This window comes from Centroberyx affinis, unplaced genomic scaffold (assembly GCF_046629955.1).
Source record: "Centroberyx affinis isolate AG114_WGS23_722 - 3 ecotype Tasmania unplaced genomic scaffold, CSIRO-AGI_Caff_v1 ptg001464l_1, whole genome shotgun sequence".
NCBI lineage: Eukaryota > Metazoa > Chordata > Actinopteri > Beryciformes > Berycidae > Centroberyx > Centroberyx affinis.
The window spans coordinates 633,237-777,415 of record NW_027279933.1 but is presented as its reverse complement, the minus strand read 5'-3'; the positions used below and the strand labels follow the sequence as shown (position 1 = coordinate 777,415).

The following is a 144,179-nucleotide window of genomic DNA, read 5'->3' as shown; positions in this document are numbered from 1 at the left end:
CAGTAGAAAGTATAAATGAAAGCAGTAGTTTTCATTTAATTGAAACACCAAGAGACAATAGTTCAGCTATAACTCCAAGCCTTCAAGTTAGTACGTGTCAATAAATTGCAATGGAGCCACAGTTTTGTGTTTTAATAACCATGCACAGACAACGTGAATAGTTTGTTTCTTTTGAGCTCTTAGCATACAGAGATTTATATCCTAAGGCTATATTTTCAAAGTCGCATACCATGTAGGAATAATTGTACATGTCGCCCATTTACCCATGTTGGGTAAATGCTCACACTGTCTATTGATCCAGCAGAAACACAACTTCCCGACCTCCATTCATTAAACGCTGGAGTCTGTAGCAGTCTGCTCAGCTAAAAATAGCCGCCACAGTATGAGATGACAAGGCGCAGATCGATATTGTTTCTGAAGATGGATGGCATGACACTGGGATCTCTCTCTATCACTCTCTGGATCTCCTGCCCACATTGTTAAAAAAGAAGATATTCGACATTGTCAAGCAGTCTTTGCTTTTTCTTTTCCGTCTTAAATAAGAGCTGTTAGAGGCAAAAGAAGAGGGTGTTGGCAGGAGAGTTGTCCTTGGAGAAACAAAGATCTTTTTATAAGTAGCCTATTGTACAGTATGATCCAAGAATTGAGGTATTTAACCATAGCCTCTTCTATCTCTTCCCTTTCTTTAATTTTTGGCAACACATTTTCTTCCCATGGCTATGGCACAGTGACTGAATTTCCTCAGAGCAGTCCCAAATCTAGGCATAGGAAACAGAAAGGCACATTTCTTGACATCTCAAAGGGCCGTGCGCTCTCTCTTTCTCTCTGTCTCTGTATCTCTCACTCTGTTTCTCTCTCTTTCTCTACACCGCTGGGCTTGTCTGCGGCTCTCTTCCACCCAATACCTGCTCATTCTCTCTCTCTTTGGCCTGCACTGGTATGAACCCATTCAACTTGCTGCGCTCCACTGCATATTGCGACAGATTTGTCAGACTAGTGTTTCCCTCCTTCCTTTCTCCATTTTCCTCATCTGGCTCCCCATCTCCTTCTCCTTCTTCTTCTTCCCTCCTCTCCTCCCCCAGCATGGTGTTGCCACCGCTCATGCCGTCACACATCCGTCGAACGTCATCAGGAATGTTCCTCCTCATATCGCGGTTCTTGTTGCGCTTGGCCAGCTTGGTGAGGGATCCGAAGCGCAGGTTGAAGAGGTTCTCCTCGGATGACGACGCCGTCTGTTGCGTTTGCTCGCTGCCCTGATGGTCGTACGGCTCACAGCAGGCCCCCTTCAGCCTCAGGTTGTTCAGCTTGGTGTCGATGCTCTCCTGGGAGGAGGTTTTGAAGCGACCGGCGTCCAGGCTGGCGAACACGGCCCTCTTCTCTGGGGAGAGCATGTCCAGGGAGTGGGCTCGCTGCTCCAGGCCCAGCTGACGGCGCTCCATGCTGCGGATGGTGGCGGCCCGCTGGAGCTTGTCATGGATCTCAACGCTCAGGCGCCGCCGCGTTTCACGGAACTCTGCGCGGACGTTCGCCTTCCACTCGGCTGCATGAGCTTTAAACTCCCCAACCTGTGACAAGAAGGCAATAAGGAAAGGATCAGAACTATGTGGTGCAATATGCTGTAGCAAGACATTAGCATCGTGTTCATCTATTGTTACAACAATGTTATGACAGGCCAGCAGTTCACATGTCCTTGAACACAGACTAGGATTCAGCTTCTCTGCCCCATTTACTAACGTTAGTTGGAAAATTGAAAAACTGTCTCCAAATCAGCACTTATGGACAATGTCATCCTACACCATTATAGCAAAGGAATTGTCCGTCACCTGTTAGTTACAATGGCAGAAAAGTGATAAATTGGGTGCCATATTTCTTTTAGATATATTTGAAACTACAGGATAGGCATTAGGTAGAAAATCTCAACATCTACCAGTGCTGACAATCACAAGTCCTATGCTGAAACACTATACATCCTTTTCCACACTGCGTGAGAGGATCAATAAGTTGGAGTCTTACATCTGTCTGGGCATACAGTAAAACAGCTACTGGGGCTCCTGACAAGGCACTAAGCAGGCATAAGAAGGGAGGCAGCAGCTGAGTGACCTTTTATTTTCCACTGCACTAATGTAATAACGGACGGTGTAATCAAATGAACCCCACCTCCTCTTTGGTCTTTTTGGAAAGCACTCGGAGCCAGTCTCCAATCATGCTCAGGACCGCCGCAAAGTATGCCAAACCCACCAAGATCCAGAACCATACCAGCGGCTTGTACCACTGCATGTACTTGATCCTGCGGTTCCCACCTGCAAGTGAGGGGAGAAATCATATGGTCAAAAAATTAGGTTAGGTAGGTAGGCAGGTAGGCAGGTAGGTAGGTAGGTAGGTAGGTAGATAGATAGATAGATAGATAGATAGATAGATAGATAGATAGATAGATAGATGTTCATATATTAAGCTAATACTAGCAAGTAAGTAAGCTAAGTTGGTTAATTCAAGCAGTCCTTGTAGTTGTAATTCCTGAGATTGCTAACTAACTTGATAACTGTTAGGTCAATCTTAAGTCTTCACTTATGTGTTGAAATAACGCTAGTTTTATCTATATGCCAGTCCTCTGAGTTTCCCATCCTGAGTGTGACGTAAGTTCAAAATGGCCGCCACAGGAATAAGGTCAATTCTGAAATGCTGTGTGTATACACAACATATATTGGTCACCCTCTTTCCCAGGGGATCTGGATTTAATTTATCTAATAAACCATATAGTTGGGTAAGTGCCAGTTTGAGCCCCGAATAGATAGACAGACAAACAGATATAAAGACATGCAGACAGGTAGACAGATAGACCAATACTACTGTATCACATTGCATTAATACAGTGTAAATGCAGAAATGAGTACAGGCAAATTAAATTTGACCAAAGATGCATGTGGCTTTAGCCATCAAATTAAACCTTCTACAAAACAGCAACATACACAGTGAACAGCCATCCTTATACCTGCCACATAGTCTCCTATTCCCACTGTGGTGAGAGTGATGACAACAAAGTAGATGGCCTCCAGTGCGGTCCAGCCCTCAATGTGTTTGAAGAAGACAGCAGGGATGGTGACAAACACAATGCAGCCAGCCAGGATGAACAGGATGGTGGACGTCACTCTGATCTTAGTCTGGCTGATCTGTTTGTGTTTTTGCTGAGAAAACAAAACAGGACAAGTAATGAGAATTGGACCAGGCAAGCAAATAACAAAAAACATCATAGAAACAATACTTGTGGAAGATGCTGTGATTAACAAAGCTCAGAGACATTGTTATGGCTTAATGAAACACTAAGACAGCCAATAATGATTTGGCTAATGCTCGCAGTGAACAAAGAGAAAAAATACATGAAAGGTCTATTTGTGTGAATGCTATGTGTACTTAACACCCAGAGGAAGGCACAGACTGTGTTGTTTAATGTCTGAGCCTTCTCCAATTAAAGACTTTTTATCTGTCAAACCAACATGAGTGCCTGGATTTGGACTTTTTTATGCCACAAGATGATTGATTGATTGATTGATTGATTGATTGATTGATTGATTTACTGATTGATTGATTGATTGATTGATTGATTGATTGATTGATTGATTGATTGATTGATTGATTCAAATTCTTTATTGATCATTAAAATACAAGTGGCCCCTCTCGCCAGGGATGCCCCAGATACAGAAATCATCAGAAGGATAAAAACACAATAAAGCCCAAAGTCTTATTTCCATTGTGGTCCTTTTTTTTAGGAGGGGGGTGAGGGTTGGGGTGTGGAGGGTAAGATCACATTTGTGGTCATGACATTTCCTTTCTGATTTTAATAAATCTTAATAGCGGTAACCTAATTGGCAAATCCTTCTTTTTGCCACAGAAACTCAAGCTCCTGGATCATTTGTAGTGTAAAGAGGCCCCCCAGCCAGAGCTCATCTGCTGCCCAGCCAAGCTCTTCAGTCTCTTGACTCTCTGTCTGTGATCCCTCTGCTTCTTCCAGACTCCATCAAACACACCTGGCCTTGACAACAAAGCCGTCCCGCCTAATCTCTACAACCCTCTCTGCTCAGACTGTGCGAAGAAAAAGGCTGAATCACAGGTAGCTTGCTATTTACAGTGAATGGGATTGTAATAGCTTTGAGATAATACTTGGCTTGTCACAGTGGGGAGCATATTGGAGCTGTTTACACAATTTTATTTTGTGCATTCAAACAATAACAATACGGTATGATACTTACCCTGAATATCTTCTCAACTCTCAAGATGCTTTTCACAAAGATGGTCCCCAGCTGGTCCCCAATCCCCGCCAACAAGAACCCAAACAGAGGGATGCCAAATATGGCATACAGGATACAAAAGATCTTCCCGCCCTCTGTGCTTGGAGCTATGTTTCCATAACCTGTCAGACAAGGAAAGGACGAGGAGGAGGACGAGGAGGAGGAGGAGTAGGAGGAGAGGGAAGAAGAAGAAAATGAGTGGAGAAAAAACATGAAAAGGAGGACATGAAGGAGGACCAAGAAGAGGTGGTGGAGGAGGAGGTTGAGGTAGAGGAGGTGAAGTAATAAGAGTAAGACGAGAAGCAGAAGAAGATAATCAAGACTTTCTTATGCAACCCGAGCAATCAAAGCTCTTATGTAATGCCTCTGAGTTCTTGGAGCAGGAGTCTGAGGTAAATAAGCTCTTAGAGAGACAATAATTAGGTTGCCTTTAGAGAAAATTACATTAATTACGGCCCTGCAGTGACACAGATACAATGAAGAAGCCAAGGGAGATAGGGGACAAAGCATAACCGTAGCCAGCTCCTATATTTCAACCCACTATGGAAAGCAAAATAACTGTATATTAAGGAAGGAATAACATTCCTCTGACGACTTCCTTTCATCCATTCTCTCATTATCCTTATGATGTTCTCAAATCAAGAAGAATTGTATTGCTACATTATATTCCACATATGATTTTAAAGACAGAAACAGTTTCATTAAAACTAATATGAGCATGTCTAGAGAACAGAATATTTGTAGAGTGCCCTCTTAATGAAGGGTCTTTATATTTCAGCTTTAAACTAGATGACTTAGTTGCTGTATTCTAACTCTCGATATTATAAAATAATTGTCTGTCGGGACAGTGAAATTAATGATGAGAGGAGAGTGCCGCCACTGAAATTGGTCTGAAAGTAGTTTCTGCCTTGCAGCGTACTGAAAGGAAGCCGGATGGGCCGCAGCATATTAGCGAGTGCTTAGATGAATGAATCTCTGGGCTCCAACATAACAGCAGGTCAGGAATATTGCTTTTTCCCAGTCAATTAAATCTGGACAATGGCTAATGGGGAGGGTATATAAATGTAATGCATCAGCTTTTGATGTTGAAATTATGCCTAATAAATGAAACCAAAGTAAGCAAAAAAATAATTTTTACTGAATAATAATATAAACAGCTTCTTTTGATCAAAGCTTTTTAACCTTTATTTAACAAGGCAAGTCAATTAAAAATAAACTTTTATTTACAATATTTGCAAAAGGCAAAGGGGCTTTTGAGGGCAAACGGGAAGAGAGAAAAACATGTAGAGGTCTTGTGTATTACTGAAGCTACACCTTGACAGAGTAGAATAACGTGTGTCAGCAATATATTGTTGTATTGGTTGGTTAAGCAGCTACAATGTTGCTCTTCACAGATAGTTAAATCCCATGTGCTAGAGCTTTGCATCATTTTAACACCGCCTCATGAGGGCAAAGGGATTCGTCAAATACACCTGAGGGTGTCAATAAGAGGGAGGAGGGTGCGGCTGGTTATACGAGTCTGAATTTATGGTATTTGCAGTGAGAGAAAGCCAAACTGAAAGGAAAAATCCACCCTAACACGTTTAACACTGTTTCAAAATAGTTATTGGCGATGTACCTCGCATTTCTGGGCCCATTTTGTTATCTGGTGGTGTATTTTTCTCATCCCTGTAGATAACTGGCCAAACAGACAACATGATGTCATGTTGAGATATTTCCAGTTCAGCTACAATGGAGTTTGATAGCAGAAAATTAGCGATAGTGCAGAGTAATAGTGTTATTGATTGCATTGTAAGAGCAAGGGAGCTCTAGTGTTGCTCTCTCCATCTACAGAGAAAAAACCCACAGCTGAATGCAACAAGTTCACACCCATTCTCTGGGGGTTGTCGAAAGGCATTCTGGGAAATGAAGGAAATCACTAACTGAAGTAGAGGTAAACAGAGCAGGTTGAAGCAAAGTGGGTAAAAAAAAGAAAGAAAAAAAACAAACACTTTATCACAAGATTGATGGTATATGACAGTCTAAGAGTACATGAGAGCGGAGTTTTCTTTTAACTCTACCTATAGTTGTGATGACAGTCCCAGCAAAGAAGAAGGCACTGCCCAGGTCCCAGTAACTGGAATTGTAGGACGTGTCTCCAATTGGACTGACTCCGGCACTCACAGCATCTATGGCATGCTGAAAAAAAGAACATTTGTAAATAATAATATAATAAATTGTTGATCCCTGTAGGCAAATTTTCTTTTTGTCTTCCCTCCAGAGAGGTGAAGTGCGGAGTCGACTGCAGAACAACACTGCTGGATCCGGTGGGGATTGACAGACTCGCTCAAGGACATTTCAGCAGGGCAGATGCTTCCAGGCGCTTGAACCTGAGACATCCAGGTCTCTAAACACTAGGTTAGGTTAAAAGGTAGATATACAGTAGTAGAGGTACTATGGGAGCAGAGTCAAAATAAGTGTAATTGTGAAATGATTTTCAGTACTAGAAGCACACATACAGTCGAAGCACCTGACTGTTGTGTTTTGCCTGTTGAGGTCTCATAAACAGAAGAATACAGTGTTAGGGTTGCATGTCAGCTCAGCTGATGGCAAGACAACAAAAACACGTGTCTGCTTTTAATTCACACTATAAAGTCATCATGGCGTGAAGACAGCCAGCACGTTAAACCACCTCCTGTCCATGTTTATGTGTGTGTCTGTGTGTGTGTGTGTGTGTGTGTGACCCAAGCTACTGGTTACATAACACACGTGAGGTGACTGATGATGGATTGACTGTGACTATCTCCAGATCAACCTGCAAGGTCATCGGCTGATAACAGAGAGGAGAGAATGGGACAGAAGAAGAGCGCATTAGGGAAAGTCATGCAAAATGGGAGAAGAGGAACAGTGGGAATGTAGGATATATGGAGTACTGAATACCCCCCCACCCCTTCTTGTGATAAGCCCATAATATCACAGGAAATGAGTCATGGAGCTAAGTGGATAGATTTACACATATAAAAAAGAAAGCACAATCTTTTAGTTTTTTGTATTTCATCACCTATGTAATAGTTCTAGTTGACAAAAAAATACATAAAATGTTGTATGACGTTGACTACTTTTTGACCGTAAATATTCTGGTAATATGCGCAAAGGTCACATATAAAAAAAAAAATCAATCATCATACCGCAAAGCCTATGTGAACCTCTTTAACATTCCTGTGGACATGTGCATGAATGACTAATGAAAGGTCTGTTTAATGGCATTTTCTCCACTCAGCATTCTGACCCGATTTTCATGTTTTTGTTTGCTTGTTTTTTTTCAATTTACTCCAGAACAAATCCACAGAGACAGTCACCTGCTGCCAGAAAACCTTTATCTCCTCATCTCTTCAGTGTCAACCTTTATTTAGCCTCTCTGCTTTTCTTTATCCCCAGCTTGTCTGGAGGAGGGCAAACATCAGCCAGCCACAGTCCTCTGCATTTACTGCATCATCATTATTCTCATTGATCTCCTTCTGTACACTATTATGTAGCCATAAAAATCTGAATCCGATATCTTGCATTCTCTCTAAATTCAGTCTTTATGGGCTCACTCAAACAATAAGCATTTCATGAGAAAACCGTGCAATTCCATATCCCCGTGGAAATTTATATTACAGTTTTTTCCCTGGTCTCAAATAAATCTGCTGACACAAAGACATTGTGAGGGCGGCCTTTTGAAATAAACTGCTGCAATACATTTACTATCATTTTTGGTGGGATATACGTTTGTTCAGTCAGAGCAGTCCCCAACCTGTCCATACTGTTAGCTTGTGTGATGTTTGTCCCTAATGAATAATGTATCAATTCTCATGACATATATTTAAAAGGAGACAGAGTGGAGGACCAGTGCTACACATCACTGCACATGCCCTCTAGCCCTCTCATAATCTTGCATGTGATGGAGATTCACATTACCTAAGCTCAGTCAGTGTAGCCTCCTTAATGAGGCTGATTTTTGTATCTAAAATGAGTCAATTATAGTGATGTTGTTTCACTGATTTTAGCAGACACAGCTACATTACAGGGGAAATATCAAAGCAGTAATTATAAAATAAATTCCAAAATAACCCAATTGTGGAGTCAAGAGAGAACCATAAATAGCCTTACACTGTATCTGAATACTTTATGAGGAAGTCTATTTTTGTCTCCCGTTTTTTCACAGCCGGCATCATGCTGCATTAGAGATGTGCAAAACTCTAAATTTGCACTTCTGAGGCACGAGGATGATGAGTTTGATTTGTGCTGTTGCATGTTAATTAGGATGGCACCAGTGGTTTTTGTTTCAGATTCAGTTTTACATTTTGATCACACAAAAGAATCAGCAAACAGACATTACTGACACATAATCACTACTAAGACTGCTAAGTGCTCTTGACTGGCTCTTAGTTCATCTGTGTTTTCTTACATTGCGCTGCAGGATCATTAGAGACGAGGCTAACTTACTGCAGATCCTTATCCTCTCAGCGTGTCTTTCTACCCCACAGCAGGAGACTTTACTCAGCCAGCATGGTGCCTGGCTCTCTCTCCCTCCTTCACCCATCCTCATGTGACCCGTGATACAGTGTCAGTGCTTTCCTCTCAACAGCACAACTAACACCACTCCTAGATCTACAGCTACAGCTTTACCTATCCAGCTTGTAGCATTACAGGTGGTACCACTGACCTCCCAGCTTCTCACAAGCAGATCCAGGTTCTCAAATACTGTAAAAAAAAATGTCAAAACATTTTGACATTTGAATTTGTACGAACAATTCATTGATAGTGTACTGGCATGTTCAAAGGTGAAAGTTTTACTTTACACCACGATTGCATTCATAAACAAATGGAGAAACTCTCCTGCCTGAAATGGGCGTTTAAACTTTGCAATTATTCTTCTCCTCAGGTTTAAACTGATAGCAATAATCAAGCTTTATAACGACAGATGATGAAGTGTGATCTAGACAGGTCTTTGTCCCCTGTGGTCCAGATATGGACCATAAGTCCATTCTGCTCTGACCTTTCATGTAATGAGTTCTGGATCTTTTAGTTGAATGAATGGATCCAGTGGATAATTGAGAGATTAATCGATGGCAGGTTAATTGAATATATTTGCAAATCAGTTGAACCGTTGCCAAACTAAAATGAGATATGAAAATCTCAGCATGATGTGTGTGTGTGTGTGTGTGTGTGTGTGTGTGTGTGTATTCACATGCCACATAAGGACAATCAAGAATCAGGCTCAAAAAGTATCTGCACTACAAACTGGGAGGACATCACATGGGACAGAGCCACACAGAGGAACACAATTCATGGAGGAGCTGCACTCCATGAAGAAAACTTTCACCAGACTGCAAAAGACAAGTGGCAACAACTAAAGGAGAGGCTTTCTGCCAGAACGGGCCAGCCACCTGTCAGCCAGCACCAGTTGCTCTAACACTGCAAGTAAGTCTGTGGTTGCAGGATTGGCATCTTCAACCATTTTAATCCCTACAGAAAGACCCCAAAAGAGCACAATCATACTCTGATGATGATGATGATGATGATGATGATGATGATGATGATAACGATGACGGGTGCGTGTTCTGGCATATAGGTTTATTACAGAAAATTGAGTATTTATAAAAGTTTATTTTCGCAATAAGTGAGTCATCAAAAAACAAGCCTTGATTGGTGTCAATAACAGCATGACTTCACATTGTGCCACAGTGTGAGTCATCCCAACGGCACCACGAGAGCCAATTAGGCCCGCCGCGTATGTGGGCGCACAGTGGGTGGGTGGACAGCACGGGTACTGAGGCAGACACGAGGGGGTCAACAGGACTGACACACACACACACACACTCAGACACACACATATCCTCTGACCTGTTATCTCAAAGTCGGCACATGCGGTGAAACAGGCCCTTATAAATGTTCTTTCTCTCTCACACACACACACACACACACACACACACATGCTTGCCAGAATTGCCATTTTTCTGTCAACTCCTCTGCCAAACCGTTTGACAACAGTGAGTCACCACTGCTGTGCTGCCACCCGCCGCTGTGTTTCAGAGATCTTCGACTGAGTGACAGGCTTGACGCAGCACTAACAGCCCGGCTATGGAACCTGTTAGAAGACCAGATAGACTCTTTGATGGAGTGCTTGTGAAGCAGCATGTCCTGTGGGCCAGTTATTAAGACGGCAGGAAAAAAATACTGCTTTTTGTCAGTGTGAGCTTCAAACACAGCTCAATTTGTGATAAAAGCTCATGCTTAGTACTGAAATACCATCAGCACTCAGAAAATTGAAAAATCAATACTGTTTCCTCTGATTTGCAAATTATACTTTGTCTAATTAAGTGCAATTTGTGTTGTGTAGTAGTGTAATTAAAGCGCTCTGACTAATTTCATACAGACTAATAATTCTGTTGCCTCTCTGTAGTAAAAAAAAAAGCAGTTTGTACAGTTATTTCTTCAGTTAGTTCCTGGTAGGAGATGAGAAACACTGTCATGTTTACCTGCACTAACAGTATCTGAATCTGAACATTTATCCAGGAGACAGTTTTGTCTGTGATTCAGTGTCTGCTGCTGGTGCTGCTGCTTCTAATGGGGTGAGGTCTGCGACTGCTGGCCTGTGCAATGAATAATTGATTCCCCACGGACCCCAGGCACACCATGCTAAAGGTTTTTATTTCCACACTTTCCTTCAGGAAATACTGACATTGATTTTTACAAACTCATGATAGTCCTTTTGTGGCTTAAAGGTTGGCCACCGCAAGGGAGGGAGAAAATAGCCGAGGACGCTTCGGTGAAACAAAAAAAGAAAAGAAAAAAAGAACGGAGGTAGGTGCGGAGATGGAGAGAGTGAAAGAGAGAGACAGATAGGCAGTCTGATATTCACTGGAGCAGTGTTGAAGACGCTAACATCAAATAGAGCCATTCAAGTGGAAACTGGAGCACACCAAATGCCATGTGGTTGGTTTTCTCTTTGGGGTTATTTCAAGCTTTAAGAGATACAGGAGGATCCACTGAGGCACTGAAGTGACTCGCTTGCCTCTGCTATTCCCATACAACATGTGCAACATAGAAAGCACATTACTCCAAAAGGCTCTTTTTGCTGTCTTGGCAGCTATATCACATGCTAGGGTTTTGCTTCAAATACAAACTGTTGATTAACCTCTGATGCTCTCCTCCAGGAACTATGTCCGTGTGCTTCCTATACACTGCCCATTGGGTTCTCCTGTTGGTGACAAGTTATTCCTTATGTTATAAACCCTTGCTCTCCAAGGAAAATAAGGATGCCCCTCTGTTTTCTTTTTGCTCTTCTTGTGTGCAGCTGTGTGGAATCACTGGCTGGGTAAACAATTATCGCACGGCCCTACTGGAAAAGAGAGCTCAACTGATCTTAGACCAGCTTTTTTTTTTTTTTCCATCATCATACACCTTCACAAATCAAAACTTTTAACTCAGCCAACTGCACACCAACAGATTTCAAATCATTTTTCCAATCCCACCTCCAGGTGTACGTGTAAGTTTGATGTTGTGGCCTTAATTCTTGACCCGTAATCCTGGGTGTGATATCAGAGGGCAGTGTGAAGCACCGCTGTGCTCTGTGTTATAAGGTCAGACGACATTGTGAAATGAGTGTTCAAGCTTTGATGGGACTGACTTGTTCTGCTTGTTGCCTGGTCCAATTCACACACGAGTCCGGGACAATAAACATGTGTAACCTTGCAGAGACAGAATGCATCAAGCCACCTTAAATCAACCTCTGTATATGTCACTGTTTACAGGGTGTCAATAATGTTTTTAACAACAGCAGGTTCATCTCAGACACTGGAATCATCTCTCTCCCCTCCGCCATAGAATGATTCATTTTTATAGCTGTCGTCTCTCCCTTTTTGGTTGCGCAGTAGCTGTCGTTTCATGGAGAGTATTGGTAAGTATCAGTGGGTCACTGAGTTCTGCAAACCGGCATCTTTCAAGAGGGTTGAAGAGCTACGAAATTCTTTGTTAAGATAGAAGATGCAATGCAAACAGTTTTCAGATCAGAAAATTGATATTTGGCTGTAAAAAAGACTTGACTTCCTTAGTAACTTACAAAAAAGACAATAGTGCAGCTGTGACCATGAGCTTGTTTCATTATTTAAAATGTGTGGGTGTTGTTAAAGCCTCACTCTGTAATTTATTTCGTACTGTATTCCAATTATGGGTGCAAACGCATTCATTATTGAGAGGAGGGCATTCAGACAGAAACTTAATTTTTTTTTTTTTTTTGGTCAAACCAATCCCCCTTCCCATTGTAATTCAAAATGTAGGTTTATTTTACTTCAATGTTTATAAACAATAGAAATGTAAAGAAGCATTTCCAACTTTGAGATACATTTAAAAAACAATTTAGCTTCTACATACTGTCTGCCCTTACAGCAATAGCTCAATCAATGAATTTGGGAATGAAAATATATCGCCTTTCCTATATTTTCATTATCTGTGTTGGAGCTACTATTTGTTTACACATGGATTATGGATTGGGCCTTTAGTTGCAACAAAATCAATACAGAGCTTCAATTATAATACACAATATTTTTCGCTCCAGGCCAGTGTTAATACTGACAAAGATCACAACAATTGAACTTATTTCCTATAAGGACAAACATCTAAAGAAGAAGACAGTTAATTGCCCTTTTCTCCCCGGTTGCATATGCACTGTTACATAACAAACACTTCTGGTCAATTACTGCACAAACTAACATGTAGTGTACAGTATATTTGGCAACAGATCTGAAGTGTCACTGAGCATTATGGGTATCTCTATGGAGACCCTCGAGGTATTATTGTGCTTTCTGCTGAAGGATGGACTTGCCTGTAAGTCTACCCATGACATTTACCCATCAACAACCATACAGAACACAGCCAGCCGGCCCGGGGACAAACAGGCGGGCGTGTGTTTTCTGATGGAGCTGAAACTCTTATGATTTCCCTTCAGTGACTCATCAACACTGCGGGAACAGTACTCAGCTGAATTAAGATTATTAGTGGTATATGGATGTCAACACGCTTTAATCAGGATGTGAAATCAGCTACCACAGAGAAGCACATAATGTGGCACTGATGTACAACTGTTATTTTTTTGGAAAAGAACAAATGGTCACCTGCATACAAGAAGACTGGAATAATGTTCCAATTTGTCATTCATGTTTGCATTCAATTGTATGCCATCCATTTCATGCCAGAGATTTCATGAGCATATGCCATCATTTGAAGGGTTTTATTCCAAAATGCAATAAAATCCTATAAAGTCATATGAAATTTTTTACTCAGTGTTCCACACCAGTTTATATCGATAAAAATATCACTTTTTTAAGGAAATGCCATTAGAAAGCTAATGACATATGATATGACATTATGAGTTTTATTTGCATGACAGCAATCATTTAGTAAGATTAGGAATCACTTTTTTTCCAATGGTGGACATCTCGTTTTGGAATTAAAGGTAACTTTGTGGCGTCACAAAGGTTCGCTCATTATCATTTTTCTAAGAAATAATAGGCTAACAAAGTGTTTTTTTCAAAGCGGTTGAGCAGTTTTTTCCTTCCTGTCATTGTCTGTAGCTGCCGGCTCTCGTTTCACTCTTGAAACGGTTAACCAATCAGAACAGAGGGGTCGTTAATATTAATGAGCCTTAAAGACACAGCGACAGAAACAGCCTGTTCTTGGTAAGGCTCAGAGAGATGCTGGAAGATGAACGTGTAAAAATGGATTGAGAGTGTTTTTGGTACATGACACCACACAAACAGCTTTGAATGGACCTCAAGACATAAAATAAAACCCTGGAAAGTGTAGAATATGGGACCTTTAAAGTCTTCATTTGTTGAAGGACAATGTGGACGTAAAAGGACAGAGTACAGATGATCTCCAAGATCACGCGACTAGCTAATGAAACCAGAATTAAGTACCCATAACAGCCATCTGCATCTATCAAAACCAGCCTGATGAATGCTATAAAGGTCACTCTCATGAATTTCTCCCCCTCACCCTCTAATGGAACCGACTCTCAATATTATTTATCATATTCTCTATATTTCCTGTTTCTTGTCCTCTTCCCCTGATACAAACTGATCTATCAGTGATGAATAGATTCAACTGATGTAAACAAATGCAGTGTGTATCTCCTGGCTGTCAGAGCAGCTGGAGGCAGAAAACAAAAAAAGATTCTACTGAAGTCTATTAAAAGGCACATGCATGTCTCACTTAATCAAAAACTCTCATCGTCACTTCCAAAGGACTCACCTTGATGAGCGCCTCGAGCTCGTCGGGGGTGACACAGGGGTGTTTGCGCAGGAAGGAGGCCTTCTCCATGGTGATGCTGGTCTTCTGGTCGCTCTCGAACGGCTGCTCCAGCGCCTGGAACGCCAGCCCTCCGCAAACCAGGTAGAGCACCACCACCACGAAGACCGCCACCACCGTCTTCCACTTCATCACGGAGTGGAGCGCCGCTGCCGAGCCGTCGTAGCTGGCGTCCATGCTGGCCACCACACTGGCCGAGCGGGACGAGATGGAGAGGCGGGGCAGCGGGCAGTGACCGTTGGCCTTGGGGTCGCAGCCCATGGGGTTCTGCATGGTCGCCAAGCTGGCCTGGACCAGAGTGGACTTGGTCATGCCAGGCTGAACCTTTTTGGGGGGGACCAAGTTGGTCTGGACCGCCACTGGGAAAAGAGAGGGAGAGAGGGAGAGAGGAGAAGGTGTGGGTTAATAATTTGTTTTATCTTTGTGCTGAAGGACATCATGACAGCAGAACTGTGTCTTGTGAAAGTGATTCTGATGACTGGAGGCTAACATTTCTCACATATTGGCTGAATCTTTTACAGTCAGGCTATGAAAGACGTGAAGAAAGAAATATTGAAGAATGAGAACAACTCAACTATAACTGAACTGTTATTTTATAGACAGTCTTTGAGGCTTTATAAGCCTTATAATGTTTTGAAATATTACAGGGCATCTTGGCCAATTCCTGGGTTAATGTGTGTTTACAGATCATCATGTCTGTCCTTTGTCCTGATCTGTAATAACCACTTTGGTGCAATTGTTGACATTAACAGTTTAAATAAATTGAATTCATAAATTGAATTACAATATTGTCTCCCACCTTTAAGCCACTTTCTCTGCGGATTAAAAACCAAAAAAAAAAAATTTCCATATAAAACAATCAACACCAAAGGGACACTAATTTATGCGGACAGAAACACAAGTACATTACATCTATCAAAAATGCCTACATTGCATGGAGCATTAAGAATTGATTTTCCTATACTCTGGGCTAATAGGAGGATCTCTCGGCAAAGCCCGGCACTAACAGCTCTCAGCAAAAACACCCATCAGCTGCACCAGCCGGCCTGCAGCGAGGTTCTCTGTCGCCTTGAAACCTCGCCGAGTGTTTCTTCAGCAAAGTGGGATGAATGCATAAGTGAACAATATCCCAGTCCACAGCATGAAGAAAGTAGATTTTCTCCTTTCCTGCCTGAATCACTACTACATGAGACCATATAGACAACTGTTGGCTCTTAAGTGAAATTAATATAATGAATAAACCCGTTTTGTATTAGGGGCATGATTTGAATGATTACCTAGAGATTACATGGAAATATATGCCATATTTTATCTATCTATCTATCTATCTATCTATCTATCTATCTATCTGTATTGCATTTCAGAATGATACCCCTCCTATGCGTGTGTGTGGTGTGTGTATATGTGCATTTGCGCCGTATATGTGTATATGTATTTCTTTTCTTTGCTCAGAGCAAAACTAATAATTCTGTGTTTTGACACCAAATGAAAGATGGACTTACAAGCGCTTAAAATACTCAGCACTTGCAACCAAACCCTTACAATATTGCTAAGACCCAGGAAAGCAGGATTCAATTTCTCTAATAGGCTACAGGAGAGTGGGATAAGTGCCAGTTTGGGTCATTGGCTTCTGAATGGTCTGTATAATAAATGTATGCTTGCTGGAGTAGGTCATGCAAGGTGGCGGGCAGCGCCAAGGAGGCAGCCAAATTTAGATCCTTTCATATATATCAAGCATTGTATAAGCCATTCGGAGCCCCCGCCTTCACCCCCGAGGCCCCCACCTCTCACCAATGGGAGAGCACTGAGTGGCTCAGAGCCGTGGGCGGAGCTTGTGGTCTACAATGATGCAACTCCCAACGGTAGGAATAAAAAAAAAATTGATTTGTTTAAGGGAGGCACTCTTTTGTTTAGTGGGAGGGTTTCAGATCTGTGATATGCTAAGCAGCGTGCGCACACACACACACACACACACACACACACACACACACATACAAACACACACACACACACACAATGATGAGTCAAGGACATCCAGGAAGCCTCTCACTCTCTTCCTGGAGCCATGAATCTTGTTAGTTCATCCCTTGACTCGTATCATGACTGAATCAATTACGATCAGCAAACTGATGTCACAGGCATAGGAAGATTCAACACTGGCACTTTGAATTTATATTCCTTTATGGGCAGCAGCGAGCTATTTTTAGAGCATGAGATGAATTAGAAAAAAAAAAAATGTGGGTAGGAGGGGGTGGGAGGTGAAGTAGAGGGACTTTGACTGTATATCAATATCTGGTGCTGTATTTGGTGCAGGCGTTTTGATGGACGCAGTAGAACATCTACTGGTACAGCTCTTTCCCTTTCCAAATGCAAATCGGGCCAAGTCCATAACTAGCCTGACAAAGACATTAATTGCTTTTCATCTCATCTTGTAATTGAGTGAAATTGAATAAATCAGCCAGTCAGTGCAATGAGTGCTGGAGATTACATTCCTACACAGCAGCAGCAGAGTAGGTCAGAGAGCTGCAAGCATCACTCACATCTATTGTTTTCAGTGCAGCTACGTGATACACAAAGCTCTCATTCCACAGCATAGGCATGCCAACAGTGAGATTAACATTATTGGGTTTCCGTTTCAGATTTCTCGAGATGCGTGGCATTAATCTGAAATGGTATCCAGACCGCTGAAGCCGCTTCATATTGATTTTCACAAATTAGATAAGTCCTGTGGATACTCTCTCTCAATGCTTACTCTGGCTTCCTGGAGCATGTCCGGCCGCACCAGAGGAATACTGAAGCTTTGTTGACTGGAGACTTAAGAGTCCATATGAGACAGATTCAGAGGAAAACTAAACATTATCTGGATGATGATGATGATGATGATGATGATGATGATGATAAGAACTAGAAAAGGTTAAATTTTCTGAAGAAAATTTGTGTGCTTGCTTCAGCAAGAGAAGGCTGAAGACAGTTGAATTTCATTACAAAGAGTTTAAATGTCTGTAAATTTTGAGTATTTCAGTAGTAGCTGAAGTTATAGTTGTAGTAGTATCAGTAGAAAGAGTGAAACAGTGAAAGTAGTCTATAAAACATACAATATGTATAACAACAATAACAATGTATATGTATGTACATACAATCTGTATAACAACAGACAATATGTGAAAAAACTGTTCAAATTTGTGTGAATCATTACAGTTGAAAGAAGGTTGAAGGAGTTGAACTGTAGTTAAATGAAGTGTAAAAGTTGAATTGGAGCACTAATGTCGAACAAATGTCCCTAACTAAAAAACGACAAATCCCATCACTTAGATAAGATAGGTAATATATGCATGTAGTCTTGAAAGTGTTCAAATTGTGATAGTTCAGACATATGCAAACAGAAAAAAATCTGTTCATAGGAGCCAAAAACTGTACAGCACTGGTGTTGAACAAACCATCATAGCTCAAAAACTGGAGGGGGATGGAGATGCTGAGTGTTGAATCTCCACACAATTTACTGTGGCACAGTTATGCTGGGACACTAAAATATTCAGTTTGTCAATAATACCAGCTGTATATGTGGAAACACAATGGGGAGAGCATCATTAACCCGAAGGGCGTGTATACCTTTGGAAGATGAACAGAAGACACAAAATTCAAACTAAGTCTAGTAATAGCAAACAAAAAAAAAAAAAAAATCCGTAGGCTCAGTATGGCTCTTTGCCCGGTTATTCCCCATGGTCCACAGAGGTGGGAGGCGTTCACCTCCCCAGCTGCGCCTAACGAATCAGCGTCAAGCCAGCCTGAATACAACAAATACGACTTCCGGTAAAAAAAAAATCAATCAAAATAAAACCCTTATTGACGAACATGAGTTGCAACATTTTGAATAATAAAGTGAGCAAGGGAAAATAAAGAATGTAAGAACGAAACATATTTTCTCTAGAAAAATAAAATAAATAAATACTGGTTTTTTTTTTTAGAAAAAGCCAATTCACATCATTAGGCCTATAATGTAGAAAACAGTTCAGGCAAACATTTCCCATTAATTTATTTGGAAACTAGGCTAAAACAAATTCACATCAAGGGACATTCAGAACCAATGTTCCCTCCAAACTGAGTGCAATTGGTGACCTACGTTCAACAATTTAGCCAGATAGCCAGCAAGCCTATTTTGTCAGTCATCATCGGCCATTGCTCTAGTAGCTCTATTCGGGTATTTGGACGTTTTATTGGCAAATTAGCCTATTAGCCTATAACTTTGGATTTAGTAATTTGACACCCTGCACTAGCCTACACTACCCTTACACTAGCATATTTTTATTTTTCAAAAGCGACAAATTGTACGCTTTTATTTTGACGGCACTTCTGGTCTTCCTCTGTCTATTTTGTGTGGCTTGACGCAGCTGCCTGACTCCGCGCGCTCCCAGCAGCGCTGCCCGGCTCAGCTGAGCACAGGGAGGATGGAGAAGAAAGAAATACACTCCCAACCGCTTTGTCTTGTATTAAGGGTCGTCTTTGCATTACAACAGCATATAAATGAAAATAAACAAAATCAAGTTATTTAAATAAGAAATTGCATAAAAACTGTTTGAGCAGCTTGATAAAAAATGAACCTACAGTTTATTTTATCTGAGGCACAAACTGGTCTCTTAAAGACCACTTAAGCAGATAAGTGATCAGAGAATAGGAAAGCAGTAGGATATTTACCAACCTTGTTCTGGGTCCCAATTAACTTGTTTCCGTGGGTTTTCTAGTGGAAATTTCATTGCTATTGTTGTTCTCAATAAAAGCAGATCACAATGTGTTCAACGGCGCCTATAAAAATTCAGGAAAAAAGCCAATTCATCAGGCGTTCTTCTCTCATATCTTCGGCACATCTTCATTTCTTGAATAGTGAGTGGAAATTGTATGAGAGGAATAAAAGCAACGCAAAAGCGCATTGTCTGGTTCAGCTGTTCCCCCTCCTTTTTTTCAGCCTTGCATGGACGCGTGGTGTTCGCTTGACAGATTGAGATACTTATGAGACGTTTCACCGAGCTGGACCGGTTGGAGGACCAAACCACATCACATCTCTCACACACACCAGTGGTCCGGTCCAGAAACACAGCTGGAGCGTGTCCAAACAGCCAACTTTACGCGTGCATTTCGCCGATATCAACAACAACGGGGGAAAGGATGCTCAACCGATATATCAGCGCTTCATTCCCAAAGCACCGCTCCATATCACTTACACCTTGTGCAGCCTAGGTGCAGGACATTTGCATGCATTTTACATTTCCACATGGACATGGTCTGTCTAACCCATTTACATAAATTGAATACTCACTCTTTCTTCTGTTTCTCCTCCGATACAGGATTATCCTCTCATCATTTGGCAACCGGCGGCGGAGCACATGGCGCAGGGGTGCGAGTCAGAAATGTAGCCTGTTCAGTGGCGGACTTAAACCATTACATCATTCACAAGTATGGGAAACTGTGCATTAGCCTCCTTAATGAACTTCAATAGCTAAAGACAAGTCATCTCTCCCTTTAAACCAATGTGCATTAAGACATTTAGGATGGCAATTTAGTAGGCTATAGGGAGCAATTTTAAAACATGGAGTATAGGCCACGTTGTTTACTGGAAATATCAAATAGGCCCATAGATTTTTGTAACCTATCCACATCTTTTTAACAACTTGAAACTTGAACTTGAAATGTCTTTAGATAGAACATCCTACAAGAGTTGCAAGTTTTCAAGTTTGCATTTAAAATATTGAACGATACTTACTACAGTGACAAAAATAGTTGTTCCTAAACTGTACATTATGTTCCAATATGGACAAAGATCTGTATTGTAAGGCCAGCTGCCTTACATTAAGCTTACTTTCAATCAGTGGTAGCTGGTTAAAAAGCAATTAGGCCTATAGTGTAAAGCTAAAGCATGTGAACATGTGTTTGTATAATTTTGAGATGTAAAAGTTATGTAGATGAAGAGGAGGGTTGCAGACACATCTGTCTGCCAGGCCTAAATTGCGATCACATATCCTACACATAAGCATTATTAGGCCAGTTATATGAATTTGTAATTAAAAAAAAACGATTGTCAAATCAAGGAATCAAATACAATATGACATCACAATCACATGACTGTAAAATACATACATTTCCTGTAAGTGGCACAAGGTCAAAAGGTCTTTCAAACAATACAAGGAACAAGGCAGAATTAACAATATGTTGTTGACAGAATGTTCAAATGAGCAACGTGTACTCAATTTAATCAGATTTTCTATATTTTGCGCTCCGTGCTTTCCCACATTGGTCAGCTTTTCACACTGCCACATTATTATAAATAGGGCAGCTTTGATGGTTGTGGCTCTCGGGCCAGATGTTATTTATGTAGGCCTAACACACTGATCTGAAACCCACATGCCAAGTCCATTCATGACTATGTAATAAACAAAGCACCAGCCATCTCATGTTTATTCATAAATTTGGTGCAGCTGGCAGGGCTTTAGGACCCTGGGGAGCACCAGAGGGTATAAAGAGAGGGGGGAAAGTTTGGGCCAGTAGCTGAAGTCCTGGGAGAGATGGTTCCTCTACTGGCCTCTACTGGCTGGCTGCAGAACAACTTGAAACTCCACCCACCTCACTGTAATGCACTGGGAGCAAGCCCCATCTTCTATGTAGAAATTCAAGTCAATACATTTTTTATACAGTAAGTTATAGTCACAATAGCTAATGTCATTTCTTCTAATGTCTCCTCTTATTGTGATTTTTTAAATAATTGTGCCATTAGGAAGATATTAGAGTAAATTTCAGAGCCTGTAAAGGGGCGTGTCTACATAATCCTGTTGTAGGGAATGAACGGCTCCAGGCTGCACGCTTTATAACCATTGAGACAATATGGGTGGGTTTGTCCTGCAGTGGTGGGCTTCACCCTGACTCCACCTGCTTCACCCTTTCAGTCTAATGTACAAACTATGGCTCCAAAAATACAACATGCCCGCAGCCTGAAATCCCACTTCCTGGACTTTAAACAGGCCTGTAGAAAGTCAACGGGTGATGTCACTGTCACTTTGTCCTTTATTTTCCTCAGTCTGTGGCATGTTGCTTCCTGCATACCTGCTGCACAGTAGTAGTAGTAGTAGTAATAGTAGGCTAGTAGTAATGCTTGCATTACAACATCATATAAATGAGAGTAGTAGTAGTAGTAGTAGCAATGATTAAACTAAGTTTCAAATTAAAATAATTTCAAACTGTACATTACATGACCAGTTATGAAATTATTTTATTGAATTCTATTAAATATTAATTAATCAAAGCCTCCGTTATTTCGGTTAGATTAGCAGCATTTAATACATTTGGCATTTTGTTATCAATTCCTGATTAACCAATTTTTGCAATAATGCTGTTCACACAACTTTCCCCAACTTTGCTCATTTACTGTATCCAGTCATCGGCATAACCTCCTGCCACCACACCAGACAAATCCCCTTTTTGCTTTTCAACCATGGGCCTCACGACTTGCCGTGCTGTGGCCACAGCAAATACAGCACAGAGAAGACCAATGTGCGATATGCCTGAATTTTAAATTTGCCTTATATGATCAGATGTAAACATTAATGCCTAGCTAGCTAGCCAGCCAAGTGGCTAGCTGACTCCCAGCATATTCTTTTTTGGATGAGATCTATATGTATTTATGTGTCATCCACAAGACCTTCAAAATACCTTGCATGATATTCAACAAATCATTATGACAAAGTAGTTGATACTAGGTGATATATTATTCATGACTGTCTTGAAAAGCTGTGAAAATGAAAATCAATAGAATAATATTCATGATTTCATTACATACATACCTTTTTGACGTATAACAACATTGCAGTCTCATACAGTACCTGCTGTATCATCTTGGAAGTGCCCAAATTGTCATTTCTAGGTGTTCTGGTGCTATATGGGTTCACAGGACAGAGCTGGGTAAACAAGGTAGGGAGTTTATCTTTTGAACAATACCAAATACAGTCATTCTGCATGCACATAAAGGCAGTCATGGTTGAAGGTTTTGGCACCACCATCTCTTACTGCACATACTAGTAGGACATTAATTTGGGGGATGAATTTAAGGATGGGCCTGCAGGTCGTCAATTCATCATCACTGGATTAGAGATAGAGTAGGTAAGGTGATGACATTGTGTGTGGCACAAGCACCAATTAATGACAAATTGTAAGGTTTTGGGACAATTGCTCACCGCAAGACAGTGAAGCAATGAAATCAAATAGGTCTCTACTGCTATTCAGAGGGGGCGATACATGAATATAAGTCATACTAGTTGCCACACTTACACATTTTTGGACAATATTTTATTTATTTTATTTATTCCTTTTATTTATTTATTCCTCATAGCACTACCTTGTAGCACTCCCTCGTAGCACCTATGTCCTGTTGGACCAGAACTTAGCTTGTTGCACTGTCTCGTAGCACCTATGTCCTGTTGGACCAGAACTTAGCTCTATAGCACTTACTCTCGTTGTTCTCTCCTATCTAGAAACTTGCTTGTGTTGTATGCAAATCTCATGTGTAAGTCGCTTTGGATAAAAGCGTCTGCCAAATGTGAAATTGTAATTGTAATTGTAATTTATTTAACAGAAATCAACCTAAATCACTTTTGATTTAGGTTGATCTAAACATGTAGTTTTTAATACTGAATATCTTCTAAATTGCTGTCATAAATAGAAAATGATAAATAAGCTAAATAATCAATAAATAAATCAAGCTCCTCTGCAAAAATCAACTGTGTATTGCCATGCTGCAGCACTTTCAAAACCTCTTGTCTAGATAAGGCATCAAAAGCACTGGTTATGTAGACTGCAAATGTCACTGTGTAAAACGTTTTTATTGTATGTGGATATTTCATACATTGTTGAGGCAAACAATGATACGAGTTGCTAGAATCAAATGAGACAACATAATGCTTTCTTTCAATGGTGGTAATTTCCTGTCAATTTACAAACTGGCTTCAAGGTTATCTGACAGGAATGACATGTTGCAGTTGCTACCACAGCTTCCATTTCTTTTGTATGGCAGTGTGCGGATGCTTTTGTGTGTTTATTATCAGAGAATCTAACCAGGTATTAGTTCCACTTGGCTTTTAGACTACTCTCAAGCCACAGCACCATCTGAATATCACATAAAAAAACAGGAACTATTCTTTAACATTTATGTCCTGACCCAGATCGTAGAAATTAAAGTCCCTTGTTGTGCTGTGTGGATGGAGCAAGGTTTACCCAATTTCCCCATGAGGATCATTCAAGTTTAATCTAATCTAGTCTATTATAAAGTGAACACAACAAGCTTAAAGAGTAAACTGAATTTCACCTTTAAAATATTACAGTTCATATTGGTGTCTTCCACACCAACACTGTCGTCCATAGAGTGAAAAAGGGGAGTATATGTTTCCTCTTAATATGTGATTTTGTACTGGTTGGAATGTAATATAATAATAATGACATATGAATAATTAAGATACATTATGAGATCTGGGGATGCTTTCATGAGAGCATATATTTTGTTGTATGGTATGGAACCCATAACCCTTAAGTGTCATGCTCTACCCATATTGAGATATTCTCTTTAATTTGGTTAAATTATCTTGCATAAAGAGTTAGAAAACGGCAGTGTGAAGTTTAAACTGTGTAACTATATGGGATAATTATTTAATAGATAACGGTGACAGTAACAGTGAATTTGTGTGTGCGTGTTGTGAGCGTGTCTGTCTGTGTGCGCGTGCGTGAGCGTGAGTGCGCGTTACGCATGAGCGTGATGACGAAAGGCAATCATAGCAACCAGCATGGCGACGGGGAAGCTTTATCCTCATCTGTTTATAAGCTAGTATTAGTTTGCCAGCTAATTTTCCAGCGCTAAAATGTTTAGATTTAGCCACACTGTAGTCTCTGGATGTTTCCAGGCTCTAGCGTCGCTGTACCCGAATATTTCTGAGGAACATGGGATACGCTGAGTGTAACATTACCATGGAATCGAAAAGAGGTATGCAAAAGTGCAAAACCATTAGCATTAGCTAGCTAACGTTGGGTTACTCAACATAAGGTAGCGAATTAGCAAAAATGCTTAGACAGCCAACCAACGATAAACTCATGCTGACTCGCTTGTACACACCCTCTAGTCTAATGTGATGTGGTTTCAAGTGGTTTAGACTAATGTTAGCCCTTTGCTAACATTGCTAGTTTGTAATGAAATCAATTCAGACATCCTAGCTTGTAATACAATACTGTGGGTAACTTTAGCTGATGTTAGCCTATCAATCATGAATCTCTGTTGCTCCACCAAGCTGAAGACGGTGGTAGCTAAGATACTTATTCACAGGGTTATTATTGTAAACAAAAACGTAAGACCAAAATTAAGTGTTCGAAAACATAAATGAAAATAATAATAAAATTTAAAAAAAGACTGTGGGAAAAAAAACTAAAATTGGTCTAAAATTATCTTGTCTACTTGTTTTCCTTTTTGTTTAACGTGATGGGCTTTGTAAAAGATAATAGATTTTTTTGGAGGATTTTGGGCTAAATTTAAAAATGATTTATTTATTTTTTGTATTACACTAGCTATAGCTGTTGGAAACGTACAAAATACTTGTTCCGAACTTCTATTATTATACCTACCACAAATACTAAAGCTAGTAACTGTAACTGTAACTAACTGTAACTAAATAATAAATACTAAACTCAAACTAAATACTTATTTATAAAAAAAACAAACAGCTAAACTAAAATTACCATATCCGCACTAAACTAAAACTAAGCTGCAATTTAAATAAAATTTGAAAAATATATAAAAATGAAAACAAAACGATAACCCTTCTTATTCATCTGCATGTTAATTTTAGGGAGTGCATCATCTTTACCAGGGTGCAGCACTACTGGTCTGAGAGGACAGAGTTTGAAAAGTAGCCGTAAGTATTATTTATGCCAATATTATCACCAACAGACAAATTCAGTGAGTATCATTTTGTAACACAAGCAATAACTTTATAGTTCAGCACTATTGCTGACTAACGAGAGTTTTGTTGTTCTCTGTCATGTGTTTGTAGCTTTCTGCCCTCGGTCCTCCAGCAGGGTGACTCAGTCCATCATTAAAGACCACATGGTGTCTCACTACAAAAAGGTTTACTCAGCTAAAGGTGAGCTGGCAGAGATTGTGATGTTCACAGCAAAATTCATTGGACCAGATTGATTCAAACCTTGCATATATACCATGCATATACAGTATATTGTAGTGGTTCAACCATGTATTTCTGTTCCACTTTTGTTGTATAATATGTTAAATCTTAGTTATGTCTTAGTGTGAGTTTGGGTTTTAGGAAAAGATTGTGATGAATATATTGTGATGATCTTATATATTTATTTGTTCTTCCACAGCTGCCATTGATGCCTCAGTACCCAAAAGCTTGATATATAGTGTAAAGTGTAAGTTGCAGATATTAAATAAAAAATCCACCCCAAAACACTGTTCAAAAACAGATATTGGCGATGTACATTGCATTTCTGGGCTCATTTTGTCATCTGTAATGATTGATGCAGGTTGAGGGAAAATTGATACACGAAAAAAGTAAATTACAACTCTTCATCACAAAAATACCTCCTGGAATGCATTAAACATCACAGTATATAACAGTGTAAGAGTATCCAAGGATGGATTTTTCTTTTAAAAACACCCATATACATTGTAAGAGAGAAACAGTTTTATTTCCAATAGTAGTTTCACAATACAGAGTAAGCTATCTCCTGTGTGTATTCAGTTTTGCATACATATTTACAGACAATGACCAGATAAGGAAGGAGCAGCTGAGGAAAGGGGGTCGTCCCCAGTCAGCCCACTCTCTCTCTCAGAGGAACAGCAGAGCCTCCTGCTCATCAGCCCAGGTGAGACTTCAGAGCAGAGCCTGTCAATGTATTTTATCATTACTTCATGTCATGCTACTGGTCTTATGGACAGTATATTCTTCTTATGGCCTTGGCTGTTGGAGACAAAACTACAGCTTTACAAACACTTACAATTTGACTGCATGGCCTTGAACTCAAAGCTTATATTTTTGTCACTCAAACCTTTTTACTATGGCGTCTGACCCTGCGATGTGTTTGCTTTTTCAGAGCAGGAGATCAGTACAAGGTGAAGAGAGCCCCTACTTCTGCTCAGGAAGCTCCATGATCTCCACCCCAAGGTTCAACACCTCCTTTCATGTCAAGCAGATAGTTTATCCATCATGCACAATAGGTAATTCTCGGAGCCATTCTCACCACACTCGCCCCGCATCAGAGTTAAACTACAGGAGTTTTGAGGCAACGTCCCACATGCAGCAGTCAGCATATTCCTCTGCCACCACAGGCAATCAGAGTTGCTACAAGACTTTCCAGGACCCTGTCCAGAAGACGTATAGTGGAGACTTGCTCCATAGACATTCTCAACACTTTACCCAAGACAAACCTTTCACTCCTAGGACACTGAAATCCGAAAAGAGTTCATACCTGTCACAATATCGCTACTACAGAGCCCCGCGAAGGAAACCAAATCAGGATTGCACCAACCCTAGATTGATGCGACAGGAGACATATCATGGAAGGTACGTACATGTAGTCTCTTTCTTTCACAGTGAGAAAAGACGGCAATAGAAATGTGTCTTTGAAATAATTGATTCAGCGTGTGTTACGATATCTTTAATTCTCTCTCTCTCTTATGCAGCACACAAACCAAGGGATACTCATCAATGGAATTTGATGATCCACCTCAGGTAAGTTGAAGGATTTAATTTGATTCTTCAGACAAAACAAAAAAGTAAGTGACCATTGCTGCTGGGTTTTTTTTTTGTGTTTTGCACTGCACTTCCCAGAGATCACTTGGCAATCAAACACTGTGGTAGTACTGAAAAGTGTTTTCCTTGGATTTTCTGTTGATTAAGTTTGAGTTTCTGTAGGTACCAGTCTTTTCTTTGTCTGTTCAGCCATGGTGGCTATCGCTGCTCATACTAACTACCCAGTTCTTCTTCTACTTATTCCAGACAAACCGCTGTTAGTGCTGCCGAAAGCGTAAAATGTTAATATTGAATATCCCTTCTCTTTTTACAGTTCTTACTTCTTGTTTTACAGGGATTTAGTACTGAGCATGAGTGGTCTGAGGATGAGTTAAATGGCACACATTTCTCAGTATCCAGACAACCAAGCCAGGCAAATAAGAGTAGACACAGTGAATTCTTTCACTCCTCATCCAGGTAAAATTATGAAGCGAGAATATGATCTTGGATTTTATGCATAATGGTATAGCCTATTTCGTTCATGTATTTTCTGAATAGATTGAAAGCATTTAAGTACAATCGCCATCTTCTAGGGTCTCACCAGAAGGCAGGAAGTCTCCTATTATGATGAGCGTATCTGCAGAGTAAGTTCTTGTTTCAGTATATTCAGTAATGCCTGACACTTCTACAGCCTCAATTGATACAGTTGAAAATTATTGTGTTAATACATAAGATAGCACAAAGATTATACTTGAGTGAACCTTAAGCACCATCTAAAATAATGTAACCTAGTCTCTGTGAAGTGAGTAATCACATGTCCTTCCTCAGGGAAGAAGAATTAATGTACCTTGAATTCATTTCTGATGTAACAGATGACATCTTGTCCAGGGGGCATTTCTCCGACAGGTTTGTTATTTTTTATGAGCTATTTTCTGTGGACTTAAGAGATCTTGGAATCACCATTTAATCTACTGTTTATGTTGGGCTACAGATAATCGTGGGACAGTGGCAGCCTGGATAACACTTCTTTTTTCATGATGATACTACAGCATGGTTCTCATAATTCAATAAGTGTTTACACCATTGGCCAGTGCAGCGATAACGATGGGTTACTGCCTCCTGAGTCATGACTGCAGTGTGAGTGTGTGTCTTTTTTCCTCTGCAAGGGTCCTAGACCGGGTGTTAAAGCGTCATTTTGAGATGAATAGACATCGACTTGATGAGGTGAGCACATAATTTCATACCGAATACCAAATGTGTTGTGCAATTCTTAAAAAAAACATATCACTAGCTTTTAAGCAATTCATTACCCTAGATTATGAGCAATATCTAGGCAAGAAGATGCAGAGGGCTGTTGATCTTTTTCTCATGCATCCCATTGCATTGCTTGTTTTTTTTAAGGATAAAATGCGCCACCTTCTGGAAGTGCTACGTAAAGATTTTGCGGAGCCAGTCAGCACACCCACCTCCAGTGCAGAGCTTGAGAGAAAGGAGAATGATCTGCTGCATACACACCTACCGCAGCTGGAGTCAAGGGGGTCAAAACAGATGGAGACCAAAGAGGACAACGACCTCTTACCTTATGCATCACTCATCAAATATGGCGATTCACCAGAGAATGACGTCTCCTTATCGGTTTACACACCGTTGCATAGCGGCTCTCCTGAAAGAACTGCTTCACCTACTGAAACAAATAACAGGGACTCTGAGGATCTCAATCAGAATAAAGGCATCGGCTCTCCTTGGCTCAGTGAGCGTGTCAGTGAATATACGGGGGCCGATGAGGAGGAGTTCCATCCAAACCAAACAGACACTACTGTGATGGACAAAGAAGACGTCAGTAAAAACCATGGATACACCACTATAACCAGTGATGAAGGCTTCCATCTAGATCATGCTGAGGTCAATTATGATGGACTGTCTAATGAATTGGAGGATCTTGGGAGAAATTTGTCTGAGTCTCTGCATGTGTCCAGCAATACACATGATAACAACCAGGGGGCCTCTCTCAGTGATGACGAGTTCTGAGTGACTTGCTATATTCAGGGATTGGATGTTTTTTTGTAACAAAGTGAGACTATTGTTACAAAGAGAAACGTAAAATTTTATTTTTTAAAGTATAATTTTGCAAATGTAATTAAACAGCGAGTGTATTTCCCTTTCTGTCGTTAAAACACTTCCGATGCGGTGTTCTAGTTTATAGCTTATTACAAAAGCACAATGAAAACATCACACAGTAAGAGATTCTGCTAATGTTCTTTGTGAGCATACTGGAGACTTGTGATGTTTTAATGTCTTGTTTGGGTCATGACTTTCTTTTTCAAGTGCAGTGTTTAAAAACAATGCTCTATTGGAAACAGAGGCACACAGGGTGAGCCGCAATTGATCTCCAAAGAAATGTCCAAAACACTTTTTTCAGTATTGCCCCATGGTAACTATATTGCCTTGTGAATTTGCAAAGTATTGCCCACAGCACTACTCCGATGTCAGGTGTGCAAAATTGGTTATATTTTGTACTGTAGTTTCAGTGAATTGCAGTGTATCTAGTCAGTCTGAAATATGAGATAGCGTCTATGATTTTGTTTCACTGTAGTTTACATTCTCAGGATTCTAGAAAAAATAATGCAGTTTATAAAGAAATGGTTATTTCTTTATGGTGTTTGATTTATCAGCTATGCTTCTGACATGTAGCTACTAGGACTTGACTGTCACCAAAAAGTGTCTTTATATTTGCAATAAATTTTTAGCCACTCCTGCTTCCTCTGTGATTGCATCTGATTAGTAAGACTGTTACAAACTGATAATTACTCACACTCAGTGGGTGTACTATAGTGACCTCAACAGCAGCAAAGATAAGCGGTTATCATATTTGAGGAATATGACTATTAGGTCATTTTGCTAACAGCTGCAGAAGAAAACTATTTGATCATTACATAATAGTATGTATGTTGCAAATCCAAACACAAACGGAAAGTGTCAGCCGGTGTAAAAGGTAAACAGACAGGACAGCGAACAGCAGCTCTCGGCAGCTGTCCCATTTCTGGCATTTTCACCGCCCGGCATTCCAGCTGTCTGATGTCATGCTCTGAAAACCTTCATGTATCCTGCCGCCACGAAAGGTACTATAGCGCGTTTGGAAATGTGTCAACTGTTTGCGAAGACACGATAAACCTAAAGTATTCTTTCTTATAAATTGACTATAGGTTCAGGGAATATTCCGGGTCTTTCTTGAAATCGTAAATTGTTGCAGCACAATTAATAACTACACCAAACAGCCGCGGATGTAGATGGGATATACTTGTTGCTCTTCCAGCCCCAGGAAGTGAAACACGCTTGGAACTTGACTGAACTCTCGGAGCAAGAGGCATGGAGTGTAACGTTAGTTTTAAACCTGAAACAAACTCAAGATAATTTAGCTATCTTTATTCCCGTTAGATGGATGGCAAATAGTAACCACTTGACACTGATGGCGGAACTGCCCATGGCTGAATCTTAACTGGACTACTAGAGTGCTTCTAACGGGTAACATTAGCGTTATTTGCAATATATTTACCAGCGACGTCAGCTTTCGAACGGTTTGGTCTATTTGCTGGAGTACAAGCTAGCAAGCTAACGCTAATCTAGTTGTCTAACGGTCAACGTTAACCAGGAATTACAGTTTAATATGAGAGTAGTTGGGCATCTGTTTTAAGATTTACGAATGCAATATTTACTTACAACCCAGTAGCTAACGTTAGCGAGCACTCTCATATTATTCACGAATATTACTATCTTGTAAGACTTCGTAATCTGTAATATGGTGGATGATGCATGGTGAGAGTCTGAGTTGGAGTTGGTTGGAAAGCGGCAGGGATTTTGCTGTTGTGTTTAACGCTGCCAGTTGCTGCCAGTCTACGTGTTGAATCAGGTCGCTCTGTCCGTGATTGGATCAGACTATTTTCTGGAAGGGGATTAACGCTACCACATGCTTGGAAAACTAGCAAACCTTATTATAGTTACTTACACAGGTCGGGTAAATTGCCATAAATTGTTAGCAGTTCATAGATTTTAGCTATATCATGTTTATTTAGATTGGTTATGTTCTAAAGACTAAACCCCTTTTGGTAGCATTCTCTAGGTAGCTAAATTAAGTAGTTAATTTAAAAATAAAATGCAGTGTTTAAGAGGATTACTGTACCATAAGCCCTATGTTTGTCTAACTTAGTGGGGCATCTGTTTTAGGGTTATTGGGGGGGAGACTAGACGTAAAGACATGTACAGTAAGGTTACTACTACTTACTGAGATATGGTAACATACTCCTTGATCATAGGATTGACCGTATTGAAGTTGTGATTCATGCTATTTTGGGTCCATTCTTTTCTAGACTAATTTTACACTGACAGTTGGTGTGCATTGTAATACTTTAATGAGGTTTTGAGATGTTCCTTTCCGTCTCACTTTCCAGGTCTGTCTGTCGATGATGAGCCTGATGACTGGCTGCTCTACTATTCACACTGTCTTTGAAGGGACAGCAACAGGACTGGTTTCTCTGGACTAAGTGAAGTCCTCTCTTTCTGGAGAATTGTGAAACATGCCCTTGCCATTTGGCTTAAAACTCAAAAGGACTCGAAGGTATAACGTTTCAAACAAGAGTTGTCTTGTCACTCGGATTCAGCTGCTCAATGGGGAGTTTGTTGAGTTTACACTTTCCGTGGAGAGCACTGGGCAGGAATGTTTGGATGCAGTTGCTCAGAGACTCGAGTTAAGAGAGGTATGTATTTTCATGCAAACACAAGTGCTGATTGTTCTCTCTTGACCTATTTGAGATTGACCATCTTGGCATGTAAGCATGCTTGTAGAGGCTGTCTTCTGGTCACATGCATACTTGAATGAGTTGGCTTGACAACAGAATCCAAAATAACCAATATGTCATTGTTTACTCATGTATTGTGTCCTTTTTGTGACACTACTTGTGAATTTGTCATTGGCATATATTGTACATCACGTCACACAGATTTGCACAGAACCTGGACTTTGATAAGTGACCTAGTCTGGCTAGTAGTCAGTATCAGTGCTAGAGCAGTGGTTCTCAAACCTTTTGATCATAACCCTACTTAAAAAAGAGCCCCAGCCCCCAGTTACAAATTTGCTAGTATGGAGAATGTAATGCTGTATTGTTTGTTTTTGATGTTAGTGGAGTTATCTGTTTTCTTGGAACTTATTGGAAGGTCATGGATTTTCTGTCACTGAAATTGACTCATGAATTAAGTTTATTAAAACTTTTGCAGCAGGGGCTAGGTTACAAATGCCATTCGTTTTCCGAGATCAAACAATCCAAGTATAAGTAATGACTGCCAAATGCGGTGATACTACATGTGTCATAAACTAGCCTATATCCTAAGCCTCGAGAGCCATGTTCAGTTCAGTTCTTTATTTTAATCCCAGAGGGCAATTGATTTGCAGGCAGGCATAAAAACATACAACACATCATACGAAAAAAAACGATGACAGAAAGTAGGTAGGTGACAAGTAACAGGCAGACATACAATACAGTTAAAAATGTTAATGCAACATCAGATTGTATTGACAAACTGACGGATTGTACAGTCTAATAAGGACCTCCATTCTGTTAATGCTTGGCTTGTAGACAATTTCACCTCAAAGAACAGAGCTGTCCTATCCTATTGCCTATTTTGTTAACATTTTACTTGGCACATGCCATGATTGGCAAAATCATTTGTTGAGTAGTGTTTGCACATTTTTGCTAACAGATGTCATTCTAGGGTTAGGTTACACAGCTATGTTGACAAGCAATGCTCAAGTTGTGGTTAGAAACTGGCAGCAATCACAATAAGAGTCTTGTGGCCAAGTTCTCATCCCCATAAACAACAAGCCTACAGGTTACTTCTCTTACCAGTGTTCATTGTGAGATGCCCTCGGCTGACTTTCTGCCAGACAGTCACAAGACTGAACAGGGAGTGGCACTAGCCTGTAACCCTCCTACAGTTGTTGGCATGGTTAAATTTTCAGTTGAATGTACCACAGATCTACTGAAGGCTGGATGTTTTGGATGTTATTTAGATATTCAGGAGAAGCACTGCAGGTTTGATCAGTTCAACTGAGCAGTTGAATAGGTAGAATGTCTGTCTCAAGTAATCACATATTACTGTATAAAGTTTGTAATATGAGAATTTTTTAGATATTTAAACTAGGCTATACCAAGCCCACATTCCTTCTAGTTTACTCCAAATAGTTTACCCCAAATTGGCCTGCCAGATTTACAGGTTGTTGCCTGAGTATATCCTCCATCAGTGTGGTTGAGGTCTAATGTTTTCACTTGCTTTCTTTCGCTGTCAGATAACATACTTCAGTCTGTGGTACTTCAACAAGCAGAACCAGCAGAGATGGATTGACCCGGACAAGCCCCTGAAGAAGCAGCTGGACAAGTATGGGCTGGAGCCCACTGTTTACTTTGGAGTGGTGTTTTACGTACCAAGTGTCACCCAACTCCAACAGGAGATCACAAGGTGAGGGGTGGGGAATACATAAGTTTGTGTATAAATTGTGATGACGTACCTCTCAATTTTACATTAAAATTTTAACACCTATTGGCAATTCATTAGGCTTGTCCGGTGACCTCAGCAGTAAATGGACCTGTCATTTGTCTTTGAATGTTGTTCACACATGACAGACTGTAATGACTTCACACCCATTGCTGCTAAATTGAACAAGGTTGTCACATTTGCTTGTAGGCCCGAAAGTTGCCTAGTCTATTCCCCACTCTTAAGTAACCCCCTTGTTTCCTCACAGATATCAGTATTACCTACAGCTGAAGAAGGATGTTCTGGAGGGCAGGATCCCATGCTCGATAGAACAAGCTATTCGTTTGGCTGGCCTCGCAGTGCAAGGTAATATGAATGCTCAATGCTAGTAACAGAAATGTCAGTTTGAATAATTTGAATAGCCTAGTGTTCCATGACCTTCATCTAGCTGTCGTGGCCCCAACAGCTGGAAAATAGCCTCATAGCTAAAAAGCACATACAATGAAAATTCATCACCTGGCCTTATTGCTCAGCCCAAGTAAATAATTACAGGTGCAATTACAGCACAATTGTCCATAAATCATGATATCGATATCCAAACAAGAGCCATTGTGAAACTACTACACGCAACCTGGAATGGATCCAGGAGTAAACTTTTGTCTCAGAACAGGAATGACCCCAAACTCCACATCTACAAAAAAGTTGTACTGGAAACACTGGAATAGCCCCTGGAATAATTTGCACTGGTTTCTGGGTAGGAGACTTGTGATAGGTCAGACTATGGGCCCCCACTGCATTAATGTTTTGGCTTGACACTGTCAGTCTGTTTCAGCTGTAGTAAATACCAGAACTAGTGCAGTAAGCCTATTGATTCTCACAAACCGTTGACTTTCAGCCTCCATTAGAGCAGGAGTAAAATCATTATTCTAAACCAAAACTTCTTTTTTCCTGTCATGTGATCTCAAAGCAGAGCCAAATAAAAATATGAACTTTATTTCAAGTTGGAATGTAAAAGAATGTTGTTGCTGAGCCTCGCAGTTTGTTCATACCTCATGTCATGTTTTGAGTGTTTGCTGCTCAAATTATTTTGTCTGAAACCTCTGTTCAACCACATATCTTAGGGTTTTATAGAGCTTAGTCATGGGTTTCTTTAATATAAAGCACTTAACAAGCCCTGTCAAGCCTAAACCAAACCATAAACTTGGTCAAGGGTGTGTGAATGTGAACTCCCCTTGCATGAGCTTTTGGCCTGATATGTCCTCCTCCAACTTTTGCCCAGCCAGAAGAATCTCAGACACTGCTGGCAAAGTTATATCAGGCAGTGCAAGTTACTGGCCTGGGTGTTAGCATAGCACAGCCACTGAGATCACTTACTGTTGCAGCCATGTTCAAATGACTGACCAGCATGCAATTCCTGCCCTGAAGAAAAGCTGCAAGCAGGCTCTTGCAACATCCCTAAACATTTATTCATTGCTTAAATTGTCATGCGAACTTTGCATTTGTGCACTAATAAAGTCAGACAGCTCCTATTTTGTGCCCCTAGCCAGCACAGTTTGGAGTGAAGGGCAGTTGTAACTTTTGAGCATTGCTGATGCCTGGGATACCCAACATAGCTGTGAACATTGCCAGCAGGCGGGCTGAAGCTGTGAACAGTTTTGGACCACTACGTTGTCAGACGCTGAAGCAATTCCCTTCCATAACAAATGGATCCCCTTCTCTCCTAAAATTAGCCCATCTTGTCATCATATACCGCAGCTTTCCAAAAAGGAACTACACCACTCTAAAATTCCTGCAAGCCTCTTTCTGCCTTACACTAACTGCAGAAATGGACATATTACAAGATTTGACTCAGAGCAGGACTAACACAAAAATAGGAGCATGCTTTAATGTTAGTGTTACGTATGTTTCGCCTTCTTTATTCATTTAATATCCCTCCCTTATTCTCTCTTTAGCTGACTTTGGAGACTTCAATCGATATGACTCCCAGGAGTTCCTCCAGAAGTTTGTGCTGTTCCCTATTGTAAGCATTTTATTGTTCATGCTCAACATCTTAACGTCAGATATTGAATAAAGGATGTTTCAAATGTCATGTGTTGTGTGCTAGTATCACAGTAGTCATATCAATCTTGACTGTGCAGGGCTGGATCCAGGATGAGCGAGTGCTGGAGGAGGCCACTCAGAAAGTGGCTCTTCTCTATCAGACCTACAGGTGAGCAGGTTTTCAAAGCACTAGCCTGCCTGTTCTCCATCTGGGATACCATCATGTCTTTCATTCCCTTCACAAACAGCTTCACATCTCACAGAGGCTGACGTAGTCCTGCAGATTCATCCCCGCCTTGATCCATCCAGGCAATCAGCCTTTTTTTATTCTCTGTCATCATCTGGTTTCACTTAGTAGGCCATATGTAAGCCCATCTTCTCTTGTGATTTACACTTGGACAGGCTGAAAAGCCCAACTCAAGCTGGCCTGGCACCAAACCCCATATTGCCCACTCTATCTTGTGCTCTCTCTACTCACTCCAAGGACAGCTGTTTCTCATCACCCCATCCCATTCCAATCCAATCTGCAGATTTTTTCATTCCTGTACCTCATCCTCCCCATATAGGTTGGCGGTGTGTCTGTGTAAGAGCTATTCAGGTCTTTTGAAAGAGCTATTAAAGCACAGCACATCCCCAGGAATAGTTGTCAAAGCTTGGCTGTGGTTAAAGGCAGGGAGGGAGGAGGGGAGGTGTCAGGTTAGTGGTAGGGAGGTGAGAGGTGAAGAGTTGAACAGCGTGTCATCTTGATCTTGGTGTTTAAGAAATGGCTGCTGTGGTTTGTCAAAGGTGCTGTGAAACAGATGAGATGATGGTGAGAAGGGCTTGCTGGATTGCACAGTCTGTCGTTGATGTATGTGTATGTTTGTATGCATATATGTGTGTGTGTATGTCAGTTGCCAATGATTTAGTTTTTGTCTATTTTGCTCTCCAAGTTTACACATTGTTTTGCTTGTTTCTGTCTTGTTGCGTTATGTTGGTTCAGTGTGTGTTGACATAATTTCTTCATTTGTTGTGTGTTTTTCCTTTTCAGGGGGTTGTCAGCCCCAGAGGCAGAGATGTTGTACATGCAGGAGGTGGAGAAAATGGAAGGCTATGGCCAGGAAAGCTATCAAGCCAAGGTAAGTCCAACCTGAAATCCCTAACAGCCCACACCTAGAAAAAAACGTTGACTTAGGTTACTAGAGTGTTAATTCAGAAGCTACAGTATATTAATACTACTGCACAACTTCAGCAAAGAATTATTGGGTCGAAATATAATGTGTCCTCATTAATTCATTGAGAGGTGGATAGGTAATTAATTGAAATTCAATAGTTTGGATTACATTCTCAGAAAACACTGTTTTAGGTGATTGAGCTTCACAGTTTCTAATTCTGCCCCATAAAAGGTGTTTCTAAATGTCTCTATCATCTCCATCTTAACAGGACAGTTCAGGCACAGACATTATCCTGGGAGCCTGTCTGGATGGCATCTTTGTCAAGCACAAAAATGGCAGGCCGCCTCTTGTATTTAGGTAAGTCTAGAAATAAACTGGGGAATGTTTGTTTTATTTTTACAGTAATGCCTCACAGTCCTGCAATATGATCTGCTTCTAAATATGAAGCCCTGAATAAAAGCTCTGTCTGGTATTTTCTAGCTCTGAGCGGTAATTATATTGGATCGAATGACTCCATCACCATATATTGCGTTTTGTGGCACAGTCCACAGCTATTCTTAGGTGAAGTTGTGTCCTGTATAGTTACCTAATGCCTTCTAGACCTGAATTTGGCTCAGGAGGAAATGAGTCAATTAGACTGCGATAGGTGATAAGGACTGTGGAAGCATTCCCTGTCAGTCTGAGTCAGAACGACTCCAACACTCACTAACTAATCCTGTATCTACAAAGCGTTCTGTATAGTAGACACCTTTTGATATTGAGTCCCACATACATATGGTTTTTATTTTACATTGTTACAGCAGCCCCACAGTCTCTTAAAAGCCCTCTGTGGTTTTCTGCAAGTTAAAAATGTGACCACCATGACATCATGTGTTTTTTCCCCCTCTTTCTCTTTGCCACTGTGCTTTAATTGGCTATGTAGGTGGAATGAAATTAACAACATGAGTCACAACAAGTCCTTCTTTGCCCTGGAGCTAGCCAACAAAGAGGAGAGCGTTCAGTTCCAGACCGTAAGTCTCGGCGCCCCGTGCCACTTCTCTTCTCTACCCTTCCTCTGGGAAAGGGGGTCTCTAATGGGATAACTGTTTTCTGGAAATAGCCTTTATGATGGCGCTAGCAATCAGCCAGTCCTAACAATGCACCTGTGTGTATGGGTAGGGTGGTAACTGGGTTTGTTTGGGTATGCTACACATGGGTGGGTCACAAAGCCACATACCACTGGCTGAAATTCCATGCAGAAGTATTTGAGGAGATACACTGGAAGGCCTTTGCTTGTAGATAACTAAGGAAGCACCACCACTGTACTAAATACCTCAACATCTCAGATGGTTTTTTTTCTGCTCCTTTCTTTTGTGCAGGAAGACATGGAAACCTCCAAATATGTGTGCCGGATGTGTCTGGCCAGGCACAAGTTTTATAAGATTAACAAGAGTAGCCTGTAAGTGTTTTTCTGTTAACATGTCTAGTCTAGTTCCTGTCCCTTTTGTTTCTTGCCGTCTTTGTGTGCATGTTGTGTGCATGTGTCTCCTCTCTCACTCCTATCCCCTCTCCTCCTCTCTCTTCAGAGAGGAGTGTGACCCCCTGCCTTCTGAGGGCTCCCAGAAGTCCATTCTCACTCTTTCCTTTCCTCGCTTTCCAATGCTCTCTCGTCCCTCTCTGCCTTCTAACAAGGGGTGAGCAACACTGTCAGCCACCGCCTACAGTATGTCTACCAACCAGGTGCCAACACCCATCCTTTCCTGACTACCCAGCCAACCACATCCCAGCAAACAGGCTCCCCAAATCTAGATGGGCCTTAATTTGCGGAGCCTCTAGTGATTTTGGATCCAAGCAAAAGGATTCTTACAGCGAATGTTTCTTTTGGAAAGATATGTCCAAACCTTGCAAAAACCTTATCAAATCCACAGGGATCATTGGGCTGAACCAGTAACACTATATGCACAGTAAAGAAAAATAGACCCCATTTATGACACTCCATGTAATCCTTTTCTTAGTAGGCCTGTCAATATAAAAGTAATCAGCCATCTCTTGTATAATTTCTTTAACTCCCAGTTTTTTTCTCCTCCAGTCAAACCCAGCCCACAGTTGTCAACCCAGTCAGACGAAGATCTTCAACTAGACTGTCTCTGGTAATTTCCAGCTGCACACACACACACACACACACACACACACACACACACACCCACACCCCTCTCCCCCTTGTGTGCACACACACTTTGCCTGCTGAATTATGGCTTGCGGAATGCATCCCATGACACACGTCATTTGCCACAATCAAGCCACAACAGTGCTTTAGCACACAATTGGATTTATGTGTAATTCTACGCTGTTGGGCAGCACTGGGATCATGTGTGCAGTAACTGAATCCTTCTCTTGTCTGATGTTGATCTGCAGCCAAAGCCTCAGGCCTACATGATGCCCCCACCTCAAATGCACTACAATGGCCATTTCACTGAGCCCTACACATCATCACAAGGTAACTACAGAAAGTGATTGCAACTATGAAATTGCAATGTGATAACTACAATCATAATGCAAATAAATTATTTGCACTGCGGTAGCTCATACTGCTTTTAGCTTAATTGAAATATGTCAGTGCTTTCTAATTCTGATTGCATGACCATCTATGGATGTCCTGTTCATTTGTTCTCCTGCAGACAACCTGTACATGAACAATCAGAACGGTTACTACTACCACTCCCAGACCAGCCTGGACTGCTCTCCTATGGAGTACGGCAGTGGGGGGCGTTTACGTAATGGCAGTGTGTACAGCGCCCACAGCACCAGCTCTCTCACCAATCCCCAGCACTACCTCCAGCCCTCACCCATGTCCTCCAACCCCTCCATCACCGGCAGCGACATCACCCGGCCTGACTATGTCCCCTCGCACCGCCACAGCGCCCTCATCCCGCCCTCCTACCGCGCCACACCTGATTATGAGACAGTGATGCGGCAGAAGAACCGGGGTGCAGGGGGAGGGATGGTTCTGGCCGCGGAGCACCGGCAGAGCCACTCCATGAGGAACCTGAACATCGGAAACTCGTACGCCTACAGCAGACCGGACCCTCTAGTTTACAGCCAACCGGAGATCAGGGGGGAGCACGGCGGAGGAACCCAGCACCACCACTACCCCTTCCATCTCAACTCCAGCTTCCACAGCCCCTCTCCGTACCCCTACCCCACGGAGAGGAGGCCCGTGGTGGGGGCAGTCAGCGTCCCGGAGCTCACCAACGTCCAGCTGCAACAGGCGCAGGATTACCCGGCCCCCAACATCATGAGAACACAGGTGTACCGACCACCTCCCCCCTACCCGTACGCCCACCCTCGGCCTGCCAACAGCACACCTGACCTGTCGCGCCACCTGTATGTGAGCAGTAGCAACCCGGACCTGATCATCACGCGGCGTGTGCACCACTCAGTTCAGACCTTCCAAGAGGACAGCCTGCCAGTCGCCCACTCATTACAGGAAGTGTCAGAGCCTCTTCTTCTTAGTGGGCCCACACACAGACACCCACACCATGCCCAGAAGCGCAATTCCATCGAGATTGCTGGGTTGGCGTATAGTCTAGAAGGCCTGAGGGTGAAAGAGCGGACAGTGTCTTCTTCAGCAGCTGAAACTGCCACCCCCCCTCCGGTCCTGCGCGGTGGCCCCTCCCACGGCTCGCAGCTCAATGTGTACTTGGAACGTACCAAGACAGAGGACGGGGGTGACCTCAAGGATGACGTGCGCTACGGACACAAGAAGTCTCTTTCGGATGCCACCATGCTGGTTCACAGCAGTGGGGAAGAGGAGGAGTTTGAGGACGATAGTGGACGTCACACACCCCTTTCCCAGGATGCGATGGCAGGCATTCTTCCTGACCAACAGCCAAAACAACATCACAGCTTGACCTCTCTCTCCTCTCTGACGCCTCAACAACAGACTCCCAAAGAGCCTCCGCCTGCGTATCCCATAGGCTCCTCCCTTGACCCCGCTCTAACTGGCTCCTTAGCCTATCAGGCTCACCCTCTGATCCAGGACGCGGAGCCTCTGTACCTGCTGTCAGACCTACGGCAGCCCAGGATTATGCCCTCTGTGTCAGAGGGAGACCTGAGCGGCCAGGCCAAGCAGAAGGCTAAGAAGGACTTCAAGAAGAGGCCTGTGTCTGATGTGCCTGCGGGAAAGAAAACCGTAGAGGGTTTGCCCCCTCCGGTGAGTCCTGTTCATCATCTGTACATCTCCTCATAATCTTTACAGACATCCCATTTTGTTGTTTTACTCTACCTAAATCAACCTGTATATCCAGATAGTTATGCACATGATAATGCAGTAGTTCTAATCCTGTTTTACCAAGGACATTTTTCTGAACGTCCATTTCTGTCTCTCCATGTCAACCCAACAGGTTGCACCCAACAGTTTGAGAGATAGTCTAGATCATGTCTCTCTTAGGATTTCCTGACTAGTTTATTTTAAAAAAAAAAGTGAAGCCTACATGAAACAGACATTTTTTTGCCAGCCAACATGGCTGGTAAGATTTCAGGATCCCAGACAAGTAGAACATTTACTGGACAGTTTTAAATAAAGGCTAGAATAAATTTAAATGGCAATAAACAATACAAACCAATGCAATGATCCAACAAATGCATTTTATTAACAGTCGAGTCAACAGAAAGGAAACTTTATTTGTTGTGGGCGTGTTGGCCGTCAATAATCTGGTGGAAGAGTCTTGCTGCCTTCAAGTGCTCTTCATGAGCTAGTACTTCTGAGTTTAACAGATGTAAATACAATTCCTTGTGTATTAAAGTACTTTTTAGCCAAATATAACAAAACGGACCCTGAAACAAAAGTAGCTTTTTTCTGACTTTGTTTTTAGAAATAAAGTTGTACAGAGCTACTTTGTGCTGCAATGGCAGAATAAAGAGGATCATTTTGTAATAGATATTTAGTAAGGTTATTGGCTAAAAGTTGTTGTATATGCATGACACCTAAAAGTTAAACAGAGTGAGAATGTCACATCTTGGCATCTTGGGTATCATATAAAATTTGTTTATTTACTTTATTGGGTCGTTAAATCATGCTCTACCAGAAAATATTTCTGACAGCATTTGAAGGCAGTGTGGAAAATCTAGGAGATGACTGAATATTGGACCCACACACAATAAATAAAACTTCTGCGTAAAGATGACATGTCGGTAAAAAGGAGGGCTAATGTAAATGTCATAGTAACCATGGTAACCATCTGTGCAAGCAACAAGTTTTTATAGGTCACATAATATCATTTAATTAGACTATTGATTGATTGATTTGATTTATTTGTCATATTTTCCACCGGACATTTTGGCCGCCAATATTTTTATTTGTCGGACTGCATGTTTTACCAGCCAAAAGCCGGCATATACCGGCTAACAGAAACCCTGACATGAAGGCAAGATGAATGATTTAGCAATGAGTTGGTACATCTTATCAGCATGTGGAGTAGTGTTACTGTAATTTATTGGCAATGCAAGTGTCAGCTTCCTCACACAGTGCGACATTCCACATAGTATGCCGACATTATCTTACTTCTACCTCACAGAAAACCAAAGTTTCAACGAATAACATGCTCCCTCTGTCGTTCAGGTGTCTGAAGTAGTAGGTTGTTGGCACTTCTGCAGGGACATACTGTATGCCTATGTGTCATCTATGAAAACCACACAATTATGCATGTAGAAAACCATGATGGGTAGTTTCAGGGTCAGGCGGTGAATGACGCACGCAGGTTCACTTCAGCATACCTGCATATTGAAAGAATGTAGTTGGGCTGCCTTGAAAAACCGGACAGGTGACATTCTGTCCGGAAAATACATGCGAGGCTGCGCTGTCCCTCCCCTCTCTGTTACTTGCTGCCTCCGTCTGAGGCTCAGACACAATTCGTTCTCACTTTTTCCTTGTCCCTGTTGTGTTGTCACGCCAGGGCATGAAGAAAGGAGCCAGGTCAGAGGTAAAGAAGATGGGCCCTCTGAAGGTGGCGGCCCTCAACGGCCTATCGCTGTCCAGGCTGCCAATGCACGATGAGGGCAAGGATGAGCCTGAACGGGCCTCTAATGACGAGAGGGTAGGGCGCACTAACACACTAATGCACTTCAGTTTGTCATTGGTTTGCTGAAAAACATGGGGTTACAAAGCAAGAGCTAGTGTAATGTTTAGTGTAGGCAATGGTTATAAGGCTGGGTGATATGGTTGAAATCAATATCACGATAATCATAAAGATTTTTTTTCTATTTATATATCACAATATGGCTTACATTTGCAAAATTACATGTTAATCAAATTGAGGTCCATCAGATTGAACTGCATACTAATGTTAAGTGTAATGTCAATTAATATTCCTTAAAATGTTACATGTTTGTTTCATACTTTAATATATTTTTTTAAATACAATTCGCTTGTTATCATCCATTTAGCTTGTTATCATCCACAGAATTGTGTATCACGATATCACAATATCATCATATCACCACGATATGATTCCACTGAAATACTATAAATGATATTGAATTATTACCCAGTCCTAGTCAGTCATGAGATTTGTGATACGTTTCAGATTTGTCAGTTTTTGTTTGTATATTCTTAGCCCCACACATTGTAAATGACTCTCCGCTAAATATAGAAACGTTGCTATGGCTACAAAAAATATATATATAACCTAGTTACTTAGCTGCTGGTAATGTTAGATGCCTTTTGTTTGATGAGGCTTTGTTGTGAAGGCAACGTAAAGTCTTAATTGACAGTCTTGATGCTGTTGACTTGAAATTACAGCTGAACAGGTGAGCCTTGTTTATCTTGATGCTGGTGGTTTTTACAGTAAAGGTGAATTCCAAACGTAATTTTCAAGACAGTTTTCTTTCAATTGTCACTTGAACATAGTTTCCATGCGCACAATCTCACACACACAAGAACTAGCTACCAAAAATATGGGCCTAGGTGATTTTGTATTCCAAACTCATTGTTATGTTCATTGACAGTGTCCTCTTCCATACATTGCAAATTATTTATTTGCCTTTTTCTCCGTCCATCCGTCGTGTACAAAGTCTCGGCACCGCTGATCAGATTTTGTCGAAACTTGGGAGAAAGATGCATCTCAATACTTTGTTTTGACTAGAGATGTGGCGATCAGGAAATTTTGTAATGACGATTATTGTCTCAAATAATTTGCAATTAACAATTTAATTGTCTTTTTCTCCAAGGAAAAAAAGAAATGAATAAATACGTCAAAATATTAAAAATAAAGAATGTGCTAATCGGGGAAGTCTTATGTGGGTGTAGCCAATATTTGATTATATAACAGTACACATTGCCAAAATCACTTGAGTAAAACACCAACAAGAATGAAGCAGTTAAATGATAAACATTAAATTATTGCAGCAGCCCTAGTTTTGACAGTTACAAAATTACACTGATTGGCCCAAAAGGGGTGCTACATCTTTCATGTGTTTGTCAAAGTGTCATGTGCAATATCTCAGTCACTGCTGATTGGATTTTGTCAAAACTTTGGGGAACGATACATCTCACCACTGCTTTTTGGCATTTTCAAAATTACACTGATTGGCCCAAGAGAAGTGCTACAATTATATGTCAAAACAAGATGATATATTTGTTATGGATTGGCCATGAATAAGGACGGCATCATTCATTGGGATGACATGTTTACTGTCGCCTTGTTTTGTCAGTGCAAAGTGCTGGAGCAGCGTATGGAGCAGGGCATGGTGTTCACAGAGTATGAGCAGGTCCCGAAGCGTCGTCCATCAGGCGACTGCACCATCGCCCAGCTGCAGGAGAGCGGAGAGAGAAACCGCTTCCAGGACGTGCTGCCGTACGACGACACCCGAGTGGAGCTGGTTCCCACCAAGGAGAACAACACGGGCTACATCAACGCTTCACACATCAGAGTAAGACATACAGACACGGCTTGTATGTGAACTGTATGCATATAAATTCCTTACTCGAGGTACCGCAGTACAGACACATCCAGAAAATACTGTTGATGACGCTGACTGACTCACATGACCAGGAGCTCTATAGAAAGAAGCCTTTCAGCAGCAGTGAAGCAAACACTCGACTTCCTTGAAAATGCCATTTTCTTGAGTGATTCTGCCTGCTCGGTGTTGCATACAGTCATTGTTACCTTAATAACCAGACAACCACAGTCTCCCCAGGGTTACAGCTGCTAATGAGTCAAGGCTTACTTCCTGGGCAGGCTTACTTCCTGGGCACGACTGTGGTGGCTGGCTGGGCGGGGAAGAGGGAAATTTCATGATTGCTATTCAGTCATATTCACTTTCCCCATTCTCACATCCCATTGACATTTAATAGAATTGGTCTACGCTGCTGAGTCTGAAATCCATTTTCCGCTGCCCTGGTTCACAGTGTGTAGACGAATTCCTGATGAGATCCTGTGACACTGATGAATTCAAGTAAAAAAAAAAATTGTCTCTCTCCCCCTAGATAACAGTAAGTGGACATGAGTGGAGCTACATCGCCTCACAGGGTCCTCTATCCAACACCTGTCAGGACTTCTGGCAGATGGTGTGGGAACAGGGAGTCTCCATCATTGCCATGGTCACTGCTGAAGAGGTGCGTTTGGGTTTTCTGTCATTTAGCAAGATTTTGGTCACGTAAGGCTTATAGCTTGGTATGCCTCGGCCTGACGATCTACTTCCACGTCTGTTTCCCCATCCCTACCCGGTCTTAATTTTTTTCCCCCCTGTCCTTTCATCGCTCCAGGAGGGCGGGCGAGAAAAGAGCTTCCGCTACTGGCCCCGGCTCGGCTCGCGGCACAACACAGTGACGTACGGCCGCTTCAAGATCACCACACGGTTCCGCACAGACTCTGGCTGCTACGCCACCACAGGGCTGAAGATCAAACACCTTCTGACCGGCCAAGAGAGGACCGTCTGGCACCTGCAGTACACAGACTGGCCCGACCACGGCTGTCCTGAGGACTTCAAAGGTTTCCTCTGTGAGTGGGATGGCTTAAGCTTTTTCCTTTTACGGTCATTATCCTTTAAAGATCTCATCTCTACCTGGAAGACAGGTTCTGAAAATATGGCTGTTTTTTTTTGTTTTTTTACAGAGATAGCTCCATTAAATCCATATGGTGCCATGAAATTATTTAGGAATTTATCAAGTAAATACAGTTTGTGAGGAAGAAAATTGTTTACAAAGCTATGGTCCTTGTGCTAAAACTACATATTTACTATTAACTGTGTATGCAATTAAATCCCAAGTGAGATGAATGCTATCATGTTTTTTCCAGCCTACCTGGAGGAGATCCAGTCTGTGAGGAGACACACAAACAGCATCAGTGACCCAAAGAACACCAACCTGCCTGTGCTGGTCCACTGCAGCGCTGGAGTGGGCCGGACCGGAGTGGTCATCCTGTCTGAGATCATGATCGCCTGTCTAGAGCACAATGAGGTAGCTTCTTCACCCTCGTATGAAGTCAAAACAATTAAAAGCAGACCTGTAAACTATGTAGTGCAGCTTTCTACACCTTAATATGATTGCATCTGGTATATATTTTATCTTGGCTGCCTTTAGCACCTCTGTGTGTTTCTCCACTCCTGTTTTAAATGTTCCCAAGTGTATCTACCTCATACTAACCGTCTGTCTGTCTGGTTCAGATGCTGGATGTCCCGACGGTTCTGAGCATGCTCCGTCAGCAGAGGATGATGATGGTCCAGACTATCTCTCAGTACGTCTTCATCTACAAAGTCCTCATCCAGTTCCTCCGCAACTCCAGGCTCATCTGAGCACAAAGCTCTGTCCTGCCCCTCTTCCTCCCCCAGCGTCCCAAACTCTGTGATCCCAGATGATCGTAGGGTGGGATTTCCTCGAGGTTTATGCCAAACTGCATTGTGATGGTGCAACTGTAGAAATCAGTTCAAACATGGCGGTCGGTATTTGGCGGACCCCGTTTTGGCCCTTTGTCCAAGTATTAAAGTAGGCAAGACTGATGGAACAAATAAAGTGTGGATATACAACAAAGAAGCATCGGGCACCTGAAGGAGCATAAAGACTTCCATACGACCTGCCACTTAACAGTATTATATTTCCTTTTTTTTTTTTTTTACATATATTGCTTAATGAAGCCCAGCACTTTTTCAGTACCTTGCTGTACATAATGAACCATGGTTAAGCTGCAGTAAAAAAAAAATCTATATTATGATTGCATATCAAAAGCAACTGATCTATTTTCATTTGACTAAGGTCACTTTTAAGATGAGTATGTTACTGGATTACCATTGTGGTAACACTTGGTTCTGATAATGAAGAACGGATATAATAGTGGACGTTAATTCTGAAAATGACAAAAACTGTGTCTCATATGAAGGCTGGTCTTGAGATCAGATGGATTTTAACAGTGCCATGTGGCCCCTAATGGTACGGATGGGGACTTGTTCTAAGGCCCTGCATTTGACTTGTTTTATAAGAAGAATATACAGGTTTACATACAACAGAACGACTCTAAGGGTGGTGTGAAGCCAGATCAGGTTATACTCTAAACCCTGTGATATGGCTGTGCCACCAAAGAGCCACTTGTTACGGGCAGTATATGATTTCTAGGCGGTATAGAGGATTATTGGAGTCACAGTTCTCAGGTTTTCACCAAAGAATCCTTACTACCCAACTTACATCTACTCACTTATAACTTAGAAGCCTAGAAATCCTCACACCGGGTAATTGTGAACCTTTTTTCTTATGGGCCTATTTTGACATCTATCCATTCAGGATTTTTTACGCAAGATACTGTGATTGATCCTAAAGGCCTTAGTATCCCCTGTCGTTACTGAAGACACTGTTTCTTTCAGTGCATGAATGTGACTGTCCCACTGTGCCTCAACACTAGGCCTAATCCATGAAGATGAGACGGGTGGGAGACGATCCAAAACAGATCTGAGGTTTAAGTTCATGATGAATAAGAGGAAGAATCTCACAGGAAAAAAAAATCTTAATCTGAAGTGGAGAGTGAAGTTAGGTTTTTAACAAAGCAGGGTTTTGGTAAAACTGGAAAATTGATTTTATATTCATATTTTTCATGACTTTTCTCTCATGAGAGCTGTTGATGTTTGTTGACAAATTGAACTCGGCACGCTCTGTCATATGAGTGCTGTATTTATTGAGCAAGAACATTATATCTTCAATTATATTTTTTTGTCCAGACAAAGTGCCTAAATATTATCTACAGTGTATAGTTGAAAGGGCTCTGTGTATTTTTGCATAATATGAAGGAAATCTGAAAAAAATATCTTTTAAGAGGATTTTTTTTTCCATTCAGTGTCATTTTTTTTCTCATTATGATTGCAGTGATGTGTATTAATAATGCCAATCAATACATTTGAGAAACACCTGCGAAGAACACTTGGAAAAGACACTATCGCCTAACCTCCTGTTTCCAGGAGCATGAAAGGATTCAAGACTTGGCATTCAAAGATGGAAAAATACAAACTATAAGCTAGTTCTTGCATTGGGCTGGTTTCCCCAAAATCTTCTTAACATTGCCTTTGTTTCATTGCAAGTACAGAACAAGGATGAGTGCCTAGTCATGACAGATGGAGAAAGGAGGCCATTTAACAGTATTCAGATACAACTCTCAGCTTCGTCCCTCTCTGAACATCTAACAGCCATGTGAGAGTGCTGTGCAGTGTGCAGGTTTTACATCGCCCTGTGGTAAACTGTTAACCCATGCTCAGTATTAGTGTGAAGCAGTAAGGGCCACATCACAGTGGGGGGGGGGGCTGTGGGCTGTTTGGGGCGCAGACCGGCTCCAGTTACAGTACTCTGGCTGCCACACTTGTTTTCACTCCAGGGAGATAATACACTGTACGCTCTGCAGACACACATCCTGCTGGGAGAAATGGCCTCCTGACTATTACTGACCAGTTCTACCATCATGTTTGACTGGAGCCGGGCACAGCTGGTGTCCGTTCCCTTTTTGCAGCCATGGAGAATATATACAGAAGCAATGCTAACATGCATTACAAACAATATTATCTGGAGTCAATTGGTGTTTCAAAAGGAGAAGTTTGGCATAGATTGCCTGCTTTCAAATTAAGGAGGCAATTGAATTTCTAATTTGTCCGAAGGAAAGTGATTGTAATGTCATTTTCTTACCCTGAAGTTTGGTTTGTTTATTGAATGAGTTTTATGCCAGTTGCATGGGCAGTGACCTTATTTATTTAACTGGAGGAGAATAAATCTTAATCCCCAACTGAGTAGATGGTTGGCTTACAACTGGATCTTATAAAGCCTGTATAAACGTGTGTGGTTTTAACATGATGCTGATTTGAGTCTTAGTGTGCAAACTGACACAAGATGGTTGGCCAAGGTGAAAACGGTTTTGTCCATGTATGTTGTAGCTGTTCATGATGTACACAATGTAAAATTCTCAGCTTTAACGCATAATGGTGTTTATTGTACAAACTATGTATAAACTGTATCTAATGAACAAAAATGGTATTCCATTGGAAAAACAAAGTGTAGAAAATCTTTTCAGCTAAGAATAAATATTTGGAAATATATATACGACTCGTTTGGTCTCTATATCCAGTTCAGGATTATTCATCTCCCAATATACTTGTCTATCATGCCACCTAGTGGTAAGAATTAGAAATCAGTCAGTGATTAATGTCTCACTTTGGTTTAGCAATGATTTAATTAGCTCTTAATTACTTAAAGTCAAAGACAAAAGAGGGGTTTAAATTATGAGAACTCTTTATTAATTAAATTCAGAGGTGGAAATTAAGGAGCACAGTCATGACAGATATTACAAGGTCTTCAAGAATATGAAGTGAGACGAAGATTTGACTTTGTTCCATTCAGTAAAGTGGGACCTCAAAACTCAAGGGGATATGGATTCAAAAACTATCCTCTTGCCTCCTTGATATGTTCTTGACATGGGACAGCGAGGTCATCTTAGACAGAGGACACGCTGCAGTACATCCCAACCTCCTTAGTCTTCCAAACAGAAGCTTCTTGCATCTTCTTCACCATCTTTCACTCTTTGCTGATATCTCTCCACACAGTCAGTACTGACTAACAGAAAGTTCCACATTCTTAATAATCAAACCGTTATTTTTCACCATCATGTCCCTCTGGTGTAGTATTTTAGCATCTTGTCCGTCTTTTTTCTCCACCTGACGCTAAACCATTATACTTTTCAGTTTATTAACGCAACTGAAAGAAATACTTGAAATGATATCATGACTGACGCCTTCATATCAAAACACCACATGATAAGTATGATTAGAATATAAAAGAATTAAAAAAAAAAAAAAAAGCAAAGTAAAACAATTCCACTGACAGTAAAAATAGGAGCGTTATAAATCATCCAAATGGGGAAGACATTTCACAGAGTGCTGGAAGTCTGTCATCACTTCATCTTGACTTTGCTTAAAATATAAAAAAAAAAATACCTTAGTGTTTACTAAAGACCCAAAAATAGAGTTCAGTTCATGTGTAACACTGCGTCTGGATCAATTTACAAAATACTAACAAAAGAAAATATCAGCAGAAATTAGTACTGGTACCGTCCTCTCTTCCCTCCATGTCCTCCATGTCCACTGTGTCCTCCCTGGTTCCATCCTCCTCCACCTCCTCCTCCTCCTCCTCTCCAACCTCCACCTCCTCCACCACCACCTCCTCTCCAGCCTCCTCCTCCTCCTCCTCCTCCGCCCCAGCCGCCCCCTCTTCCTCCTCCACCTCGTCCTCCCCAGCCACCTCCACCATCTTGTCTTTTCTGCCAGGGTGGCATCTCAGGAGGCGGGGCATCTATCTCTGAGGGGCGGCCTCCTCGGTCTGGCACTCTGCCCATGAGGATCTGTGGACCAGAACCAGAGGAACGGATATTTCAGACAACAAAATGACAAATACCAAAGGGGCGGGGCGGGGGGGGCAAGTATGATGTTAAAGTCACAAGGAAGCGATATTTCGATGGCGTCTTGCTTCCCTAATTCAAACAAAGAAAAGTCGCCGCACTCTCCTTGCTCCGATGCATCGATTTATTTAGACATCAAAAAATCTTTTAAACTTTTTCAGCAGTCCATACTTCCTTCATCAGTATTATGTCTTGACAGTTATGAGTATGCAGTGACTTTTCTTTCTTTATGTACATTCAGCCCCGTTTGCCGGCACTTCGCCAATACAAGTGTGTGTTTCCTCCTCTCTCCATTGCTTCCCTAATTCAACGTATTTCCGGGTGAAACAGGATGTTGGGCGGGATAAAACACGGGGAGGGACTATTAAAAGTCGTCAACAGTTCAAAATGATTTGCGCATAATCTTGAGCAAATTTTGGATTCTTCAAAATTAATAAATTCCAGCCGCTGAGATGCAACCGTGGTGTCTTAGGAGAAGGAAACAGGATTTTTGGCGGTGAAAAAATTCAAAATTCATCAACGTACCATGTTGCCACTTGTCAGGATGGAGGATTGTTCAAAAATATGTGATGGTGTTATTGATTGGAATTTTTATGCGCGCCTACTGTTACGTCCTATGCTGTTTTCCAGGAAGTAAAAGTAATGGGATTTTGACATAAAAATATGAGAAAATACGAATTTTGTAATCATATAAGCCAAGTAGAACTCTTGGCCTTCTCCATTTACCATGTCAACAAGAGAAGATTTGGAGAGGCTTCATTTTTTTTATGCACAAGAACACTTCCTCTGTAAATACTTTCAAATCTAGATTTAAGACAGATTTTTTCACAATTGCTTTTAATGAATGTACATCTGTCAAGTCTGTTTCTTTTTCCATTTGAAGTACTTCAGCATCTTACCCCTTATTTTATTTTCTTGTAATCAATTATTTAAGTAACATTATAATGCTTTGTGATGAATCTGAGAAGCACACATTTGTATTAAACATGCTTTATAAATAAATATTATTATTTATTGTTAAATAAGTGAACATTATGATATGGATAATTAACTAACAAGGTAGAAAAGGTCATTTTTCATTTCAGTGTGACTTCAAAATTAATATTTTTAATATAAAACTTGAGTAAATGGGTGCACCACTATGTAGGATGTAAAAATACCAACACAAAAAAACCCAAAACATCTTGAATAAAATTCATCACACCTTTCGTGAGAAAAAAAAACAACACAATGGCTGTGTGTTTCCACAGCTCCTGTACCTTGTTGACAGCGCAGGCGGTCTTCTCCCTGCTGGATCCGCTGCTGGTCTTCACCACGTTGCAGATGTCTTCCCTGGCAGCCAGCAGCTCGGCCTCGCCCACCGACGGCTGCGGCCTCAGAGAGTGTCTCTTGGGCTGGTAGGCTCTCGCCATGCTGTCCACCCTCGCCTGACAAAACACACACACACATACCATAGTATTAGCTTCTACAGAAACAGATACACACTCTGCATGACGTATCCATGTGTCTCATCCAATTATGTCCTTTTCTGTGATATGAAATAAAGGGTTCTGTTCCAAAACTATCCATTCTGGATAAAAACATGGCTGATGTTCAGTGATCAATATAAAAGAAAAACACAGATGTTATTGTCTAAAATGCTACTATTCTGTAAGAAAAAGAGTAAGTTTTTGAGAAAGTAAAAGGCTCAAGATAGCTATTAACATTAATGATATTCATGCCAGCAATCATTTTGTAAAATAGGTGTTACATTTCTCCAAATAGCGGATATCAGATTTCTGATTTTGGATTTAAACTCAAATATTACTACTTGCCAACCATCACAGAATCAGTATCACTACAATACTTTATGTTTCCATCAGTTTATATTCCAATGGAGGAGGGGAAACACAGCAGACAGTTTGATGTGTGATTAACAGGTGAACCTGCCTTGGCTCTGTCTGACCAGCCGAAGGACTGAACTGTGACGTCCAGTCGCTTGATCAGCATTCTGCGCCGGCACTCATACTCCGAGGACAGGAGAGTGTTAATGCTGTGCAACTTTTCCTGTGGAGACAGAGAAAGCCCAAAGTGAGTTAAATGCTATAATATATATATAATACACCCACAGTTATATAGATATGAGCGCAAACAAGAGAGGGAAGTAAGAGTTCATATCCGGTGGCTTATTTCAGAAGTTTATCTGCTTACCCACTGTTCACTGTTGAGAGATTTCTTCAGCACTGGCTTTCCAATGTAGCCATTTGGCAGATCTTGAAGTACTTTGTTAAGCTATAATGACACACATGATGGTATAATGTATCAGCACAGACAGTGAGGAAACTAATTTACATATGCCTTCTATTAACATAAAAAAGGTACTGTGTTAGTTGTACAATATTGAATTGATCCCATCTTTGTCCTCTTTCACACTGATAAAAATCACACTCAACCACAGATCAAGATGAGCGACTTTGTCCCACCTTGTTTTCTACATCAGAGAACACTCCTGCTGCATCCTGGCCTCTTGGCTCTGGCAGCTTCAGTGTTTCACAGATGGCCAGAAGGTCCTGATACACCGGGCTGTCTTCCTGTTGTTTACCTGAGACTTGTCTGCTCCTCACTATCTGAGCCGCCTGAAGCTCGGAGCTCAGAAACACTTTACACAAAAAGAAGGGAAAAAAAAAACAGAGGACATGACAAACATATGTTGAATGAACTTAATGACCAGCCAGAAAGCTTGTTAGGTACAATGATTGTGATAAGGAGCATGGGATGTTGATTGATTACATACAGACAAACTTTAGATGATCCCTCTTATTTTGCAGTGTGCCCTTGAGAATCCCTGAAACAAGCCCTTCGTAGGGACAGTGCATCTCCTTCAGCAAACCACTCAGCTCAAGCTGAAGGCTGTCAATGTCATCTAGAGAGAGAGAGAGAGAGAGAGAGAGAGAGAGAGAGAGAGAGAGAGAGAGAGAGAGAGAGAGAGAGAGAAAACAGACTAGATTAAACCACTGACAGCACTAACTCCACACACAGCAACATCCCCTCTTGCTTGGCAGGTAGTAGTGGTCTGGATGCGGCTCACCTGGACCAGAAGATATGCTCTCCTCCAGATCACACAGCGGTTTTAATCTGGACGCTAGCCACCTGCACAGGTTCACATACTCCGGCGAGGACAGGCCCTCATCTGCGGCTCCGACAAGTGCCTTCTCCTCCAGCAGAGGGCCGCCATAGCTGGGTGAAGGATGAGTTGGAGAGGAGAGAACAGTCACACGTGCGGGGAAAACATCCTAATGTTAGATATCAAATGTTATTTAACTAACTACCGACGTTACGGCTTGCCAGTGCAGCCACCCCTCTCCCCTTAAACACAACACACCGAGTGAAAACATAACGGTAACATACATTAACAGACGGCGACTGTAGCTAGGCTAGAAAGCTAACAAGCTAACTTGCTATATTTGCTTACCCAAGCTGCTCTAACAAATCCAAAATATCACACTCCATTGCGGATTCAGGGCTGTGAGACTTTCACGTGTGTTGACATAAGAACATATTTAATTTAAGGGTAAGTTAAATTTCATAGTAGCCAGCTCTTGTATCCATTCATTTCTGCAGTGCTTTTCGCACAAACATGCTATCCGCTTGGTGTTCCGGTTACGTATGTGAGCCGTGGTAAAATGTGCGACCTTCGTGCTGTAGTTCCGCCACATTGGTTCCGCTCCAATTTAGACTACATGTGTAAAATTCATTTATGTCCCTCTTGTTTCAGTCAGTACTTTAGTAAATCAATCAGCCATTAGTTAGACCTGGGGTGCGCAGTTGGCCGCCAAGTAGTCTACGTGGGTCAAAAATGCGATGAGGATGATGACGATTAGCATTATTGTTATAGAATATGATGTGACTGGACATTGATGTAACAAGTCAAGTATACATGTGGTTTTAATAGTAGGCAGTCGTTTCTGTGGTCTTATGTCATGTTGTTTGTTTAATAGTTATAACTTACAGCAAAAATATTAAAATCAGTATTAAATGTTATCAAAATGGTCCCAGTAGAATATCTTGACTGCTGAAAGCCTTTGGAGGGCCAAACAGTTATTTTGTTTTGGATTAAAGTTAACATTCGCAGATAAGACACAGAACTAGTAAGGCCAAGATAAAAATGTAACAAAAGGAGTAAATATTGAGCCAAACAATGTGCAAATCATATCATTAGTGAATGTATATCACCTATCAAATGGATCGGAGTGACCCACAGCCAACATTATTAGGAATAATATTCCTGTCACTATAAGCCCATTCAGATAGAAATATAGAATGAGACAAATGGATGAGTTAGAAATTCAGTCTGCTTTGCACAGCACAGATTTCTGTCCTGCAGATGGACTTGCCCAAATATACAAATTAAAAGGAAGAAGTAAGTTACACAAATCACAGTAGTCTTGAGTACATAAACGTACTCCTCGATACGCTGAATGCCAAGACTTGTTTGTTTCATCCTTAAGTGCCACAATCCTAATTACAGTAATGGTCTGCTCTCTCTCTGCTGTTCTCTCTCTCCCTCTCTCTCTCTGGGAGTTTGTCACTGTACAGGGATCATAATAGAAGTTAAAGGACCACAATGAAGAATGCAGAACAAAAGATTAAAACTCACCATTTTATTATGATAATGTTATTTGATATGTCAAATTACAAGTGTATGATGTAACATAAAAACAGTTACAAACATATGTATGCATATTTACATTATATATTTATGAAAAGTAACGAGCTACATCTGAATAAAGAAAATACAACTATGACATGAGTTATTGGGACTATAAATTTTACATCATATACTTGGTATTCTCGAACCATGATAGAAATACCTAGACGTATAGAAACCAATAGAACCAGAACGAGAGTTGTTAAGTTGTAAGATGGAAACTAGGATGGACGTGAGGCACTTTTTTGAGGTTGTCAGGGTGTGAAAGCCGATGGCACTAAGAAACTCAAAGAAATATGCACAAAGAAAGAAATATGCACAAAGAAAGAAAGAAAGAAAAAGAAAGGAAGAGAAAGAAAGAAAACAGGCAGTGTTTACAGAATAGTTAAGAGTACCATTTATACTGCAATTTTCAAAACACAAATGTCTTCCACTATTTAGAACTAATCACATAAATGTTACATCAAGCGCTGTAAGATGAAAAAAAAGCTTACATATATCATCAGTGCACCAAAGCATTGGAGAATCGAAACATAACCACTCAACTGCTGTGAAAAGTAACCTTTTAAAAACAATACACTGAAGAGAAACAGGTTTATATAGCTTTTTTTCTTTTTTAATCTACACAATGTCAAGAATGTACACTTGTATGCATTCCCAAAGATATGCACAATTTCCAAGAGATTGAAAGAAGATAAAAGACTAGCAGCAAAGTGGTTAAAAACTGAAGTCTTATATAATGCAGGTAAAAAAAAAATATATTAAAGCGGACAGACACATGTTGCATATATAATACAGTACATGACAGGAAGTTGCACTGTGCTGGTTAATGCAGAATGAGAAGTGTTATTTCAGCATTCTCTAAACTTTGTATAAATGCACGTCCTACATTTTGCTTCTCAGCCAGCAAGTTTTAATCAGGTTCATCAAACCTTGGTTCAGCTTGCAATATGCAGGGCAATCCAATTACAATGGGAGATTATGACAACAAACCAACCGTTTGGTTACACGCACGCCGACACGCAACATACACACGCACACACACACGCATTCATGGGCACACCAGAACACACACAGGTACAGTAACACTCGCGCACCCACACACAAGCACGAATGTCCACTTCAATATGGACATACAGAGCAATCAAACACATTAAAACACTCATGGTCATGGTTATATGCTGTTGGAGAATTAGGTTTTGTTTTAACAGTCTTTCATAGCTGATTTTCTCTCTCAACACAATAAAATTAGTGATTGTATCTAGCAGCTTTATATGTATGTATATATATCAAACTTTTGAAATAAGTGGACTGCCACTACTGTACCGTGTTAGCACTATCCTTCCTTCTACCGTACAAAACTAGAGAGAAACTCTATTAGAAGCTCAATAGTCATTTCCATCACAAACGCCCTCTACTTTTCAATGTGAAATAATACTAAAAGGTGACCTATGTACATAATGCTGTCAATTGAAGCTACAGTATATGCTGACAGCAACGATAAATACAGCTCTATCTTTAAAATTTCAAAGAGAAAAAAAAAGGGATTATTATCAGTATTTAAATATAGTGTTAAGTATTTACAGGTGTTTGGAGTTTGGTACCAGGGGTTGGTCGTCTACCTATAGCTTTAAAGTGTCCTGTCCCGTCACTGACTCAGTCTGCAGAGAGGTCAATGTGTTTCCCATGTTAAAAAGGTTTGCATAGAAAGTAAAGGGAGCGTTGGTGCCACTGGGCATAGTAGGGGTGAGGATGAGGAAGAAAATGTTTCCCCCCGTAATCCAGTTTTGTAGAGACTGGGGTGCCACCATCTTTAACCAGGAGTGACAGGAGGGGAGAGGATCTGCATATCTGCTGGCCAACAGCACATGGATGTTGTACCAAGTTCGCTGTTGAAAACTGAGGTGTATTACGATTAGCTTTAGTAATTAAATAGATGCCAATGTCTTTGTTAGCACACATTTCACTGTTACTGCAGCCAGATTTCCAAAATTAACAGGTAATTCTGTTGGGAGTTCATCAAACGTATTACGCTAGCATCAGTGTTACTCAGAATAGATTGAGGGAACAACAGTTGCTGTTGATATCTGAAATGTGAAATCGTCTGTCCCTGTGGGTAGGAAATGGGGTTTCAAAAACACTTCCGCTCCGGCAATCAGGGCCTTTTCTTTCCCCAAAGGATCTTAATATTTAGATCATCTCTTTGTTCACTCGTGAGCCAATAGATACAGATGTTAAGATGCTTTGGGAAACAGGACGCTGGTCAGTAAGTACTGTTAAGAGTCAAAGCATATATCACACAGTCAATGGTAACATTACATGACGTCTCATGGCCAGTGCGTACGAACACCGATGCACGCACACACACACATAATATCTGTATGCTTTTTAATAGCTAGAAATACTTAGCATTCTCGAAACTATGCACTCATTCATTCAGGGCTTGTCAAATGGAGACATATGCAAGGAGTTCCCGTGGACTAACTCTCAAGAAAAGACCCAATGATGGCAGTACACGCAATACTACATTTAGATAGAATAAAAAAATTAAGAAAGCTTTTGTGGGACAAACATGGAAATTTGGAGAGGGTGCTGCAACCAAAGCTTGGAGACCAGTGCTTTTAAGGTGGGTTTTCCCTATGCCAAACTGGACGTTAAATTGGTGAAATTTTATGTACAGACTAATTCTAAAATCTGAGGGATTCTGTACTGAAGAATAGCCTAATTTAAGTGCCTCATCATTCAACCAAGGGGCACTCAAAACCCCTTACTCGCCAAAACAAAACTTGCTGGTTGAGCAAAATTTCAGGTTTAGGTTCAAAATAATTATAAAATGAGCAGGAAAATAACAATGATGAAACAAAAACACCAGTTTCACTACAACAGTAAATAACTGGACCAAAACTGAAATTTGCTGAAATACATGAAATTGTGATGTATTGGTTTCAATTTAAGTGGTTCAAGAGGTTCTAATGCTATTTCTTGACATGGAAAAACTATACTATTTTGGGGAACTGAGGATGGTAAATTCATTACCATTTTTCCCTTCTAATCATGGAATCGATCCCTTTATGTTGGAATGCAATCAAATGGTCCAAATCACCTTGGCAAGACAAGGTAATCATTTTAACATCTTCTAAATGAATGTCAAAAGCTATGCCAAGCTGTACCTTCAAAAACAAGCCGTTACGTTGAGTTTTTTTCAACATTCGATGGAAAGGAAAGCAAGGAAACACATAGGCTATACATCCACCACAGCAACATCTCTCAAATGTTAAAATTACACTAAATATGGTGGTTAATGTACCACAAGAATTTGAGAGGGTTACCTTTAATGGGGGAAAAAATACCATTTCTAGTGCACTTTCTCTGTCTAGTAATTACATTGTCAGCAAATGCTTAAGCCGTGAAGGAAAGGCCACTGTTACCCAACTGCAAATTCACAAAAAAGCAAGAACATATCCCTTTTAGCATACTCAACAGCAAGTATTTTTTCTGTACGCATAATAGTTGTGTTTTCTTTTTTGTCATTTTTGCTCTCTGTACAAAAGACGATTTTCCTTCATAAAGTTACACATTACTTGTAGTAGAGTTCTGACACTGGTGGCCTGGTTTTGTCTATGCATGAGTGTGAATGTGAGAGGTGTGTGTGTGTACAGGTGTGTTTAGTAACATCTCCAAGTCTGTTAATCTCAACGCCTCCTCCTCTCCTCCTCAGATTAAGCTCCTGAACTTAACTTGATGCTCAGAGCCCCCACAAAGCATATGGTTTGTCCTCCGCTGCTGCTTGTCGGCGACAAACACAAACTGAAATCTCCAAAAGCCCTCAGAGCTGGGGATCAACAACATGTCACCCCGTCTGAGAGGGGAATGAAAAAAGGATGCCGGCTTTTTATTTCCGCTTGTATCCACTTCCTGTGTTAGCTAGCTTTGAGGGTGTCCCAGTGTCCGGCAACGGGTCACCCCGCGGCCTTGTGCTTGCCCCCACAGCAGCGGCAGGCCTCGCCACAGTGGTGGCAGGCGCGCAGCGGCAGGTAGCAGCACATGCAGGGCGCGATGAAGGAGAGCGCCACCAGGGCCAGCCAGCGCAGGCAGAACTGCTCGTCAGACGTGTCACACGAGCAGGGGTCCGAGAAGTCGCCCTCAGAGTCGGACATGCAGTGGTACAGCATGCTCTCGGCGCACAGCATGCAGCTGACTTTGTAGATGCACTGCTTGATGGGGTCGGGGGCGTCCTGGCACTGCCCCCGCCAGTTCTCTTCATGGTTGAACATCTCCCGGCAGTAGATGCAGTGCGAACGCTCCCCGTCCTCTCGTCGCCGTCGGCCCTTCTTGGACTTCAGCAGGGGCGAGGGCTGGGTCTTGATGGATGTGTCCTTGCCCAGCCCCAGCCCCATACCCGTTCCGATGCCCATACCGGGGCCAGAGTGGGAATCGCCCCCGGGGCCTTCGGGGAAGAGGTACTCGCACTTCTTACTGTCCAGTTTGTGGAAGGCGGTGGGGAAGTCGGGGTCCTCGCGCTCAGTCTCCTGTTTCCACATGACAGGGTGGCGGTAGTCCTCGTAGCCGCGGATGAACACGTCCTTGCGCGGGTTGATGCGAACGATCTCCTCTTCGTCCATGTGAAAACTGACATGGCGAGTCGACTTAAAGGAGACCTGTGAGAGGGGGACATTGGGGATCAGTTGGATAACTGAAGCACATCACATTACATTTGTTCAAGTTTTTGCACCAAGTAAATAAAAAAAAAACACTGTTGCGTCAAAGAGAGGCGGACCTGTGGAGGCAGATAGCGGCGGTTGCTGGAGGGGAACTCGTCGAAGGGCTGGGCACGGACGTAGCAACCCCTGAATGGCTCGGTGGAGACGACGTTGTTCAGGGGGGAGAAGGGTTCCTTCATTGGGGTACAGATAGAGGGAGGCTCCTCACACACCTGGAGACACACACAACAAAAAAAACAGTCAGTTAACCATGCCATATAGTGTGTGGAAATACATTTGAAGGGAAAACGCTAATACATCTAAACCTACCCAACTTCCCTGTGTAACAGAAAGCCCGATGACTAATACATACAAATACAGCACTGTGTCTCCAACATACTGTCACTCTCACCTCTTGGGTTTGTATGCTATCTATACTGAAATTGCTGAAATACATCCTTGAGTCAACTGTGTTATCATTACATAGTCTCTCATCACTGTCAAAAGCACTGAAGGTCCATCAGTTCAGTTTTCTTTAGCACTGCTGTTATGACTCGGGGCGAGTAGGCCATGTTCCACTTCTAACCACCAGGGGGCATCCTGCACCCACGTTTGGCCAGCGGACTGTGCTGTGTGGTGATGACTCAAGGCCCTTCTGTTGAGAACTCAGAGTTCCTATCAGCCTTGCATGTGTTCCCACAAGCATTTTAACTGGTGCAAAATCTACAAACAAGGGGCTGATAAAAACAGAGGCACTCAGAGTCATGTGAAAAAAAAAAAAAAAAAAAAGAAATGTTGGAGTCCATGCAAGGGAGGGAGAATGTAAGGGAACATTCCCTCCACTCTACACCAAAGAATCTCATCATCGCAAGAGGGAAGCTCAAATAACATCTTGTGAATGCCACAGTTTTGGCCTTGGTCTACATCAAACACAGCTAACAAATCAAACATATGGCAAAAATGTTTCCACACACAACACACACATACAAAACAACCTATGGATCCAATAGCAACAAATTCAAAAGTGATGGCTCTTTCATGATTCATGTGTGCAGAGGTGATGAGATAGGTGGGGGAGGATAGCTAGTCAGTCATTACACCAAAGGCCTTGTGGTGAGACTCTATGGCCAGCATATTTCAGCACTCACACGAGCATGGAGCTCCCATCTGCACAACTGCCAGCTGGTTCACGCACAAAAACATCACAACAAACATGCAGATTGCATGAAAGCAAGAAGGGGTTGGAGTCAATTCACTTCAATTCAAAACGTAAAACAAAACTACAATTCAAAACAGTGCCTTCATTCTTAATAAAGTCTTCATAGATTGGATTTAAGACCCTTTTGGTTAAAGTCCCTGAATGTAGGTTTTATAAATTGACATGTTTGAAGTCAGCAAAAGTAATCCCCATGTTGGCTGAACATAAATGAATAAGATAATATGTCAGAATCCAGGGAATATTGATCATGCAGTTGGTCTGCTATTTGCTTTCAAAGTAAATTTTGTGGTTCAGGCATCTGACCAATTGAGGAAAACTCTGGAGCAGGAAGACTTCTCTCTGAGTTGTCAGTGGCCGGGTAGCGGAGGAAAATTCAGTTTTTGAATTTTGAATTCCTGAATTGATTGGAAGTGATCTAACCACAACTGCAAAAGACAGGCATAGGTCCTCAAGGCTATTTCTCTCTCCAAGTCCCCCGCAGAAACACACAGAAACAAACACATGGGAACACACACACACACACACACACACACACACACACTCACATGTACACAGCTCCATCCACAGGAATACAACCATACACAAGCCTCGTACACACTGGCTAGCTGTCCCTCTTTCCCACACACACCCCGACCTCATCAAGGCAGGGTTAGTCCTCCTCTTCTCCTTCTCCCTCTCCCACCATCTCTCTCTCTCTCTCTCTCTGCTCTGCGTGTGGAGGAGGCTGCTGGCTCTGGTTAGTCAGTGCCGTGTGTAAAGTAGCCCACGCCAGTGTTTTAACGCACAGCGGAAATCTGGTTTGCTCCCAGCTGCTGCTACAGTAATTACTGTCCTGTGGTTGCTAAGAGATGCTTCCTTTGACTTCTTTTTTCCCTCTCTTTCTCTTCTTTCCTTTTTTTCCCCTTTCTCTTCTCCTCCACTTGCTCTCCCCCTCTAGACTGCTAACACATGGTGTGAGTGTGTGTGTGTGTGTCTGTGTGCATGTGTGTGTGACTTTGCTCCCTCTCTGCCTCCAAACATACCAAGCGGTGTAACACACATCCAGCGTCTGAGGGGGAATGCGAGGAATAGGAGACAGTCGAGGGAAAGAAGAGAAAGAACAGGACAGGAAAAAATGAGTTTGTGTTGTATCCATGTGTATACATGTGTGTGTATGTGTGAGTGTGTGTGTGTGAGAGAGAGAGAGCAAGAGAGGGGGAGAGAAAGAGAGAGAGAGAGGCCAAAGAGTCTGCCGAGGGAATGTCATAAACCAGCTCCAGCTGGAGAAATGCAGCACAGAACTTAAAAAGCCAGATGACAGCTGTGTGTGTATGTGAGAGAGAGAGAGAGAGAGAGAGAAAAGAGCGAGGGGTGGGGAGATAGGGGGTGAAATGGGAAACAGACTTGGGCTTCCTTTTAAAGCGCTTGCCTAAGCCCCACCATTCAAAGGCATGCGTGGGGGCCAATCTGGAGCTGATCTGACCCTAGAGATGTGGCCGGGTGAGGAGGGGTGGGGGGTGTGGGGGGGGAGCCAGGGGCAACCTGGCTCAGGACCAACATCAGGACTCCATGCGCTTCCGCCCTCAAAGGCACAGGGGCTCAGGACAGGGGAGGCTGGGGCAGGCCCACATACTGAAAACCCATTCAACAGAGACTAGGTGTGCATTTGTCTCTGCATTCAAGAGAGAAAAGAATGGAGTGGCAAAGAATATGAGCATGTACCGAAGCTCCGTTACCAACACTTGAACGGTTTATGTCTGTGTGAATATATGACGTGTTTCTCGACTCTACAAATAGGCCTTGGCTTAATGAGGCAAATCATGAGTAGTGTTTATCTCTGGGCCTTGTTAACTTAAGATGAGGAAGTACAGCCAAGTTCCAGGCTACTCCCCACTAAGTATCCCTTAAACCACCCTTCCTGGCTCCAAGGTGCTTTATGGAGCTCTATCAAGCCACACCAAACCAGTCTGAAGTTACTGGCCTGTGAGTGAGGCTGTAAAAGTCAACTGGCCAACAAACCTCTGTGTACCAAACTGATAAGAGAAAACTTCCTGCCACTACTAAATTAGATGCGGACGTTTTCCTGTGGCATTAAAAAAAAATGCATTTTACTTTGTGGCGGTAACACATCTTTCCTGGCAGTGGGTGATCACAGCTGAGTAGTGTGTTGTGCAACCACTTGTTTTTTTCTATTTTTTTTCCATGGGTACAATAAGTCGCATGTGCATATAGTGTGTGTGTATTTGTGTGTGTGTGTCTTGGAGTGAGAGAGGAAGAATGTGGTCTGCTAGTGGAGGGCATACTAGTGGGTGCTGAGCCTCGCTGGGCAGGATGTGGGTTGAGAAGATGGTCCTGAACGTGCGCGTGCACACACACACACACACACACACACACACACACACATAAAGTGCTGTACCAATACAAGGCCATCATGAATCCCAGGAGATTTTGAAACCTAGAGATTTAAGATGTCTGAATCTAATCAAGGAGCTAAACAAGGTTTGATGGCGACCTCCCATGTTGATGAGACACTGGTGTCTGTCTGCTAGACAAGGTCACAGTCACTTAGGACAGATCTGCTCCTTCTGAGGCCGCCCATCAATAACACAGAAATAAGACTTGAACACAGGAATTTCGACATCTTTTCAGCCACCATCCCTCTCCACAGGCCCAAATATGCTTTAAGAGACAATTCTCAATGAGGGAATCAGCACAGATGGAGGGCTCCTTCAGCTGGTGTGACTCTAGGTTGGAGTATGAAGCAACACAGTTAATGTCACACGTTGTGTGGTGGCATTTAAGAGGAGCGATGTGCAAGTTCTCTGTCTGCGGCACTTTGTGTGCGAGAAGAGTGACTAGCCTTGCCGCTGGTTCACTTCTCTTTCTCTGTAGCCCAGGTCTCCGACCGCAACATTCGGATGCCAAATCACCATGGCGACACCCTCGGTGGCTCACTCACTGAACCTCGCGAACACCCCCCTTCTGCCCCCTCCCTCTGCACCCCCCCCTGCTGCCTAGCAACAGTGGTGCCATTGGATTTCCTGTATGTTCAGGCTGATTCCTTAAAGAGGAACTTCACCACAGGAACAGGAACGCAGCTCCCGCCCTCCCTGCCCTCTGACCTCTCCTAGTCCATTCCATGCATGAGGTCAGGCACTAAAGGGTCAAAAGTGATGACAAGTCCCTGGTCAGCACACTTAACCCACAGTTAAAAGCCTCAAGTCATGGGAGGTACAGTGTGTTGTCAGAAACAACGTCATAAGGACTTCTTGCTGAACCTGTTGGACATTTGCAATATAAGCCTGCATTACAAGAACTGCCCTTCCTGCCACAAATGTGTCTTTTCACCTACTTTGCAATCAGAACTAGAACAGGTGACTGGCGCTCCTGTAACAGGCCTCATATCTAAAACAAATGAACGTGGGTGTGTAACCCTCAGCTATATACCTGCCTGCCTTTCTCTAGTAAAGAGAACACTGCATTCTTAACCACACATGTCGACAGTCCATACAGTGCCAGATGCCATAGTGTTCCCCCAGGAAAGGGGGCAAAGACATACAATTCTTTTGTCAGCTTAACATAATGCACCTCAGCAGTGCTCAGCCGATCGACAAAGGAGGGACAACACATGAAGAAATACAAGCAGGTTGGATAACATCAAAATCACAGGACATTTTCACCAAGCTGCCTTTGAACAACTGGCTCCCGAGGCGATAGTTATTGTATCGGCATCAGTTCTAACAAGAGTGACAGCTACCCAGGTAGATTGATAGAGACAGCTAAGGCTGCTCTAGCACATTTGCTGGCCAACACCCAGCTTCACCTCAGGGTCTGGCTGGCACTGGTTAAACACCTGTAAATCCTTAAGAACAACTGTTGGGAAACAAAGGCTGGTTGCTGGGCCTAGCTGGGACAAAGAGCCAAAGCACCTAAACATGATGATTGGATGTGTTTAATTGTGTCTTTCTATTCTGTAGAGCACTTTCTAACAAACTTTTAGTGTGCTTATAAATAAATTCGACCTGATACACTCAAACAGGGAAATCTACACTGCTCAAAGTCTGCAAGACAAACATGTACTCATGCATATACACTCATGTGCACGCATGTATACACACACAACACACACACGCATGCAGACGTACACAAGTTAGAGCACGTGGCGCAGATGGAATCAACACCATGCAGAGATGGGCCTGTTTCCCTAATACTGATACGGTTGGCCTCTCACTCACCTGTAGTCCATCCTCAGGAGCGTCCCCTTCCCCAAATGACCGACAACCTGGAAGAGAGGGAGAGGAAAACAAAAAGGGGAAAAGATTAGAAGATTTAATTTTTTATATTATTCACTCAAGCCCAGGCACACACATTCAAGCTGATGACAAGCTTAAAAAAGTAAAGTGCAAGCATTAACAGCACATGACCTAATGTATCACATCCTCTACAGCTCACAACTCAATGAAACCTCCACACATTGGAATTATCGGCATGTATCATCAGATATTTTTTGGTTGTAGATAAAAAAAAATGCACAATGTTCATTCCAATTTGTCTTTGATAGCTAAATCTGATTGGCAAATGCAAGGAAAGATCGGTTTTTGAAGCTCTCTGCCAAAATGTACTGTGACATATTTGCTAAAATTCTTGCGACTAAATTATTTGAAAATCCAGCCAGTTGGGCTAGGTAGGTATCATGGGTATCATGAGAAGATGGATAGTAGCTAGCGAACCACAACTGATCTTACTGAAAGGCATCACTAGGGGGCAAAACCTCAGGAGAAATATGGTTCCATGGTGAAACTATCCGATTGTCATACCTATCCTCCTCCTGGTACTGCTGCAAGGTTTTCTATTGGAAACCTCAGCTACATTTCTATGTATATATCATTCATATTGTATTTGTCAAAACCATTTCACTGTCAATGGGCGACAGCCCCTCCTGCTGAGCATGTTTAAGCATGGAGCGCCAACAGAATCAGTGTTATGACGATGATTCTTGTCAAGCGAGAATAGGCCGAGACTTCTGCTTTCCAGACTGCAGCTTAATGGGGAAATGAAAGCCGCTCTGTGTCAGTGGGGCACATAGAGGCTAATGAAATATGCATGCCTGGAATAATGCAACCCTGACCCAGGCTAAAACGCCATGTGCCATTTCCCCATCCAAAACACCTCGTCTGCTGATGCTGGAGTCAGAGCTAATGTTTCACTTGCTAGGGTGACCATGTTACAGCTTTTCACTGAATGAAATGAAACTGGTTCTGCAGACTAAATATCTCAAACCATTATAGCTAGCAAAGAAAGACATTTAAAATGTAAACCTTATTCACGTTTTCACTCAAAATGCTGATTTGTTAAACCGTTTTCTAGTAAAGCTCGCACATAATTCTTTCAATAAAAGCAGGGTGATGTTTTCATGTTGAAAGCACTGCTATTGAATATACTAACACTGTAGTCATTCTTAGTCAAGTTATCACACAGTCCTCCATGGGCAAACACCAGCCAGAATCAATACTTAGAAATTCAGAAAATAGAAATTCAGAATAAGATTGTGAAAATTTGGATAGTACTGTTTTCCCATTACATAATTTATAGTAACAAGTGCAAAGAGCAAAGTATTTAAAAAATATATATATAACGGAAATATGAATTATTTTTATTGTAGTGTTTTTAATTTATCTCAACAATGTGAGATCAATCAAATCAAATCATGAGAGATCAATTGTAGGTGTTTAATGTGTACCACCTGAGGATGTTTCATTTAGATGAGGAACTACATGTTTTTGAATGAAATGTGGCATTTTGTCTGAAAAGTCTGGGGTTTGACGGGTACAGTGATGGTCTTTGGGTTTATGTTTAAAGTTCTGACCAAATGGAGTATGTAAAAACATAACACTACTGTATGCCTGATGCGAGCAATGCTAGCACTTGACTCGCAGGCAGCAGCAGCAGCAAGCATAGTCATGTTTAAAAATAAGCTGTTGAAGAAACCTAACGGAAGAGAAAATGGTCGAGGCTAAGATCTTGGCAATGCTGTGGAAAACGGGGATTAAGTCATTTCCACTGGGATGAAGGGGAAACTGTTTGTACCTGGGGCATCAAGAGGTTCTTTTTAAGACTCAAGTTCACTTAATTAGGATCACTGAGGCCTCATTTGAAGCAGGGAGGCATCAGTCAGCCCGTCTGTCTGTCTGTATTCAGTGAGAGGCAATGGCAGTACATGTCTTTGCCACAGGGCGATGTCTTCTCTGCCACAGGGAGGAAAGAATAATTCACTGTGCTCACGCAAGACGCTGTCTGTCCATCAGTGTGTCTGTCTTTGAATCACATGGAGAAAGGTAGCCATGTTTGTGTGTGTGTGTGTGTGTGTGTGTGTGTGTGTGTGTGTGTGTGTGTGTGTGTGTGTGTGTATATATTTCTCCACCACAGTGAGACAGAGGCTTCCTGCAGCACGACTCTGGCAGTGCTGGGCCACGGAGCTGCCTGAGCCATGTGCCCAGCGTTGCCATGGCAACAGAGGACTGCAAGACTGATACACACACGTGCACACACATACACACAGGCAAACATATTCTCTCTCTCTCTCTCTCACACTCTCTCTCTCTCTACACACACACACACACACACACACACACACACACACACACTCACGCAGCAGTCCAGCAGCAGAACGATGCAACAGGAATACAGAGGAACCTGCCTGCCTGCGCCGGGGAGAGGCATTACACAACACTGGTGGAATACAGAGGAAGCCAGGAGAGAAGAGAGAAAAGAACAGAGGGAGGAGAGGACAGCAGGAGAGAGGGAGAGAGAGAGAGAGAGAGAGAGAGAGAGAGAGAGAGAGGAGTGCAGGCGCTGGGGAGACAAAACTCACCACCGCCTGGCTGTAGCTGACATTCACAGGAAAGAAGCTGAAGCATTCACTAGTAGATAGAAACTGTAATGCCTCTGGGCAAGGTGAGGAGAATATGTTTAATCATCTTCTTTTCCTGCTGTCATCAGATATCTTCAAGCTCAACCTTATCTCAGAGCATCCTGTAATGATCGACACATTTGATATTCTCACAGCCTGTGCCAACATGCTTTCACACCAACCAAGTGGTTGCGTAGTTTGACCTCCGACGGTGCATTGTCTTGTTCTCCTTAATATAGCCTTATGATTTTAGCATTCATGATTCATCGTTTTGCTACTGCATTTAACATTGAGGCAGCGCTATTGCAAAACCAGCCTGTACAGCCAGCCCTACAGTTGTTGCCCAGGATTATCCATTACCTAGACTAGACTATGTGTGGACTTGTGCCCAGGAAGTTCAAATCTAAGATAAACGGTTGCGGGCAAGAAGCTACAGATGCCCAGCAGTGATAAGCCTTTATGATATGTTCAGCTGTACCTCCTCTCTGCTCCCCAGGGTTCCCGGGTCTAGAGAGTAAAGGAGATTATAGCTCCCCAGCCAGCCAGCCAGCCTCTTGTGTAACATGGGGCTGGGTGGCCGATTGCTGAGCTGGCGGTTCTCCTGCTAATTGGATGACTTTGCAACCTCTGGCACCGTGCTGAAAAATAATGCTTATCAGGACCCAAAGCTGCTAACTCAACTCACAGACCCAACTCCACCTTCATCTAATATCTAGTTTAGCTCAAAAAAGGGTATAAATGCCACACTGCGTACAGATAGACCAAACCCTAGCTCTATTTAGACTAGCTTCGCCAGTCTTCAGTTCCCAGATTTGCCCAGACTAAGCAACACAAAAGCCCAACCCGGTCAAGTTTCTGCCGACTAAAGCTCTGCCCCTATCTCGGATTCCCACCCATTCTACGTGTCTCTGTTCCTGCCCCCATCCTTCTCACCACCACCCCCCCCCCTCCCCCTTCTCTCGTTTTCCTCTATTGCCCGCTGTCTGGGCACGGCTTTGCCCTGCCAGTCTCTACAGGAAGTGGAGAGTTTATCTGGGCAGCTGGCACTGATAAGATAACGCAGGAGGGGTCATGCTTGGGTGAGTGAGCAGGTAGCAGGGGGGGAAGTCATCAACGCTAATCAACGCTATGCATCTCTCCTAGAACAGATGCTAGGTCAACCATTACAAGCCAATGACAGGCGGGAACATGGGTTGTAGACGCCCGCAATGGATGCAGCACAACGCATACCACATTCATTCACATACACCCATATCGTATCGCACATATAGGATGGCTGCCAACACATATATAGTGCAAACTCCAAACAAACCTGTTGTGAGGCCGATGGGGGAAAAAAGGTAGTGGAAAAAAAAAAAATGTCGGAGAGCAATCCGCGCGGCTGTGCTGATTTTTAGATATCGAAACAATAGCGGATGCTGGTTGTTTGATGCCTGAGTTACGGTGTGTTCCGGTGAGTTAACACTGACTTTGTTATCTACTACTCCCTGCCCCCAGCATCCAAAAACACACATGCGGGCACCCTCACCCAACCTCCACGCCACACACCAACACACACACACACACACACACACACACACACATACACACAAGCCCACCTTGGTTGATGTCCTCAATGGCCCGGCGTATGCCCCGGTCAAAGGCACGGGCGTCGGCGGGGCTCTGGAAGGTTAGACCGAACTTCTTGTCATTGATCCTCCAGTGGTGGAAGATGGGGTTGACCTTGTTGTATACTAGGTCTTTCTGCAGGACACACTCCAGCACCACCTGACCACACACACACACAGAGGAAGAGTTGAGAGCGAGATGAGATCATATAAGAACCACACAATCTGTGACATCTCTCTGGATCCAGAGAGTATTCCAAAATAAAGGTTTTCCTTCCATTTGGGAGACCTGTCAAGCAATGGTATGCCGACTGGAAACTGTATCATTTAGAGGTCTGAGGATGGAACGCATAGGGGAACACAGATTTAAATCCTTCATCTTGCTCCTCACCCTAAGCCATTTAAACGTGTCACATTCAATCATTCCACAACAAGAGTAGGGGAAAGAGAGAGAGAGAGACTGAGAAAGAGAAAGTCTTCCACTGAAACTACACATAACTCGAGACTTTCTAATAAATAAATAAATAAATAAATGAAACAAAATAAAAAAATAAATCACCCCAAGCCCAATAATTTCACATTCTTCTCTGGATAATTTGTAAAACATATTCTAAATGGTGGGGTTTTCGTTACAGATGATGATAAAACTGGAGAGCAGTGGTGGTGGTGGTGGTTTGGGGGGGGGGGTCGAGTATGTTTTGGAGCCAGGCAGCCGAAGTGTGTGGCAGAGAGAGACTGTGTTTCCAAAGCCTATTATTAATCAGGGCTGCTGGGCCGCCTCCCGGCCTTCCTCTAGGCAGATTAAATGAAATGAGAGACGGCCATTACAGTCTTTGAGGTTTTTCGCGAACGTGCACGAGTGTGGCTTAGTGGGGTGTGAATGTGCGAGCGTGCGCAGGGAAATCTGGGTGAGAGAATGCGTGAGCGTAGACGCTGGTGCGATGAAAAGCTTACTGACCCAAGTGTTACATTGTGCATCTTAGTGCTGCAAACACCTTGTCAGAGGCAAACAACACAAGCCAAATACTCGACAAACCGAAGCAGACGGCACCGTTCCCACTGGATCTGGACAACCGTCGGCATGCACACTTTAAGGGTTTGATATGTGGCAGCTGTACGAGGAGGTTGGAGATATGTGATATATATACGTGTGTGTGTGTGTGTGTGTGTGTGTGTCAGAGAAGGGAGCGCAGTCATTCGAGTACACCAGACCACATTTCATTTTGATCGTCTGGGTGAGAGTTGCTAATTATAAGGGTTGATACGGGTGCAGACACAAGTATAACACAACACGACTTTTTGTGCACAAGTGCGTGTGAGTGATGCGCGTCTCGCACTGTCGGTAATCACGTCGCTTGCTGTCTCCCAAAGAAAAAAGAGGGGCAAGGGTTAAGCCTGTGTGTTTACCCAGAGCCAGTGGATGAGGGGAGGGAAGGAGAGAGAGAGAGAGGGATGGATGTGGGGTGGGGTGGGGTGGGTGGGTGGCGGGGTGGGGTTCGCTGTGCCTCTGGGGCTGATTGTGGAGGCGAGACTGAACGGAGCCGGAGCAGGTAAGGTGAGCGCGCAGCAAGGCCGACCGAGGAGGAAGTATCACAGTTACGTGGAAGGACGATACTTAACACCACATTCCACACTGTGCTCAGAGAAAGAGAGGAGGAGCCACCCTGACAGAGAGAGAGAGAGGGGGAGAGAGAGAGAGAGAGGAGACAGAAAGGAGAGAGGGCTGGAGATGTAGAGGAGGAGAGAGAGAGGCAGACAGAGGTGGAACGCGCAGGGATTAGTAAAGAGATAGCAGGAGATAGCTAAAAAGAGAGAGAGATGGAGGGGGGGGGCTGAGAAGATGAATAGAGCTGTGAGGGAGTGTAAACAGATTGAGGAGTTTAGTGTTGCACTCTGGCTTTTGTGACAAGAGGGTCTGATTATCAGGAGGACAGGACTGGTTCTGTGTGTGAAAGCAGACAGACAGACAGACAGACAGACAGACAGAGACACACACACACACACACACACACACACACACACACAAACACACAGGAAGAGAGGAACCACTGGGAGTTCCACTTTACACCCATCATCAATCAATCCAGCTATCTGGCCAGCAGGAACCTTACCCAACACCCATTCCAAAAACAACTTCCGATGCTCTTACAGTGATCAGGCTGAAGTCCCTCTGTTACTCCTACAATTACTAATCTTTGTTTATTTACTGATTAGAAAGTGCTCAAAATCATCTGAGCAAACCTGAGAGATCTATTCCAATACAGTGGGTTTGAAATAGACATCTGAGAGGAATATACCTTGGATCTTGGAAACTAGATATATGTAAAGCGATTATACTGAATCTATAAACGTTGGTCCAATATGACTTTGCTGTCAGAATAAGCTTTGCAACCATCTTTTGTAGAACAAAGATTACCACACTTTAGGAAAAATATCAAATAAAATGTGCCTTTGAATAAAAATAAAATAATTTTCTGAGCACATAAAGCTCATTACTTCTGTTTATTTTAAAATCCTTTTTTAGGTTTTTATTATACAGAAGCATAGAATGATGGTATGCAAAAACATTTAAGCTATGCATGGTGCAGGGATAGTGGGAGGTATTCGTTACATATACATTATAATATACATCATTTCCCTCACCCCTAGACTTCCAGCTAATAAACCCTATTTTACTGGCAAAGATGAGTGAAAACAAGCAAACAGCAAGGTTAACAGTGGAAACAGACAACTGTATCAAGTGGGCTTGATACAGTACAAGAGGGAGAAAGAGACTATAAAAGACAGGAAGCGAGGTAGAGTGGTAGAGAGCTTAGCCAGAGAGATTTCTCATAATCTGAGAGCCAGTATGGTAAGTAATCATCAACCAATTAGATCTGTAGTTTTTAACAGTCACAGAATATGAGAGAGAGAGAGAGAGAGAGAGAGAGAGAGAGAGAGAGAGAGAGAGAGAGAAAGACAGAGAGAGAGGAGGAGGGTGATTGGTAGCTATATGGAGAGCCAGCTGAGTCATCACCAGTACACTCTGTGCCGCATCACTGCGCTTATAGACAGATCCCCTCCACCTCTCTTCTTCCGTCTCTATCTGGCTCCACCTCTGTTTCCCGCTTTTTATTATTTGACTACACACATCTCTTTCTCTAATTCCTCACATCTCTTGTGCATCCTTATCACATATTTTCACCTGACAAAATCATTCTTTTTAATAACTGCATCTCTTCTCATCCCTTTCACTTTATCTAGTTCAAGTTCCCTGTCTACTACTTCCAATCAGGGATGAGAGTTGCATGAGTGATCCCTATATTATCAAACTTGATACCATGATGCCATGATTGAAAATGCAATCTCATGTGCTATGATTTTTGTAATACAGTATGGTTTTGTTTTGAAATATTTTTTTTCTTTAATTTGTGTCCATTAAATCCCCTATGTGCAGAATATTTACCTCAATATATCATTCTCAAATTAACCGATAGCATAGCAGTGCAATGGCTGTAGAAAAATGACACCATTGCCGTGAAAATTGGTTCATTCTATGTGTTGCTTTCTACGTGTTCATTCTGTGTCCCTGGGTACAGTTTCCCGCAAATTGTGCAAGATTGACTAATGGCACAAAGGAAGGCCTCAGCCAAAACAGGAAGAGGACTGCTCATAGGCAACGCAAACAAGTACACAGTCCCACAGCGCCTAGCTAGGTGTGCAGCATCGACTGTTGCTGTAGTTGAAGTTACTACAGTCCTGGAATAATCAGGATAACCACATCATTCACCCAATGTATTGTCAAGAAGAAGAGATCCACTCTACTATATTGCTATGCTATGGCAGGTTAGCTGTCTTTCAGAATCATAACATAATACCCCGCTATGCTAGCTCAATCTAGTTGTAAATGAAGTGTTCGCCCACAAAAAATATTTTTCAATTTGCATTATGGCTCTTCTCTGCAGTGGTGGCGAGTCATCTTTGCATCCGTGACGTAAAACACTAACACTAAGGGACTCGGGGGGCGCCAAAGTCATCAAGTTTCAAATTCTCCTGGTAGCAGCTTTAAAAAGCTGAAATTCTGTCCCTTAAGACAACAAAAAGTCCAAATCTAATACACCTAAAAGTAAAATGATATAACTAGATCAAATCCAAAGGCAACATCATTTGCAGAACATAATTATAGTCTTTCACTTATGGCTCTTAAATCCAAACATTAGCGTTACTGTTTTAAAACAATATCGTAGGGCTGGGCGATATGGTTGAAATCAATATCATGATAATCATAAGGATTTTTCTCGACATCAATATATATCACAATATGGTTCACATATGCAAAATCATGTTAAATAATCAAATGAATGTTCATCTCATTGAACCGAATGGTGATGTTAGGTGTGGTGAAATTTTCAAATAATATTCCTACCATACCTCATTTTAGCAGAGTTTTTAAGTAAAATCTGCTTGTCATCATCAATTTAGACAGCAGAAAAAAGAATTGCGATATTGCACTACGTTAATTTTCCCCCCTTGCATATCCATGAGGAAAACACACATACTTTCCATGCAATGTAGTGCTAATTCTAACAACAGCTATATTACCCTTATGTGGTTTTGTTTGTTGTTGTTGTTTTCTTGGACTCATCATTCTGTCTCCTAGTGTTTCTCGCCCTCGTCTTCTGATGCCCTCAGACTGTTGGTGGCACTGTGGTTGATGCCAACACCCTGGCACTGGGTGGCATCCCGACAGACCTACATATGGCGGAGTGTTTGTTGTGGTGGCTGGGGGTAGGATCTGGTGGTGATGGGGGTGTTTTACCACATCCCAGAACGCTTGCTGGGGTCTCTGAGCAATGTCTTTCCCCTGTCTGAACAATAGCATTCCCGTCACACCCTTTCCTGTGCCACACACGCACACTTGGATAGCAACGCGCAAACATAAACACACCGTAAACACAAAACACACATACAGTGACTGTGTGCGGCCTAGTATTGTGGAGGTAGATTAAAAAAACGTGGTTTAGGCGTCCTGCTGTAACAAGCCTTTGGGGTCAAAGAGATCATCAGGCGCTGTGCATCATGGTGGCCTCCTCCGTCTACTGACATCTGACAGACAGCTCTCTCTCCACACACAGATTTACACTCTCATTATCAGAGGCTCAGGATTATCCCAGTGCATCTACTGGATCTGTTTTACATCTGATGCCGTCACACGAGCAGAAAATACAACGCAGTATGTGTGAGAACAGGGACTGGATCAGAGGCATGCTCTCACTTACTCACAGCAAACACAACACAAGTATTAGAACAGCAACACACGGTTCAATATCTTGTTATTACAACAAAATGACCATGAGGTTAAAGTGCAAACTGTTGCCTGAATTTTATGGTATTTTCACACTGCTTTTCTAATTTTTCTTCACATCTTTCTGCATACTTGTGGCACCCTGAAATGGAGGGACAACGTACAAAAAAAAGGTTTTATTTCTTTAACTGTTCATCCAAAAAGACTAAACATAGTCACTGCATCATTCCACATTTAAACTAATAAGATTACAGAGCAAAAATATTAGCATGTCACTGTCTAAATAACTAGGGTGCCAACTGTATTTTCCTCATAATTTCAACTATTTGTCAATATAGGGCACTGTAATAAATTAAGCCTAGTCCTGGGCTGAGAATTTTCAACTATTAGAATCACCACCAACATTTTTTCCATGACTGTTTAACATATGTGTCAAACTGACCCATACCGTCTTTACGTTTAAATCAAGAATGAGAAAATGTTTATAAAGGTAGGCAAATGCTTGTGGAAAACCAGAGTGAGTGTGAATTTCCAGCCCCTATCCCTTCCTGAGGTCCCTTCCAAGCTCTTTGTGCGTTTCCCACATCCCTCATCCCACATTCTCCTCTCCTGAGTAATCTGCCCTTCTCCTTGATGATGTCATCATGCATCACAGCGTCACGCAGCTTGCTCCTATTTTCAGATACCTGCGCCATGGAGGAAAGCCAAACAACCACTTCCTGTGTGACTGTGTGTGTGTGTGTGTGTGTGTGTGTGTGTGTGTGTGTGTGTGTGAGAGAGAGAGAGAGAGGGGGGACTGGGAAGGGGGGCTCATGGTGATCTCATCCCAGAGAATGCACCATCTCCAGTTTGTGTGTCTGAGTATGCATGAAGGAGAGAGTGTGAGAAAGAAAGAATGAGTAAATAAGCAGGAAAGCAAGAGCATGAAGGAGCTAGTTATATGTACAGTAAGACTATGCCTTTATGCAGCACAGCGTAAGGCATGCCTTTGCTTTCGGTACCCGAAAAAAGACAGGATTCACATCTGTATGGGCCATAGGTTCCCTTACCAATTTGTCTTTGAGCCTCTCGCCCTTGATGAGGAATTCCACAGTGGTGGGGCTGGGGCTGGGGCTTGGACTGGGGCTACAGGGGCTGAGGTTGTTGCTGCTTCCTCCGCTGCCTCCGCTGTGGGTGCTGCTGCTGTCCTCCGCCCGGCTGACCTTATAGACGGTGACACAGCTAAGGCCTCCGCTGCCCAGGGGAAGCCACCCACCGCTGGAGTCATCCCGAGTCATGACCACTGCTCTCACACGCGCATAACTGTCACTGTGGAGGAAGAAGGGAGGAAGAACAGGAGGATGGAGAGAAAGAGGGAGAGCAAGAGAGAAACAGTGCTGTTAGTGACCATAATCAGTGGTAATTAGCATTTGCACATGAGCATAGCCGTTTAACTGTCAAGGCTTGCCATAACTGTAGAGACTTGTTTTCCAAATGATTATTCATTTTAATTTTTCTACTGGGATCATTCCTTTTTCAGTGTCTGGAAGCCACTCATCTCAAACCAAAATTTTCCAATGGTAAACTCGCACAATGTAGAACTTCACACGTGCTACTCAAAGATGATTGGTCAAAAGCCGCATCAATCATGCCGTTCCACAGACAGATTTGCTCACTTCACTGACTTTATGAATGCAGGGCTGCATTCACAATTATGTGTTATAATGTTGAGTGTTCTCCAACTCCTGTAACCCATTATATCACCGGGGTTACAAAGACATCATCAGAACCACACAGCCTACATGAAATATCAGCCCACAAATAATGCTGTTTAACCACAGCATGAGCACACTGTAGTACAAGTAGCCTAGATAGAATGGTTAGGAAGCTTGTAGTTAAGAACACAGTCCACAAATAAAGTAATAATATGACCTTTCATCAGTGGCGTTAAGTAAGACATTCGTCCATTTGTCCAGCAATATGAATGTTTAACAACAAAGTCAAACACATACCACATCACATTGGGCCTACTGAGATTCAATGAAACTAATGAACCAGTGGGGAAACTGGGTGGTTGCAGAAGCAAGTAGTAAAAATAATAAAACCAGTACTCAGTTCTATGCAAACATTAGATGAAGATCAACAGAGACGTTCAGTGATAAAAAGTGAACTAGCCTAAAATCTACAACCAAACAAAAAATGTAAGATGAACGAGCAAAGTCAGAAAGATTCAATTTTGGAATTAATATATTTGTTTGTAGTGTACGGTGTAACAGAATATTAGCTACTATTCCTGATCACTGCAGCCTGCAGTGTATGTTTAACCACAGTCAGAGGGTGAGTGACCATGTGGCCAAGCTCAAGCTCAGGCTCCGGCCCCTTCTGATTTCCAACCTTTCCCCTAAAGCAGGTAGTTTAAAAGATAGAGACCAGGCTACAGTGGGCCCTCTTTCCTCTTACTGACTTTGCTTGCTACTGCTATCCCATCCGCCTTGTTCTCCTGAGGATCACTTTCTCTCATTCTTCTCCCCCATCCACCCATCTATCTGTCCCTCAACCCATTTCTCTCTCTCCCTGCCTTCTTCTGTGCCCCTTTCTGTCCCTTCTCCAACAGTCAGATGTTTCCCTGATTAGATAACAGACACTCCACTGGGCCACCGGAAATGACAAAGGTCAGAGTGTGCTGAGGGCAGCGCTTTGCAGATCCTCCTGGTAACATATTAAAGACTGGGGAAGATCTGAAAACTGACAGAAAGAGGGAAAGAGAGGAAGGAATTTGACCGTGGGACGCCTCCCCGTGACACGTCGCTCTCTGGCCGGCGTCTGGGTTTATTAATGAAGATGACGTCACAGAGTTTGGAACGTTTGGTAAATAATTTCTTCTCCCCCAGTGGCCGAATGTAAAAGTGTTACTGAGATGACAGAGGGCAGTGTAGATGATTGAGAAATGGAATAAGACTAATATATTCTGCTCCAAAAGAGGAATGTCTGCTTCCTCTTCTTACTGCCTCTCCCCTCTAAATCTTACTACTCAAAATGGGTAGGCCTAACCTTTGGTCTCCTACCTTCCACACCCTTGGCCTACTCAAAACGGTAACCTTTGGTCTTCTACCTTCCACACCCTTGGCAAACCTTGATGCCCAGGTTATTGGTTAGCAATTTATCTATGAGCCAGTGAGCATTAAACTTGAGGCATTTTTTTTCCTTCACATGTGGAAGCCTATTTATCCTGGCTCCCTGGTAATAGTTGACCAAAGTTCCTTCTTAGGATTGATGACCATGGTAAATAACTCCAAAATAAATCAACCAACAAAACAGACTGCCTTTTTAAAAACCACACACTTAATTCCCATCCTGCGTGAGTGTGTGCGTGTGTGCCCACACACACACACACACACACACACACACACAAACACACACACACAAACACACACACACACACACAAAAAAGTGAGATTCTTTTCTGGTCATTCTAATCATGGTTGATTATGTTTATGATTGAATTTGAGAGTAGGGGAGTAGATTAGGCAGTAGCTTTCCCACTTCAAAAAAAAGTTTTTTCCTTGCATCTCTGCACAATTCTGCACTGTTTTGAATGAGAGGAGAATCTATCTACTAAACAAAATACAGCAAAAGTACATCAGCATGTATGTATATCCCTCAATATACTGTATATGACAAGAGTGGTTTTCTGTATAAATTACGAATAATACATTCAGCATCACGGCCACTTATCCTCCCATCCCCTTTGCTCTGCCCTGCAACTAGATTAAACCTATTCAAACTAACTCTTTAAATACCTTTCATTGACTCTTCCAATTTCTTTATAACCTCCTATCTGGAATGAAAACCAATCAAATGCTATGCAAATTGTTCACCAGCAACCAATCAAATTCCATGCTCAAAGTACCTCTGCAAATATTGTGCCAACTGTTTTAATAGGCTATCGTTTTTTAGATACTTGAACATAGGGCTGGGCAATAATTCAATATTATCTTTTATCGTTTTTCAGTGGAATCATATCGTGATGATATGAAGATATTTTGATATTGTGACACACATTTCTGCTGTCTAAATTGATGATGACAAGCAAATTATACTTAAAAACTCAGTTTTGTTTGACACCACACCTAACATTACCATTCAGTTCAATGAGATGAACATTAATTTGATTATTTAACGTGATTTTGCATACATGAACCATATCATGATATATAGCCTAGCTATTGATATCGAGAAAAATCCTTATGATTATCATGATACTGATTTCAACCATATCGCCCAGCCCTACTTGAACACCATAAGTCAACTAATCTTTTCTCTGCTAGTTGGCTGGTGGCTAAGCTAGCAACATGCTAACCTAGCAAAACTCAGGTGGCTTGCTACGGTTGTTTATGGTTGTACTACAGCTGCAAGAAGACACTAAATGGTGAGGAATAAGCTGTCAATGATCGTTTCATAATTTCATTCATAGTTTTATATCATGCCACTGATTTATAGTTAACTCTAGGGAGGGTGATTTGGCATGTTTCTGTCCTTGTAGAAAGACTTGAACCTTGAACAGCATGCACAAGTGGATAGATAACATAGTAGGCATAATTCAAGTGTCTGCCAGACAACTTTATGCTGCAACTATCTCAAAAGCAGTTTCTGTCTCACTTGCAGATTTTTGTCTTGTAGCACGGCAGCAGCATGCTACATTCAGAATCAGAAGCTCACAGTAGTAGACAGCTGTGTAACAAAGAATTCACACATGACTGCCTTAACTTAGTAGTTATTTAATCTTTTATATATATATCCTTTGTTTCTCTCAGATCATAATTGGAGCTGTCATGAACGGCATCATTAATCCCAAAATAAATAGATCTTGACCTTCTCATAACTCCTCACAAATCAATGCATCCAAAGAGTCCTTTGGTCAGATTGAATGGCTATGAAATCCTTCCATGATATTAAATTTGGTTGAGCTGTGCATGCTGCTGTCTGCCTGAAAGCTGATGCTATGCCAAACTGCCTATATTCATAGCAAGCTTTGCCGAGGATGCACACAAAGGCAAGTTGTTCTTTGCATACAACAGCCGGTAATTCTAATGAATTCTTTTTTTATTACTATTTAATATGACCAGAATTCCAAGGACATTGTCAAATAGTTTCTTGTGATTTTTTTCTGCTTGTAACACCACTGAATGAGCGTGGTGATGCAAAAATAAGCGCCTATTCTGTATATCAAATAAATAAAACAATGCATAGTAATACCATATTTTCTTCCATAGAAGCAGGACTTTCTTCTCAGTTTAATCTTTCATGCCTCAGAGCTGTTCTGATGGTGCCTGCCTATATTAAAAAATTAGCGTTGTGCACAAGAGCAAACACAGGCTTATCACCACTGTGATGTAGGCTTATGCTGACCTGCAGTGTTGACAGATGCAAGTAGGCCAAACTGACTGCTGCAAGGGGGCTAGGTCACAGCCAGTTTTATGATGCATACATTTAGCTCATACTTTTGGACAGTTTGCTCTCTCACATGCTGCCCCGGGCTTAGACAAGGGCAACTGGTCCTGGGAGAATGACAGAAACAACAACCATGACTAACTTCCCCCTAGCGACCTCCCAGCACCCTTCCTGGTTACACCTTAAAACACAGCCACAGAAGTAGAACGTAGACTTACACAAAAAAAACACAGCATCTTTGGGCAATATAGCGGGCAGTAAAAGAGGGAAATACTGCCGCTGTTGTACCCCTCTACGGCCCCCAATAAAGGATGCGGATGGTGGGTGCAGGAGGGGCTGTCAGTCAGGCAGGGGTCCCTGGGGCTAACAGAAGGCAGGCGGTAGTGTCGCTCAGCCATGACCAGGGCACAATGACCAGGGCCTGACCCTGCAGACCTACCATCACACACATGCCAGCAACCATGACACTCACAGGGAGGGGGGCTGAGCCCGGGAGGAAGTTTAAGTGAATACGTGCATTTGTGCATGTAACCTAAAATAACCCTTTCTTAAGAATGAAAGAAATGGCAACAACAAAGCACGAGGAGAGAGTACACATAATGGTAAATAATTAAAGTCAACAACTCTTAAATTCCACTTTATGAACCTGCAGACAATCAACTAACAACTAACTAACTATCAACAACAACTAAGTGTACTAGATCCTTTTAACAAAACCAACAGGCCAGGGACACAAAAGCGTCTATCCGCTTCTCTTCCTCTCCTTTTTATTAATATCTTTCCTTTCTTAGGGTAAAAACTCTGTTCCAAAAAGATATTTGAGCACAACCTGCTCAACACACACACACACACACACACACACACACACACACACACACAGAGACACACACACACAGACACATACACAGAGTCCAGAGCGGGATGGAGACAAAGGCTGGTCTCCACGCCCCTTGCTGGGAGCACACAGTCCACTGGACACACAATTGAGAGCGGAAGCAGATCAGCTGGCCTGGGCCCGCAAGCAGGAGAGAGAGGAGGGGGGAGGGAGACAGAGAGAAGGGAGAGAAAGGAGCCCCCATTCCAAATTATTCCAAGTTATTCTGCTGGATGACTGACTTCATTTCCGACCAAAAGCAGGAGAGGAAAACAGAGGGAGGGGTGTGAATGTAACGGAGGACCGCGGGGTGGGAGGAGGGTGTGGATGGGAGTAGGGTGGGGACCACGGTGACAGTCGACAGCTCCCATCCGCATTTAAATATGGCTCTTTCTATTCACAAAAAGGATGTGCACAGGCTTACCCTATAGGGTGTTTTTGTCATCAACACAATGGCAAATAAATGCATCATGTTTTGCTAAATTCCTAGGAGAACTAACAATATCTCACCACTCCAGCATCACAGAAGGTGAAGGCAAACGCATACAACAGATCAGCTTAACATGACTGAAATTATAGTCCAGCCTCTACTTCCTATAGTGACATAAACTCATTTTGAAGGTGAATACACTGAAAATTGGAACTTGTAGGGCCTTGTACACACACAAACACACAGTGGATGGTGTACAAGAGGGTGAGAGAAGAGAAGAGAAGAGAAGAGAAGAGAAGAGAAGAGAAGAGAAGAGAAGAGAAGAGAAGAGAAGAGAAGAGAAGAGAAGAGAAGAGAAGAGAAGAGAAGAGAAGAGAAGAGAAGAGAAGAGAAGAGGGGTGTGATGGGGGAAGCACGTGCGGGCCAGGCAGGCCTGGGCCTCGAGGCAGGCTGCTCCAGTGTGTGGTGGAGAAGGGGGATCCTGGGACAACCATTTCCTAAGCTGACAAAGTGGCCGTTTGTCTGCTGCTCCGGCCCATGGCTCACTGGGCTCCAGCATGCCATCATGCTCTGCTCCTGCCTCAGCCCTGGGCTTCCCACCCCCGGAGGGGAGGGGAAAGGGGGGAGTGAAAGAAAGACAGAAGGGGGAGAACAGGGGGAGGAGGAGAAGGAAGAGGAGGAGTGCAGGGGGAGAGAAGAGAGAAAGGATGTGGCCTGAGCCCTGGGTGTTCGCCAAGTCACCCTCCCTTCCCTCCTCTCCGTCTCCCCCTTCTATCCAACCCCTCCCCGGCTGCCTCTCTCTACACAATGGCCGCTTCTCTGCTGAAATTTCACGTTATTGGATCCCGGGCCTGGAGTTTTGTGCTCCCACAATGTCCAGGCAGTGGAGCATGCTGCAGGGGAGACACACTCTGCAAGCTAAAGGCTGGAAAACCATTCCTCCTTTCATTAGCATCAGAAAAGGGGAGAAAAGTCTCCCCCCCTTTTTCCATCCCCCCTTTCCTCCCCATCTCTCCCCTGTATCAAAACCGGAGGAAGGCTGTCAAGCTCGGTCAGGCTCCACTAGACCACTTTGGCTTCTAGGACTTTTGAGGGGGAAAAAAATCATTAAAAAATCATTGGGAAAATAAACACAAGCTACTTATCCCAATCGGATTCTATAGATTATCCTCCGAAAGGAAAGCAATCGCTAGGAAAGAGGGGGGGTGGAGGACGGAAGGGGAAAAAAACTGCTACTCCGGGTGTGACTCATTCTCTATGCTTACTAAAATGTCTGGGTACCTTCCACACTGGCTCGACAGCTGTTATCAAAGATAAAATACTGTATATTGTCATTTGCTTCACAGCTCTAGCCTAACCTAAAATACAATGAGCCTTGACGTCTTTAATGTAGACCTCTGCATCAATCCAAGGCTGTCATGATATAATGGAGTAAGAATGTGTGTAAAATTCATCAATTTGAATGCAACCAACAACTGATTAAAATGGAATCCACCATAATATTTCTAGTGTTCTCTAACAATGTAGGCGAACAAATGCAAAATGCAAGTCAAAGGGTTCGCTACAATGTGACTGCGCCTCATTGAGGAAATACATAGCATGCAATCTGGGACTCAACCGTCGATTCCAGCAGTGCATCTAATCTGAACGGTGCAAACTAGCTAGCCAATTAGCCACGGTTCAAATCCCTTCAATAACCGGTGGCAAACTCAAGGGCACAGACATACCCAAAACAAACACCAACATGACCTAACATGGATGCAGTGCAAATTATGACAGAAGGCCGCAACAAGACACTTTTGAAGGGGCTGTCTGTTAGCCATTAATAAAACAGCACTGATGATGGGAAAATGCCTACAGAAACACCAACAGACAGCCAACGTCACTAGCCTGCTATATTAGCTGCAGTGAAAACCAATACGTTGGCTATAGAAAGAGAAGTGAAAGAGAAATTTGCCCTATCTCCTCTCAACACCTCAGGCTGGTGGTGAGTCATCTCCCTCACAAGAACATTCAGCTTAGCTACCAACAGACTCAGAAAAAAAATGAACAAGCCTGCTCTGCTGCTGCACCGCACAGCAAATCTACACTTCAAGTTTACCACCATCCTTTATAGAAATACGACCTAACATGGAGACAAATTAACTGATCACAGTCCCTTCTGGTAGCATCAGTCACAGACAGCAGTTAGTAGGCCAAATTAGCCTGTAGCCCAAATCAAAGATAGACCTAAACCAGTATCATGAATGTCAAACTGCTCACTCAGACAACGTTTTTGTAACATTGATTTTCTGCCTTGCGCCGATGCTAACCAACCCCTCCATTACTGGATTGGGCCTGCAACCCCAACAACAATGTTCTGGGTGCCGCTGCGCCGTGGCACTATAATAAATCAAAAGAATCCCATATGTGTATCAAACGCCAAAAAACTATTCTCAAACATCAATCAAAGCCACATATTGAGATGATCTTAATTTGAACCGCAAGCATTTGGAAAATTAAAACCTTGCGCTTGCCATTACAGAAAAAAGAGGAACCACAAATTTGGACTGCTGCGGCGTCTCTGGTCTGCTTTGATGTGAAAGTAGTCCCCAGGGACCCAGGCTTCTAATCGTCATAGTTACTGCAGAGACTCTGAGACTGGGGGGGGGGGGGGGCCGGGAAACTGAGGGGACGAGGCGGCTGTCTAGCTGTGGGAGAAACCATCAAAACATCTCAGGAGCAAGCTGGGAAGAAGAAACCACCAAACCATGATGATGGTCCATGGCTGTTAAGAGAAACAGCTATGAAACAAGTTGTAAACTATCACAGCATGCCCTGTTGTTGAAAAAAGGCCATCATCGCAAAAGTGGCAAAACAGTAACATCATCATCATCATCATCACCACACTCTGGTGAGCTGTAAAAAGAAAAAGAAAAAAAGACAAACATTAGAAACCAGCCAACTACACTAGTCCATCTTGAAAATCAATTATGTTAACATTCAAGTAGGCTTCCTTGTCCATGTAACCTCGGCCCACTCTAAAATTTGGAAGAATCAACAAAGCATTTCCTAACCAATAAAAGCCTGATCCAAGTTCTAAAAATGGCAACTGGGCAGAACAAAATCTGATCAAAAAATTGACTGAGCAGATAAGCATCCTTTGTCTTATGGGCCTAAGAGATTATTCATCTTTCCTAGTTGAAAATTTGACTTATAAAATAGTTTATTTGATAAAACAAAGTTATGTTAGCTTAAATTTACTCATCTAGGATCCGGGGCGTATCTTTCACAGAGACAAATACACATGCCAAATGTTCCCAGAGAAATAAACACACAAGTGTGCGCGCACAGACGCACACACAGAAACCCCTTCCTGTTTTCAAAGCGTTTGGAAACTCAATCAAAGACACAAGGTTTAGGATTTACATCTGTGCCCTTTTATGTCTGTGGCCTCGCAGGAAAGAACCGTCTCAGCCCAGCTGCAGCAAAGAGCTCACAACAAGGCCCAGCCTTCATGCTCCCGCATGCAGCACAACTGAAAACAATATCCACAATTCAGACACTTAGTGCTAAAAGCACTTCTTAAAGGCATTGAGATATGGTCTGTGAACATCAGAGGCCCTCCTCGAGGAAGAAAAAAGACATGCCATGCTATCTGGTGTTGAGATAGAGAAAAAAAAACTTGGGAAGGTTTTTAACCTAGGCCTAATAGCCTACATACACAGCCCAAAGACAGAATAGGCCTACACTAGGACTTGATTGTCTTAGAAACAAGATAAATGGTTTGAAATATGCTCTAAATACACTGCTGACATTTACACCAGTTTATGTCTGTTCCTAAAATACTTGAAGAGGAAATGAAAATTATAAGAGGGAAGTGGCTCGGGTTTAAAATACACAGAATCCAGGCCCAAATCTGGCCATGGGAATGGAACAGTCCACCACATTCATACAAGGCCTGTTCAGTTTGTTGGCTTGTCTCAGTTACAGACTGTCCAAGTCCTTTGGTTTTATAGAGGATCATTGTCATTAATCATGCAAATACAACAGTCTCTAACAGAAGAAACAGACACTAGATCATAAATAGTGTGTACACAACGTAACTTCTACAATTATGCAACTGATCACCTATATACAAGTATCATATTCTAATCATGGAAGAGAGAAATCTGAACGACTCCAGTAAGAGTCAGAAGACAGAGAGATATTGTTTAATGCAAAGACACCTCACTTTCCACCGGATATATGATAGCCCAACACCTAATCAAATGTGAACACATGTCTAGAAACCAGTAGTAATTAGTAACTGACAAAATTAGCGTAGTCTTAGCCCAAGTCAAATGTTGTTACAAGTTTCCTTAAGCATATTTGTCAAATAAGATAACAAATTCCAATACAGTCTGTGTAGGCCACTGTGGTCACAAGCAATACTTCCCCAAAAGAATACAGAAGCAAAACCAAAGATGTGTTCGGCTCAGCAGGCTTTGTCAAAGGCAACATATGCCTATAGCCTAGACTGGGCCAGCTAGTAAAGCTACGTGTTCATGGAGGTCATATTCAACAACTGGTAATAACCCCAAATAATACTATCTATAAAAAGGTCCAGGAAATGATTTAGCCTAACATAAGGGCCACAGGATATAGGCAATTACCCAAGCCGTAAAGCACTAGCCTTAACAGCTGAAGTAGCTGTCTCCCTTTGTCGTCTCAGGACATGATGGGGGTTGTTTGGGAGGAATGTGTTTGGGAAGCTCGGCGGCAGGAATGAGGAGTGCAAAACAGCCCTCAGGTGATAAGATCACGACACCCACATTGGCAGATAAAACGCTGAGCTGTCAAATCAATCACACAGATAGGAAGAGGACACAGAGAGAGGAATCACTGACGATCACCTGACTGGCAACCAACAATACTAGAGTACTGCAGGAATCTAAAACAATGAGGCCTGAGCCTATGAATGTTAAATGGACTATAAAAGCAACTGACCTTCATCAATAACATGTATCAGGCCTCTATGAATTTTAGCAAAGTCATTCTGTAGGCTCATATTGACTAAACCGGCAAGACTACCTGTTTGATTTCTAGTTTCTTTGTAATAAGGATTGAGGGACGACAGAGAAGCCCTATTTGAGTAACTGTAACCTATATTATGTTTTTGGAATTATAAACTCGGAACGAGAAATTTGATCTGTTGGTTGTCATCACAACACAACACAGCAAGACACACGTAATATGGAAAAAACACACTTTTCACATGACAATCACTATCTACAAAGGCAGAACACCTAAATAAAGGTTAATTACAAGTAGGAAGACTAACAGCAGAAGGACACTTACAGACTACAGCACTCATTGAGATAAATATTTGAAATAAAATTCATGTTCAGCAGAGAAGCTGCTTGTGCAAACCCTCAATAAATCTCACACTCCCACGTCTTCCTGCATGATCATAGTTCTTGTCTGCAAAACTAGCATTAGCCTTACATCATACCACACTATTCACACCAACACACACCCCAGAGCGGACACAAACCAAAATTTGACAAGGCTCTATGTGTCTTCTATTCATTTCAACCTTGTGAACATAGTCGCGCCAAGGCCAAGTTATATGTTCTCAGAAAAGGGTGTGCTGTGTGTACACCAGCTTGGCTTACCACCTATCAATCAGGCTAAACCACTTTAGGACTATCTCGCAACACAACTTATGGAGATTTTCAAATGAAATGTTTACAATACAGGCGACAAAAGAGTCAAATACATTTTTCCCTCATTACACTTGTACACGGAAGTGAAAAGTCAAAACATTATCAGGGCTTATGCAAACAATTTTCGTCAATTAAACAGAAAGCAGTGAGAATGCTCATGATTTAGCAAATAGCTTAAAATATGAGGTGTCAATAATAGCCGTTATAGCAAAACAAAGAAAATGAGAAACTGCGCCATAAAAACTAAAGTGAAAGAGATCGATCTTTAAAGATTAGTCTATGACAGGAAAATGGAACAGCTCATTATGTCACTATATATAGGGGACGCATAATGGTGAAAAACATCTTGACCACAATTGCTGACACTCTCCACTGAGTAGTAAAAAAAAAAGTCAAAATGAAATCCTCTCAGAGAACAGAAAAATATCTGAATTCTTTGTGAGTGGCTTTGTCACCAGGAAGAGCATATTAAGGAGAGTGGGTCCAACAAAAACAAATGGCTCAGGCAATGCTTGGTATTCTGTTCAGTCCATGTCTATGAATCATACAATAACCAGATATGTGGTGGAATCATAGCAACGATGTTTGGATCGCTTTAGCCATCTTAGCTGCTGCCATCGTAAACCCACCATATAGCTAGCCTGTACACCACTGATCTGTAACCCATGGCAGTGGTTCCCAAAGTGGGGTCCGGGGGCTTCAAGGGGTCCCAGAGGGGGTTCCAGGGGGTCTCAGGAAAATCAAGAATTGTTTAATTTTAGTATTATATCACTCCCAACAGTTTAGCACGATGAGAAAATGTATTCAGATGACTATTCTAATCAGAGGTTTCACTCTCCCCACTGGCATCAAACAGCAATTATACACTACACTTCTACACTAAATCATAACTAATTACAAAAATCTGCTCTGATGGGGTTCCTTAGGACAAAATCTCATCAAATGGGGTTCTGGTGAAATGTATATCTATTTGGAGGCCCCTAATATAAAGAGTATGGAAACCCCTGGCATATGTTATATAAAACAACTGACATCTAGTTCAAGGACAAAGCCTCCATGCATTAAATCAATCAACCTCATAAGCGCCAGATAAATGGAATGAGGAAAACCATGGGTGTGTTTTGGACATTAGACCATGACAATGTGAACGGTTCAGAAAGGCATATGACTTCCTCTGTGCCAAATACATTATAAAAAAAAACCCTTTGAGAGAGTGAGGAAACATCGAATGAATAAAACACATACACGGCACTTATTTCAAGTAAACGATTGACAGGCACGTGTCTTTTTATATGTAATAGATTGAACAGTAAATACAGGAAATGTGATCATTGTGTGATCGTCGGTGCAATGCGAAACAGTGTACAGTGCTGTGAATGGGCAGGCAGGTACTTTATGAATGGAGGGGATCATGTGACCGCAGCACCTCCCGAAGCAGATATTTCTCACTGACTGTCAACAAGCGCACACAAGGGATCAGCCCATTAAAACAATACGAAATCGAGACTTAAAATGGGCGCAACGCGTACAAAAACACCTTACTTAAGAGATTACAATTGCAGTTACTGTATGTGGGTTCTGGGGATTCGGATGTCAACGTCTCCCTTTTTTAACATTTTTTTATGAATGGAGATTGTGATATGCAAATGAGTGTGATTGAGAAAAAAAAATGGCATCTTCAGCTTTTGAACGCTGACATTGCAGCAATCAGTTCGAAGGAACATTTTCACTGAAGGAAGATTGAAGATGAATACCGATATGATTTCAAAAAATGTATCGATGATGTTATTCAGACCAAAATCATGGCGGAAAAAAACACAGTTATATAGGTCTAGACTGTCAAAATAACGCTATCTGGTCATGATGTACTGACCAGATATGCATATGAAATTATATATAGACCGGAATATTAGTTATTGTTGTCTACATATCTACAATGAGTGATCTCATATAACAGCCTTATAACGGCCAATCTATACAGCAATAATACATATGCTGTGCATGTCATTTTCGGGTAAACTCTTTTATATGTGGGCAATCAAGATTATTCCTTTGAATGCCATGGACTATTTTGAATCCCCACAGCATGCATGTGATTAAATTATAACAGCAAACGGATAAAGAATGAGATGCATTTTTTAGTATGGGCCTATGCCATTGCTTGAGACACCGATTCTTCTTAATCACATCAAATAATCCATAGAGGGCTTATATAGTAGCCTTCAAAACTATCCAAACAAAAAGATAAATAAGGCTGCCTGTATAATTATTATTGTTTGTAAAGTAAGCTGATGAATACCAGCGTCTGTCGACGAGAAATGTCATTTACTGGGACAGTGATGCATAACGTTAGTTGATCTACCAGCCAAAGCGTGTAAAATCTTGAGATATCTGCTTATCATGGCAGTTTTGTGCTGTAAATGGAGAGAATGTAGCAAATGTAGCAAAAGTACTCACTCGTTGTTTGGATTTGTTGAATCTTCACTCATTTTTTTCTCACGGGGATCCAAATCCTAGCAATAGCATCGACGACGCAGTGACGGCGGGATAAAATACCACAAATATCACCATTTTCTTTCACATATGAAAATCACCCTATTTTGGATAATAAGTAAACGGTGTACAACGGAGCATGCCTAACTAAGCGTTCCTGGGAACACCAAGTGAGCTAGCCTAACGCTAGCTTTGCTGGCTGGAACTAACGTTAAATCGCGAGGAGGAATGACAATCGTTGATTCATTTTATCTTCCCTGGAAGTAAAATCCGACCAAAACAAATCGCACATCGGCGTCATCCTCTTCAACAAACACAGCTCCCGGATACTCAAAAATATGTATATATCCTTAAAAAATGTACAGATTGTTGTGCACTGTAACGTTTGGCAGGTTATTTATGGCTGGCTGTCGAGCATCCATTCGCCAACTTCAGGTCCAGGACAACACTTGAAAAGCGCTGTGCAGCGTTGCTCCGTCAACGTGTCCGAGTAATTTGCAGTAAAGGCATCCAAAGCAAGAGAAAATGTTCCAGTTGTTTTCAATGTTGATATTGACACGTAAAGTAAAAATATATAGACTTGAATTTTCCTTGAGAAGTTGGTGGACATCTGCTTTAATCGAACTCCATTTTCAACTCGGGGGGGAATGAAATCGGAAAACTGGGCGGATGTGTCGACCCTCGCTTGAGAAAATTAGATCCTTCCGCGACGTAGCAAAAACATAATGCGATTACGATAAAACAAGCTCTACAAGCATACCATTTGTAATATTCTCTCGAAGAGTAAAGCATATTGTATTACTATACGTTCCACTGAAATCATATGGCCCAAAATCGGAATGTTCCCTTCCAAAGTTGACCCAAAGTAGTCCCACTTCCCAAAAGAAGTTTCCCTTCAATCACGCATTGATACATAGAAGAGGGAAGCGTCTGTGTGATAGCACGCAAAGTAGAAAATAATCTGGAGGAAGGACTTAGTCTGTCACAGAGACACAACCATTAATAATTTCTGTTGTTTTCTTTCATTAAGCTGCTTTGCTGTGATCGACTCCCTCCCAACCGCTTTTAGAAATCTTTATCTGACACTGTGGGAAATGCTGTAAATGCACACAACCGGACTGGTGCAGCACGTGGAATTACATCAGATCCCCCTTCATGATTTATGTAGCTAAGGCCAAGGTTGCATTTGTATTCCAGTTCATTCATTGTTAGTCATATTACACATAAGCATGACTGCTGTGGCACCGGGAATTAGCCTACAATAAGTAAAAATTACAAATGTGATAAGCAATTTTATGAGAAATGGTATGTAAGATTCAGTTCAGAAAATAATAATAATGTGATTTATACTGAAGGCAAGCGTTGATATGGCAGATTGTGGTATTGGTTTGATAATAGCCTATTATGGTAGGCCTAAATTAAAAATTAAGCCATGATGATTAGCCTCCTTCACTAATAAGCCATAACCAGCAAGTTTATGAGTGAGTATTTATATATTGTTTGAGGGGTCTAGAATACATTGGTCTGGATGTCAATACTTCTGCCCCACCTCAAACACACACACACATATACAGTTCTCATATCTGAGTCCAGTTGTTGGATGTAAGCAGTTGTAACATCCCAAAAATAAAACAAACTAAAAAAAGTTGCCAGCAAACCCATGAACCTATGAATCTTATTTGCAGAATGTGTTAAAAGCCTTGCATGCAGAGCGAATCCATGGCCTGGTTGCATAAGCCTTAAATGCTATTGGATTTCTGTGCTGTGTGGAATGGCGAGAGATCGGGCTAAATGATTCTGCCCGGTTGTCATAGTGACAGTATGTTGTGTGAGAAGTTTCTTTGTATTTCACTGGCTCTCATACAGCTTGTGCCACAGCCTTATGTTGCAGCCATATAAAACATCCCTCTGTGTCATTGTATATAGATAGCCTACATGCAGGACCCTCATCATATGCAGACCTAACACACTGTAAATCTCCCTGGGTGTTTGATTAGATTTTTTCCCTGCTTTGACAAAGGGAGGTGGAGTTTTTCAGAGTGTCAGTGAATAGTCCTGCTATCCTCAGATACAATGGACCTTGATGAAAGCCTTAGAGCAAAGGTGAATTTTCTGTTGAGATTCTTTTATCAACAACAATATGGATGTCGCCAAACTTTGTGTATGCTTATTTAACTGTATGGTCTGTGTTTCTAAAAAGCACCACAGAAGATAATTGAGTAACCTTACAGAAGAGCTGTTCTCTGCATTTTCTTAAATGTGGCGACTTGTCTCCACCTCTTCATTTTTGAAAGAGTAGCTATTGTCATGATTAAACTGACAAGCCCAAATAAAGTGTGCCTTGTTTCAAATCAAGCTGAAGACACAATGACCAGCTTTGAATTTTACCACTAGCATGCTTCTATCCTTTAGAGTATTCAGGGTTCAGGAAGTCAGCCTTCTTTCTCATCTCACAAATATGGATGGCCGAGTGCATTTCCTGTGTTTTTCACACACAACATACTGTGCTAAAACAAGGCAACAGGATGTTTAGCTAACAGAGGCATCCCTTGACTTCCTTCACTAAGTGCAATCAGGGTCATCACAATTCTCTTGAAGACGGTAAACAAGCTAACATTTCTGTATTGCCAACATGAGACCACAGAATAAAGGATGTGTTTAGCTCAACACAAACCCCATTCAACAGAGTCCAACACAAACAGACCTGACTTGGCTCTGAGGAAGATCGTTGAAATGATATGCAGATCATGTCTGATATGATTTTAATTTAGTTGTGGTTCTTTACGTCACAAGACTGTTTTATTCAATGAGAGGATGTAGCCTATGTATAATTTTAAGTAATTATTTTAGAACCGACAATTATTTTACACACTTATGTTGCTTTTTACTTGGGGCTTGATTTGACTTGCTGTGCCACATTGAAACTCGAGTTTTTGACTTGAGATGTGAGTCAAGACTCGGACCTGATGACATGACGCTTATTTGTGACTGATGTAATGTTGACCTGGTTGTTTGGTCTTACTGTGACCATGTTTAAGTTGATATAGTTGACTGTAATGCTTATTCTGGGTAGTTGTCCACAGATAAGAAAAAAATAGAGTGTGATTACTATATAACAATACAAACAACAAATTAGAATCTGCATTGCAAATGCATTGTGGGAGATTCATGGACAAATAAACTTGTTTACAAGACAGATTGAGGTACGAGGTACTTCAAGCAGCACAGTGAAAACTCAGTGACTGCACCAAGGATAGTGGTGAGGGACAAATCAGTCCAGCTCATGGCAAAAATAAAACACGATCCCAAGGCAACTTCTATTCAAGGTAGCTTGGAGGATCTATTCCTTGGATCGGGCCGTGACTAGAATCAGGTGATGACCTCAAAGCGCAGGTGATGTGATCACCAGCTCCCAGCAGCACGGTCACAAGAGGAGGGAAGTGAAGGCCTCTCTTTGTACAGCCAGTATGGAAAGGAAACTCAGTGTCTGTGTAGCTGCAGCCATACAGTCTGCAGAGACCTCTGGGCGCCTGCTGAGAGAGACAGGAGATGACTGATGACAGCTTTTGGTAAATAATCTAATCTGAGGATCCTCTGCCTTATATTTGTTTTACCTCCCTCCCTTTTCTTGATTATTTAGTTTCCAACCACGTTTAGGTTGGGCTTGCCTTTCATCTTCTGTTGATGTTGTGGACTCAGGTTTCCTGAAGTGAGATACCTGTGGTAAAATGTTGTTTCTCTCCATTCTTAAAAACCACCTGTAGTGTCTCCAGAGAGGTTCCTCTCCAGTTTGCCGCGGGACTCATCACACAACGCAGTCAGAGGACTCTAGGCCATCTGGGCCAAGAGGCGGGGCTTAAACAAGAGGTGCTGATTTTTAAAGGCCTGGCAGCTGAACACAACAATGCATACCTATGATTAGTGTGGGCCTGGCCTCGGAAGCCTGCAACTGTTAGGCACGCTAATTGCAGGGTGGTGAGCAGAAAAGGTGTAGTGGCTGGAGGGAGAGGAAGTGTGAGGGCCTTCAGGCATGTTTGACTATGTGCTGTGTGTGCTCTCTCTCTCTCTCTCTGTCTCTCTCTCTCTCTCTCTCTCTCTCTCTGACTGTGCATGTATGTCTGCATATGACCCATGTGTAACTAAAGATTTAGGCATGAAATATTCCTTTAACTTCCTCAGAATACTGGTTCAGAAATCTTTGATGTTATTCAAGCAGCATAGTTTTTTTTTTCAAGAATGTCTGTGAAGAGAGATGGATGAGGATAACTAGATGAGTAAAGTGTGTCAGTCTTCGAGAACTGGTCTTGTGACCGTGCACAAGGATGTTGGTTCAAATGGAAGGTCATCATGGTTGTGATTGTGAAGCCCTTGAGAGAAACACTTCTTTGGGATTGCCTCAGCTCTGTAAATGGCTAGAATGTGAACTATGTGAGCATCCATAAACCACACTGGAGTGTGTTTTAGAGGGGGGAAATAAGTTATGTTCTGTGCTTTCCTGTGGAATGTTAAACCAGTTCACAGAATTAAAGTAAATGAAAGAGGGAAGGAAGATTTTGCTCTGTATCGCATTATGCAATTGTTCCTTATATTATATATTATGTTACAAGTTATCAGAAAAAGTAATTCACTCCACTTTGGAAATGCATTTGCTGTAATGTAACATGGTTTAAAACTAGGTCTTATACAGATTACAGTCAACACTGAAGATCTGCTGCACAGTAAATTTGTACCAGTCACTAACTACAGAAATAGGAAACAAAATTGGTTTCAGCCACAGTTGGCCTTTTCTGCGCTCTAGACTCTGTTACTTCCTATTGTTTGTATGTTGTGCGTGGGCTTGATTGAAACCTGATCTAGCTGGGGAAGCTGTGTTTAGGGTGAGGTGGACAGGCCTTTGTTGCTGCCTGAGGGGTGTTTATTTGGGCGGCTTCAGTTGGCTTCCCTGTAATCATCATCCAGCCCCACAGGATAGAAGGGATTAATGAATATGTTGGAGGGGAAGTTACAGATGACTGTTTACCATTCTCAAGGGGATAAGAAGGAACAGCATGAGAGACACAGGAGGAGAAGAAGTAGTTTGGGTACGTGTGTGTGTGTGTGTGTGTGTGTGTGTGTGTGGACGCGTGCATGCATGCATGTGTGGGTGTTTGTGTGCATGTGTGTATGTAAGAGGTAGAGAAGAAGAGAGAGAAAAAGAGCTAGAGAGGCAGAATGGTTTTTCCATTACCATGATGTGATGTTGATATTGCCATAAATATGAATTTGAGTAATTCTTTCTGAATATGCAGAGGCCACAAACACATCTAATTTGACTCATTGCACCACCTTCTGACTATACATTCTGTCACCATTTACATAACTTTGAAATGGGTTGGCCAACACAGTAAATATGAATCTGAAATAAATATGAATCAGTAGAGAATTACTCAACAAAGAGCTTCACTGCTTTCTTTTTCTGTGAAAAAGATAAATAGAAAGAGATTCATTTTCAGTGTGTGGCCCCAAGATGTTTCCTTTCTGCATCAAACGAGGAGGAATCAATGACCGAAAAACACTGAGTCAGGCATGACTCCTCATATTACTCTTTGGGAGAGTATTCAGATATTTTCCCTGTTTCAAAAGCATCCCTCCACTCAGAACCACCTACACACACATACACACACGCATGCTTTGCCATGAAAATCCAGTAACAATAAGTTGCCCTCCCCTCTTCAGCTGCGTAGCCCCCGTCCCCGTCCCCATCCCTCTCTTTCTCTCCCCTATGGCCTCCTCCACTTAATCCTCCCGCTCATCTGGGAACCACCAGCACCCCTCCATAAAGAGGCGCATTGTGCCCAGATTATTTGATTGTTTTCAGATGTTGGAGCTTTCCTACACAAAAGGGGAAGAACAGGGTTTGTCCAAAAGCCCTGGGCCGCCTGGCCAATGGATGGACAGACAGGGAGGGGGGGAAAAGAAGGGATCGGCGCGGGGCTCAGGGAGCGGACACACGAGTCAGGAAGTGACCCCTGCGATGCCAGATTACAAACAATGTGCTCTCTCAACTTCTGCAGTGCTCGCTGTGGAACGTACCACTGTTGCGGCAGCCAAAGGGGTGGCTTTAGCAGGAGGAAGGAAGGACGGCTTCAGCTCTCTCTCTCTCTCGCTCTCTCTCTCTCTCCTTAATGCCGCATCCATTCAGTGAGTGGCGGAGGGAGTAGGTGGGGTGGGGGTGGTCGGGCCAGGAAGGCACTTCACTGATGAAAAGTCGCCACATGGAAATGGATGAGAAGTGGGCTGGGGGGGTGGGTGGGAGCAGGGCGGGAATTGGCTCGCGCTACCAGCAGACATGAACAGGGATGTAAAGGGGAAGAAAGGGAGGAGGAGAGGGAGGAGAAGGATGAGAGGGAGGAAGGAGAAAAAGCATAAGGATAGCGATGGGGAGTGCAAGAATAGGGGAAGTAAGCGTAACGCCGAGGGAGAAATGCCAAAGAGTAATGGGTCTGATTCAGGGCTTCTCATGCATGGAGTCCCGTGCCTGTCAAATAGCATGTAACCAACAGCCTTTTCCTCTGTGTCTGATGGTGGAGTAGTGTGGAAGGGAAGCAGCGCGTTAACACTGAATGGAGCTTTTGTTCCAGGGCTGTTGTGCTTTTACATTCGACCGAGCCTGCAGATAAAACTGCCTTTGCATAAGGGGAGCATCAAAATGAGGTCTCCCTCCCTCTCTCCTCCATCCATCTATCTCTCCATCCCATTTTCCTGCCTCCTCTTACCCCCCTTTACCCCCTTTACTTGCCTGCCTCACCACTGAGAAGAGACGAGTGCCATCAGGCTCTTCACACGTTTGCTATGTTTGTTCACACAGATTACAAAATGTAGAGAGGAAAGGACATCATAGGAGAAACGAGATACCTGGCTTTTTCTATCTGATTCTTGTCAAGCTTAGAAAAAATAGAAACTGAGCAAATCTCGTGATAAATGAAAGGAAGGACCCGGATGGAGACACACACACACACACACACACACACACTCCACCCCCGTCTGCACTGTCATGTGTGACTCACAGTGCATCGAAGCACCGTAAGAACTTCAAAAAGAGGCTGGCTGTACATTCACCGTGTATTCAACCCCTGCTCTTTAAATAGCTCAGCCTCCTCCAAACAGAAAAATCCATGCATTAAAAATGACTGAATCATACATGAATTAAAGAGACAGAGAACATCTTTTCATGTAATGTAGCACACACAACAGTAGCACTGCACAGACAATGCTAGTTTGTGTTGGTTTAAGCCTACATACTGTAATGAGTGTATGGTGCATTCGTGGGAGTGGGGTAGCACATGCATGTGCATTTTGCATAGATATTTATATGTGGGTAGGTGTGCTTACGAGAATGTTTATGAGGTAGACTTGTATGCTTTTTCATGTTTTGTTATGCTGTACTGCTTTTTATTGTGTTGTTTTTAAAAGAAATGTGAAAGTATACACATGGTGGTAATGTATGATCACCTGTAAGTGCTTGTATGCACACATGGGTATGAATGTACATGCCTATACATGCTTTATGTGTGATTGAGCATAAATGTGTGTTTAGGTACTGTGTGTTGTTTGGCTAAATATGTGTGTGTGTGTGTGTGTGTGTGTGTGTGTGTGTGTGTGTGTGTGTGTGTGTGTTCTGGAATGCACCTGGCCTGATAGGCAGGCAGTGGAATGCTGAATACTGTCTCTCGCCCAGGGAGGCAGGGCTGGAATGTGGCCCAGGCCCTATTCTTCTCTCCACTGCACAGCCCAGGAGAGCTGCAGGTTCAGGCACACACACACACACACACACACACATGGTTGCACATCCACCACTGGTTCTCCTTGCAGCCAAGGTTCCACGTGCACCTGTGTGTCTATGTGCATGTGTGTGTGCGTGTGTGTTGATAGGGATGGAGGGTGGAAGGGGGGGTATGAATGTGCTTTCCTGCTTGCCCATGAGTGTGTGTGTGTGCTTGGATGAACAAACTTCTCCGGAGTGCAACCTGAGAGCAATTAATTTTTCCTTTGGAGCAGGAGCTGTGTAATTTTCATTGCTTCACGCATTGTTATTAAGTCGTTCCATGGTGCTGCAAATTCCAACCAACAAAGTGAGCTTACTGCTCCTTTTAAAACTTGCCAGATCTGCTGCCCCTTCATTTCAACCCCCTCAAATCCCAATACTCTCTACTGAAGGTCTAGTTCCTAACATACGGCATCTAAACAGCCCATTCAGTGTCACATAAAGTTATTCAGCGGAGATAACAGATTTTGAGTGTGTGCGACCTCTGACACCACTACATACAGACAAATTTTACTCTAGACACTTACAACTAATCACAATATTGTATCTGCATGCACAAAGCTGACCTTAAATATATGATAAGTTGTGTTAAACCCCTCTAAACTCTCCAGGATTTACACAATTGCCTGCGATTTGATAAGCCAAAGTTGGTACCATAACTTCTTTTTAAAGTAAACATGAATATAAACTTTTTTCAAAATAAAAAAGGGAGAGTTTTCCGCTCTTTTGCTGCTGTGGTGTGCGGTGTATGGAACGCTATCCATTCTCTGCTTGGCCCTGGGAGCCCCCTCTGGCCTGAGCTCACTACATAGCACTCAGATCAAAGAGTTAATTAAAGAGCCTAGGAAGTATGGGGGAAGTTGGCCTCTATGGTTTATATGTCTGTCACCCGCCAGCACACATGCAGACTGGAAAACTAGGCCTCTTAATTGATCAGGAGTAATTAGTCTGTTTCCTACAGCGGGTAGAGAGTTTCAGGGTCCTGACAAATTTGACTATCGTGATGAAGTTCAGCCCTCTAAGGAGCCAAAAGTATGAGAAGATGTTTGATGAATTTGCCCAGAAAATGGATTCAATTTAACACAACTATTATTCATTCCGGTAAGCGTTATCAAAAACCACAGCAGTTTGGTTTCTGTAAGTTTGGCCGCTTGAGAGTGAGAATAAGGGGTGGACAGAAAATACCACAAAACCAGTCGTGTGCTTGCAGTCAAAGTCCCTTGATATGATTTCAGAAAACGGAAGACAGCAGTTGTGCACTTGAAATTTTCTCAAAGTTGTGTTTCATTTTTTAGAGGAGCTATAAAAAGAAAAGGTCCACATAGTGCCGTCATTCAGGGCCAATTTACTGCATGGCAGTCTTGAGACTTGCAGAGCCAATTGATTTTTGCATCGCTTTTTTGATCTCTTGCACAGCACCAGGATCTCTGGATTTGTTTTCTCAAATGGGACAAATAAACAGGGTCTATCTGTTTATTTGGAATGGGGAGAGGGTGGGAGAGTTGCCGAATATAAGAGAGTGAAACAGGAAGAAAAGAAAAGGAAGAGAAAAGGAAGGGAGGTGGGTGAGGGTGAGGGTGAAAGGAAGAAAGCAGGAGAGGAGGGTGGGGGTAAAAGGGGTGGGAGTAACTCTACTATTAGAGCCTGTTGCATTGACTCTGACCGTGGCCTGAAAGCCAACTCAAAGCGCTCCCATTCACACTGAAAGTGGCTTTATGTGGGCTGACAGTAGCACTGGGCTGTATGACAGAGCCTGGTGTCACACAGGCACAGCTTCCTCGACACTGTTGCCTGCTCTCTCACTCCATAATGTTGATGCTTTTTACATGTGCAAATTTCATTGTTTGTTGTTCATATGTGCATTTGTATAGGCCTACTGTGTGTACATGTGTGTGTGTATGTGTGTGTCTGCACATGAATGAGGCTGTATGTAGTATCACCAGCTTATACATGTATGCAATTGTACCTGAGCTAGCTTGCTTTTATGCACTTGTGATGGATTGTTTGTGCATGTGAAAGTGGAAGGGGATCACGTGTAACCATGTAGGTGTGTGAATGAACAAGCAGCAGCCCTGTTGCTAGGTGAAATTTGAACCACATCGTTGTCAATGCTTTCCTGTGGTCTATACTGCCCCCAAGGGGATGGAGATGGAATTGTAAATATTGTTCATATTGTGTTAATGTTTAACCCAAGTCTGTGATCCAGACCATTTTAGTCAAGTCCTTTTACAAGAGTGGTGGGCCAAGTCAAGTTTGAGTCAAGCCCAAAGGCCAAAGAGAGGTTGATCTCAAGCCATGGCTAAGTAGTAGACCAATAGGCCTACCGAAATAGTGGGCAAGTTTCTTAAAATTATTATATAACTGACATATTATTTATTTTTCTACAGAAATAAGAATGAAGTTGTGGGTGGGTCCATCTTCACCCAGATGTTCTTTCAGTGTATTTGCATTGGACTTGGGTTTCAATATACAATTTGACACAAAAGTATCCAAGACAAGCCCAAGACCAAGATAAATTTAGTCAGAGTCTGAGGCAAAACCCAACCTGACCAGATTCAAAAGCCACAGTCCTAGTTGCCAATAGATTCTTATTTCTCAACGTTTCTTCAGAAACACCATAGCATTGTGAAATAGGGGTGCTTAGTTAGCACCCTCTTGTGGTTGATGATATATTATCTGAGAACCTGGAACTTGTCAAATTATGTGACGTATTTCCTGTTTGAAACTGGTGTGATGCACAGCAGCACCAGGTTAATACTATGATCCATTTGTCATATTACCTCAAAAGGGAATTGGAGTGTTAAAGATATGTGAAACACCAAATAAACACAAAAATAACAGCTCAGTTTCATTCTGTAATGGTTCAAATGACAGGAATGAAGTTCAAAGCCCTCTTTCTTACTGACTCCATTTTCCCTCTTAAGGGGAGTAAGAGGTTCTCAAATTCTGGTTATTTGCTAAAAGTTAGCATGACTATTTTGGTCAGAGGTTTCACTCTCCCCACTTACAGTAGAGACCAAACATTTTGGATGGGTGTCCCTGGTACAAAACCTTTATGAAATGGGTGTCTGTAATTTATCTATCTGGCATTCCTTGACAAGAAAAGATTTGCGCACCCTGGCCCTGGCCAGACAAGAATGAATAGCAAAGACAAGGATAAGAAGCTTAAGCTGGACTCAAACCCAGGACATCAAGAATACATGGTATGTGCCATAGACCACTGAGCCACCAGGACATCCAACTTCTTTTGATCTTTTGTTTCAGAATTGTACTTAAGCCATTAGATATTATGTCAAATGTGTCACGGAGGACATAAGAATGGATGAGGCCTCAGGTGATTATCATATCATATATATCATATATATACTGTATATCATATATATCATAAGATTAACCTGTCTTATATAATTGCCATTTGGTGTGCTTTTATTTTATTACAGAGAGACAGACAACTGTTGTTGTACCAAGTGTTTTCACACCTCCTTTCCTCTCCTCCCTCACTACCACTCCTCTCCTACAGGAAGTAACTTGGAGGAGATGAGGGGAGAAATGGAGTGGAGGAGAGAAGAGAGCGAATTTATTTGCTACTCCATCATCAAAAATGGACGTCTACTACTGATGAAGTGACCCTATCATTACTGACATACACAATATGCTTCACAATATGCTTCATGACCAATAAAAGTTTTTCTGCATATCCAAAATATGTGCCCATTAACCTGCAGCTGCTGACATTAACTAGTAGCATCGCAAGTTATGAAATATCACTGACTGTAATGGTAACTGTAGGTTATGTCAACTGTGACTCACATTATGAGCTGGTGATTGCCATGGTTTTTCAAGTTTTGCCAACAATGTCATATTGTGAGGTCACATGCTGTTAAAGGATAAATCTTTTTTTTTCTGTGTGGTCCAGTGGTCTAGATAAAAAAAAAAATAGGGAGGAAATATGGAATGGATTTAAAGGATAATATCAGTGTAATTTTATTTCCTGTCACCATTAATGCCTATTCAGTTAGAAAAACATACAATAATTGTGTATTTTAAAATTATGGATTACAATAGTCAAAGCAGCAGTAGGCTATGTTTCTGCAAGCTGTCTGAAAACAGTGGGAGCCTATGACTGGGAGGTAAGGCAAACCTGCAGCAGAACAGACAGTAGCAGCTTCTGACTGTGGAAAATACATTGGTGGGTTTAGACCTTTCACAGGCATTAATGGTGATAGGAAAGAAAATACACTGGTATTATCCTAGCCCAATAGCCCAATGTAAAATACTGTTCCTCATGCAACAGCTTGTTATGTCAATGTTTGGCAATGTTAGCCAGCTAGTTAGCATAGCAGGCTAGCAACTGTAAGTGCAACTTTACATTTCAAATTTCTATGCTTAACCATTTACCACAGGTGTTTAAGTTTAAGGTCATGCAATGCTGAAGATTAATCTTAAGGGTATATTGAGGATTCCAAACATGGTAAAAGTAATGCGGTGTAGCATTTACAGTGTATGGCACCATGTTGCTGTGACATCAGATAAGAGCATCTTGGAAAACTTGGGGTTGAGAAATCTAGCCTGAGACGTTGTTGTATATCAACGTTTTGAAGTTGTATTTCCTCAAATGTTTGTTCAACACTCTGAAGTCCAGGATAGGATGTTGGGAATCATCCTTCTTAGGGACCAGAAAATAACAAGAATAAAAGCCTATTGGCATTTATCTCTGGGAACCACATGTATTTCCCCTATTTCCAATTTCCTCCTCTAATACATGGGCTGAACTCTCTTTGGTTTGAGACCAATTGACTCCATTAAAACGCGGGGGTTTTACTGCAACCTGGAGTCTGTAGGCTTTGGCTATTGTAAGTAGCACCCACTCACAGGCTAAGGTAGCCTGCAAGGCTTGAGTGTGGCTTGTGAGTGTCCCTGCTGACTTGGGGCACCACAGCCATGTTGAAAACTGGAGCTGGGGCTCCACCCAGTGGTGAAAATGGGGATGGTTTTATGTGTTGTAAGGACTTTTGTTTTTTCAACACACTGTTTTTTTTTTAAATTTTGGGCATTTCATGGCAGATGCCTTTATTGAAAACTTCAGGATGGTGTTGTACAAACTGTGAGTGGGGAACACTGTTTGTGCATTTGAACACATGTAGTCTCTCTCCAGGGGACTTGAATTCTCTGCAGGGTGCTGGGAGGGGAGACTGTGGCTAGGTGGCATAGGAACTGGTGCCCTGGCCCCAGCGAACATGCAGAGGGGTGCCCTTGGGGTTAGGGCTGTCCCCTGAACAAAGAGTGTCATCCTCCTCTACTTATCGTCGCACCGTTGCGGTCAGAGCGGGCCATAGAGAGCCTGGCCTGGCTCAACAGGGGTGCCAGCAATGTACTTTGCGTGTTGTCGTGCAGACCAGAGAGATTGAGCCAGAGGGCTCACTTCCCGGATACAGACAGCGCCGTGGAGCGACCATATGGACAGACTGATAGGAGTTGTGCAGAACCAGGTCATTGACGGTGATGATCTCCTGTCACTGCAGGGAGGGGTTACCCTTATCCAGCTGTTTCCACAACTCTTCATTGAGCTCATCCTGGTAGACAGAGAGGAGAGAGGAGATGTTGAGGGCCCAAACAGCGATGGCTGAGGCCCTGTAGGAAGCCTGGTGAATGGAGGCCACGAAACAGTCCATCTTATTAGGGAGGGTGGGCGGCTTTGACTTTCAGGATGGAGTGGGTCATGCACCAGGAAGTCCTGGGGGCTCAGATGCGGCTGACGGAGGTACTTGTTTCACAGATTCAAATATTGTCCGTCATTGATTTGTCTCTGGCTAACTCCTTCAAAACAGATAGAATTCAGGTAGCTTGCAGTGATGCACTTGTAGCTTGCTGTTGTTGGTTAAGTACATGGCTGAATTTTTCGTGCTCCACTCATAGCTTGCTGTCTAAATATCTGTTTTTCTGTGCCAGGCCAGACTGTAATGAATATGACTCATTGAAAACACCATGCTTTCAGCTTTAATGATGCCTCAGATTTTACTCTGATCTAATTACAAATAAGACAGGTTTGCTCTATATTTTTGAATGTTAGAATTATGAAGAAGTAGTTGACAGAGACATTGTTCTAACTAACTTTTTCAGTTAACTTACAATGTGTCTTTTGAAGTGTATTGTTTGATCATTGTTTACTGGTCAATCAGTAAGTGTGATATCATATGTCAAGTTCTTTGCTTTATTAAAGAGGAATGCTGCACATTTTCAACGGCAAAATATTGTACCGTTTGGGAAGTACTCTGATAATAGGCAAAAGGTTTGAATCAGTTCCAGAGCTGTAATTGCCAGGCCTAGCTGGCTTCATGTCACGTGAGCAGCTTACGTACCTGGGATGCCAATTTGGCATGCCCCCGTTTCAGTACAGTGCAATCTCAATGGGAGTTAGGATCTAAGATGTGAACCAGGCGATTTGGAAGAAAACTTATTTCACATCTATGCTGTATTTGCAGACAGACAGCTGTATGCATACCCCTCTAGCTGTCAAGACGGCAAAATTTTTATGTATTTATTTATTTGCCCTTTATTTTACCAGGAAGTCCCATTGAGATCAAGAGAGACCTGGCCAAGGTAGCAGCCGTACAGAATCACAACATATTAAAATGCAGCATATACAACATGATATAAAAAAATCACAATAAAACAGACTACATCTCCATCACCACATTCTTTATGATGCCCTTAAATTCATCAATGGATATAAATGTGTCTAATTTTAGATCATTGTGTAGATCATTCCATGCCCAAGGTGCATAGTAGCAAAATGCAGTTTTCCCCAGATCTGTCAAAACCCAGGGTACCTTAAAAAACAACCACTTGGAGGAGCGTAGCTGGTAGCTACCAGTTCTGAGACAGAGAAGGGTACAGAGCTAAGCTGGAAGTTTCCCCCGTATCGCTTTAAAGATAAAAACAAGACTAGGTCAAAACCTAGTATATGGCTGGACCGTGTATGAGTGTGCCACATGCCACGGCCGACCAATGGTGTAACTAATTCCGCTGTTGACAGGGGTTAAAGTGGGATTTGGCAGGTGGGGGAACCCTGTTTCGGAGGGGGGGGGGGGGTTCAGAAAAAAATAGTAATTTAAAACAAATTTTCTGCATTTCTACACCACCTCTTGGATTAAGTCAAGAAACAGCAACCCTGTATAATGTTAACCAAAAATGTAAAATTATGTTATATTACTAGATTTCAGCATTGAGGTGCTTACATTCATGATCTTGCATAGGCATTCTAACCTAAAAAACCTATTATTGGGAATCATGAGAAAGTCCCCGTAACCATAGCAACTCACTCTCACTCCTGCCTGCGTGCGCACCGCGCGAGAGGAGAGGGAGAGACGCTGAAGAGCTGCTGACTGAGATTACTCTGAGCAGCATGCATGGGAATAAATTGCAATATAAGAATTATATAATAATAATATAATATATATAATAATATAATATAATAATTTGTGTATATTTCTCACTATTCAGATGGTCTGAATAACTCTCTGCTGCGCTGTGCTGCTCAGTCTCGTCTGTCCTGCTGTCAGTTTCTTTTTTTCACGTCGCGATGTTATCAGTTATGAATTTGTTTTTCACTGCGTGAGAAAATACACTTGTGGCGTGAGAGCGTGTGAAAAATGTCAATTGCGTGAGTCTCTCGGTCAATGCGTGAGAGTTGGCAGCCCTGTGAACTCGCTTGTCATTATTATGTATGAAACTGCCAATCAGATTTATTTACTTACTATCTACTTACTATCTTATCTATTTACTTTACTTACTTATTTATTTAGGTGCCAACGCCGTTCCGGATCGTTCCGGCCCACTTTAACCCCTGGCTGTAGACTGCTAATACAGAATAATAGTCCATACATCCATACTGATCGTTCCAGCGCGTCCCGTCTCTCTCTCCACCGCTGTCGTCTCCACCCACGGCCCGCATTGATCCTGTCGATCCAAGCGCCAGGCGCTCTGTTACCCGTCGGTGCCGAAAACGCTGTTCGCCGGACACCGGGGGCGCATCGTCGTCGGGACCCCGGCCTAAATCTCGGCCGGATCATCGGGAACAAATCGGCGCCCAGCTAGTGGCACTGGCCGGAACCGTGGCCCCGGGAAACTTCGGAAGGTCGGCAATAAGCCCTTGGCGTGATGAAACCTCCATGCTCGTTTGTGTCTCTCTCTCCCCCGACAGAACAGAGGATTTGAGGTGGACTGAGCTCGCGCATATGCATTGACATAAACGGTGATATGATATAATTGTATAGATTCTACTTTAGCTTCAGCTTACATGCATGATATTGGTCAGCCTGCTTACTGTGTGGGAGAAACGGGCTCCTGATCTCAGCGGAGAAACTAGACGGCGGAGAAAACAAAACTTAAATTTCTGGCTCTGTGACGCTATGATGTGCCACGTGCCACGGCCGACCAATGGTGTAACTTGATCACTCAGTCACTCAGTCAGTCAGTCAGTCACTCAGTCACTCAGTCAGTCAGTCAGTCAATCAGTGACAGACATTCGCGTTTGTAGGGCTGGCCCCGCTGTTGCGGTCCAGCCAATAAACCAATGTTGTTGTCTACGGGTGGACAGTGATGTCCAACCCACCAAATCATAAAGAATGCAATGGTGAGTAAGCAGACTTTGCATTTGTAATGAAACGTAGAGATGCATGGTACACTGAATCAAGGCTCTGTAAGATGGAGGAGGCTGCATGCATATACAATATGTCACCATAATCAATCACAGACAGAAAAGTAGCTTCCACAAGTTTTTTCTTGGCATTGAAAGTAAAGCTAGATTTATTTCTAAAATAAAAGCCAATCTTCACTTTGAGCTTCCTAACTAGATTAGCAATGTGTACATTAAATAAAAGCTTGTCGTCTATCCATATACTCAAGTACTTGTACAAGGGCACCCTTTCAATGGATATACCATCAGACGTGAAAATGCTAAGATCATCAAGCAACTCTAAGCGAGCTTTAGAGAAGACCATGAACTTTGTTTTCTGGGGATTTAAAACCAATTTTAAACTCAGCAGAGCAATTTGTAATGATGGAAATGCAGTCTGAAGTTCTTGCACCACCTGTACTATGGAGGGAGCATGCATATAAATGATAGTGTCATCAGCATAGAAGTGTATATTTGCTTGAATGTTCTTACCCAAGTCATTTATAAACATAGAGAACAAAATAGGTCCCAAAATGGAACCCTGGAGGACCCCTTTAGTTATCCCAAGAAAATCAGATTTGTGGCCCTCTGCCTGGACACACTGAGTTCGATCTACAAAATAATTTCTGAACCATTTAACAGTCTTAGGACCAAAACCAGCATTCCTAAGTTTGTTCAGCAGCAATTCGTGGTCCACTGAATCAAACGCCTTGGATAGATCCACAAATAAGGCAGCGCAATGCTGTTTTCTGTCTAAAGCACCAATGAGATCATTTGTCACCATCATAGCAGCAGTATTGGTACTGTGGCCAGTTCTAAAACCAGATTGAAAATCGTTTAAAATTATATCAAGTAAAAACTGTTTTAACTGTGAATTTACTTGGGATTCAAGAATCTTAGCCAGGACTGAGAGCTTGGAGATCGGACGGTAGTTGTTCAGCACAGAGGGGTCTCCACCTTTAAGTAAGGGGAGAACATAGGCAGCTTTCCAAATTTTAGGAATTGAATTGGACAGAAGACTCAAATTAAAAATGTGAGTAATAGACTCAGCAATAATACCTGCCGCCACCTTTAAGAGATAAGGATCCAGATTGTCTGGACCTGCAGACTTTTTGTGGTCAATGGCTTTCAGAGCTTTACAAACTTGAGCAACTGATATAGTTTTAAAATCAAACAATTCCAAATTTCCATCAGTTGCAGTAGTGGCAAGACATGGGACAGATGTATTGACATTTGAGCTGTCAAATACAGACACAGCACGGATACAATTTTTGTTAAACTGACTGACCATGGCAGCTTTGTCCTTAATTTCATCTGAGCCAACCAGAATGTGTTCAGGGAGGCTTGATGCAACATGTGTACCTGACAGAGATTTAATTAATTTCCAGAATTTTGAGGGGTTATTTAGGTTCTCCGTAACTGACTTTAGATAAAACTCTGATTTGGAATTGCTGATCATTAAGGTGCACTTGTTCCTTATGGTTCTAAACGTAGTCCAATCAGCAGAGGAGTTTGAAAACCTAGCTTGGTCCCAAGATTTATTTCTTAGACTTAGCTCTGAAAGACTGTCTGAGAACAAGGGATTGTCCCTACTGCTGATCCTAAACTTCTTAATGGGAACATGTTGATTAGAGATAGACAGGAAGATTGAGTGAAAATATTCCCATGCCAGTTCAACATCTGGAATCAGAGTAACTCTGCTAAGATCACTATAGTACAAATCATGCAGGAAAGCCTGTTCTTCAAAACCTTTAAAATATATTTTCAGAATGAAACAGGGTTTTACCTTGGGGATTTTTGTATTCCTGACACAAGCAATTGCACAATGATCACTAACATCATTGCAAAAATATACCAATTGAAGTGTATTTGTGAGGTGTACTCGTTATAATTAAATCAAGCAAGGTAGATTTATGCTGTGCTTTAGGATTTGGCCTTGTTGGTGCATTAATGAGTTGCACAAGGTTTAAGGAGTCACACAGTTCTTTAAAACAATCTGAGGTCCCTGAGAGCCAGTCCCAATTTAAATCACCCATAAGGATGAATTCAGAGTGATGTAATTTATGTAAAATATCTGAAATAGATTTGAGGGCATCCTTTGTGGCAGACGGGGGTCTATAGCAGCCAACCACAGTGATATAAGAATCCTTTGATACACCCACTTTGATGGCCAAGTCCTCAAACTGTTTAGCTTTAGTAATTGACAGAGTTGCAGAGCTAATGAGCTTGGATTTGACATACATGGTAACCCCGCCTCCTTTACCTAGCCGATCAGTTCTATAGACTTTGTAACCATCAATAAAAATTAAGTCATCAGTTACAGATTTCTTAAGCCAAGTTTCGGATATATAACCATTATGTCAGCGTTTGTCATATTTGCCCAGATCCTGATCATATCCATTTTAGGGACCAGACTTCTAGCATTTAAATGTATAAAACCAAGGCCTGTTCTACTTTTAAAATCTGAGGGAGTGGGTAAACATTGCACTGAGGTAGTAGGCCCAGGATTTGGTTGAACATTTCCAGATAACATCAATAGCAGCATCACCATACATCGCAATTTTAGTTTGACAGGAAATTATTTATCAGAACCGTCGTTACCTGCAAACTGCAAGAAAGAGTCCTCTGTAACGATAAAATAGTCATTTAACAGCATTAGATTCTGAAGATACAGGATCTCGTTGACTTCCACTTGAGAATGGTAAATCTTCAGTTGATGTCGTAGACTGATTGACTGATGATATGATATCATTTATTTGTTTATTTTTTTTTACCCTTCTCCCACACTTTATTCATGTAGATTGTTCAGTTTTGGTTGGATTTAGCTATTTTTCCAATTTACCCAGAGTCAGACAAATGACATTTTTATGGCTCTTTATGCAGTTTGAAGGAATGGGAATGGTTAGCTTAGCTCAACTGCTGGAAGTCTACGGGATCAAGTAGCAGCTCCTCTCAAATTCTCAATTAGGAATTAAGAGGTGGAGAGAACTTATTTTCAGAAGCAAAAAGTTTCCCAGTTCTCAGTTGTCTTGAACGTACCTTAACAAGACGTTAAGGTACATTCCCGGATTGTTAGAAGAGTCTAACGATCCTGCGACATTTCATTTTGTGGAAGCCAGGAATCGAATATGGGTCTCTTGACTGAGAGCCTGCAATCTAACTCCCTGTGGCACAGAGCGACCGAGCAAACTGACATTGTGATCCATAGAGCCCCTGATGTCATGGGGCTAAAAAAAGTCTGTCCGGGAATGAGAAAGTTGATAGGAAGGTGATATAATCTCATTTCTTTATTAACAACTATATAAACCCCTCCCGACCCATGGTGGTCTGAAATTGGCAGAAAGTCCCCCCCGCCGTAATCGGCACGGGGGACAGGGGTCTTTTAATGTAATGACAGATATCTTAAATTAGCATTCTGACTAGTCATAATGTAAAAAAAGATATCTTAAATTAGCATTTTGACTAGTCATAATGTAATAAAAGATATCTTAAATTAGCATTTTGGTTGGTCATATGAGAGATATCTTAAATACTAATTTACTATGCTAATGACTAGCCAAAATGCTACTTTAAAATATTTCAGATATCTGTAATGAGAACTCCTGGAACTACCACTACTAGGCCTATACTGCTGCAGCAGCTGTAGTAGTAGCGGCAGCAGCAGCAGTGTTGTTGTTGCTTGCCACTACTGACTAATACCACCTGGCTTAAAAGTACTGCTGCAGCAGCGGTACCCAGCATGGTCCCTGAAGCTCCTGGTAAAGCTCTTACTGTGGACTTTGACAAGGACCTAGAACCTTATAAGATAAGACAATATAGCATTAATGCCCTTGGAGAAATTCAGGAAAAGTAGCTTGTGAAGCTACTTTTCAGGTAGGTCGCAGAGGGGCGACCAAGATTAGTGGTGTCTCTCGTGTCTCTCGTGCTGGCTTTTTTTTTCAAGTTAATTTTGATAGTTTGGACTGGGTGGCAGGTTTGCGTCTCTTTGTAGTAACCACCAGCTCTTCAACGAACCACCATCGCTAACCGCCAGACCACACCTTTGGAGCGGCTGGCAGGTTGGCTTCAGCGGGACGCGAACCGTGCCTACGTGGGCTCAGAAGTTGCTCATCCCTGGCGGCACAATGGTGGAACAAGCTTCCCCCCTTCTGTCAGAACGGCCGAATCATTGCCCATCTTTCGGCGGCGACTAAAGACACATCTCTTCAGGACACACCTGGACCCCTCTTGAACTAATCTATCTTCTTACCCTTCTTTATTAAAAAAAAAAAAAAAAAATCAACGAATGCTACTTATTCCTATTAAAAGGCTTAGCTGATGAAGACTGTGATGCACAGTTGGTTTCACTACTGTTGACAAAATGCACTTATTATAAGTCGCTTTGGACAAAAGTGTCTGCTAAATGACATGATGTAATGTAACACGTGGGATCACTGTTATTATGGTGTCATGGTGTCTAATTTCATGTTCTAGCCAGGTACACAGCAAAGAATAGAATAAAAAAAGCTTTGAAAGAAAAACTTTAAAAACACAAGAACTAGTCCCATGTCATTCTGATGGGCATGGTCAGCATTCACAGACCTGAAAGACTTGCATCTTGACTTGCAAATATGAAGAGTTACAGTAAGACTTGACTTGCGACTTGCCCTGAAAGACATGTGACTTGACTTGAGACTTGTCTCAAGTGACTTGAGACTTGACTTGGACTTGCCTTGATTGACTTGAGATTTGACTTGGACTTGCACCAAAATACCTAAAAACAGCTTTGCTGTCTAATAGCTGGACCATAAACACCTGTAGCCACACAGTAATGATGACTGCTGTTTGAATAGATGCATCACTTCAGTAACATTTAACACACACACACGCACGCACGCACGCACGCACGCACACATTAATGGTACCTGTGGGGTGGGGTGGGAATAACAAACTGTTGAATAATTTGAGTTATATCCGTCTCAAGTACTCATTAATTATCTTCTGGATTATATTGTAATGTGCCTTTACATTAGCTTGCTCTCATGTAGATGTGAAAATGTAAGTTAATGGAGCATTACAGATCCACAATACAATGCTAGTGGTCTTTAAAAAAGTGTAATATGTGTGCAGTCATGCACATTTCATGTAGGATAGTTGGTTGTGTTGATCTTTACTCCATTGTTAAGATTTATGCAGTTTCCAAGTAGACACATTAAACTGTAAAATAAAAAATATATAACTAACAGAGAAAAGGATGGTATTACAAAACTGTTTTGTGTTCAAAACTTAGGCCAATAGTTTGTCACTTAGCATTTCCCTTTTTTAGTGAAGGTGATTTAGTCTATCTTTTACTGTATTCAAGAAAGCTCAAGCAGTGGTGTAGTGCAGGGTATACGCCGGTATACAGCGTATACCTACTTATTTTACAGTCGGCGTTGCGTATACCGACTTCTAAACCCCCTACGATGCGCATCATTCAGTAGTGTGCTGCAAATTTTGGCTGGACCGCAACAGTGGGGCCAGCCCTATAAACGCGAATGTCTGTCACTGACTGAGTGATGAAGTTACACTATTGGTCGGCCATGGCATGTGGCACATCATAGGCTCACAGAGCCAGAAATTTAAGTTTCGTTTTCTCTGCCAGCTTGTTTCTCCGCTGAGATCGGGAACCCGTTTCTCCCACACAGTAAGCAGGCTGACCAATATCATGCCGGTAAGCTGAAGCTAACTGAAGCTAAAGTAGAATCTATACAATTATGTCATATCGCCGTTTATTTCGATGCATATGCGCAAGCTCAGTCCACCTGACAGCCCTCTGTTCTGTCGGCGGCGAGAGAGACACAGACAAGCATGGAGGTTTCATCACACCGAGGGCTTATTTCCGACCTTCCCGAAGTTTCCCGGGGCCACTGTTCCGGCCAGTGCCGATAGCTGGGTGCCGATTTGTTCCCGGTGATCCGGCCGAGATTTCGGCCGGGTCCCGACGCCGATGCGTCACCGGGTGTCCGGCAAACGGCGTTTTCGGCACTGATGGGTACAAATAAACTAATCTCTGACTGAAACACCATGTTTGCCTCATCTTGAATATATCTTATATTCATGCATTAGGCTTGTGCCTAGGACCAGTAATATCTGCAAACTGCCCCATGACAAATAATGTTAATTTTATAATGATGGCACACCCTGGCCTACACTATCTGTTGCAAATCAGCTGTTCCAAGAGACAGTTCACAAAAGAAACTACTGGCCCATAGACTACTTGCAAGGTGAGAGAATAGCTGTCCAATTTTCATGTGTGGATGGACTAAGGAATAAGGAATAGTTCACTCAAAATGCATAATTATCTAGTTGTCTCACCCTATAGTCTGTAGGCCAGTATTGAAATAAATTATAATAAAATAAATTGAAGTAAATTAAGACTTTACCCACTTCTCCATGCACCACTACACCACTGCTCAGCAGTGATACACCATTAGGCAGGGCAGATGCCCCACTAACTATGAAAAGTGGAGGGGCAAAAAGACCCTCCACTTTTGCCCCTCCACTTTTCATCCTTTTTAAAATGGTGAAAAAAGGTTAAATAAAAATACATAAATAAAAAGTCAAAATTGAGTAAAATCTAATATTTAATCTAATATTTCCAATCTAATATTGAATTCATAACTAAGTAAAACATCTGCTCTGTCTGCATTTGGATTGCTGCACCCCCTTTCTAACCCAAGTGGTATATTCCAACCTGCGCTAAAAAATAGTCTACTCAGGTACACCACAGACGATGGGACGATGCGATCATGATCGGAGTGACAGCAGCATAACTGTCTGAACCATGAAACGCCAGCTAACATTGCACAATTTTTGATCAAAGAAAAGATAAAAACAGCCCAGGTATGTTTCTCTGAAGACCCTAACTGTGTAACCACCAGAGGTGAATGACAAAAAGTTCTGTGACCTAACGTTTAGCTAGCTAGCTTACAACTGTAGTTTTTTGGGAGAGTAGGCTTAGGTTGACTAACTTTTCATTTTGTGTTCTGTGTGCCGAACATTTGGCAAGCTATCTAGCCAAGCTAAAGTGAGATGTTTTCAACAGATTATAGAAGATGATGCTGTTAGCAGTGTTAGCACAGCAGAGCAACAGCAACAGGTAGGATGCCAAAGCAAAAGGATAACGTTAGAGAAAAAAATAACTGTGATATTCAAAATGAATTAATAATGTTTTAATGTAAGTGGAAGTATTTGTCAGTGCACTATGGCCTCTGAATTCTGTTATTTTACAAAAAATGAGATGAAACCTTTGCAGAATCAAGCATCAGAGTATACAAAGTAAATAGATATTTAAATGGCTTATGTATTTATCCCCCCCCCCCCCCCCACACACACACACATTTACACAAAGTTAGGCACCCATGGCTGTGGTGAATGGCAACCAACCAACTGAAGTTCTGACATCTGAGAAACTGAACTCCCTCTGACTTAGACCTTTAATCTGAATACTTTGGTAGAGAGCACCAACTTGCTCTTCCTCTACCTCCAATGTTGGTTTGCTGTTGTAATGGTCTCATGGACTTATTTCCATCCATACAGCATAGCAGTGAAATATGTGTAAAAACAGAGAATAAAGATGATGATCTTTGTGAGGCACAATTACCTTTTCTTTTACAGAACATTTAAAAATTATTTGCTCATCCAGATGGGGACACCCAAATAAGCTCTCAGTTTACTTTTAAATCGCGGGGTTCAGGTCTTAGACTGCTTTCTTGTTCAGCACATGCAGGCTGCATCTGTGCACAGATGTATCTATGGGACAACTTAATTTTGCTGCATGCAAAACATGTATTTCAGTGGATGAATGTGAACTGTGAATCATCGTTAAGGAAAAGTTAACGTGTGTTTGTGTGTGTGTGTGTGTGTGTGTGTGTGTGTGTGTGTGTGTGTGTGTGTGTGAAGGTTTGGTTTGGGGCCCACAGAGCATTTCCTCAGACGAAATCTAGCTCATTTTCAAATCTATTCGATGACCCATGATGTAGGTCTATGGTGTTTACAGTGTGGTGCTCTTGTGGTAGTGTCCAGTGAATGTATAGTGTCAGTGTGTGTAGGGGGAATCCCAAACACTGACTTTCTGGCAAATAAGCTCTTTGGCCAGTTATATGCATAACTGTACTTTTGAGATGATGCAGAGCTAGCTCGTATTATCCTTTAATTTAACTAAGTAAACACAGAGGTGAATTAGCCTGTTAACAGTCTTGGAGCACAAAGGTAAGTTGATCAGAAAGTTTATTTGCCAAAAGGCTGGTGAATTTATTAAGCTTGTCTAGGTGGAGAGCGTCTTATGTATGTTGATTTATCTGTAAGGACCTGTCTAAGGGACAATGTTGATAGACTTCTATTCATTTTGGATGCCCAATCAGTTTCTTTATTCCAGCGCTAGCATTGGTCAGCCTCTCAAGTTGAAAACGGTGATTTTCAGACAGCGAAAAGACAGCGTTGAGTCGTTTAGATTTTGTGGATCCCTGTGAAAATTAGCATAAAAAATGAAGTATTTAATCCCAACAAAAGACCCATCTATCTGTCCGTCATTAGGCTACATGGGTGAGTCACTTTCTACTCTCATGGCTGTGGACTGTATTAAATTTGAATGGGACCTCAAAATTCTAACTTTCTTTTGATTTGGGGGCCATAGAGATAATATTATGAAAGAGTTTGAGTTGGCGCCTTTACCCTTGTTAACACTGTGCAGGTGTTATATATATGCCCCCCCACCCCTTCCTGCCCTTCTCTACTGTCCTGTCCAATAAAACAGAAATGCCATAAAAATAATCTTAGTAGTTTATATTCTACTGATTTTAAACTGTGCAAATATCCAGCCATTTGTTTCTATTCTTAGTCAGAACAAAGAAAATAGAAATACTTAATATTTCATTTATTTCATATACAGATCTACCACTTTACATTTTCTTACTTCTGGACTGTTTTAGTTGCATGTTTGTAACTTGTCTCCTTGCTTTCCCCACTTCTGAAGAGAGATGTGACCGTTGGCTAGCAGCTATTAGGAGAGATCAGTGCCTATCCAGTAAAACTTCTCGCCTTTGCAGCAAGCATATCGTCTCAGGTAAGACTGTCTCAGGTATTATAAATAGATGGGCTAGTAGCCTACATATTATGGCCATTATTATTACAGCTGTCAACTTTGGTCAGTCTTCCCTGGCTAGGTTTTATTTTGTAGGTAAACACAGGTCTGTGTCATTGTAGTTGAAGGTAACCTAAATCCACAAGAAATCAAAACTGTATTATTTGTGGCAGGCTTAATGATTAATGATTAACAATGAATACTAATCAATAATCAGTATGGCGTGGCAGTCATATTTTGGTCTGTGATTTTATAATAATGTTCCTAGCTGCCAGTTAATTAGTATTATGAGCTATAAAGCACGCTAATACAGGCAAGAGTGAAGACCCTCTGAGCCCTGTCTAGTTGGTTAGCTTACCTGTCCGGTAATCAGGAATAACTTTTTATTGGCTATATATGGGCAATGTGTCAAGCATGATGTCAGACACCAGTGATCAGATTTTGACTAAATTATGCATTTCAACACTGCATTCCTGCATTTTGAAAATGACTGTTTTAAGGGGGGCACTAAAACTACAGGTCAGAACAAGGTGACATACTGTATTTGTTACCGATTGGCCCAGTCTGCATCATTTGTAGGGGATGACATTCTTTACTGTTCCCTTGTTGTGGCACTGGCCTCCCGAGGGAAAAATAATTAGACTAAAGTATTTGGATTTTCAATCACTACCCTTATAACAGTTTTAGGCCCACACTGTTGTGGCACCCTTCAGCATTCAATTAGGCTGCTTTAGGCTGCTTTAGGCTGCTTTAGGCTACAAAGTGTGTGTGCTGGGTCCAGTTTTCCCCAAAGGCTACTCCCATAAATATCCCATATGTTGAAAACATAATAGTGCCCTTTGTGTCACGTTCAAGATTTAAAGAACAGAAGTGCTCTTAAAACTGATGATTTGATTACGCTTTTCCCCTCTTGGCTTTTGCCTCTAATGATTGTGCCTTCCTTTTGGTAATGTTTCCTGGAAGATCTAAGATTTTACTGGGTAAACTAATCTGTCAAGTAGCAAGGCAGTGCAGCATCTAATGAAACCAGGATGAGTCCCCACATAATCGTCTCCCCCTACTCTAGCATCCTCCAGTGGCTAGCAAAAAAAAGACTCTTACATAGTTCTATTCTTACTTAGTAGGCAATATGTTATTGTGTGGGAATCATAATACAATTGATCCATCATTAATGACTTTAACCACTTTGACTTCTTTGTTTGTTTCATTTGTTTCAGTGTGGATGGATGTTATTAAGATTTTTATAGGCTTTTTTCTGTTGAATTTTATCCAGATAAATTAATTTACTTGAATTGTGAAGCATTACATGGAGGGCAACAATATAACAATTGTAAGATACAAATCAGAGAGAGAGAGAAAGAGAACAAGAGTGAGATTATCAGAGACAAACACATGTTTGAAGATGGAGAGAAAAACTTTGTTTGAATTGTTGTATGAAGACCCCCCCACCCCACCCCACCCCAACACATATAGCACATGTCTGTCTCCTCAAGGCTTGCCATGTCGTCGATCCTTTGATCTTTGTGATGTGTTCATCCTGTTAACGTGAAGGGATGAGTGTCATTGTCATTTAACACACCACCTCTTATGTTGAGAGAAAAACAGCGCAGTGTTTCACAGATATTTACGCACGCAAACACACACACACACACACAGACACACACATACAGAAACTATGACTCCACTCCACCATCAAAATGTTAATGGTGTCTTGGCAAAACATTTGTCCGTCACATCAACATCTGCCATTAAAATGATCCAACATGTAGCCTACTTGGTAACAACACCCTGACTTCTCCTGTAGCGTCATGTAGGCCAAGTTGCTTCCAAATATTCTTTGTTGTCTAAAAACATCTGTATTACAGCTTGATGACTGAGTCTTGGTGAAACGCTTTTGAACTTGATAACCTTGGTGCCAAGGCGGGCGAGGAACAACACGCTGGGTGCAGAATAAACAATCATTGCCATTCAGTAAGGATATAGATAAAAATGTAACCAGGAGAACTATTTTTAGAGAAGTTGCAGCTGGAACTGTTAACTGCTGTCTGTTTTTTTTATGTGATTCCACTTTGATGTCTGAGTCATCACACATCAAAATCAAATCATTCTGTTTTTATGTCCAGGTTTCCTATGAGTCTTTGTTTGTTGTTACAGAAGTTATTGCTCTGCGGAATGCTGCTTCTGAGTACTTTAGTAGTATTACTTTCTCAACCTCTTTGACCTTTGATGCTACAAATAGAAATCTTCATATCGATTGTGAGGACTATTTTCCTTCTGAATCTCAGATTTGGTTGACAAATAACTGAAAACCTGTTCTGTTTGCTTCTCCTTCCTTTTCTCTCTCCCTTTTCATATACAAAGCAAATGCAAAGTAGACAGGTACTGCCTTATCATTTGTTTCACATGGCCAAAGTCATAAATAGCACATTTACATGACATATCATGAACAGTCAAATTCTTGATGGGAACATTTGCTGTACAAGCAAAACTTGAATAAACTAGACTGTCAACGTTTTCATGTGAGAGAGGAAATAGACAGTTTAATAGGCAGGAGTTATTAGTTCACAATATTAGTAGCAGTGAAGCAAAATCTCCACTAGAGGGTGCCATTGATATTAGATAGTACTGCACTGTTGTGGTGAGTCTTATCTCCATAACAGATGAGAGTTGAAGAAAATCAGAGTTGTATCATATCTAGTGTTCTATGATGGAACATTTTGGTTGTAGATTTGGATTAGATGTGCCTTACAACTTGGGTAATCAAATAATAAGGATAGAGAAGCATATACTTACATTGCATGAAATGTATTGGCCATTGAAAAACCGAGTGTATGGTTTTGTACACTAAGCATATAAAATGCTAGCGCCACCTGCATTCCAATGTTATGATCCCTTATTGATTCCACCTATTAAATCCGCTTCCATTATGAAGGGGAGATGTAGACGAAGGGGAGAGACCGGTTAAAGAATTTTAAAACCCTGGGACAATTCAAAAGGGGATGCAACTCATTATATTTAAAACACCCAGTGTGTAAGGTTAAGTTTATTAGGTGACATGTTCAAGGGAGTGATACCAACAATCAGATCTTGATGTTCATGTTAGTGATTGACACACCTTTTATCATTCATCATTTAATTTCCCAGGCGATAATAATAATCAATGTGATTTTCAAGTCACGACTATGGTATTCTATAGTTTAGTTGGGAAACACAGATATATAGGCCAAGAATTAACAAGAGATCCTATAAGCCCTACATACAAGCATGCTACATTCAAGCATCCTACATTCTCACCACTATAAGTGTGCCACAACATCTACACAGGGACAAAGCCCTCAGCTCCCAAAGAGCAGAGCTCTGTGTGACTCAGACGACGTCTGCTCTTCCTGCTCTCTGAACTCTGGTGCTTCACCTTCAACTGTAGTCTAAGAGGAGAGGGAGAGAAGAGAGGGAGGAGAGGAAGGGAAGAGGGAGGAGAGAGTGGGGGGAAAACGTGCCACATAAAAAGAGGAAGTTCATCCTCTGATAAACACATAGCTACACATCCCACTGGACCCACTGTCTGAGACAGCAGCCACTGCTAAATGTGAGCTTGTCTGAGCTGCACCACTACAAGGGGAGAAACCGCACGGAATTCGTGTTTTGTCCCTAGGTTGTTCGTTTGAGAGCGTTAGAGGATTTTAGTGCGCCTCTCTGTACCTCACAGTTTCCATTCAAGGGGCTCTCCAGACGCAGTGCAGCTCTTCACAGAAGACATGCATAATCATGGCAGAGGGGAGGGGATGAAACAAAGAAGAGATGTGTAAAGCATCATATACATATGGCACTTTATATTGTATCCCTTTCAGGTATTCTTATGGGTGTTTTGGTTTTAGGTTTGATTTTTTGCGTTGTTACACACAAAGGAAACAGCCGCGGCTCAGTACTTCAAAGGGGCCCCGGCAATCCCACATAGACAGACCACATTTCAGTGGAGCATGCTGTGCTGTGCTGCACTGTGCTGCAGACAGAGAAGAGCTGTTATGGAGAAGAGGAGACCATGGCTTCTCATTAAAAACACTACAGTTTCCTCCACAGATTACACTGCTACAGGAAGACTACATAGGGAAGACACCCCTGCCACATCCACAGCTGAAAGATGCAGTCTTACAAGATTGGAACTGTCAAATAAAGCATACAATTGGAGAAGTCTCAAAACAATTGTTCGCAAAAAAATGACAAAACATTCTAAATGAAAATGACTGACAGGTTGTTTACAGAAAAGGCTCTGTTTTCTTGATGTTTAGAAATTTCTAGCCTTTTGGTGAGGGCGGCTTGCTTTCAGCTTGTTGTTGCACCGTGAACCTGGCCAAGGCCTGTGGCAGCAGAGTATTAGTCACACCAGGCCCTTCTTGACAGATCCTAATGGGTTAAAAGGCCAGTGAAGTCTACAGCCTTGTGTAGACAGTGCATACATATCAGAGACACGTAGCTGGCATCCCAGGGCTGGGTGACAAAAAAATGCCTCGGCGACGGCTATGCACGCCATCGGAATGAGGGAGTTGTGTTCGGGAACACTCTGTGATTGTTTCAAGGGCCTCTGATGTACGCCTAAACGTGAGACGGACATTTCCTTCACATGTGTATCTGGCTGCTCACACTTGAGTCTGTCGGAACTGGAAGCGTCACTGAAGGCCATAGCAACAGTACGGATGACCTCCGACCTCGCTATCAGTGGGCTCCGTGCTCCACCGGCCATACCTCACTCCTTGGCAGAAGTCCCCAAAGCCCTTGCCTCTTTCCTACTTTCTAGTGCTAGGCCAATGCTTACAAAATGTCTTGAAGCTGCAGTTTCGTCTTTGCAACTTTTGTCACTTGAAAACTACCCAGGGAAAAATGCACTGATGCAGATACTCAAACAGCAAGAAGAGGAGTATAGAGGATCTTGGAAATATATTGGCTCTTCCAGTCCCATTTTATCTGGAAAAACTACATGAAACCCTTTTTTTGGTGAATCTTAAAATAGAAGTCATTAGAGGGTGGACATCAGAGTTAGAGTAGCCAGGGATATAATGTAGCTCCAGCAAGGGGCTCTTTGGAAAGTCGAGAGGCATTTATTAGTGAAGCCAGGGGTGGTGCACTTTCATTTCCTGGTTTTAATGGAGAGGGTCTCTGGGTCCACACATGGGTCAAAATGAGACTTCATCTCTGTAATGTCTTCTGCAGCTTTTGAGGATAGAATAGAGTGCAAAGAGATAGAGGAGAGATTTCCAATGCAAAACTGAATTGCCTATTTTTCTGCATCCTCCACCTTCTTTGGACTTCAGCTCTGGTTATAGTTTAAAGGGGTGATTGGTAGTTTGAGTGAGGTTTCATGTTTTTTGTTTGTCATTCCTCACTGTCAGCTAAGATCAGAAAGTGTCATGCCTCATCATCTGATGGGCCAAAAACACGTGGAAAAGACCATCATCAAGTGTGTTTCTTACATTCAGTCTTGGTTGAAGGGGACAGATATCAGCCTGTCTCCAAAGCCCTTTGGCCATAGTGTGGGTTTGTATGTGAGCAGGCTACTGATCTCACTGCCTTTCCCTCGACTTGAATAAGTGAGCGGGCAGGGGTCGCCTCCTGTGACTCAGGGCTGAGTCGTGTGCATAAATAAAATACTGTACCGTACCGTGACATTATCTAGGGCAGCTCAGCTCTCCAGCCAATGTCCCCTTCTCGTCACCGTGGCGCCCGCAACTCGCTGTCACACAGTGACCTGATTTGGAGGACTGTGTGTGACAGTGAGGTTGTAGCTCAGGCATACACACACACACAGGCACAGAAACACAGTCACAAAGAAGCACACTTACACACACACGCATACACCTGAGAGCACGCCTGCACACAAACACACACACACACACACACACACACACACACACATACATACACACACACACACACACACACACACACACACACAGTGAGGGATTGGTGTGTCACTGACCTTATGTAGAAAAGACGTCCCCAAGCAATTAAGTTCATATGACCGTTAATTATTTTTGTTTTTGTATTCAAACTTGGTTTTAGTGCGGTTTCTGTGATCATCTACAGTACACTGCAGTACAGTGAACTGCCAAGAATGAAAGAAGTGGCACAAAAATAAACATAGCAATTGTCCGCCATGCCAAAGCTGCACTACCCAGAATGGTCTCTGGATGGCAGTGTCAGGCTACGCTATCAAGTGTCAGCCTCGGCTCTCTCATTAGTGAGGTCTAGCAGGCCCCCTCCGACATGTCTCATAAATGTCAACACCAATACAGCAGGGGACAGTGGGCCTGGATGTAACAAACACAGACGCCATGAAAGTCCACTCTGTCTGTCAAATCAATCACCCAGGCCAGCCACAAGCTGCATGTTCACACTTCACATGGAAATTACCTGCAAGTTGGTGTTCGGTTAGTTTAAACACACAGAGAATAAATACCTAAGGGTGATGAGGAATTATTTTAATCATGCATGTAAGATGGAATTTGTGACATATATATCAACATACAGGATTTGGCATTGGTCTTTATAATGTCCTTTATGCGTTTCTATGTGTATGCCTGTAGTATGCGGCTCCCTTGAAGTTTGTTATTCTCACCTTGCTCTGGTCACTGATGACTCCCCTTCTCTTAACTGCCCCCCCTCTCTCTTGCCCTCTCCTCCCCTCTTCTTTCTCCTTTCCATTCTCTGTCCCTCTCTCTCTCTCTTTCCCATTATCAAGCCATGTGCTGCTTGCACTCTTTTCCATTCCCTTCCAATCGGGCCACAGGAGCAGGTGGATTGGAGATAACTTGCGCTGTGCTTTGTTTTCGCCCTGACACTGTCATTAATCATTGCCCAAGCCACACTTCAACATATAATAATAAGGACTGGCTGCTGTGTGGGGGCTGCCGCCCAATTGCCTTTCATTGCGTGGATGCCAAATTGGAGGTGAACGGCCATAGCCAGACACTACTCCCATGTCCCCAGTCTGTCTCATCATTTAGGTATTTATCCATCTCAGCCTTGTCTGTGGAGCTTCTCCCTGCCCTCCCAAGAGGCCCAAGATTGTTAGGGGGTGGATCAGATTTCTTGCTCAGGCTTTTTGGCTTTGATTGTGTGCCTATAAGTTAGGGATTAGAAGCAAATTTCCCACAGGGCAGTGCTGGATTTGCTGGTGTTTAACTGTTTAACCTGTCTTAGTCTTGTGTGGCAAAGGGGCGTGGGTGGTGGTGGGAGGGAGAGGAAGCAGGTTTGGGAGAGAGACTGGTCAACAGGCCCACAGAGACCCAGGAGGGCTAAGCCAAAGCCAGGCCAGCGTCGATAAGAGCGGCTGCCTTATCCATCACATCTCCAGTAGAGTACTGCACTGTGTGTGTGTGTGTGTGTGTGTGTGTGTGTGTGTGCAAGAGCGAGTGTTTTAGAGGGAGAGAGAGAGTGAGTATGTGTGAGAGGATGCATGTGTGTGTCTATGTGAGTAACTTCCCCTGATAACCACAGAGTAATAAATCAGAATCATATTGGTTTTCCTTCAGTTACAACACCCCTTTTTTGCCTACAATACACAAGATACGAAAATATGTAGCTACAGTATATTTTGCAGTTGGGCCAGTAAGTTATCAATTATGTGAGGGCTGCAGACATATTTATAGAAGCTTGATCTTTGGACCTTAAGGCCTAACTATTTATAGCTTAAACATCAAATATTGTCTATGTAAAATTCCTATGCACACCTATATAATTTATTTTGTATAATTTGCAGAATGAATTGTTGTGAGTATATGGTATGATATAGTACTGCATATGCCTTATAATTTGTACACTTACTCTATACCGCAAAAATTCAATATAAAATTCATATTCATGAAGTGCAGTTAATGTATAAAACACGGTAGCTATGGTGGCTGAAGAAATCCAAAGATTGTAAACAATGTGATTCATCGTGTTTTTATTGAAAGTGGGATTTGAGAAAGCCAGATCTACAGTAGGTGGCAGAAACAATCTTTAGAGTAGACAGTTAACATTGCTGAAGAACCAAACTGAAGGTCCTGAACCAGCTAAAAGGTCCATGTTCTCAAGCTGCTTATAGAGAGGGGCGGGATGGTGCTGGAGCTGGATCTGGGGTTGGGGTCTTGGCTGCAGCCACCCTTTGTTGGCTATATTCCGGAATGAGCAGGGGCGCAGAACAGCAGGAGCACCCCTGTCCTGTCAAACACAATCCAGGCGGATTACGGAGATCTGAGGGGAATTTAGGAGCCCGGAGTCTGAAGGTGTGTTTTTTGGACCCTGCCACCTCCAGTACTACAAACAAGGACTAAATCCTAAGGTGTGCTTGTCTGGATGGCAGTAGAGGGAGAGTGGCCCGGGCTTTGATCTCAACCCGTACCGCCCCTCCTTTACCTCCTTTCCGCAATCCCCGAGTGTGTTACGAAGTGGTGTTAGACAGGCAAATGTCAGGTAAACAAAGACGGGAAGATTGGCTGGACATTGTTGCTGTGATCCTGTACCCTTTAGCTCTGATCTTAATGGGGTTGTGTGTTTGGGATCAAGCTCAGACCTGCAGAAAGGTGAATTCAGATTGAGAATAATGACCATTAATGAATGGCAATGAAAACACCTAAGAGGCTTGACATGCACAACTGTATTACACTTCGTAGGTGGACAGCATTGCTACAAACATAATTAAATCCATAAAAAAAGGTATGTAATATATCTTTCAGACCATCACTTTAGCAGTTTGACATATTATATCAGCTCACTGTTCCATACTTGCAAATGGTCCCGTTTTGCACTTTGAGTCTCTGTCTGTACATATCTTGTGAACTTCTATATCACTCTGACATGCTGTAGACAGTAAAGAGCCTCATGTCTCCTTTGGTGCGGTAGAAATATACTGCAAAACCATATTGATCTTTAATTAAAGAAGCTCTTAACCTTGGCTGGGCAGAGGACCCCCAGGCCAGGGAGTTAATTAATGTACTAATAGTCATAATATTTGTGCTGTGCACGGGGAGGTACATAAAAGATTATCTATTGTACGAGCAGTTTATCAGCCCAATGATGCTAGAGCCCCGTGCTGTGCGTATATCAATATTATGGGCAAAAATCTGCAATACAGACAGAAGAAGAGGGAGAGTCAGTCTTTTAATATCTCCCTTGGTTCATCAGCAGTTTAGCAAGGCCCCGTTTTACCTCCTGGGATTCCCCTCTGATCGTAACCAGGCGGCATCGATGGGCCTTTATAGGCGCTAATGCTTTGCTACCTTGACGACGCACAGCAGCCATAAGCCCTTGAAAAGATCCACTTCTTCTCCAGATGAGTCAGGGGTCCCACTCCACCGTTTACCCCACACTCCCAAGGAAGGCGTCTCATCCTTGGATCAAAACCTCATACTACTGACCTTTCAGCTGCTCCCACCATCCAGTGAGCACCAGACCTGCTCATAAACAGGTCCCACTGAGGGAGAGAGAGAGGGAGGGGGGAGAGAGTATGTTTGCCGGTGTGTATGTGTGTGCGGGGGCCCCGGACACACTGTGATATCACCCTTTATAGCTTTATTGATTTCCTCTCAGGATGCAACTATTAACATTGAGCTGCTACGGTGTCTGCTGCTGTGGTGCTCTCTGCAGGTAGGACTACTGGCTCACACCCTCGGCCTTGTGGATTGTGTAGGGGGGAGAAAATGGGGTGGGGGGAAGCACAAGGGAGGCGCATGCTTTTATAATTAAGGTCAGCTGGGATGCATTACAGCATTTGGAGGTGTTAAAATGGGCCCTCCTCAGAGAGCATGTTGGCATTGCCCACGCTCGTAAATTAGCCACGCTCCCCGCTGATGTTAGGAGCAGGGGTGGGGGTGGAAGGAGGGAAAAGGGGGATGAAGGAGGTGGGGGGAGTCATGGGGATGAGGGGGTGTAGAGATGAGGTTGGATTTGATTGTATTGGATTTTTTCCTTTTTTTTCCAGAATCATTGATTTTAAATGTCTATAAAATGGAACCATAAGGAACACTATGCACTTAAACTGGTAAAGGCCAATAAGGTCCACTTGTATGCTGTATGCCTCCTACAGGTCATAATTAATACTGCATTTGAATGCCTCATGGTAGGTTCAGAAAATTGTATGCAAGTATAGATAAAAAATAAAAGATCAAAAATTCTTCAATCCTTTATAACTCCTTACATAATAATGAAGATATTAAATACCAAACTGAACGAGGTGACATGAAGTGCAGGTGAATCCCTGAGAGAGCTGCAGAAAAAGTTAAATAATGGGCAGGTAAGTCAACAGATGCTCGCACAGAGAGGACAGAGGTGTGTGCGAGCTCTCTTTGGACCAACACTGGCTCCAATGAGGCGGGCAAAACAAAGCAGGGCCCTTCAGATTCACAATGGAGACACTGTCAGCAAGGACAGGGGAGGGGAGAGGGAACAAACAGAAGACAAGAGTTTCACAAACAACCTGACATAAGGCATTCAGCAGGACAGGTCTGACTGGGACACCCAGCTCACACCCAGCGCCAGGGGTGAGGCAGGGGTCAACTCTCTGCGGCATTGTGGGAGAACTATTACAAGCAGAAGGGATGGGAGAGAGAGAAAGAAAAAGAGAGAGACAAGGAGGACATTTCTGGGCTTGGTTACATCTTCATATTACTGAGAAAGTCATGTGAGGTCTATTATCCAGGGTGGGGTTTATGTGAAAAGTCATATAAAGTCATGGCTAGGGACAGGGACTAAATCAGGGAAAATGTTTCTTAACAACAGCAATTACTCGGGTTAAGACTGTCACATGAAACCTGAGGTGGAGTACAGCCTCTTAGCAGGATTTGAAATACTGATAATACATTGACATTATTAAAACCTTTTAAAAGCTTTTGTACCAACTTCTGTCTGTAGTAATGCTTAAGAATTGTTTGACTCACCAGCTAAGGGGAAAAATAATACTTTCTCCATTTCAATGACACAGCCATTATTGTCATTTTAATTTTGTGGTATTGATTTCAGTTTTGAGGGGGTCCGGTTGATAATTCTGGCCTACTTTGACAGATTGTAGATACCCAGTCATCGCCCGACCCCCTGAGGCAAAGCTGAGTGCCAAAAAAGCTGACACAAACTGAGAGTAATCAGAGCCTGTGTCACTGACCGTTGTTGGTGTATGTTAACCTGTACTGGCCCTGTCTGTCGTCAAGTTTCTTTTGATAATGTTAACAGTGCCACCTCTCTGTTAAACACTATATATCCATTTTTGAAAGAAATCATTACCTGAAATATAGGAATTTCTCTATAATATAGGCTAGATCTAGTTTGTGAAAGTGTGATTTTTTTGTGAGTTACATGATCTTTTAAAAGTTGCTTTAATTTTACCTTATCAATCATTTTGTTCCAGTAGGTGTCACTTTTTGAAGTGAGCGCTATCTTATTTTGGAAGGAAAGTATTCAATATTTTCCGGTCTTCAAATTTATGTTGCATAAAAAATGAATTCAATTAGCTTGATGTTAGCCCTTCTTTAGCTGATTCCAAAATGAATAGTATCAAGACATCACTGAGAAATCATCCAAGTGTTGATGGTATTCAGCTAGAGAGAGGTATTACTGAGAGTATTGAGTTTCTCATCATAATTCTCCCAGTGCATTGCATTGCTTGTTGTATCCTTGCCTTCCTGGGTTTAGTGAGCTGTATTTGCATTGCATTTCCGTTTTGGCATATAAAACTTGAATGTGAACCTCTACTTTGGCAAAATGGAATGAAATCTGTTGAACATTGCTGAACTGTCACACAAAAAATATAGTAATGGGCTCCAAGCTGCCACCACTGTTCACAGGTGTTTTTTTACACCAGTATTTATTTGACCATTATGTTAAATTGTCCCCATAAAGCCCCACTTGGCAGCGCCATCCTCTGAATCTCTTTGCGAGCCACTTAAGTGTACCACTGGGGGTTAGTGTATTCCATGGACCCAATATGGACGCTTTAAACTGAATAAATAAAGCCAGTTTAGTCATGCTCTGCCCCCTTTTTGGCGAAGCAATGTTAAAGACACAGCCCTCCGATTTTGTGGGTTTTCATGCATGTTGTTGGTGATGCTATAAAGTTGTGAGTTGTACCTCTAGGGCATGTTTATGTTTGATGTAGAGGATTGTTTACCTGTCTCTTGAATTCTTACCCTTGCACTCTGAAAATGGATAATATTGATTACACCTGCAAGGCCAAGTTTTTATCTTTTTTAGATGCTCTCTTGACAGATGAACCACAATGATGCTGTATGACTAGATGTGCTACCAATCCAATTTTATGTTTAAAGCAGATTCTGTATTATATCTTGAACTCATTCAAAATCACTCACGGATACACACCGAAACCAGCACGCACACAAGTTAAGTAAACTGTACAGAGCGTAGGGAATCAATACATATCACATAAAATAATTATTTCCCCCCCTGAGTTGTTGTGTGATACATGAGTGTTTCAGATCTTCTCTCCTCTGTAATTCTGTAGTGATCTAGAGGATTGTTGACCACAGGCAGGCAGCCATAAAATGAGGGGGCCTGACTCTGTTGAGACCACCACTATTCAGGGCCCTGGAGCCACTGGATGCTAAGTGGCAGCCGGAAAATCACAGCTGTGGGATCAAGCACGCTGCATTAGGAGGGGCATAAGGGCCCGGCCCCAAAGCGGGGTACAGTACAGCATAAATACACAGAACACCAAAGGCAGGTGGATCCTCTCACTGAGTATACTACCATCTACGCACCTTCACAACTTTCAGAGGTTGAAACCAGAGGGCTAGGAGCTACTTGGAGAAGTAGACAGCCAGTGTTTCCCTTGTTAAAAATTCCTTTAGGGATACATTGGGAATTTCCTATAGGATTTGTACCGAAATGCTACAGTATCAAATTGGAATTCTGTCTATTTTTTATATTTTTTAGGATACTATTGTCAGGATGAAACCCAAGCAGATTGGGCAAATTTTGTTAAAGATTAAATTCATATACTTTAAATCTACTGTTCAATTTAGTATTAATAACAAAAACCATCATGCCAAAAAAAGTTTCTTAAGCTTTACTTTTCCTGCTTACACAAAGAGACGCTGAGTCCTTCATTATACCTTTTGGAAAGAACCTCACCATGCATTTTCTCTGAATTTCAAAGACAGGGCATTTTTCTACAACAATTTACACTCCCACAATTACACTGTTCTGGTGCAGATATGGTGTCAGCCCCTCCTCCTTGACCTCTGCCCTTTGTGAAGCAGGCGAAAGTGTGTTCCCTGATTAACGGCTGGCGGAGGTATATGGCTCCAGCTCCAGCACCTTGTCCTCCCAGATCGAGGTGACAGTCTCCTAGGCTCTTTATGGAAATTAACTGCAAAACACGGCCAATTAGACCTGCGTTATTTAGAACGACTCAGCTTTTCACCCTGAATAAAAACAGGCCCAGATAAGACCTGTACACTCTGCAGCAAATTAATGTGAAGTTGGTGGCCTGCCAATAAGCGAGCCTGTCTAGAATGGGGGCATTAAAAGCAAGAAAGGCAAGTTTTTGTATTAGCTGTAAAATATTGCAGAACAGAATACAGGATGAGTAAAGGACGGGCTTTGGAAATAACTTTAGAGACAATTATAGATTGTACATTTTATAAGTTGAATCTAGTGTCGTAAGATATAATGTTTTATTTACCTTGGATCGGACAAAGTGGCAAAAGATTAATGTCTAACGCCATAAAATGTTTTGAATGCTTCTAGCGCTTGTTTGTAGCATCGGAACGTAGACTAAACTTTCCCAGGTTCTGCACCTTTTATTCCAAATGTGTAACTGGGAATTAAGCATCTGTATAATGTCTTTTCAGTCCACCAGCTAAAGATAGGGGTCTTAGCCTGATACGCTGTCTTAATTTTCCCTTTCTCAGGTCAGTGCAGAGAGCGATGGCATTAGAGTGAGGAGGAGGGTCCTTACTCTATGAGCAAGAATACACTGTGGAAGTTGCAAAGGGCAGAGTCTCTAGGAAATCTACTCTTTCTTTGAAAAAATGTCACGGGAGAGATAGGAGATTGGCACCACAAAGAGCCCAAAATAGCACGGGCTGCTACGCGTTGTCAGACAAGATTTGGGCTGAGACATTGACTTTTGTTCTGCAAAGTATTGGCCCCTGAAAGGGAGATGGGAGGTGTAAAAATTGCGATTTCTCCTCTTCCCCTGGTTATGTGCAATACATTACCCTCCTGATAATGCATGCCGCTGGGACAGAGGTTCGTAATGTCACAATTATTCCTTGTCTGCAACAGAACTAGCATACTAAGGATTGGGGTGGGGTTGGGAAATAGGCAAATATGGACAATAATTCTTCTCTTTTGAGTGAGTGGCATCAGTGGGTACAGAGGCAGGTATTTATAAAAGGCATAGGGCCTAGTCAGAAGATTAGGACAGGTCCCTAGGGCCTTCTGCATTCCCATAACTCCCAGTGCACCCACATTCAGCATTCCTTCATTCTGCCTTCCACACAATAACAAAGGCCTCATATATTTTATGCAGGTTTGCCCCTTGGCCACATAATAGGATTATGAATAATTTCTACAAATTTACAAAAACAAATCACATGGCAGGGCTTAGAGTTTGCTAATAATTTCTCCATAGCTGATAGATCAAAGCGAGGCACAGGGACTGCAGAGCCAGGCAGTAGGTTGACCCTGGTCAGGCATTTTTAATGAAAGGGTTAATCTTCTCAAAGGTGACTATTCAGGAGCAAGCAGTGTGACCAAATGAAGAATTCAGGTCTGGGATAAGAAGGAGAATAGTGGTCTTGAGGGTGCTGCTGGGTGACAGCGAGGAAGCCCTGAGCTAAAACTGTGTGATGCTGTATCTCAGCACATCGACTGAGCTGACCAGACCTCTTCCCCAATCCATCGCTAAAAGAAAGAGAAGGGTGGGAAAAAAGGGAAGCTGTTTGAAGAACCTATGGCATATAGACCCAAGGCTATTTCATGGATGACAACATACAAACCTGCTCTATTGGCTCTGAAACCCCATGAAAAAATCTCTATAATAAGCACACGGACGCAAACACACACAAGCATGAAGGTGGTTGCGTGCATACTCGCACACGAAGACACACGGACGCAAGCATGTGCACGTGCACACATGCACACACGCACGCACACACATACACACATGCACACACACTGTTTCTCATTAGGAGAACTATTCTTCCTAAAAAGTACCTGAATGTACTTGGAGACCTGGCTGTTTGGCAGAAACTTTGTTGTCAAGCACCTCTTGTGCTACTGTAAGCACACATGCCCTCTCATGAGTAATTAGACTTGAATACCTTCCAAAAGGAGAGAGGGAGAGAGAGGGTGAAAAAAGATGCTTTTATAAATGTATTAGCCTTGACTGGTTAAGCAGGTTTAGAAATCTCATCATGACAGCGGCAAAATGGGCCTCTTAGTAATTAAGAACAAATGAAATTGCTTATCACTTAGCGAGTTACTGCGCCAGCCATTTGGCTGTGTTCAGAGGGATTAATCAGAAGGCTATTGACATTACATTGTTCCACAATTATCATTCATACGTTTTATGGTAATTGGGCATTTTTCACTGAGGAATTAAGGTGCCTACGGAATTCCAGACAAAATGAACATGCCCAAATACAAACATTAATCAAATTCCTGAAATAATGCAATAACATTCCAGCTGCTGGTAAGCTTGAAAGAAAGTGTTGAAATGAAACGTTCTGAAAATGAGGATATCAGTCTTCTCTTTGTGAGAAATTGGAAAGCCATGCTGATAATTCATTTGTGTGAATGATGGTTATTCATGTGAATTTGAAGATATATTTACAACTAAATGAATCACTGGTTAAAAGGAATAGCAAGTTTTATATAATCTAATTATTTATAAATTGGAATTATGATGTGTGAAACTGATTTATTACACCTTCACTGTAGGTACAGGCATTGCTTTATAAGTAAAAGATCCTTTCAGCCTTCTTCAGCCTCAGGAATGAGCCTGGTTGTCATTGACCCTCTCATTAGGATCACCACAAACTACAAAGTGACATCGACCTAATATCACCAGTGACACACACTCAATTCTGAATACAATCAAAACCTAGATATACAACCCCTCCCCTGCGCCCTTATTTTAATACCCTTCCAACAGCTACTACATGTGAAAATTACCTGTCTCTGCCCAAATGGCCTGAGGGGGTTGATAAAGCAAGACTTTGCCTAATGCTTCTATAAATGTGTTAGGCAAAGTCCAGCAGGATGTAATTGCATCTAATATATTTACAGAGGATTGATTTCCCTCCCACCTCCCGCCCACCATGCAGCAACAAGCTGCTGTCAGTTCACCCAGGTCACTGTGGATGGGTCCTGTGTCCACTCTGTCCTCTTTACACAGAGCAACAAGGCCCAGCCACAGAGGCCCTGGAAAGTATTGGAGCGCAGCTTAATGAGGTAATTAGTCAAAGGCCATGACGATCCTGGGAGGCTAATACCTGTGACCTCTTGATCCTGGATTCCTGACACATGTCTCTGGAGATTGTACAGGAAAGCAGGCTGCAAAGGCCAAACGCCACCCCCTCCGGCAGACTCTCCAGGTCCAGCCAATTTTCACCAACTCTTTTAGAACGTGTGATATTACGCTTAAAGAAAGGAGGCATGGGACTCAAGCTGAGCCGACCGCCTGTTTCTCTCTCTTTTTTTTTTCTAAATTGCTCCCATAATGCAGTAATGGGCCTGCCCCCTCTCTTCCCTGAAGAAAAATAAACCTTAGCAAACTTAAAGTACTTCACCTGTTTACTTAGAGAAAGAAGTTTTGGAGAATTGACAAAGGCAGTGAAAAAGCACAAGAAAGGAAAAGGGATGAAGAACACAAAGCAGGTTGATATTTTTTCCCTCCCCCATCCCTCTCTTTTCTTTTTATCAGGTTACCGTGACTGGAGGCTTCATTAATCACCACCTCGACAGCCTCTGCCAGGGGGAACTAACTGCATTTGGCCCAATTAGGAGCTGTAGAGACAATAGGAACAGCACAAGTTGTGCCTCTATGCCAGGAGCCAAGCGTTGCCTCCCTGTCATTACCTACAGAAAGGGAAAAATTAACCCCTACCAGCTTCCCGGCTTTCCTCCATTGATCCGAGGCTTTTGTGGTGTCCCCGGAGTGTGGCAGACAATTACAGATATTATTACATCTGCATTGATTTTTTTTAAGGGAGCAGAGTGTCTCCAAGCAATTAAAAAAATTACAGTTCGGAAGTGGGCCAATTAAAATGCCCCCAGCCCTGGAGGGTGGTGGTGGTGGTGTTGGTGGGGATGGAGGGATGAGGTGGTGGAGAGACGGACTTGACTGTCAGAATGTTGCACTGTTTTCTCTTTGGAGTTTTTTGAGGCAAACTTTGTTTCAAAGCATTTACATGCACACTCGTAAAAGAAGTTTTGAAACATGGATAAAAATACACTTTAACAGCTCCACTCAAAGCAAAAATACATATTTGATCAACTCATTACTAAGGAGTGTATATTGCAGGCATAGAAAAGAGTCCAGAAACTTGTACCTGGTGGTGAAAGTTCTCAACAATACCTTAGGTTGTGTTTCTGTCCACACATGATTGACTCCTCCCTTCGTTCTATGATTGTCTTTTCATTCAGCCGGCTTGTAATTGTGCATCTGGAGTCTTTTCTGAATAGCGTTGTTAAAGTATCATACCTTTGGATATTAGTTCATTTTGGTTTCTTTTATCCATAAAACCAAACCCAGAAACTCATACAAACTCTCTCTCCCTCCTTGTTTTCCACCCTCTCTCTCTCTGTCTCTCCCTCCCTCTCCTTCTCTCTCCCGCTCTGACACACACACACACACACACACACACACACTTCCTCTTACCCATCTCTTTCACTTGGGCCTTGGCGTTGCTTTCCCCCGTGGAGCAGGGTTGGCCTTTACCACGGCCATCTGACCAGACTTCCTGAAACCACAAAGGAAGAGAGAGTGCTAATTGGAGTTACGGGTAGATGGAAAACTGGCAGCGGAGAGATAAGGGATCAATGTGATGCAAATAAAGCCTACATCCAGTAGGGCCTCCTCAAGGCCCATTGTTTTCTTGCACAGCAATCAGAGCTAGGGAAGGAATTACTGTGTATTACTGCGTTGTTGTGTACCTCACTAAAGCACACACACACACACACACACACACCTACCTGGTCTTTTTTCTGGAGCAGTTTGAGTTGAGCAGGTGGGCTCTGGGATTATTCAAACCAGCTTTTGACTAAAAGGAGGTAAACAATACATCCAAATAAGAAAGACATCTTCACAGAGACACCCAGATACTTCGAAACCGAAAAAGAAAAGGGAACGGTTTAAATAAACAGCATTTGGCGCAGGAGGAAAAAGGACAATGAAACTCTGGTGCTGAGCCGCAGTCGTTTTATCACCCGATGTGCTGCGTGTGTTTGAAGTGGGGAATCGCGGTTTCTTTAATCCGTGAGGCATTCAAATAAGTTTATTTCTCCCGGATTAAAAACAGTAACAATAGCAGGCAGTTAAAAACAAACAGCTCTAAACAAATGGCGATGAGGCTGAGACGCTTGGCTTATGGGTAAGCTCTCCATACATCGTGGTCTGTTTTATTAGCTGAAATGTATTATTATTGTTTATCTATTCAGCTTCCTGATAAAAAGGAGCCATGCTTCCCCTTGGATTACAGAGTTAGAAAGGTTCAGAGGTGGCATGCCAGTGTAATCCACCAAATTCTTTTCCAACAACAACCTCCGGAAGAGGGGAGAAAAAAGGATTTTTCAACACAGGAACACCATGGCACGTATGATTAAAGAGGACTAATTTCAGAATATCATCAAAGGGGAAAGTGTTTCAGAGTTGTACAGCAGAGTTGGCACTATAAGGTTTTGAGGTTTTACATTAGAGGTCACTGATAAAGAGCTTGGGGTGTGTCAGGGTGTGTGTGTGTGTGTGTGTCTGATTGCGTTTGTATGGGACCTGGTCGATGTTAAGTTCTGCTGTTTAAAGAAATTGAATTCTGGAATAGACTCCTGCAAACTTAAGCCAGGGACACACTACATGAAAAGACTGGACATCACACACCTCATGACTAGCATTTAGAGATTTTTTTTGTGGAACACACACTTGACAACCAGCTAAAGACTGGTATTACACATTACGCAGGTTCTAGCGCCACACAAGCCTGAAATCTCATGAAAACACAAGCTCTCATGCTGCTACTGTGCAAGATGGAACCTAAACAAACATAGAGGTGGAGCAACGTATTTGTTTCCTTCTCTTGTGCTCAACTCTCATTGGCTATTGTCGTTCTCTGTTCAGATTTGAGTCATTGACCAGCACACACTATAGGCATATGTCAAGACTTAATAAAAAAATGTGTTTGACATAATTGTGATGGTCATAATTGTGGTCATGTAAAGTCTCTTGATTTGAAATATACTCAAAATGCCATGGTGCCTGATCAAGATGTTTTTTCCAGCAACGATATTACTCCATGGAGGAGCATGATGAAATGCACAGTTGCAAATTTTCCTCATCTTTCCTTTGCTATCTGAGACCCAGACAAGTTTTTAATAATGTTGTTTAATAGTCAGAATTGCAATTTATCAACTATGGTGAAAGTAGATTACACATCAGAAGGACAGAAAAAATGAAGCGATCTCAGATGAATGTGGGCTGGGTCCAAGCAGACCAGACAAGGCTCTCATTCCACCAAGGGCAATATAGGGGGGAACAGCAGTGATTGTGGCAATACTGTGAATACTCTGCAATAAAGACGAGACAGTCGGCTGGTTTCATAATTGCATATCAAAATTTTCACCTGGATTTGTTGAGTTGGGTCCTTTTTAGGTGTTCCACTATAAAAGCTATTGGTTTCAATTCAGCAGTTGTAAAGTTATGATAAAGGAAGTGATTAAGAGAGTCTAGCTAAAACTGTCCAGAATAGGCCTTTGGGTTTTATTCAAACTACAAACTGTCATTATACAGCTATGACTCACATTCACACTCTGAGCCCACAATCATTCAAAACAATCACCTCTGAGAAAGACCCCCACTGCAGTGAAACGCCCAAAAAACATGAAAATTGAAATGAAATCATGGGACTCTCCACTCCCGACAGTCTGTGTGATGACACGCTTTCAGATCCTATTTGGATGGATTTGAATGTAGTGAAATGTAAATGCCTGGACGCATGGAGGCCCAAATGGGAAGCTAGATTCTACATGGGTCAAAGACAGGAAAACTATAGAGCTGAGATAAACGGAGGGAAAGAGGAGGGAGGGATTCTCATGCGAATCGTTTACCAGCGGACACACCGTGCCACTTGCATTATGGTGACTGTTGCATCAAGGGGCAATGCAAAGGGGCCCCCATTTTCCAATGCTCCCCGGGATTTTTGGTCTTCCCTGAAAGAAGGAACCAACATGATTTAGGGTTGAGCTGCTAACTCGTGTTATGAAATCACATATCAGATTTGCCAAACAAATATAACATAAAGCATGTGCATAGAAATTAAGCTAAATTATTTTCAAGACATTTAAAGATTACATTTAGAGAACCAATGTTAGCATACAGACATGAAAAAAAATACTATTAATATTAAAGTTTGTAGCACAATTTGGTGGTGTACTGTAAGAATCTGATTCAAGCCTGAAGCTTGTGTTTATGTCACGCACCTCACCATTTTACTGCCTGTCAATGTCATTATATCTCCAAGTTCAATTCATTCATGGTGTCTGACATGCCTTACTCTATCAGTCTGGTGAAATACATATGTTCCCTGCAAGCTCAAAGCAGCCATTTAAAAGCAAGGATGCCTTCTTGTTAGCCAGGAAAAAAAAAAGGTCATGGAATTGGATTTCCGAGCTCTAGAAATCCCTAGATATTTACCTCAAACATGTGTGCCTCACCCTCTCACCCTTCATTTTCTCTAACTGCTCTCACGTTGATTTGTCAACCATAGTTTGGATCAATTAATCTAATGAGAGTTTGAACAGCATGTAAGATTTAAATTGTCCATATAGACACCCATGTGGCCGGTGAGCCCATTTTGTCTATTTATAATCCTCCTCATTTAAAGTGCTGCGAGTGCTAAAGACAAAGGACTATCAATTAAAAAATAAACCCTCCAGTCCCATGTCACTGGGGGAAATCTTTGGCATTTACCTTCTCATAGAAACTAGTTTTTTGTGTACAAGACAGTACAGTGAATGTTTTTCTCATGAAATCAGATGTAGTTATAAATAGAAATGCTTGTATCTAGGGATACATTTCAAAGTTCATGCAATTTCCACAAATCATATAGCCCAACAATAACCAAGTTACATTATATACTGTAACTGCTTTGATTATTCAGTGATGTTTTCTTATGTATAAAAATAAATTTAAAGCAAGTGTACATTATTTCTTTCTTTCTGGAAGAGATGAGGATTCAGAACACAAAGAAATGTATGAATCTCAGCTTATTCTTTTCTTCCTGGTAGAAATGGGCAGGTACTGCAGCAAGAGATTCATGTAGAAGTTTCCCCTGCAGCCAGTAAGTGCCAAGCTGTGTCAAAAATGACATGCATCTCCTGTTTCCATGTCATGCCATGCATGTGATGTGATGGGCGAATGAAGGCAGTTCCTGCAGAGAATAGTAGGGGGTCATTATTAAGCCTCTTAAATTAGCGCCCCCTCCCACACAGCCCTTGCAATTTTCTAAGACCCACAACCACGCGCACACCCACTGAACTCAACACATTAGACTTGACAAAGAAAATCATTTCCAAAGTTTACTTGCAGCAAACTCATTTCATATGTGATTGAATTGTACCTGTATGGTATGACCCATTTAAACTGAAAGTCACACATGGGCGCTTTCAGAACCTATTTGAGCTGAACCATGCTGTTAGCTAGCTATAGACGGCGCCAATTGCATGTCCTATGCAATGCAATTTACATGTCTCTCCATCACACTCACTTATATGGTTCAACTCACAAGAGCTACCATTTAGATCGCTTGTGGTGGGGGGAGCTGCATCCAGAGCGCTGGTGTAATACCATATATATGTCTTCAGTGGTATAGAGTGGGTGGCAACGGCAGCAGAAAAGCATAACCTCCAGCACCCTGAACTTCATCCATAGTGAAACACAAATGACACCGTGACAAACCATGCTTTTGCCCTGGCTGTGGAAATAGACTGCTTCTGATGCTACCCCCCCCCACCTTGATAGGCAGGTCCCACCCCTCCAGCACCTGCCTGGCCCATCTAAGGCTCCTAATATCCCCAGATTAAAGAGACCTCAGCCCCAAGGTCAGCCTCTGAGGGAATGGCTCCCTTTTCTCGAGAGAGTGAACACCCTTTTTTTTACTATGCCCTTTGTCTCACTTTTATTCCACTCTACTCTCTCTCTCTCTCTTTCTCTCTCTCTCTCGTATGTCTGTCTTTCTTTCTATGCATCGCAGTCTTTCCTTCTTTCTTTCCCTCCATCGTGTATATGTATATTTACAAGAGTGCACATAACTGGTGTCTGGGGAAGGGTAAGGAGCGGTGGGGAAGGGAAGCCATTAGGGGAATAAAGAGAGGTGCTGCCTCACAGCCGAGCTTCACAGGCCAATGGAGCAAATCAAATTGGGTCTTGTTCTGCGGCGGGACACACACACACACACACACACACACACGCAGACATTCAGTGACAGTGGCGTGGGCACACAGAGCTGACAGGAAGTCCTCTGGGACACGGCAGGGCTGGGCATGTCTAGGGTTGGCCCACTAAGGGATGATGCCATGACCCCTAACCCTCCTGAGCTACAGGTGAGGTCATACAGGAAGAGGATGAGCTTACAACCAGCCACTGATTATACAGAAGTAATGTTGTTATTGTACATGAAAGAGCAACGTTTTATATGAAAGTGTTGAAATTGCAAAAGCAGCGTATAAAAACCAAGTAAAAGTTGTAATAGAAAGCATGAAGTTTTGAAAAAAAGAAAAACAAACCACCTTCCCAAAAATATAGATTCTCATAAAAAACTACATTTGGGTCATATTGTATCATATATTGTTGAGGACATCCTCTGTGACAGTTTTTATGGTGAATGGGAATATCCATCCACCCTCTCTGCACTAATACCTCATTTATAACAGCTCAAATTCTCTGTTCCCATAATGTTCTGAATGAGACTTAAGTTATTAGCGGGCTCATAGAAAAGCTGAAAAATTGGCACAGGACTCCAGGTAAAAGGCACTAAAGCTAATGAAAAATGAGGAGGAGAGTCATTCCAAAGGCTTTAGTTTTATTAGAAATACAAGGTAATAGCACCAAAACCTTAGTCAACATAATGTTCGCTGCCATCTATATGATACCAAATGCCTATGGGGCACAATTCATCCACAGAGAAATAAAGGAACGGGGGTAAAAAATACATGCAATGCTTACACTTCATTCAGCTGCGCTAAAGGATTACCACCACAAATCACTTTTGTTCAATTCATTACATGCCTGCAGAGAGGGGGGCAGATGCGTGATGGATGGTTGTCTGCAAATGGACTTGTCGGTAATAGAAAAATGCACATGCTTTAATTAAGGAGGCCTGGACAAGTGGATCCAGAGTGGATTTTGGTGTCTCTCCACATACAGGCTGGGGTCATATATCAGAAGATTCTCCAGGCATAGGGCACTAAGAGCTACCTGTCCTATATGCTCATTCTTAGGACATTTATAGAAGGAAAATGTTCATCATACTATAGTTCATATCGACAAACACAAAGACAGCAGTGTAAACCAGTCAGACAGATTATACCGTATAGGGAGAAATGAATGACACCAGATTGTCATACACAATAAAGTGCATCGACACACTGTGAGATTGAATATAGAACCAAAGAGTAGACCTGGAAATACTATGTGAAGGTCTGTCTCTCCTTCTCGCTCAGATGTACTATTGAGGCCTACACAGCAGTCCAAGAGTGAGAGCAAGGGCCATAACAAGAGGGGGGATAGAAGAAAGCAGCTTCACAGTCCTAAACACATACTCACAGATGCAGACAGACACACAATGCACACACTGTTCATTTGTCTACTACTCAGCTAAAAACAATACCAAGTACACATTTAAAAAAGCCCCACTTGACTATGAAAATGGCAGTGGGGCAACTAAAAGCAGCATTTTCCTCTTTTCGTTCTCCCCTTCTCTGCTTTCTCCCTTCTGTCCGTCAGCAGTCCTTTGCATCTCGTTCCAGTGACACAAATCCCATGCAGCTACTTTTGTTTAAAGGCAGGCCATTAATGAAGAGCTCTTCAGCTAAATACATCTTTATTCTGCGATTAACTGTGGTGCTTGAAGTAAGCGCTGAGGAAGGAGGCTGAGGCCCTTCAACGTCCAAGCATTTACAGCCACTCTGCCATCAATCAGGCCTTGTGTCCAGTAAGTGCTGCTAACATTTACATGAAATATTCATCAGCCATTCACTTCTGCTTTCCACTCACCCTAATCATTACTTTTAGGCAGCATCCTGTCACCCCTTCTCTTTATAAAAAAAAAAGGCTACAATCATCTTGGTGAGGGGAGGTGAATTAGGGAACGCATGCCTGCTTTTATGTCAGGCTTCCCGTAGGTGGACATTTGTTCTGGTATAAAACGTGTCAGTCAGTCAAAGGTCTTCCCCTCTCCCCCGTGATGCTGCCATATGTTTTCTGTGGCCGGTTCATAGTCCATGCATTACTCGACTGTGTAGACTAGGTACTGTATATAAGTGAAAACGACTTCAAATGTGCTATGTTTTTTTGGACATTATCATATCAGGCCCTCACTGTAAATATGAAAGAATTTGAATTTGTGCATGTTGCAGTTCATGCAACATTTCAATACTGTTGAAAGTGTGGTGTGTGTATATTTGAGTGTATGGTGGATATACAGGTGTGTGAGCGTGTAACTTACTGCTGCATCCACTGGGCCTCAGTACATCATGGATACAATGTATTATACAAAACAATTACACACAAAGGAAATTATTCATCTCCAACTACTCATTCCTTGTGAGATATCTACTCCAACTCTTTACTACTCTAACCTCTTTGTGAAAAAAAAAGTAGGAAAAACATTAAAACCTAGATATTAATGTTTCTTTTCTGACCTACAAACACAAACTCACTTCAGACTTTGCTTAACCTCTCTCTGTCTTTGTTTCTCTGTCTCTCTCTCTAGCTCTCTATGTTACTTTTCTATGACTGTGATTAATGTCATTATAATGCAATTAATATGATGTTCTCATCACCCATGTTGCGCCAACCCAAGGCCCAACCCCTGAAAGGTTGTGATATTCATCACCGTCCACTGACTGTAGTCAAACACACATCTCTCAGTTCACAATAGCAATGGAAATTCCACCTTATTCTTTGCCCATTTGCAATTCTTATTGCTGTGAGAAAGTTAATCTATCCCCAGCAATAACTCATTGGATGTTACAGCTTAAGCGAAGATGTCCTCAGTTGCCCGTCTTGCATTTCAAACAGGGGGCAAAGAGCCTTGGTACAATTTTCCAAACACAACTGAGCTAACACTGATTTATTGCTCCAGTTTATATAACTCATATTAGGAATTCATGGACCTGGCAAAAGGGATTAGAGCGTTTATTTCAGGCAGGGAGATGATCCTGTCATTAATGGTCGATACTTTCATCATCGTTTAAACCAGAGGAATTTGCCCGGTGACGAATCGCGGCGGACATAGCTATCAGGGTTGTGCAGCTGTACTCGTTATCTGCCGACGACCCGCTCTGCTCGGTGAACGTGGACCGGCGCCCATCAAACTTGGATTAGGCTGTCAATCAAGCGTCGGCCGCGTATATTGTGTTACGATTTCTCCCAAATGTCACCAAGATCAGAGTAATTTCTTGGCTAATTGCATCTCGTCTCCCTTTAATGCTGCACGTTTAATGGTTTTGTTACATTGCGTGACAAGATGGTGTTTCTCTCATATTGGCACGGTGATGAGCAGAAAGAGGGCCCCGCTTTTGTTTAGAGAAGGAAATGAAAGAATAAATGACTGGTAAAGTTCAGAGGGCGTATTTCTGAAATGGCAGCAAACAAAGAGAAGAAACTGAGAAATGATCCCAATCTTGCCATAGCGTGACATCAATTACACAAAATTCTCATTAGAAAGGGGTTGCTCCCTAAGTCTGCAAGCTTTGCCTGGGTATTTTATTCTGGAAGTGGCAGCATGTTATGTTGAAGATCTGTGTCAAAGCCAGCTCAGAGCAATATTGAGGATTTTCTCTCCTCTGACACCTACTTTTTTACATAGCACTGACTTGGTTTGAACATGACAAATACAATTTCAAGCATTTTACTATATCCATGCGCTGCACTACAACTAACAATGGTACAGAAGATCATACCATATTGTAGCCACAATACAGCCATTAATTTGCTCCTCTCAGAAATCTCTGCTGGGGAAATACAATTAAGCATGTTAGCAATCTGAAAAAGCATTACACCAAAGTACTGAAATACTAATTCCACTGGGTATCTTTGGCAGGATTACATTTACAATACATGTCAAGTCGTACTGGAGGGAGCTGCACAAATAATTACTGAAATTGTGTTTCTCAAATTCCTAAATGGCCAAACATGCACCGGGGGAGCTGATTAATTACTGTACCACTATGATGGTGGCTCTGTGTTGCAGTGTAAGGCATTATGGAGGTACCATGTACAACGTAAAGGCCATTGACAAGGCTTTCGGGAAGCCTATCTTACTTATGGTTCACCTAATGCAAGCCAATTTGAACAGGAAACAGATTAACATCTTTATAACAGATATTTTGCTCAAGTGGGTCATAGCTTTAGTGAGGTGCTTTTTAACCATGTTATTGTTGTCAGTATTGGTTAAATGTCAGTAGAATTGCAGTGATGTGAAGTTTAAGAGAAAGATAAGTCATTAGGAAATTTGGGTTTGTGTCATATATACTGTATAAGTGTGTAAAGAAAATGATTGTCCATTGTGTTAAAAAACCCCAGATATTACAAGGACAAGTGTCAGGCAAGGTAATGTGATTTATTGTGTGACGCAATGCACTCCAATACCATCTATTATCGTATGGACAAATTAAAGAAATGCCATTCAAAACCAGTTTCTATTCACATCCAGAAAATTTACAAACTATTCATACAGTATCCAAGAGAAAAGAAATAACAGAGCAACAGTAACAAACACTAAACTACTTTCCATGAGTGCACTTAACCTCCTCCTCATGGTGAGCAATCCCACTTTACGTTTCCTGTGGCTAAATGTGTGTCTCTAATTCACAAATGAGGGGACGTTTTGAGTGGCCCTCTGTCTCCCCGATGAGCAAATGCTGCAATTAACTTTTCCTCCCCTTTTCTAAGGGGAGAAGGTGTTTTAAAGACATTAGCCTACAGTCAACAGCATCTTCTGGCTACTGCTAAATGCAAGCAGACAATTTTTCTGTGGTATTTAATATTACAGTGGAAGATAATAGTCCATTTATGCTGTATTATTCAAGGATGATTTAATGGAAAAATCTAAAGGAAAATGGTCATTAGACGTTATTACTGTCATCATTTGAAATGCATATACGATCCAAGCAAGTTTCCATCCAACCAAAAGAATTTTCTGTTTTAACATGCACTGTTACTATTATTATTATTTTTTTTTTATTCATTTCAAACAAAGACGATTATTCATGATATACCATGTGTTAACTTACGAGTCAGTATTAATGACTGTCTCTGTGTGCCTGGTGAAACGAGTCCCAGGTATACACAAGGTGTATAGGTGAGGACCTTGATAGGGATTTATGGTCAAAATAGCAATAATAAGCAACATCATGTGTGCTTGGTGTTACTGCTGACATGACATTCTGGTAAATAATAAGCATATGTCAGGATGAAACCTGATTTAGTCCTTTAATGATCTCATTGTGTCCACACATGCAGTATGTGTATTTGTGTGTGTGTGTGTGTGTATGTGTGTGTGTACTTGGCTATTCATGCCCATGTATGTGTATGTGTGTGTCATTACAACAAGGGCTGGTTGCATCCACGAGCAAAATGGCTGCATAATTGGCGATGTCCATGACACTGTGCTCTCTGTAGGTGTTTTTTCTGCATGTTGCCCAGACTCTAATTACTGGGGTTTCAGCGGGGAGGTAAGGCAGGCGATGAGGAGAAGGCGCCTGTGCCGCCTGATTCTGTCAACTGACGGGCTGTTCTGTCTGCTGCACAGCCAGGCAGCCCAGAATCCCTGGAGTGAGTTTGGGAGAGACCCAGGGACTGGTCATATCAACAAA

At 42.1% G+C, this 144,179-nt stretch overlaps 5 protein-coding genes across 6 annotated transcripts; 2 read left to right on the top strand and 3 right to left on the bottom strand.

The window, feature by feature from the left end:
• Nucleotides 1–863: 863 nt before the first annotated feature.
• Nucleotides 864–19,439, bottom strand: kcnk10b (potassium channel, subfamily K, member 10b). The gene is made up of 7 exons (XM_071526776.1): nt 19,312–19,439; nt 14,559–14,974; nt 6,344–6,461; nt 4,245–4,405; nt 2,990–3,182; nt 2,158–2,300; nt 864–1,565 (listed from the first exon to the last, which is right to left on the bottom strand). The coding sequence occupies exons 1-7, from the start codon at nt 19,364–19,366 to the stop codon at nt 864–866; spliced, it is 1,788 nt and encodes a 595-aa protein (XP_071382877.1). The 5' UTR covers nt 19,367–19,439.
• A 5,145-nt stretch (nt 19,440–24,584) lies between these two features.
• Nucleotides 24,585–30,127, top strand: spata7 (spermatogenesis associated 7). The gene is made up of 12 exons (XM_071526804.1): nt 24,585–24,627; nt 25,484–25,549; nt 25,688–25,777; nt 26,016–26,063; nt 26,416–26,519; nt 26,748–27,217; nt 27,337–27,385; nt 27,741–27,862; nt 27,979–28,029; nt 28,214–28,291; nt 28,552–28,609; nt 28,787–30,127. The coding sequence occupies exons 1-12, from the start codon at nt 24,585–24,587 to the stop codon at nt 29,411–29,413; spliced, it is 1,806 nt and encodes a 601-aa protein (XP_071382905.1). The 3' UTR covers nt 29,414–30,127.
• Nucleotides 30,128–30,752: 625 nt separating this feature from the next.
• On the top strand, nt 30,753–49,641 carry ptpn21 (protein tyrosine phosphatase non-receptor type 21). Of its 2 annotated transcripts, XM_071526788.1 has the most exons (20): nt 30,753–30,907; nt 31,831–32,136; nt 33,723–33,892; nt 34,176–34,273; nt 35,860–35,927; nt 36,046–36,116; nt 36,978–37,065; nt 37,370–37,458; nt 38,024–38,111; nt 38,460–38,539; nt 39,170–39,230; nt 39,496–39,577; nt 39,759–40,985; nt 41,094–41,293; nt 43,035–43,175; nt 44,791–45,009; nt 45,566–45,694; nt 45,845–46,079; nt 46,377–46,537; nt 46,744–49,641. In XM_071526788.1, exons 2-20 carry the CDS (start codon nt 31,957–31,959, stop codon nt 46,870–46,872), a joined length of 3,516 nt encoding a protein of 1,171 aa, XP_071382889.1. In that variant the 5' UTR covers nt 30,753–30,907; nt 31,831–31,956; the 3' UTR covers nt 46,873–49,641. The 2 variants fall into 2 exon arrangements, with proteins under 2 accessions (XP_071382889.1, XP_071382888.1); XM_071526787.1 differs by having other exon boundaries at nt 39,759–41,293.
• Nucleotides 49,642–49,837: 196 nt separating this feature from the next.
• fam98b (family with sequence similarity 98 member B) lies at nt 49,838–54,617 on the bottom strand. Its single transcript, XM_071526803.1, has 8 exons — nt 54,448–54,617; nt 54,064–54,212; nt 53,770–53,898; nt 53,449–53,634; nt 53,187–53,257; nt 52,926–53,042; nt 52,256–52,423; nt 49,838–50,939 (listed from the first exon to the last, which is right to left on the bottom strand). The coding sequence occupies exons 1-8, from the start codon at nt 54,483–54,485 to the stop codon at nt 50,637–50,639; spliced, it is 1,161 nt and encodes a 386-aa protein (XP_071382904.1). The 5' UTR covers nt 54,486–54,617; the 3' UTR covers nt 49,838–50,636.
• Nucleotides 54,618–55,637: 1,020 nt separating this feature from the next.
• Nucleotides 55,638–90,971, bottom strand: spred1 (sprouty related EVH1 domain containing 1). Its single transcript, XM_071526798.1, has 6 exons — nt 90,261–90,971; nt 76,432–76,690; nt 70,090–70,258; nt 65,817–65,863; nt 60,461–60,616; nt 55,638–60,341 (listed from the first exon to the last, which is right to left on the bottom strand). The coding sequence occupies exons 1-6, from the start codon at nt 90,290–90,292 to the stop codon at nt 59,643–59,645; spliced, it is 1,362 nt and encodes a 453-aa protein (XP_071382899.1). The 5' UTR covers nt 90,293–90,971; the 3' UTR covers nt 55,638–59,642.
• Nucleotides 90,972–144,179: the final 53,208 nt, after the last annotated feature.

Bases quoted from the DNA above. Each gene is read 5' to 3' on its own strand.
- ptpn21 (XM_071526787.1), top strand. From the start codon at position 31,957: ATGCCCTTGCCATTTGGCTTAAAACTCAAAAGGACTCGAAGGTATAAC. The intron at 32,137-33,722 runs GTATGTATTTTC...TTTCGCTGTCAG, and splicing joins AGAGACTCGAGTTAAGAGAG to ATAACATACTTCAGTCTGTG. The intron at 45,695-45,844 runs GTGCGTTTGGGT...TCATCGCTCCAG, and splicing joins CCATGGTCACTGCTGAAGAG to GAGGGCGGGCGAGAAAAGAG.
- kcnk10b (XM_071526776.1), bottom strand. From the start codon at position 19,366: ATGAAATTTCCACTAGAAAACCCACGGAAACAAGTTAATTGGGACCCA. The intron at 6,462-14,558 runs GTGAGTCCTTTG...TCTTTTTTTCAG, and splicing joins AGCTCGAGGCGCTCATCAAG to CATGCCATAGATGCTGTGAG. The intron at 2,301-2,989 runs GTATAAGGATGG...CCTCACTTGCAG, and splicing joins AATAGGAGACTATGTGGCAG to GTGGGAACCGCAGGATCAAG.
- fam98b (XM_071526803.1), bottom strand. From the start codon at position 54,485: ATGGAGTGTGATATTTTGGATTTGTTAGAGCAGCTTGG. The intron at 54,213-54,447 runs GTAAGCAAATAT...TCCTTCACCCAG, and splicing joins GATTTGTTAGAGCAGCTTGG to CTATGGCGGCCCTCTGCTGG. The intron at 53,635-53,769 runs GTATGTAATCAA...TTTTGTGTAAAG, and splicing joins GGATCATCTAAAGTTTGTCT to TGTTTCTGAGCTCCGAGCTT.
- spata7 (XM_071526804.1), top strand. From the start codon at position 24,585: ATGGGATACGCTGAGTGTAACATTACCATGGAATCGAAAAGAG. The intron at 24,628-25,483 runs GTATGCAAAAGT...TGTTAATTTTAG, and splicing joins TACCATGGAATCGAAAAGAG to GGAGTGCATCATCTTTACCA. The intron at 28,292-28,551 runs GTTTGTTATTTT...TTCCTCTGCAAG, and splicing joins AGGGGGCATTTCTCCGACAG to GGTCCTAGACCGGGTGTTAA.
- spred1 (XM_071526798.1), bottom strand. From the start codon at position 90,292: ATGAGTGAAGATTCAACAAATCCAAACAACGA. The intron at 76,691-90,260 runs GTGAGTACTTTT...CTTCCTCCACAG, and splicing joins TCAACAAATCCAAACAACGA to TGACAGTTATGCGCGTGTGA. The intron at 60,617-65,816 runs GTGAGTGAGAGG...GTGTGTCTCCAG, and splicing joins CTCCTGAGGATGGACTACAG to GTGTGTGAGGAGCCTCCCTC.